Below are 134,736 nucleotides of genomic sequence, written 5' to 3'. Positions count from 1 at the left end.
AGTTCTTAGCAATGCATATTACTAATTAAAAGATACTTTTTAATATATTTACAGTAGAAAATGCACAAAATATCTTCATGGAACATGATCTTTACTTAATATTTTTGCCTTAAAAGAAAAATAGACGTATGGGTCAAAATAATGATATAAATACTGTTTGGTTTTTTGCACAGACCGATCGTTTTGTGACTTAAAGGAGTAGTTCACTTTCAGAACAAACATTTAAAGATAATGTACTCACCCCCTTGTCATCCAAGATGTTCATGTCTTTCTTTATTCAGTCGTAAGGAAATGTTTTTTGAGGAAAACATTTCAGCATTTCTCTCCTTATAATGGACTTCTATGGTGCCCCCGAGTTTGAACTTCCAAAATGCAGTTTCAAAGGGCTCTAAACGATCACAGCCGAGGAAAGAAGGGTTTTATCTAGTGAAACGATCAGTTATTTCCTAAAAAAAAAGTACAATTTATATAGTTTTTAACCTCAAATGCTTGTGTTGTCTAGTTCTGTGTGTACTCTTTGTAGAGATTAAAAAGTATATAAGTTGTAAATGTTTTTAGAAAATAACTGATCGTTTCGCTAGATAAGACCCTTCTTCCTCGGCTGGGATCATTTAGAGTCCTTTGAAGCTGCACTTAAACTGCATTTTGGAAGTTCAAACTCGGGGGCACCATAGAAGTCCATTATAAGGAGAGAAATCCTGAAATGTTTTCCTCAAACTATCTCTTTAAGACTGAAGAAAGAAAGACATGGACATCTTGGATGACAAGGGGGTGAGTTCATTATCTGTAAATTTTTGCTCTGAAAGTGAACTACTCCTTTAAGTTCTCAATGTATTGTCACAAGCCGCAGGGTTTAATCTGGTTTTGTCTGTGTATGCTTTGTTTTTTACTCTTAAAGATTTGGTAACCATTGACTGCCATATATATATATATATATATATATATATATATATATATATATATATATATATATATATATATACATATACATAGGGCTGGGTATCGTTCCAAAATGTTCGATACCGATACCGATACCGATACCCTGAATTCGATACCGGTTCCGAACGATACTTTTTTCGATACTTTTATTTTAAGAAATGTATTTTAACAAGATTACTTTTTCAGGATGTTTGTGACACTTTCACATCAGGCTTATCTCTAAGACCAATAAACAAAGGAACAAAAGCACAAAATGAACAAAGTGTAGTTAAGACAATATAACAGTGAATGTTTTTTTTATAAAGTTCAAACAGTTTTAACTCAATCAGATTTAAGTATTTGTGAGGCTCACTGCTGCTTAAAGGTTTAGTTCACCCCAAAATTTAAATTCTGTCATTAATTATCTACAAATGAAGATATTTTGGATTTAATCCAAGAGCTTTCTGATCCTCCCATAGATAAATCGTTGAATAAAGTTATTTTTGTTTACTTTGCACACAGAAGTATTCTCGCAGCTTCATATAATTATGATTGAACCACTTATATCACATTGACTTATTTTGACTATGTTTTTGGTTCCTTTCTGGGCATTGAAAATGCATATCCAGTAAATATAGGAGGATCAGAAAGCTCTTTGATTAAATCCAAATGATCTTCATTTGTGTTTTGAAGATAAACAAAGGTCTTATGGGTTTGGAACAACATTAGGGTGAGTTATTAATGACAGAATTTTCTTTTTTTTGTGAACTAACCTTTTAAGATCACCTGAAATCACTCAACAGTTCTTCAGAAAAATTAGCATGTAGCACCGATATTGATTCTTCATGGTCGATTTTGATTGCCGATGTTTTACAAGCAAATAGGCTGATTCTGAAAGCCTTTTTAATATATTTAGTTTACACCTTAAGCAAGGGACAAGAATGAATGATAATATGAGTACATGAACAAGATGTTTATTTTCTCTATTATAGGTAGGTACAGCCATTTAAATTAGAGGCAAAACCACTGCATTTAGATTAAAATCTAAATAAATGACAAAATATATTATAAATAACAAAAAATAAACGACACAGTTCTTTCTTAGTCGTGTAGACAATAAATACAGCTATAATCAAAATAGGCTATACTCTTTCAAAATTCAAAGTGCAAACAGAGACCGAATCTTCAAGCATGATACAGAGCTATTAATAGACAACTACACAATTTATTAGCCCACATACTAATAACAGCTTCAATATTTTATGTAGCCTAATTTGCGCGCATTGGGGAGTCGTTCTCTAAACGTGGGGTATTAAAATAGCTTTAAATGCGTGTGCGCGTGTTACTTTTGGTTTCGTTTCAACGATCCCGCGAAACTCGGCGGGGATGAGCGTGCATTCTACAATACAAGAGATTATTTTAACAAAACCTTTTGAAAATGGGAGGACACACACGGGATTTTGAAAAGCGTGTCCCCAGTGAAAATTACGCCCCTGTGTGAGTGCAGCTCTGCCGCTGAGTTATCGTTTGATGTGAATGTATGTCACGTTGTACCTTTACTGAGACTATATTGAGACTGAGGCGCCAGAATTGTATCCGACAGAATGTGTCATGTGTTTTCTCATATTTGACGTGTTGCCAGTCTTGGACGCGATAACCTTTTTACAAATATTGCATCGCACGCTGTTGCCGTCAATATTGGCATAATGTAGCAATACTTTTGATCGCTTATACATCTTTTGCGTTAAATTTATGCTATGCTTTAGTGTTTCTCAACTCCAGTCCTCGGGACCCACTGCTCTGCACATTTTGTATGTTTCTGAGTCTGACACACTCAGTTCAGTTCATGAATCTTTCTACTAATGAGCTGATGATCAAAATCAGGTGCCTTAAATGAGGAAGACATACAAAATGTGCAGAGCTCAGGGCGAGTGGGCGTAACCGCCGTAAACTATTGATTTTCAAGGCAGCCTCGCCGCAGCTAATCACCAGCATTTGATCCGGGCACGTTAAAGATACCGCACGTTTTCTAGCTCACTGACGTTGACAAGATTATGTCCTTGGGTATCGAAATTTGGTACCGAACGAAAATTATTTTTTCGATACTCGATAGTATCGAGACAATTCGGTCGGTGCTTAAAAAGTATCGAACTCGATACCCAGCCCTACATATACATATACATACATACATCAAATTTTCATTTTTGGGTGAACTATCCCTTTAAGAATGGTTTTGTGGTCCAGGGTCACACATTTCACCAAAGTTTAAAGCATTTACTTATAACATAAGTTGAAGTAATGCGGGGGTTGATGGCTTTAACAAGATAATAAACATCAGTTAACAATATCAGAGTTCACAGTTTCCCTAAAGAAAACTGAGTGCCTTACTGTTTCACTCAGTGCATTATCAATGATAGCTGTAATGGATTTTGCAGTGCAGTATAAATTAGTGGTGCAACGGATCACAAAACTCACGGTTCGGATCACATCACAGATTTTGAGTCACGGATCGGATCAATTTTCGGATCAGCAAAAAACAAACAAAACAAAAAAAAGTTTGTTTTTTAATCATTTATGAATGCTAACTAAGTACTTATAATCCACAGCAAAAACTACTAGCTGAACTAATAAAGTCAGTAACAAAACGAGAACAATTACACAAATGACAAGTGTAGATGAATACAACAAAGTTACTAATAAAATCAATAACACTAGTATTCAGGAGCAGAAATGTAATAATTAAATGTAAAATAACTAGTGCTTCTCACTGCAGGTATTTATAAGATGCTGTCTCTTTAAGACCTAATGCACGTATCTAATACTGGCACACATCTCTTTCTCAGCTGTTTCAGTTCACTGAAGACATAAACGACTGTGTTTACCAGAATACAAAAACGGGTATTTAAACATAACTTTGTATGTATGTTAAGAGAAGTTTTAAAGAGGAATCAATCTGTGAATCACGCAGTCTAAATCGCGTGTCTCTCTCTCTCTCTGTGTGTGTGCTCGCTTGTGTGCGGCAGCGGTAAAAAAAAAAAAACATAAATAAAAAAAGCGCGTGTTCTCTTTTGCTGCAGCGGTTTAAACGGTTTTAATGGGTAAATTGGCAAAACAAAACATGTGCAAATTATAAACTTTTACTCTATGATGGTTAAACTGTTATATTCAATATTAAACAGTTAATCCGCGAACCACATGCGCACCGAACCGTGGAGTCCGGTCCGTACGGATCATCTTCGATCCGTTGCACCCCTAGTATTAATGCATTATGATGGTGCTACTACAAATGTTATAGTCCAGACCTGAAATGCAGCAATCAGTTTTTCTAACAAGGTCCCTGACTCCGTGCTTCATTTGAATATCCACCAAAAAGACCCCTGGGTTATGTAATTATGATAACTGTGAACTGTCTGCTGAATTATAAGATGTAACTTTAAAAGGATAGTCCCAAAAATGAAAATTCTGTCCCTTAATTACTCATCCTATTGTTGTTCCAAACCTGTAAGACACAAATCAAGATGTATTTAATTAAATCCTAGAGCTTTCTGACCCTGCATAGACGGCAACTGACACATTCAATGCCTAGAAAGGTGAACGCGTATTGGAGACTGACACGGAAGAGAAGAAATTGTTAAATAAAGTCATTATGATCATGATAACCTTAATCTTTATAAAATTAAGGCTGAATCACTGATGTCACATGATGTCAAATTGTGTTGCCGTCTATGCAGGGTCAGAAAGTGCTCGGATTTAATCAGAAATACCTTAAATTGTGTTCCGAAGATGAACAAAGGTCTTACAAGATTGGAATGACATAAGGGTGAGTAATTAACAGTTTTTGGCTGCAACAGTATAGTTCTAGAAGTATGAATAGAATTAATGCTTTCCATAGGGGAATGGATTTTGAACAGCAACTTAGCTTTTAGAGAAAAACCGACTTTGAGCTACAAGGTTGTTAATAGATGGTAAATGCTTCTGGCACACAAATCAAGGAGAAAAGTGCAAAAAAACTGCATGAGAAACAGCAGGCATTTGTGGTTGGCCAAACTAAACCAGGATTTCAAGGGCAAGAATCTTCTAATCTAATCATTTCCAGTCAGGTAGGTGAAATATTAGGCTAATATCTTAATACTGCTCATACATATCTTTACCAACTATTAACTTTAGTTTGTCAAAATATTGCGCCCTTTCCTGTTCATTAAGTCCTTCTCTATTTGATTTAGCAGCTTCCACATGTTTTTTTCCGTGGTTTAGACAGCATAAATTAGCAGAACAACATATTCAGTAGTACATTAACTTGTGTTTACCAACAGAATTTGTCGAGTCCTGACTCGAGGACCTTTCCCAATCCCGAGCTCTCCCACTTCGCTTCCTGTCATTACTATCCCATCAAAATAAAGGCAAATGCCAAAATTAAATCTTAAAAAAGAGTTTCTAGTGAAAAACCACATTGCCTATGATTCTGCAGAGAAATATCCACCAATCATAGAATCAATACAGGCAAATTGCACTGTGAAACTAAAGAAAAGACTTTAAAATTTTCTAGAAACAAAGCTGCTGAAAATGTGGAGCCTATTTGGTGCCTATGGTCACATAAAATGAACATTGTATATATGATTATAAGCTAATGCATTATATATCTAAAACTTTTCATCATTCTCTCTTTGCAGGCTGTTATAAGATCACTACGGTGTTCAGTCACGCACAGACGGTGGTCTTATGTGTAGGATGCTCTACAGTGCTGTGCCAGCCCACCGGAGGAAAGGCGCGCCTCACAGAAGGTATCACTTGTTTACACTGACACATGACTTTAGAGGGATCGCCCAAAGCATCAAAGAACCTAGTTTCTCTAGTTTCTCCCACAGTGGGATGTTCTTCTTTCTAGCAGCAGTCAGAACATGTCACACTAACACATTAAAATACAGCCTTCAGAAGATGACTAATGAATTCATGTTTTTCGTGTGGGAGAAATATGGCTGGAAGTGCACTCACAGATCAAAGATACACATACATGCGCTTGTAAATGTACCGCCGCCATGGCAACACGCCCACACAGACCACCCTAGTGTTTCCCACTTGATCATTGTTCTCTTCTTGAAGCCTGATGATTGGCGAAGCTCTGAAACTCACTGCCCCGCTGGCAGAAAGTTCAGCAGAACGCTTGTTTCTGTTCCACTCAAAGCCATCTAATTATTTAGTTCCTCCTGCCACAGATTAACATGCATTTTTCAATATTGCAGATTCATACATTTATAAAACACTAATTTAGTGTTATGAGAATTTTACGGTAACTTATGGTTATTTTCATTAATTATTTCTTAGCTTAATTGATTGCTCAGATTAAACAAAAAAAACTTTATTTCAGTGTTAATTTTGACAGCAAATTTTGATTTGTTCTTAGTCATAGTTTTTTTGAAAAAGTTCGATGGGTTTATTTCAGTGTAATGCATTTATTAAGTATTTCTCTAAAATGACCAAACTCATTCTATAGATTTGATATTAAGATTTTATCCTGATACACAATTTAACAGCTGTGATGCACAACATGCCTTTATATTAAAAAAATGAAATGAAACCACTTCTCATAAAGACACAAGAACATGGTCTTCTTTTTGATGAAATAACAATGTAATATAGACTAATTTATAGGTTAAGCTTTATAACAGCTTGTTTATCACATTTTTCATTCTTTCAAGCAGACATATTTATTGATATGAATGCATTTAGATAAATTTTTGTTAGGCCTACTAAAGTGATTAAGTCAAGAGCCGTGAGTGATTTTCTGTTTCTCTTTTGTTGCTTGATCAATATCAGTGCCACAGACAATAGCAACTAAATGAAACTGCTGTCGCTTAAAAACTGAATGCCATTTATACACTTCCAATATTCTCCTAAATGTTAACGTTCATCTAAGACGTAACTGAGTGTGAAAATTCTTTTTATTAGTATTATTAGTACCATTGTATTTGTGGCTATGACTGTGTACTAACCTTACAATATAATACAAAATTTTACATCGGTTTAGATTATATGATAATTCATTCATGTAAAAATTGAATAAAATGGGGGATAAGATGCTCCCTTGTCTTACTCCATTACTGACATGAAAAGGAGCAGACATACAGCTGTCCCATTTCACTTGCATGGTCTGTTGGGCTTACCAATATGACAGGATTCTGACAATGTATTTAAGGACTCCTGCTGCATCCAATTTTTTAAATAATTTCCAATGATTCACCCGGTCGAATGCCTTAGATGCATCTAAAAAACACATAAAAACAGTTGAGTTTTTTTCTCTTATAGTTGCTTAGTAGTTCCTTCAGGACATATATGCACATATCCGTGCCATGCTTTGGTTTAAAACCAAATTGATTATCTACAGAGATAATTAATTCATTGATCCTCTCAAGGAGAATTAGTTCCACAACTTTGATAATATATTAGCTAGGGCGATGGGTCTATAGTTGTCTGAGGAACCCACTTTTCCTGCTTTATCCTTAATCACAGGAGTCAGCATCACAGACATCATTGAGTCTGGAAGAAAGCCATGGATCATGAAGGCAGTAAAGCCTAGTGCAAGAAGTGTATACAGCGTTGTGCTTGCATTTTTTAGATGTTCAGCTGAGATAGAATCCAGGCCAGTTGATTTATTAGCTGCTAAGTTCATAATAGCATTAGAGACCTCATGACATTTGATTGCATCTACATTGTCAACATCATCTACTTTAAAACATTTAGTCTGGACACAATTAAACAATTTTCTATAATGCATTCGCCAGAGCTCAGCAATAGCATTTGCACCAGAGGCTCCATCAACTTAACATGGTAGTGAGGGTTTGCAGTTATTTGTGTGTTTCACCTCTTTCCAGAAATCATTATTTGTGTTATTTAAAAGTTTCTTGGCCATAGCTTCTGCCCTCAGATGCTGCTCATTTTTACTAATGAAACGTATTGCATATTTACATTTTGCGTTTGTACTCTTCTTATATTAAAATAATAGGTCCCTGTCTTGGTTTACCAGCCATTGCCCAGGATCTAGTAGCTTCACGAGCCTCAGCATAGAATTCAGCCACATATGCATACCAACCAGGCCGAGTTTTTCCTCCCTTTTTATGCTTAAGAAGAGGCTTACTAGCTTCAAGTAAAGCAGAGACAATTGCAGTATACATAGCAGAGATATCTATGATATGTTTACTGTTTGTACAATTACCATTTTTGCACATGAGTGCCTCTCTAGGGAGATATGTTATTCAATAATTGATCAGTATGTTCATAGTACAAAGACATTTCTTCACATGTAAGAGAGAACCAGTCCAAAAAAACATGATTTGAGTTGTATTCACACTTTATAGTTGACGGTATGTACTCAGACCTGATTACCATTTTTACAGGAAAGTGATCAGAAGTGGATACATCGTATAAAATTTCCATATGTGCCAAGGATGCGTGAGCATCGGCTGTAGTGGGGCAATGGTCCAGCCAAGACGTGGTGTGCCAGGGCTCACTTATATGTGTGTAGCTATCAACAGGCAGGAGCTCTCTGCTGGACAGTATTAAATTATTATCGGTGCATAAGTTATTTAGATGTTTGGCAAACACTGACATGTTGTCTGTAATGTCAGCATTCATATCCCCAACGATAAAGATATTTGAGAAACACTCATTTTGTAAATGGGAACTAATAAAAGCAAGCTTATTTACATAATCTTCTTCATTTTGATGGCATTCATATGGAGTGAAAATATTTAAAATAATAAATTCCTTTTCACACTGATGTCAGACGTATAGCAATACACCAGTCCACACCAAGCCTAACTACGTTAATCGCTGAGTCCAGCTTCTTATTCCACAGAATTGCCACACCTCCTGGAATTCTGCCTCTGGTCAGTGGTGGACTCTCCAGCACCATGAAAGTGGTCACTGATTGAGTTCAGACCTGTTAAATCCTGCATTGCAAGAAATGTTTCCTGTAGGCACAGAATATCACTGTGCTCCAGCAACTGAGCACTTCGACCCAAGCGCAGTTAGCACCCACGGTTCCAGCTCTCTGTGGTTCATAAAAGCGCCATAGTTCCGGGTTATACATATCGCCAATATCTTTGCATTCAGCAGCTATTTTAAACGATGCGTATCTGCTGTTTACAGTAGCAATCCTTTCGCATGACACTTCATGTCCAAGTTTATGCATAAGATGAGCGCGCAATACTTCAACATCTACGTCAGGTGAATACCTACTGGCGAAGACACTAACGTCTAACGTCTTGATGTCTCTTACCGCTCCAGTGCCCACAACAGTGTTTGCTGCCCTCCGTTCCAACACAGATTTGCCAGTGCGTAATCCCTGTTGGGACTCCTCTGTGCGCTTCTGTCGCCCCCTTTTTACAACTTGGTTCCACTTGGGTAACCCAGGCGACAGCCTCGTCAACCCAGGGCTAACTGCTGGCGTAGTACTCTCCATTGCTTGAAGCACGGGTCTTGGAGCCTCTCCTCGGCGTCTGTCACCTGTTGTTTCAGGCACCTCCGCCAAACCATCAGCGTCACCGACATCCGTATAGTGAGTAGCGTGCGTGGTGCTTGCATTCTCCATCCAGCTCACCGGCGCATCAAAGCCCGCACCGCCGTGGGCAGCGTTCTGCTCGAGGGCACAAACCCGGGGGCTCACGTCCACCGCGACTGCACTCAAACCTTCACTTGTTTCAGATTGTCGGTGCATCGCATGTTTCAAGACGGATATGTCGGCATGCAGCTGCTCAGGCCACAGACGTCCATGTTGGAAAAAGTCACAGGTGGCAGCTCGTCCAGATAATATGATACAAATTTTGGAGTATTGTCCCCACATTCAGTAAGGACTTTGAGACAGCTTTTGATGTTATTGGCGTCTTTGTGAGAGATATTCCGTTGGGTAGTGGAACAGAGTTCAAACAACATTTTCTTTGAAGCCTCAATCCAATCTGATCCGAAGTGGTTTGCAGCTAAAAGGACTATTTCATCCTGACTTAAAGTTCTCATTTTTATCGAAAGGAAGTGTAAAAGTTCATCTTCAACTATAACTTTGCCATCAATGGTCTTATATATTTCTGGCTTAAGACGAGCTCTGGCAAACCCAGGAGCACCTGTTGCAGTGACATCGGCCATCTCGTTTTTATTCGTTGACAAAATGTCATAGATTTAGATGAAATAGATTTTCATCATAGTTTTTGTCAGTCACAACGAGTTTTTGTTCCGTTTTCGTTGGTGAAAAAAATGTAGTTGACGAAATTAACACTTTATTTAATGTTATATAAAATATATTGAATCCTTGAATCTGATTGGCTGAGAGGAGTGTGATATTCTAATATGTGACCCTGGAGCACAAAACCAGTCTTAAGTGGCTGGTGTATATTTGTAGCAATAGCCAAAAATACATTGTATGGGTCAAAATTATTGATTTTTCTTTTATGTCAAAAATCATTAGGAAATTAAGTAAAGATCATGTTCCATGAAGATTTTTTTGTAAAATTCCTACTGTAAACCTATCAAAATGTAATTTTTGATTAGTAATATGCATTGCTAAGAACTTAATTTGGACAACTTTAAAGGTGTTTTTCTCAGTATTTTGATTTTTTGCACCCTTAGATTCCAGATTTTCCAATAGATGTATCTCGGCCAAATATTGTCCTATCCTAACAAACCATACATCAATAGAAAGCTTATTTATTGAGCTTTCATATGATGTATATATCTTTTGTAAAATTTAACCTTATGACTGGTTTTGTGGTCCAGGGTCACATATCGGAACTCCAACCATTCCACTATTTGTATCACTCGCTTGAGGTATTTCTCACAGCGAGTGTCATGGAGGATGCCCAGATCCACCATAATTTATAAAAAATACTGTCACAGAATGTAGTTTTAAGAGTTATTTTAGGTGAGAATGTACTTGTTTATAGTTCAAATGTGCTCACTGAGTCTTTGATGTTTAAGAACCCTGTCAGGAATGGCTATTTTTTAAAGTAAAACCAATCATGAATTTCTAACATTAACGGATAAGAAAATAACTGTAAAATGTAAGTTATGCCCTGCTGAAGACACCTCAAGCACATGGCAGAGCATGATACGCTTATGACATTTTTTTTTTAAATGTTTAATTGTTTTGAACAACTTTTCCTTGCTGTTTTATATGCTGCTGTTGTTTTTGGTTTTTTTTCATAGGATTACATTTTCCACTACTGTATGATGAAATATAAATTGATTTTGGAAATTCTAAAAGCCTTGTTTTTTTTCTTTCTATTAACAGGATGCTCGTTCAGGAGAAAGCAGCACTAGTCTCTCATTAACCATTATGCAAGGATGAGGGAGACCACGGGAGGAGAGACAGGATTGGCCACTCTACAGGGATTTCAGCGACTCAGAGGCCGTGTTTCTGATCTATAACGGGGCGATGGATGTCAAAGCTTAACCGAGAAAAGTGCTAGAAAACTTGAAATGTTAAAAGTGCTGTCTGAACACAGAGCGTGTGAGGTGTATAACCACCAAACCTGTCTCTCTCTCCCTCTCTTACTTTAAATAAAGGCTCATTTTTCATTGATGTGTGTGGTGGTAATTATTTGTTCAGCATTGTCTGCATTGTCACTGCCACAGAAATGTAATACAAATGAAGGGTTCAGATGCAAAAGCCTCTAAGTGCCACTTGAAATAATCATCTAAAATAAGCATTTTTATCAGGCGTCAGTAGGGAGGGTCAGTATTTTCACTTTAATGGCAATGAAAAGAACCTATTCAAGAACCTAACTTTTTTGATCCACTTCAAATGTTAACAATAGTACTATAGTTATCTTTATCGTTCTTGGTGTGAACTGGCCTTTAGAGTAAAATGATACGTAGTGCAAGTAAAAATAAGAAATTATGCTCTTCAGGAACCTGAAGTAGTCTGCATATGTTTACTGCTGAATTGTATAGACTGTTATAAATGAAAGAACTATTAACTTGAAAGATTCTTACTGTGGCTCAGGAAGAATAACATGCAGAGGGAAAATCAAAGCTGAATTTTCATCAGCCATTGCTTCAGTCTTCAGTGTCACATGATTAGTCAGAAATCATTCTAATATTATTATTTGATGCTCAGTTATTATCAGTGTTGAAAAATGTTGTGCTGCTCAATATTTTTTTAAACCTGTGGTACTTTTTAAGGATTCTTAGATGAATAAAAAGTTTAAAAGAACAGCATTTATTTAAATATACACTACAGTTCAAAAGTTTGTGGTTAACATAATTATTTTTTTGTTTGTTTTTTTTACACTAAGGTTGCATTTATTTGATCAAAAATGCAAATATTGTTATCTATTGTAATTGATTTCTACGAATCCAGCAAATGATATGCAGGAAAAATGTACACAATATGTAAGGTTAAATTTTACAAAACTGAGATGTATGCATATGAAAGTTCAATAAATAAGCTTTCTATTGATATATGGTTTGTTATGATAGGACAATATTTGGCCGAGATTCATCTATTTGAAGATCTGGAATCTGAGGGTGCAAAAAAATAAAAATACTGAGAAAATCACCTTTAAAGTTGTCCAAATGAAGTTCTCAACAATGCATATTACTAATCAAAAATTACATTTTGATATATTTATAGTAGGAATTTTGCAAAAAAATCTTCATGGAACATGATCTTTACTTAATTTCCTAATGATTTTTGGCATAAAAGAAAAATCAATAATTTTGACCCATTCAATGTATTTTTGGCTATTGCTACAAATATACCCCAGTGACTTAAGACTGGTTTTGTGGTCCAGGGTCACATTTGTCATGGACAAAAATTATTAATCCTTTCCCTCATTTTAGTAAATTGTGTCCACTTTGTAATTTTTCATTCCCTTATTTTAATTAAATTCCTAATTTGTGGCCACAATTAAACTAAAATGAGTAAACGAATAGTCGATCATGGCCATGAACTAAAACAGGCGAATAAATAAAAAAATTGAAGAACGAAATTTAATTTTTTTTGCCATGATAAATTAATTTTGGTCTTCAGTATCACGTAATCCTTTAGAAATCATTCTAATATGCTGACTTTGTACTCAAGAAACATTTCTGATTATTATCAATGTTGAAAACAGTAATATTTTAACGAAAACTTAGATGTTTTTTTTTTTTTTTTGTATTTAGGATTAAGAAATGCTGTTCTTTTGAACTTTTTATTTACCAAATGTTGTTACTTTTATTCAACCAGCAAGTTTTTTTTGGACCGGAAATGACCCAGGCTTCTCCCAAATGATAATAAGACAATGTACAAGAGGTATCATTGTGGAAAAAAATATTACTCATCTTTTATTTACATTTGAACAAAAAGTGGCATGTCCAAAATTATTCATACCCTTCTCAATAATCAATAGAAAATCCTTTATTGGCTATTACAGCAATCAAACGCTTCCTATAATTGCTGACCAGCTTTTTGCTTGTGTCCACTGGTATTTTTGGTTGGAGGGTCTTCTTGCCATCACCCTGATCTTTAGCTCCCTCCACAGATTCTCAATTGGATTTAAGTTAGGACTCTGGCTGGGCCACTGCAAAACGTTAAAGTTTTTGTCTGCTAACCATTTCTTCACCACATTTGCTGTGTGTTTTGGGTCGTTGTTGTGCTGAAATGTTCATTGGTGCCCAAGGTCAAGTTTCTCTGCAGACTGTTGTTAAGAATTTTGATGTATTGCTCCTTTTTCATGCCAACGTTTACTGTGATTAGGTTACCTGGTCCACCGGCTGAAAAACATCCCGAAACATTAGGTTCCCACCACCATGTTTGACAGTGGGGATGGTGTTCTTAGGGATGAAGGCTTCTCCTTTTTTACGCCAAATGAAGGCTACATCATTGTGGCCAAACAATTAAATTTTTGTTTTATCTGACCATAAAACAGAAGTCCAGAAGTCTTCTTCTTTGTCCAGATGAGCATTTGCAAAGGCCTTTTGTGTGCCTTATCTAGAGAAGTGGTGTCCTCCTTGCTCTGCGTCCGTGGAACCCAGACTCCGTTCCTCCAAGATTTTTCAGAGTGCGGAACGTCTTGTATTTTTTAATAATACTTTGCACTGTAGCCACTGGAACTTCAAAACATTTAGATATGGACTTGTAGCCATTTCCTGATTTGTGACCAGGCACAATGCGCAGCCGCAGGTCCTCAGTGAGCTCCTTTGTCTTAGCCATGACTGTCCACAAACCAACAGCAGAGAGCTTCTGTTTTTCACCTGTTGAGTAGTGATGGGCCGTTCTTGAACGATTCGTTCATTTTGAACGAATCTTTAATGTGACTCGGGAAGAACGAGTCGTCTCAGGGAGTGATTCGTTCAGTCGCGCATGCGCAATTGCGCAACTATGAACGAACGACTCAAACCCGAAGATTCGAGAAATGAACTAATCAATTCTGTTTCCGGCTCAGGCAGCATAGGTAAAGCGTATGGGGCTGTCACGTGATGAACGAACGACTCAAACCTGTACAGATAGAGGTGAGGGAGCTAATCATAGACTGAAGACCCAGGTAAACAATGAATTAAACTTCTCTTTTTCTAATAGTATTATAGTTTTGTCTTGTTTGTAGTGTAATCAACGTTTGCACAAGCAGTACATGTGTTATGGAAGTAACACGTAGCTTTTTAATTATATTTTGGTAAAATGAACGAAATGACTCGAAAAAAGATTCGTTCATTTTGCTGAACGAGACTCAAAGATCCGAGTCGGTAAAATGATTCGAACTTCCCATCACTACTGTTGAGTTGATTAAAACAGCTGTTCCCAATGAATCAGGGTAATTAGGATGCTTTAGAAAAGCTTGGACTATTTGGAATGGTATAGAACTTTGGATTTTCCCACAGACTGTGACAGTTTGCAAAGGGTATGAATAATTTTGGACATGCCACTTTTTGTTCAAATGTAAATAAAAGCTGAGAAATATTTTTTTTCCACAATGATGCCTCTTGTACATCTTCTTATTATCTTTTGGGAAAAGCCTGTGTCATTTCCGGTCAAAAAAAAAAAACTTGCTGGTTATAAAAAAGTAACTTTAAGTAAGAATTTGCCAGGCGTATGAATAATTTCGGGCTTGACTGTATATAATATTGTGAAGGGTGTCCCTAACCTGACTTCGGGTTGTCCATCATTGTAGTTACCATCACAACGTGCTTCTGTGGAGAGAGGTCTGTGTACAGGAAAATGCTTGCAGTAGAGGGTACCTGATCCAGGAAATGTGAGGTTGAATAGACTGAAATAAGGAGGAGGCTGGGGTCTTCATCTGACCAGACCGGATCAGATAACACAATGTCTGGGGTGTCTGACTGAAACTAATTAGATATAAAAAACTGAAATTTAATTTCAAATGCATTTTAAATGCAATTAATACAACAATCTCTCCCATGATCCCTTTCACTCTCACCCTCAGTGTGCTGAGCATGTCCACGGTGCCAAACACTGTGATTTCAGCCATAGGCTGCTCGACGGAAAGTTTGATCTTGCTGACAGGACAATGGAACGCTGGCATGTATGGGAGCAGACAGGCAGACAGATGGATGGAGAGAGACAGAATGGACAAGAGACGAAGGATGGAGTCTGACTGGGGCTGCACAGAGATCCTGCAGCTGTACTGAGCTAAGAGAGAACACGACAGACAGGTTAGAAGTGAATCATAACAGCTTGCTTCATGGTTAAATGTGTTGTCAAGTTTAAACGTCTTATCATAATTCATTCTTCTAAGATTATAAGTATTTTTAAGAAGGATTATTAAAATACCCTTGGGTTCTCTCAGACTCTAAACATAACATTAAGCTTAATAAAGAAGCTTATGTACAACTTGTTTCTCCAGTGTCTGGATCGTAAAACAGTGATGCATGAAAGATAGCCTGCAGTATTCTCATCTCGGGATAGGGGGCGCAAAAGTGTAGGGAAAGTAGCTCTGCCTCAGGATGTAGTTTGTTCTCTATGGCCTCCCACTGGTCTAGATTGCATTGAGCTACCATGGAGGAGAGAGAATGAGAGAGAGAGTCACAAGTGCACAATAACATCAACACTGAATAACATTTAAGTAACATTTAAAGTGACTGTATGTACTTTTTTCCCCTTGAAATATCAGTTTCAGAATTATTCAGAACGTCTGTTCTGGGAGAATGTATGTTTGGTGAGCATGTACGGAATCGAGCATTAGGTTTGGCTTTACAGCAGTAACAAATACTTGTGTACATCTATCCATTGTTATTATGTGATATATTTACGACATGGTAAGCTCCAAAGTAGCGGAAATACACACAACTACATAGTTAATTAACAAAACAGCATTTAAATAAATCATTGTGTACCTTTTTAGATTTTCTTTATCTTTTTTATTTTTTTTTAACTTTTGTGTGTGTGTACAGTTGAGGTCAAAAGTTTACCTACACCTTGCAGAATCTGCAAAATGTTAATCGCTTTAGCAAAATCACACAAAATCCATGTTATTTTTTATTTAGTACTGACCTGAATAAGATGTTTCACTTTAAAGACATTTTACATATAGTCCACAAGAGAAAACAATAGCTGGATTTATAAAAATTACCCTGTTTAAATGTTTACTGTGTTGTTACCTAAATGATCCACAGCTGTTTTTTTTTTTTGTTGTTGTTGCTGTACATTGATAGTTGTTCATGAATCCCTTGTTTGTCCTGAACAATTAAACTGCCTGCTGTTCTTCAGAAAAATCCATCAGGTCTCACAAATTCATTTTTGTGAATTTGAACCCTTTCCAACATGACTGTATGATTTTGAGGCACTCATATACAACTATTACAAAAGGTTCAAACGCTCACTGATGCTCCAGAAGGAAACAAGATGTATTAAGAGCTGGGGGGTGAAAACTTTTTGAATATTTGAATATGAGAGTAAATTTAATTAACTTTGTCTTCTAGGAAACATGTAAGTATCTTCTGTAGCCTCTGAAGCTGAAACTTCAAGTTTATATACCTTTTTGCATTTTCCTAATCTTATTTAAATTGTATTCAACTTTTGTGTGTTTGTGCGTGTGTGTAAATGTATTGTTAATAAAGCTTTGGCAATGTAAATACTTTTTTACCATGCCAATAAAGCTACTTGTATCTGAATCCGAGTCAGTCAATCACAACCTCACATTCCATCTGTACACAAATGTATCCATGTCTCTGAAAGTGAAAATCCTGCCCAGATCTAAAATCTATTCAGATCACATAAAGTTGAGATAATATTTCTTCCCACCCACCACATGTTTTAATTACACATATTAAACAGTTAGGGATAATCACCACTGAGAATCATTTCTAGTCTAAGAATTAAGTGTTTAATTGATTAAGTGTTTAAACTTCCCAACAGTCTTATTAATAATCATTATTCTCAAAATCCCCTTATATAGTTGGATTAATGCCACACCAGGTGTTTGCCATGGTCGTAAACAGTGGCCTACATGAATCTCAAGTGGAGGTGTGAAAGGACTCACCTGTGTTGGCAGCAGAGGTGTTCAGATGCACTCTAACGGCATATTCTAAAGCTTCAGGCCAGTTAGTGAGCAGCCTATCAGCTGGAGGAATGATTACAGGAACAGGCGCAGGCTCCACTGTTACATACATGACACCAGAGAGGCCTTTTAATTTATAACATTCACAATGGGTCTGTTTCAAAACCTAGTAAGCTGCCTCGCCATATCCTAACAGATATGGAACTGATCTGGAATGCCCTTTATCAGTGGTTTTCAAACTTTTTTGACTCAAAAGCCTCCCACTGTCCCAACCCCTTAAAGGTAATGTATATGAACAGAGACTCAGCAGGTCTATTCAAGGCGTAGTGCATTTAGGATCTATGTTGTGGACTATTTTAACAATGTCCTTATTACCCTTATAGATTTCGAATGTGTCAATTGTGTTGCTGTCTATACAGGGTCAGAAAGCTCTCGGATTTCATCAAAAAAATCTTAATTTGTGTTCTCAAGCTGAACAAAAATCTTACATGTTTGGAACAACATGAGGGTGTGAAATTAATGACAGAATTTTCATTTTTGGATGAACTAGACTTTAAAATGTTCCTTCCATAGGCAGATCACTAGGCTTTAGTACAGAGCTATTATGTCACAAATCATGAAGACACTTATGTAACTTCGTACAGACACTGATTACCTCTCTGAAGGTTTGCTGTCCCCCTTCAAACCTGTAGTAAACTACTACCGTCCCAGAATTCTTCGCAAATGCTACTCCAGTCTCAGAGTTCATTTGAAGGATCTCACTTGATGACACATCCCATCTTCCTCGCTGATCTTAAAGAGAGAAAAACAAATGCAAAAGTAGCCTTTGGCAGTTAAGCCCAAAGCATACTTAGGTTTTTATGTGTATCCTACAGTGCATATGATGTAAATTTCATCATTACAGAATGCAAATATTACACACGCGAGGCATATTTTTTGTAAATTTTATAATTGGTGCGCTCAACAGTCGGAAAAGTTACTACAGGGTTCGTACAGATGCTGTAAAAAGAAATTCCAGAACTTTAAAGGACTTTTCAAGCACTACTTTTTTGATTTTCAAGGACTTCAATCACAGACCTTACTTATTAATAAATGTCTTGTCTTTCAAATTTTAAAAATATATAAATTGATAAATAAAATTATACTAATAAAACAAAAAGGCAAAAATAAAGTGAAGCACATGCAAAGTATTACTAATAAAGTATTACAAAAGTATACTACACTTTTACTATAGCAAAACCGTGGTTAATTTTATGATATTTGTATTTGTGTATACTTTCTTTTATCATTGTTTGGTTTTTATAACTGTACTGCCTTCATTGTTTGATGTTTTCTATTGTTTAAGAAAAAAAAAAAAAAACAGATAAAATTATTCACAAAACCGCTCCGAAACCATGCTCTGAAGTCCCGATCTGAATAATGATTCATGAATCATTTGACTGAAATCGGGACTTTAAATCGTGTAGCACAAATCATTTGACTTGACTTTTATCTAAAATTTTTGCACGGTAACGAAATAAATACGACCTCACATTGTCAATTTTGTTTACACACTGCCCCAGAAACTTAATCTGTCATAAAAATTTCGGATTAGGTGCGATTTTCTGCATTTTCACATCCATAACAAGCATTTTGATAGGAAAGGAAAAAAAAAACCCACATACAAACTGACTCAGTGTGCAATGACCTTTAGATCAGAACTTTGCATATAGTGAATCATTTAATTCAGATAGGGATCATCCATCGCAAATCATTTGATTATAATCGTTTAATTTGCGGAATCTAAATCAAATTATTTGTGAAACACTATGTCCCGCTCTGAATCAATGATTTGCAATTCATGAAGTTCTGATCTAAATCAAATGATTCATGATACACAATCTGAAGTCCCGATCTAAGAGTTAAATATTTTGCACACCCCCTCCGAAGTCCCGATCATTTTGCAACACATTGGTTTAACTGATTCAGTGTTTTGAGAAGCTCCATTTTACCCATCTTACCTGCTTTTTAAAATCATTACAAACAATATCTTTTAATTTTGTTTTGTTTGGCTTTTGTTAGTGAATCGCTTAAAATGAATGATTGAAGTCACAAGTAAGAATCAATCGGAGCGAATCCAGTGTAAATGCTTTAAACTGATTTGGTTCATCTTTTTCTCTTTTTGTGTCTTCAGCCATGTATACACAACATTGTCAGTACTACTATTGGCTTAGCTCACTAGTTTTATGACATTAACTGAAGTAATAGCAAAAAGTATGAGTTTTTTTTTTATTGCATTGAATTAAAAATTAAAAATTTAAGGGGACTTTCCAGTTCCTCTTTAGGAATATTGCTATTTTCAAGGGTTTTCTAGGCCTTACATATCAAAAAAAGTCAAATTCATCAAGCACTTGTGCAGTGTTGTTTTGACAACCATCTTAGATTTAGTCTTAGTCTTAGTCTTTTGGACTAAAATGCTTCTTAGTTTTAGTCACTTCTATATGTGATAGTTTTAGTCCAATTTTAGTCGACGAAAAGTCAAAAAGGTTTTAGTCTAGTTTTAGTCAAAAAAAGGGAAAAAAGTAGTCTTTTAACAAATTAATGTAGGTCAGTAAGTATTTTGCTGTTGGGTAGTGTCACTTATAAGTTCTGAAAATAGCAGATCTATAGTTCAACACAATGTGAGCTTCCGGATCGACTATTTTCACCAATAATTACAATAATGAAGGAATGTTTTAGAACATAAAAGACAAACAAGGATGGAATGCTAAAACGGCTTGCCATACTAGTATAGCAAAGAGTATTTACTGCTAAAACGGCTTGCCATAGCGTCAGATACTTTTTAAGTTTTAATTGGCATGCACAATAAGCGGAAATGTCATGCATTTTAAACGTCTGACGGACCACCCACTAACATTTTCGTCTATTCTCGTCTCGTCAACGAAAACTCACACACGTCTCGTCATGTTTTAGTCATCAACGAGCCATTTTTATCTCGTCATCGTCTCGTTATCGTCTTGAAAAAAAAGTGGCGTCAACGAAATGATTTCGTCATCGTCATCGTTGACGAAAACAACACGGCACTTGTGCAAACCCTGTTACTTGCAACTCCAAAGGTATTTTCTCAATCATCATTTCTGAAGAGAAATAGCGCAGACACTAGACAAGGATGTAACTTTCTAGTGCAAATGTGTTTACAAGCACGCATTAAAGAAATTATACTATGAGGCTATGCACTCGGCTGTAGCCATATATTTAGTGCATGTGTCAATAATGGAGTATACTTTGGGTTTTAGATTAGAGGGGTTTGTTTTTGAAAACAAAAACTGGTGCTCTGCTTGCTAGTAACCTAGTGTTTTACCCTGCTGGTCTGTAATGGGAGAGCTGAAGCAGATAACATCCCCAGAGCGCAGGAATCCTGGGGGCTCTGAGATAGCAGGCATCACAAACAGAGGGGTGTAATCGCTGAGAAATACGTTTGTAGTGTCTCCCTGCACCCTTAAAAACAGTTAGACTTGGTGATGCTGTTTGCACCAAAAATGCCTGACCATCTTTGTCAACTATCAGTTGTACGAGGTCATCTCTGAGATACAAAAAAATAAGATTAGACCACTACTGTGAGTATTTAGAGTAGCATAAACATGTATCTGTGTAATTACCTGTTAGCTGTGACCAGGGTTTGTATATTATGAGTGGAACTGTCGTCCCATGTTATCATAGTTTAGAGTCTTGAAACGGATGCTCCAACCCAGAGGAAAGGCAGGAAGTGCTCTCTCACTGTCACTGTTCACGGATGACACAGTCAAAGTACGTATAAACCACACCGTTGACACCTAAGGCAAGAAGGACGTTGACATTAGGATCTAAAATGAAGGTAACTTACAGTATTTATCATGATAAGCACTTACTTCCACGCTGATCAACAGTGTTTGGTTGATACCACAAATGTCCATGGTATAAACCTCCAAAATAGCAAGGCCTGTATTGGGCCCTGTCCTCAACACCCCTTGATCATCAACAGTAACAAGCCCTGCGCCTGAGACACACCGGCTAAGGGTGTAATGGGCCGGACAGAGTCTCTGAAACACACACATTCTTAAAAACTCTATGAACATCAAAATGTCTGTGGCTGTTCTTTCTTTTACTCAGAGATTACATGAAACCAGCTTTGTTCAATACTTCAGTCAAATTGAGGAAAAAACATGTAAATGCCATTTTGATCAGACACATTATTTGTCCAAATCATCATGAGTAATGCAGTGGTGCGGAACAGATTTAATGGAGTGGATACTGGCTTATTTTTTCTAGCTGAGCAAAAAAAAAAAAAATCATTTTTTTGACATGAAACAGGCATACAACTCACTTATTGCTCTGCAGGTGGTACTGAGAGAGAGGAGAGAGATATGACGATGGATCCTGAGCTTCCTGCTGTTAACTGCATCTCTTCAAACACCTGGTGAAAGAGGGAGAACGAGAGAAAAGATACATTTAGAGTGAATTCGACATTTTAAAAATATACGCTACCAGCCAAAAGTTTTTGAACACTAAGATTTTTAATGTATTTTAAAGAAGTCTCTTCTGCTTACCGAACCTGCATTTATTTAATCTAAAGTACAGCAAAAACAGTAACATTTTGAAATATTTTTACTATTTAAAATAACTGTTTTCTATTTGAATATATTTTAAAATGTAATTTATTCCCGTGATTTCAAAGCTGAATTTTTAGCATCATTAATCCTTAGGTTACATGATCCTTCAAAAATCATTCTAATATTCCGATTTGCTGCTCAAAAAACATTTATTATTTATTAAGCACCGTCCTTCGGATGAGACTTTAAACCGAGGTCCTGACCATCCCAGGATGTCTTTCAAAAAGACTAGAGGTGTGACCTCGGCATCCTGGACAAATTTGCCCATTGGCCTCTGACCATCATGGCCTCCGAATCATCCCCATATTCCGATTGGCTTCATCACTCAATATTAAGATATTAAGAATATTGTTAGCAGGTAGTATTCAATTGCTTTTTTCCAATAAAATTAATATTTTTTATTTATCAAGGATTAAATGTATTTAAATTGATTGAAAGTGACAGTAAATAATTTAATTTAGCATCACAACCATTTTCAACAATGATAAAAAAAAAAAGTTAACCTTGAACACCAGACTGATTTCCAGAACTGATTTCTAAATGATGGATAAACAAAAAAACTAAAATAGATAAACCGTTTAAATTGACCACAGAACCATTCTTAAAGGAGTACTAAACTTTCATAACAAAACTTTACAGATAATGTACTCACCCCCTTGTTATCCAAGATGCTCATGCCTTTCTTTCTTCAGTCATAAGGAAATGGTGTTTTTTGAGGAAAACATTTCAGGATTTCTCTCCATATAATAAACGTCTTTGGTGCCCCCGCGTTTGAACTTCCAAAATGCAGCTTCAAAGGGCTCCAAACGATCACAGCCGAGGGAAAAAGGGTCTTATCTAGCAAAACGACTGGTTATCCTCTAAAAAATATATATACATATATTTTAACCTCAAATGCTCATCTTGTCTAGCTCAGGAAGACGAGCGTTTAAGATTAAAAAGTAGATAAGTTGTAAATGTTTTTAGAAAATAACCCATCGTTTCGCTAGATAAGACCTTTCTTCCTCGGCTGTGATCGTTTAGAGCCCTTTAAAGCTGCATTTAAACTGCATTTTTAAAAGTTCAAACTCGGGAGCACCATAGAAGTCCATTATATGGAGAGAAATCCTGAAATGTTTTCCTCAAAAAACACCATTTCTTTTACGACTGAAGAAAGAAAGACATGAACATCTTGGATGACAAGGGGGTGAGTACATTATCTGTACATTTTTGTTCTGAAAGTGAACTACTCCTTTAAGTAGCACAGGTATATTTGTAGCAAAAGGCAAAAATACATTTTTATGGGTCAAAATTATTTCATTTGCTTAATTTTGGATTACTAATTTGCATTGCTAAGAATTTCATTTAGACAAATTTAAAGGTGATTTTCTAATTTTCTTTACCTTTTTTGGCACCCTCAGATTCTAGATTTTCAAATAGTTGTATCTCGACCAAATATTGTCCTATCCTAACCATACATCAATGGAAAGCTTATTTCCATTGTTTTTACTGTATTAACTTTTATCAAATCAATGTAGCCCGGTTACAATAAACAAACTTTTGAATGGTCGTGTACAATTTATTTATGATTAAATACTTTTCTTCAATAAACTTCTTCTTGAGTATTTCAAACTTCCAGAAATCTCTGTTTTGCTGACTGGCCTTCCTAAACCTTCTTGAACCCTAATTCGTCTGACTAAAATAATCTGAAATGAATTTTGTATTTCAAGATTAAGTGGATTAAGTAATGGAACAATATTACTTTTATTTAATAATATCTGACTGTAAACAAAGGAAAGCATCTACAGTATGATTTTATAGCACAGTGAACACTTTTATCTCAGAAGATCAAGGAAAATCTGTTTCCTCATGACGTGACTCTTTTAAATAGCGTGCCATTGGTGATTCTTTGTGGAGGATGTATTTACCAGTATCTGTATCTCGTCAGTGAGATGATCAGAGAGTGACGTGTTGCTGGTGTTTATCTGTTGGAGCTGCACACACACTTTGAGACTGGTCTTGCCTGGAGCTCCTGCCCTCACCAGCACAGAGAAACTGTGAGAGGGAGACACACTAACGCCCACCTAAATCAGACAGCAGAATGCACAAACAAGTTCTCACAAAAGTCAATTCAGGCTATGTATGTGCATCTCACCTCTGCATGTCTTGTTTTGATCTCCAGCACACCCGCTTTGCGTAGACTCCAGTGGAAACTGAGGCCAGCCTCGACACTACCCAGAGATAGAGGGTTCTGACTGCTGTCACTCCCCATCACATAAACCGGCATCTGAAATGAAAGACTCAACTGAATCTGTGTACAGACATGGATTACACAACAATAATGAGCATGATAAGGACAAACCTCTGTTCCTACAGACAGAGTCACTAAAGGAGCTTGTATCTTCACTGCTGTCAGGTTAAACACCTCCACCTCCACTTCATCCTGATCATGGCACACATTCAGTTATTAGTTTAGGTGTAGGGTCATAACTTTTAGAAATGTCAAAGTTTGTCTTTTAATTTTTTGGAGAAAATATTATAGTTTAAAAACGGGGAGTTTATGTAAGTGCGTGGTGTGTGTGTGTATGATCCCAGATGTTAGTGATGCTAGTGGTGACAGCGTATAATTAAGGCATAAGGGATGAAAGGTTGGATTTGCTGCATTGGGTAAGCAGTCATTTATTATTCATGTTGGGTGTCATGGCAATGGAAAATCACATCAAGCATATATGTTTGCTCTTGAGTCACTTCCATAATTAGCAATATCTAAGTAAGAGGCATTTCAAAATATGTTTTTGTGTTTAAAAACACAAGATGCATCTAAAGAACATCTAAAAACAGGTTTTTTCAAAGTTCAAAGCAATATTGCATTTGACTGCTGCTTTTCCATTGTTTTTCTGTGTAATCATGCACTAGAAAAGACATGTTCAACTGTTGTCTGCAACAACTTTTTTAACTTTTAAAACAAGTCTCTTTTTTCATTTTTTAAAGCAAATTTTTTTTTTAAATGAATAGTTCACTCCACGTTTCAAATTTCCTGTTAATTTACTCACCCCTATGCCATCCAAGATGTCGAAAAGAAATGGTTTTTGAGGAAAGCATTACAGGATTTTTTTCCATATAGTGGACTTCAATGGGGATAAGCGGGCTGAAGGTCCAAATTGTGTTTTCAGTGCAGCTTCAAAGGGCTCTACACAATCCCATCCGAGGAATAAGGGTCTTATCAAGCAAAAAAATCAGTGATTAATTAAAATTGATATCGTTTTTAACCACAAATGCTCATCTTGCACTAGATCAACTTTGGAAAGGTCACGCATGGCTCAGTGTTTACAAAGTGAACGTGCAAAGAAAGTCAAACACCCTTTACAAAAAAAGTAAAACAATAACGTCAGATGATTTTGAAGTTGAAGGAGAAAATGAGATGGAGTTTTTCACCCTACCCTAACTTTTTGAACTGGATTACACAAAGAACTAACCATGGGTGATTTTTTTTTTTTTTTAGAAAATGACAGATCGTTTCGCTAGATAAGAAACTTATTCCTCAGCTGGGATCGTGTAGAGCCCTTTGAAGCTGAATTGAAACTAAAATTTGTGACCCTCGACCACAAAACCAGTCATAAGCGTCCATTTTTGAAATCATCTGAAAGCTGAATAAATAAGCTTTCCATTGATGTATTTTTCTCCTCCACGTCACCCTAGGGCCATTTTAAAATGTATCCACTGAACGCAAACAGCGTGCGCTTTTCTGTGATCATCACGCAGATACACTGTTTAATCTTTGATTTGAAAGAAAACAGTGTATTCATGTGACCAAGCTGACAGAGAACAGCGTGCTCTATTTGCGTACTGTCGATACGCTCCAAAATGGTGCTAGGGTGACAGAGGAGAGACAAATTGTGGTATAAAGTTGTTATTTTTGTTTTCTTTGTGTGCAAAAAGTATTTTCATAGCTTTGTAAAATTATGGTTGAACCCCTGATGTCACATGGATTATTTTACCGATCTCCTGGCTACGTTTCTGAATGTTGATCATGTTAATTACATTTCTATCTGTGGGAGGGTCAGAGAGCTGTCAGAATGCATCAAAAATATCTTAAATTGTGTTCCCAAGACAAACAAAGCTTTTACAGTTTTGGATTGACATGGGGGTATGTAAATACTGACAAAACTTTCATTTTGGGGTGGAGTAACCCTTTAAGACTGGTTTTGTGGTCCAGAGTCACATTTGAACCCCCTCAACCCTCTGATCCCCATCGAAGTCCACTAAATGGAGAAAAATCCTGAAAAGTTTTCCTCAAAAACCTTAATTTCTTTTAAACCGAGGAAAGAAAGACATAAACATCTTGGATGACATGGGGGTGAATAAATTATCAGGAGATTTTAATTCAGGAGTGAACTAATTCTTTAACTTTTCATGTGAGAGACGTGCAAAAGATGCAAGCATACCAGTAAAACACGTCACTCGAACATGTTTACAAAGAAAAACAACAAAAAAGCAGCACAGTGGCACATACAAATTCAAGGAATGGAACGGAAAAGAGTGCAGGGTCAATATTGCATCATGCGCTGAATGCTAAAAAAAGATGCAAGAGGCAAGTGCAACAGTCAGACATGTTTATGGCGCATGTTTACATAGACAAACGATGGAAAAGTATTGCAGGGACTTGCCAAAACATGAGACATGGGGCAGTTGTATTAAAAACACAACAACTTGAGAATGGATTTTTAAAAGCTAAACTTCTACTTTGAGCACCATGTTTTTAAAATGTTGTACCATATACAAGACATAGTGAAATGCACAAATGTGACCCTGGACCACAAAACCAGTCTTAAGTCACTGGGGTATATTTGTAGCAATAGCCAAAAATACATAGTATGGGTCAAAATTATTGATTTTTCTTTTATGCCAAAAATCATTAGGAAATTAAGTAAAGATCATGTTCCATGAAGATTTTTTTGTAAAATTCCTACTGTAAATTTATCAAAATGTAATTTTTGATTAGTAATATGCATTGTTAAGAACTTAATTTGGACAACTTTAAAGGTGATTTTCTCAGTATTTAGATTTTTTTGCACCCTCAGATTCCAGATTTTCAAATAGATGTATCTCGGCCAAATATTGTCCTATCCTATCAAACCATACATCAATAGAAAGCTTATTTATTGATCTTTCATAGTATATATACATCTCAGTTTTGTAAAATTTAACTTTATGACTGGTTTTGTGGTCCAGGGTCACAAATGTGCTGTGTGAACAGCCCCTTTGGCTACTGCTATGTGATTGTCTGTGTAAATAACATTTTATAAGAAAAGATTAAAAGATTATTAAAAAAACTATGTGAGTACCTGTAAAACAGTAAGCAATGCATCTGAATTTTGTGTCTGAAGAGCTCCTTTGACTTTGATCACACCCACTGCCATGCCTCTGACCAGTCCTGTCTTAGTGACTACACTTAGTGACTACACTAGAGCTGTCACTCATGGAGAACTTGACGCCATACTGAGGATAAGGCCCTGCTTCCCATTTAACCTGTATATCAAATAAACGTTTATAGTAAAAAAAAAAGTTTCTGTGGAAACCAACATACAGTGAAGGGAAAAATGATTTGATCCCCTGCTGATTTTGTACATTTGTCCACTGACAAAGAAATTATCAGTCTATAATTTTAATGGTATGTTTATTTGAACAATGAGAGACAGAATAACAACAAAAAAAAAAATCCTGAAAAACTAATTTCACTAAAGTTACCCTATCAACGGCAAGATTTCTGGCTCCTCTGTGTCTTTTATACAGGTAACAAGCTGCGATTAAGAGCACTATCTTAAATCGAGTGCTCCTAATCTCAGCTTGTTACCTGTATAAAAGACACCTGTCCACAGAAGCAATCAATCAATCAGATTCCAAACTCTCCACCATGACCAAGACCAAAGAGCTGTCCAAGGATGTCAGGGACAAGATTGTAGACCTACATAAAGCTGGAATGGGCTACAAGACCATCACCAAGCAGCTTGGTGAGAAGGTCTCAACAGTTGGTGCGCATATTTGTAAATGAAAGAAACACAAAATAGCTGTCAATCTCCCTCAGTCTGGGGCTCCACGCAAGATCTTACCTCGTGGAATTTTTAATGATCATGAGAACGGTGAGGAATCAGCCCAGAGCTACACGGGAGGATCGTGTCAATGATCTCAAGGCAACTGTGACTATAGTCACCAAGAAAACAATTGGTAACACACTATGCCTCGAAGGACTGAAATCCGGCATCGCCTGCAAGGTCCCCCTGCTCAAGAAAGCACATGTACAGGCCTGTCTGAAGTTTGTCAATGAACATCTGAATGATTCAGAGGTGAACTTGGTGAAGGTGTTGTGGTCAGATGAGACCAATATCGGGCTCTTTGGCATCAACTATGCCTATGACCTCAAGAACAATAGGTATTCCAGCATGACAATGACCCAAAACACACAGGCAAGGCAACAAAGGAGTGGCTCAAAAAGAAGCACATTAAGGTCCTAGAGTGGCCTACCCAGTCTCCAGACCTTTATCCCATAGAACGTCTGTGGAGGGAGCTGGTTTGAGTTGCCAAACGTCAGCCTCGAAACCTTAATGACTTGGAGAGGATCTGCAAAGAGGAGTGGGACAAAATCCCTCCTGAGATGTGTGGCCAACTACAAGAAATGTCTAACCTCTGTGATTGCCAACAAGGGTTTTGCCACCAAGTACTAAGTCATGTTTTGCAAAGGGGTCAGATACGTATTTTACTCATTAAAATGCAAATCAATTTATAACCTTTTTTGAAATGTGTTTTTCTGGAATTTTTGTTGTTGTTATTCTGTCTCTCACTGTACCATTAAAATTATAGACTGACCATTTCTTTGTCAATGGGCAAACGTACAAAATCAGCAAAGGATCAAATATTTATTTCCCTCACTGTAGCCTGGTTTGGTGTAGCCTGTCACACGTACCTGTCGCACACTTCCAACTGCCAAAGTAAGTTTACGTGGCTGCAAACTGAATGGAGGGTAAACTTGCGTATTCTTGTGGGAGGAGCTTATAACACACCCATGACCATCCACTGCTGAGAGATGAAAACTGACCACACCAATTGTCAGGCCAGTCACACAGAATCCCACGCTGTACTTGTCCGCTGGCCCCGCGTTCCTGTAAGCATACAAAATGTACTCAATAACAATACTCAAGCCACAAGTAAAATAAGATTTAAAAGATAAATGCTTTATAACTACAATTTTAAAATCCAAGTTCTGTCATGAAACTCTAGATGGCGCAGGCTGATGGGTCGTTAATGCTTTTAGACTTCCTCTGAAACCCTCCACCTCCCCAGCTCCACCTGTATAGATCTGCTACGGGTTCTTTTATATGCTATTTGTGCAGCAGCAGTATGCCTTAAATACTCAATACTTGCATGTATTGGCAATTCAGCAGTGTAGCGGAACTATACCGCCTAAACTAAATACTTTAATGTTGTTATATCCGTTACTATCCTAAAATCTTCAGAGAGTTGTCATGATAGAACTAGAATTTGTAACTACTTTTTAGCACATTCTGTGAAAAAAAGTTACAAATATATAAAATGTTAAATATTTTCAAATATATTAATTAAATACATCTAAATTATACTGAATACATATATTAATTAATACATTTAATTATTAATAAAATTGTATGTTCCTGGAAATAACTCATATTTGTATGATAACCTCCTTCAGAAAATTACACCTACAAAGTCATTTGCATTTTTTTTTATTTCATTGAGTTTTAATTATATTTCAATTAATTCTTCAATTCAGATTCAATTATGCATTTATAATTCAATTAAGCCATTAATTGAATCATAAAATAAGCCATGTTGCAAATAAGCCATTTGCCTCACTCCTGACATTTTTCCAGCATCTCACCACCATCATACGATTCACTTACATTATGTATTAAAAATTATGATAAAATGATTATGAAAAAAAAATGATAGAATAATAATGAAATAATATTTAATACATAATAAAAGTGAAAACATATGACTGGTGAGGTGAGGTGGTGGTGATTAGTGTTGTCAAACGATTAATCGTGATTAATCACATACAAAATATTATTTTTGCTTACATAATATGTACTGTATACTGTGTATATTTATTATGTTTATATACACACACACATACAGTATATATTTTGAAAATACTTAATAAATATACACAGTACACACATTAATTATGTAAATGAAAACTTTTCTTTTGGACACGATTAATCACGATTATTCATTTGACAGCGCTAATCTCCACCACCTCAACTCAGTCATGTCTATTCACTTCTATTATGTATTAAATATTACATCATTAAAAATCATTTCATTATCTTTCTCTGATTTTTAAATTTAAAAAAAGGACAGAATGTAGTACTTGAACTCAAAATGTGAAACAACAAAACCAAATGGCAAAGACTCACTCCACGGAAATAATGGATGACGAAGGGATAAGCATGAGGTTCATGTGCAACAGGTAATGATGTAATTATTTGAGTCTAGAACATGTACTCACACTACAGCAGAATGCCTGACCACAATATAATAACATCAATGTAGGAGACAAAAATTCAGTGAACATAAAAAAAGTGTAGTAAAATCTAAAAGATGAAAAAGATTAGCTTCGGTCTACATTGTACCGTATTAATGAAGTCAATCTGGACATCTTTGATGTCAGAGATGAGAAAGGAGGCCACAGCAGGATCAGAGGTCAGACAGAGGTCATGAGCCAAAAGAACTGAAGAACCAGAGTGAAGTGGGGACACCAGGGATTGAAAGAATTAAGTGAACTACTTTACTCATGTTGCAAAACACTTCATCTACAAATTAGTTTTGTACTCTTACTCTCACCTGTATTTTATTACTGCTTTCCATATGATTGATGCTGGCTAACTGGCTGTCTTGTAGATAGACATGAAAGTGACCTGAGCCATGGATCAAGGTCAGATTTTCCTACAGAGATGAACATATTTCCTGAGTCATTAAAATGTAACAAAAATGTCCAGATGAGAAATGTTAGAGAGGGATGAACTCGCTCACTGTGGCTTTTGGATGGTTGAATAAAGTGACAGAGTGTCTGGCCCACTGAACGTCATCCCCCAAACGCAGATTCATACACTGAGACACTGGAGCTGTCAACATCTTGAAGAGGGCACATATTTTATACGTTACTCAGACATAGACACATAAATATGGACACAAAAATAAACACTCACCTCTGGACATCTAAGAGTGACATTGACAGTCACGATTCCTGTCTGTCTGTGGGCTCGAAGAACCTGCCAGGCTGTAGAACAAGCAAATTGATTAGATTTGGATGAATGACAAATGAGATTGTCCACGATAAAAAAGTAAAAATCAAGTTTAAACCCTGAGTCAAGATCTTAGAAGTTGTTGTAGTATATTTATGTTGGTTTCATATGGTTTTGAAAAACATTAATTTTATTATTAGTTAGCTAGCTAGTAATATTTTTGCCAATAAAACTCTTTGATCATTATTAATTCATTAATAGAATAATAATAATAATTAGAATTTAAAAATAATATATTAAATATTAATATATATATATATATATATATATATATATATATATATATGAAAAAATATAAAAAAAAATATATATATATACACGTTATACACACACACAGACACACACACACACACACACACACACATATATATATATATATATAATGTATGTAAAAACATAATTATTAATTATTATAAACAATTAAAAAGTAAATACTCAATATATTTTTTCTGATTAACTCTGTATTATTGTGTTTTTGTCTGTTAATAAGTAAAAATTAAAACAAACAAATACTCTTATAATTTAACATGTAATTACTTATATATAAATTAGAGTATAATAGTAATAATTGACTAATCATATTACAGGGTGTCTACAGGTTTGACCAAGTTAAATTTAAGACATTTTAAGACTTTTTAATACCATTTTCAAACAAAATTTAAGACCAAATTGAAAGTCCCGCAAAAGTCTAGCACAAAACTATGAAGATATTTTAACTTATTATTTTATTTAACTGATTATTCTTGGGAATATTCAACAGAAAACACTATTCCAGAAGAAGAAATTATTTTCTATTCCATGACAAAGTCAAGGCTCTCACACACTTTGAAGCCAATGTAACAGTGTAACAAACACGGATTTTGAGTCATGGATCGGATCATTTTTCGGATCAGCAAAAAAAAAAAAAAAAAAGTTTGTTTTTTCCTAATTACTGAATGCTTACTTTAGGTAGGCTACTTCTCATCCACAGCAAAAACTACTATCTGAACTAAAGTTCAGTAACAAAACAAGAACAATTACACAAATGACAAGTGTAAATGAATACAACATAAAGTTAGTAATAAAATCAATAACACTAGTATTCAGGAGGGGAAATTTAATAATTAATTGTAAAATAACTAGAGTTTCTCACTGCAGGTATTTATAGGACGCTGTCTCTTTAAGGCCAAATGCCCAAACCGAATACTGGCACGCATATCTTTCTCAGCTCTTTCGGTTCACTGAAGACATAAACGACTGTTAAACAGAATACCAAAACGGGTATTAAGACATGACTTTGTATGTACGTTTCCGTTCAAATAGCAGTTAAAGAGGAATCAATCTGTGTGAATCGCGCCGCGCGCCTCTCTCTCCTCTCTCTCTCTCTGCGCGTGCTCGCGCCAGTTGTGTGCGGCAACGTAAAAACATGTGCTAATTATAAACTTACTCTATGATGGTTAAACTTAACAGCTAATCTGCGATTCAAATGCGTGTAGTTGGGCGGAAACCCGCTAAATCTGGCAACACTGAGGCGTTGTCAAGCAAGCGCGTGTCTAGCAACAGAACAGATTTAGAACCTGCGCAGGAGATTCTCCTCAAAACGATAAACTTTTCCTTTTCAAAGTGTAAAAAATTTAAGACCCTTGGATTTAGATTTAAGACAAATTAAGACATTTAAAGGCCTTATTTTAGGACAACGGAATTTAAGACTTTTTAAGGATCCGCGGCCACCCTGTATTTTATAATATATATAAATCTTATTTTAAAGAAATAATAATCAATTATTTTGCAAATGATTTCACCATTTAATTAATTTAATTTTTTCATCATTTTGCCATCTGCATCCCTGACATTTTTTTTATTTAACTCAGTTTAATTAAATACATTTCATTAATTTAATTAAAAACATACTCATAATATAGAGGTGTACACATTTTTTTATGTATGAATTGTATTTTTGATCTATTTTGTCATGAATTAACAGATTCAGACAAATAAATTAAGTGTTGTGTCATTGACCTATATACACAAAATTGTAATAAAAAAATGCCAAAATTGTACTAGAGTCAATACAAAGCAAACCCAAACACACCATGTAGTTTGTAGCCTGTGTGGGTTAGTCTGGCTTTTATTGTGGACTGGGGCCACAATGAAAGCAGTCCAGGGTCAGAGGAGGTCCACCACCTTACTGAACAGGAAGTGAAATTATCAAACTGCACCCCCTCTTGGTCAAACACAGACAACTGCAATTTAGCATCCCTCGTGCTGGACACAGATAACTGAGAGAGAGAAAGAGACGGATGACATGAAAGAATATGGTAATGTGATATTTAATTACATCAGAGTAATTCTAGGAGAAGAAAGGAAGTCCAAACACTGAAAGAGATAAAGCGTGACCTCGCTAAATAAACAATGATAAAATCATGCTTAACCTGTCTCACTACCGGAGGCATGCAGGAAAAAATGCTTCAAATATAGCAGGAAAGCAATAAACTATTGATTTGGTGCTCTGTAATCATGAAAATGAAACTGTGAACCTAGTTAATGTGTGAATGAATCTTTGAACATGAGCTGGCAGAGACATCAGTCACACTTAGATGAAATTAGGGCAAGAATGTGCGGTAATAGTCCTACTTTGTCATCCATCAGTTCATGAACATAACAGTCACATTATGTCAGATTTATGCTTTCTTGTTTTGTTTTTTTAAGAAAATGTAGTTATATTTTACGATATTACAGTTTTTAATGTATTTAATCAAATAAATACAAGGCGTATGAATATACCTAATGAGAAATAAATGAACTAATACATATATAACCCACAATAATATTTAAAATATCAGTAAGCTTAACATGCATAAAATCATTATTTATTGGGTACTTTCAATTAGGAGGTGGCTGCCCCGAACGCTAAGCCCTTTATAAACTTAAAAATTATATTAAAATAATTAAGCTAGGTTCAAAAGTATCTAAAATTATCACTACCGAAACAGTCACGACAGAAACATTTGGTGAAGTTTCATTAGTTTTTTGGGGGTGGTATATCCCATAAAATTGTCACTACCAGAACAGTCATGGCCAAAAAAATTGATGAAGATTGGGTAGTGACAGCATTGCTTTTTTGGGTGATACTCCACTTTTTTTTGAATGACTGTACAACTGTTCAGAACTGTGCTAGTTAACCATGTACTGATTAGCATTTTTGAGCTGGGCCCAAAAGTATCTAAAATTGTCACTACCGGAACAGTCACGACCGAAAATGTTCGTGAAGTTTCGGTAATGACAACTTTGCTTTTTTGGGTGTTATCCCATAAAATTGTCACTACCAGAACAATCACAGATGAAAAATGTGGTGAAGTTCAGTAATGACAACATTGCTTTTTTGGGTGTTATCCCAAAAAACTGTCACTACCAAAAGAATCACGGCCGAAAAATTTGATGAAGTTTCGGTAATGACAACATTGCTGTTTTGGGTGATATCCCATGAAATTCACTACCAAAACAGTCACGGTCGAAAAATTTGGTGACGTTTCGGTAATGACAACATTGGTTTTTAGGTGTGTTATCCCATAAAATTGCCACTACCAGAACAATCACAGATGAAAAATGTGGTGAAGTTTCAGTAATGACAACATTGCTTTTTTGGGTGTTATCCCAAAAAACTGTCACTACCAAAAGAATCACGGCCGAAAAATTTGATGAAGTTTCTGTAATGACAACATTGCTGTTTTGGGTGTTATCCCACAAAATTGTCACTACCAAAACAGTCACAGACAAAAAATTTGGTGAAGTTCAGTAATGACAACATTGCTTTTTTTGGTATTATCCCATAAAATTGTCACTACCAAAACAGCAGGGCCGTGCAGAGACCTTTAAAGGGGCAGGTGCTCAAAGTATAAAAAGGGCACCTGGAACAAGGCATTTAAGAGCTCCTCGGGTCCATCACCTCATTGTAGGCATCCAGTTACTTACGTGATAAGTAACAATGTAATTAATAAGTCAAATAATGCATTATTCAAAGTTTTAATTGCATTTATGTTTAGTTCAGGACTCAAACAATAGAATTAGTAATATTTTTATCTCTATAAAAGGGGTTCTCTAAATAGGGCTGTGCTCAAAACATCAGCACAGCAATACTGTACTGTATATTGTGACACATTCCTTGCTGATATACGTATTATTACAGACTCAGAGGCTTGTAATAGCCAAAGCTGTGAAGCAGTTCTGAGAAAGAAATGGAACATAAAAGACCATTTTGATATTTAAAAGATTGAAAAATATTTTCTTTGGACCTCTTAATTTTGATTAAAAAAAATTATTGTGTATTAAATTGTTAAACCTTAAGATTTTCTTCTCTCTGTTTAAGACAATAATAAAGAACAGCTGTTATATTAAACTATTCAATAGTGTGTGGTCACTATTGAAAATATCTGTGGCCCCTGATGTATTGTATTGTAAGATTGTAGACGGTAGAATATTAAGGCATAAAATGGCATGATTTATAATTCAGATACAGGTTCACACAAAAACAAAATATATTGCACAATGGAATGTCAGCCTTTACACCATTAAAAGGGATACAGTAAATCGAGTTTATAATTTATTATACTTTATTTAAAACATAAATAGTACTGTCTTAATTGTTTAGATTTTTAGAAGGCACATTAACATCTTTCACATTTACAACTCTATGTGTTTGCTGCATAAAAACTAGGTCGATAATTGCAATAATTTGACCATAAAGAGCTGAAAAATTCATTCCCTGTCACAAGGGGCGCTTTAGGAGCGCTGCAAATACTACGGTTTCCATGGGAACGGCTGAACACAAAACAGCAACATTAACGCAGTTTTATCAGACGTGAAATGAAAATGCAAACGACACGTTTCTGATGTCATTCTATTCAATGACATCATTGCCTTTTGAAGTTTAATCCAGCCCTATCGCGATTCTCGTCTTTCCGTCTCCAAATGTAAGACCTCCTAAATTATAATTAAGTATTTTCTTATACTATTTAACATATATAAAACTTTTTATGGCCTTAAATTTGACACCACCTAATTGAGGAGTTTTTAAAGGACCTGCAGGAGCCCTCTCCTTTATGATAGATTTACGATTTTTTTATTAACATTATCGGCAGCTATTTCAGAGCAGACTAGACATGCACAAACTATAAAAAAGTATAAATACTCGTGCATAATCTCTTTCCTTCACGTCATTCTTATGATAATAAGTAACGTTAAATCTGGTGAAAACACCACTTACCAGCAGCCACGAACGTGTCTATCCTCCGCCCCCCCCCTCTGCACGTGCCTGCAAAACAGTCACAGACAAAAAATTTGGTGAAGTTCAGTAATGACAACATTGCTTTTTTTGGTATTATCCCATAAAATTGTCACTACCAAAACAGTCACGACCAAAAAATTTGGTGAAGTTTTGGTAATGATAACATTGCATTTTTTGGGTGTTATCCCATAAAATTGTCACTACTAAAACAGTCACAGCTGAAAAAGTTGGTGAAGTTTTGGTAATGACAATGTTGCTTTTTTTGGTGTTATCCCATAAAATTGCCACTACCAAAACAGTCACGGCTGGAAAAGTTGGTAAAGTTTTGATAATGACAACGTTGCCTTTTGGGGTATAATCCCATAAAATTATCACTACCAAAATAGTCACGGCTGAAAAAGTTGGTGAAGTTTTGGCAATGACAACGTTGCCTTTTGAAGTGTCATCCCATAAAATTATCACTATCACTACTTTGTTATTATGTGTGTTCAACTGTTTAGAACTGTGCTAGCTAACCATGTGCTGATTGGCATCTTTGAGCTGGGCCCAAACGTATCTAAAATTCCAAAAAACGGTAGTGTCACGATAGAAACATTTGGTGAAGTTTCGATAGTGACATAATTGTTTTTTTGGATGTTATCCCATAAAGTTGTCACAACCAAAACAGTCACGACAAAAATATTTGGTAAGGCTTCGGTAATGACAGCATTGTTTTTTGAGTGTTATCCAATAAAATTGTCACTACCAAAACTGTCACGGCAGAAACATTTAGTAAAGTTTCATTAGTCATTATTTTTTGGGGGTCTTTACCAAAGCATTACTGTTACTACCGAAAATGTGCAGTCACCATGAAAACATGGGATGTTTTTGTCCAAAATAGTTTGTCAAAAAAGTTTTGAATTTCTGAATTTTCAACTAAGATGTTATGATAGTTTTTGGTTCAATGCGTATTCAAACTTTTGCCTTTTTGGATCCAAAATACAACAAATGTCATAAATCACATTGAAATATTGTTAAAAATGTAATTGTTATTGATTTACCTTTGACAAATATTAATAAATTGCAAAAAATATCTATTTACAATTTAGATGTAAGCAAAATCTTAATCTTCTTCTTATTAGATTATATGTTACTGTGTTTCAGTAGTGACAAATTTGGGGAGAGAACAAATATTCCAAAACTTTCTGAAATTACAATATGAGAATTAAATGCACAATTACTAAAAAGGTGTACCTTGGGCATTACACAATTTGCATACATACACATTTTTTTAGAAAAAAAAAAAATACAGTTTCCAACTGTGACTTTGGACCAGTTCTGTAGAACGGCCCATATATAACATTTATATATGTTATAAAACATTATTATTTAATATAAACATTTAAAACATAAAAATAAACATAAACACTTTTATCATTTAACATATAAGACATTTTGGGGTCTGCACACACTTACACACATCATGGTTTGTAAAAATGCGTGTAAATAAGTGAGCACACAATCACTGGCATTCTGCCTGCATGTAATTATTCTTTCCATTTGTGTGTGTGTGTGTGTGTGTGTGTGTGTGTGTGTGTGTGTGTGTGTGTGTGTGTGTGTGTTTTGCTTTGACTAATGATTTGCTTCATTAAATTGGTAAATTTAATTTCTGCATCCCTGAGTGTGCTGTGACCAAAAAAGAAGCATGTATGACCAAAAATCAAAGTTTTCTTCATGGTCTTTAGGTTCAATTAGAGATATGATGTGATGTTTCATTCTCAGAGATGGTTTTAGTATATTAGAGATGGTATATTGATTGTGAGGGTCTGACATTGATCAAAGACTTGGTTTCTAGAGCATCTATGTCAGGAGAGGAAAACCCTCACACAACACACACACACATGGAGGGCCCATGCATGCAGTTACTATGGAAACTGCTATAACACTTCACCCTGCATATCACACATAATTGCATGGCAAATGAGAGCAGCGGAAAGAGGGAAGGAGAGAGACGGAGGTCTGGTGTGGGTGTAGGGGTGAAACAGAAAGAAAGAGAAACACCTGGAGGGCGAGAAAATGAAAAAATGAAGAGAAAAAACAGAGGTCTGGGCAGGTGAAGGGAAAAGAGGAAAATGAGTGAATCATAAAAGAGTTTATGAGAGGACGTAACAGCAGGACGGGGTAAAAAGAGAAAGGGAGAGGACAGGGTGGGCATTACTCAACAGTCCACAGGGGAAGTGAGGCTGTGTGCAGGAATAGTGATGGGAGAAAAGAGGGATGGATGAAGGTGAGGACAGGGAAGAGAGAAGATAGAGAGACAGACTGGTGGGGACGCCACATGCCACCTGAACTCTGCTCTCCTCCACTGCAGGAATCTCATTTAACGGACCTGCAGCATTACCACACTCTGCACACATAAACACACACATGAAAAAAACATATATGACTCCAAGGTTACAGCACTTCACCCACTCAAAGCAGGAAAAGCTTATGCGGCAGAGAAATTTTTAATTCTGAATGAATTCTGTCTTCACTGTTTGATATATAAAATATTTTCAACTGGTTAGATTCTCCACCACATTATGGTTAATTTTTTACAATTTCATTTATTTAATTAAAAATACAGTAAAAAGTGTTGTGAAAATGATTTGCAGCGTAGGAAACACTTCTTATTTATATCAATGTTGAAACCAGCTGTGCTGTTTGATATTTTAGTGGAAAGCATTTATTGGAAAAAAAAATATATTTTTTTAACATTGTAAAAGTCTTAACTGTCACTTTTGATAAACTTAATGCATCCATGCTGAATGAAACATTAATTTATAAAAAAAAAACTTGATCAGTAGTTTATATATATTTATTAAATACAATACAATATATAAAAATAACAATATTTACAAATATACACTCTGTAGGTGGGATTTTAAACGTTATTTATTGTTGATTATTGTATTTATTAAATAATCATTTTTAATCTTCTGGTTCTTAGTTCTGTTTCTTTAGTTGACACATTTGATTAAAAAAGCTTCAATTTGAAAATGAAAATGATAAAAAATTCTAAATGTTGTATTGGAAAATCACTTAAATTTAAAAAGTTAAAGTACTAAAATTACTAAAGCTAAAAAAATGTAATAAAAATGTAAAAAAGAAAAAAAAAGAAAATGTTAAATTAATTTTTTTAAAACTAATTCAAAGTATTGATAAACACTACAATACTTTATAAATAATACAACAACACCATTGTTTAATAACAAATAAAAGAAAATAATAATATTGGTTATTATTTATTATAATACTTATTTTTAATCTTCTAGTTCTCACTTCCATTTCTGTAGTGATGTCGACATATTTGATGAAAACCTTAAACTTTAAAAAATGAACATTACACAAATTATAAATGTTGTATTGGAAAATCACTTAAACTTAAAATTTTTTTAAGTTAAAGTACAATAATTACTAAAGCTAAAACTGAAAAAAGAAAATGTAATAACAAATGTAAAAAAAAAGAAGAAGAAACAAGAAAAGTTCAAAATGAAAAAAAAATTACTAAAATGAAAATTAAAAATTAAAACTAATTCAACATACTGATAAACACTACAATAATTTATCAACAATACTATAGCACCACTGTTTAATAACAAATATTGATTATTATTTATTACATAATCATTTTTAATCTTCTGGTTCTCATTTCCATTTCTATAGTGACGTTGACATATTTGATGAAAACCTTAAACTTGAAAATGAAAATTTTACAAATTATAAATGTTGTATTATTGGAAAAATAATTTAAGTTGAAGGACTGAAATTACTAAAACTGAAAAAAAAAAATATATAGAAGGTAAAAAATGTAAAAAATGACAAAAACATAACACAACAAAATTACACAAATTAAAATTAAAAATGAAAACTAATTCAAAATATTGATAAACACTACAATACTTTATAAATAATACTATAACAGCATTGTTTAATAACAAATATAAAAATAATAACAATTACTTTGTGGGATTTTAAGCACTACTTATTATTGATTATTATTTATTAAATAATCACTTTAATCACTTCAGTTCCATTAGTGATGTCAACATATTTGATAAAACCTTAAACTTAAAAATTTAAATGACAAAAAACAATAAATGTTGTATTGTAAAGTCAATGAAGCTAAAGTTGAGTTGAGGTATGAAAATTACTAAAACTTAATAAATAAATAAAAATGTTTAGAAAAAATTGTTAAAAATGACTAAAACAATAACATAGTTGATTAAACCTTAAACTAAAAAAATGAAAATGATAAAAATTGTAAATGTTGTATTGGAAAGTCACTGAAAAAAAAAAGTTGAAGTTGAATTACTAAAATTACTAAAACTGAAAATAACTTAATAAATGTTTAAAATGACAAAAACACAACAAAATCACTAAAATTAAAATAAAAATTTTTAATTATTTTTTGTTTTTAAAATATTGATAAACATTACAACACTTTAAAAATAATACTTCAACAACACTGTTTACTAACAAATAATAAACATTAAAAAAATAATAAAAAATATTAAACATTACTTTTTATTGATTATTATTCATTAAATGATCATTTTTAATCTTCTGGTTCTGCAAGTACACCATATTTTTGTGTGTAAATACAGAAAATAAAATATATTATTATTAGTAAGCACACTTACATGAATTTAGTGTAATAATCACTGTTGGGGAGTAACTAGTTACATGTAACAGCATTACATAATTTAATTACAAAATAAATGTAAGTGTAATCCATTACAGTTACTGAGAAAAAATGTAATTAATTTACAGTTATGAAAATATGCATTATTAAAAAGGGGGTTACATCTGGTTACATCTTTACATTCTGTAAAAATTGGGATATGTTGAATAAAATCAATTTGTTGCCTGTTTTTGATGTGCATGAAGCCTCCTGCTATTTAAAGACTGTTAGGTAAAGTACTGCTATTCTGTTACTTTTGATTGGTTCTCTTGTTTGAATTTGCAGTGCACCACATCTGCCAGTTACATTAATCTGCATTGCTGCTGAAAGCTTTAGGCTACAACCTGAGAGTTGATTAAGAGATTACCAGTTGAAAACATTCATTAGCAATATAGTAAAGTAACCTTCACAACACCGGTAATAATGCAGTACATATGACACATGAGTCACATTGCATTTGAGGACATTTCAAACCTGTTCTCCCACGGCGGTGCACGTGACCCGATACGCATGTCGAGGTGGCCTTGCTTCGGTCGTCCTCAATGACTCCATGGTAACACCCCCCTCTGGCTGTACCTTGACGTCACTAAAGAAACGGAAGGGAGCTGGGGGCCAGGGCTGAGGCCCCCCCTCGAATATAACCACACGAGATGATCCCAAAGAGAGAAGAACTTTAGACACAAGAGACTGAGCCAAAGAAGGAGAGAACAATGTCACTGAAAGGCTAAATGGAGTACAAAGCTCACGATAATGTCCTTGTTCAAGTTGTTGCTGTCTTTCATTAGTGTGTGACTGACAAAAGCAAAGCACTGATCCATCACATTGTCCTGTTAAACTCCCATGAGCGTGCTTGGCAGCGTTTGCCCTGGACCGGAGCGCTACGCTGCTCTCTATGTCCCTGACATGCTACAGAGTCATACATCAGTGATCAGGAGCACTCAGTTTCACATTAATCTTCTGCTACTCCCAAACAGTTCATTATCTTAATAAATAGCCACCATAGGACTGATAAATCACCCTTTATACAGTCATGACACTTACCACAAATCATACGCGCACACACATACAGTTGTGCACAGGCACACACAGAGAAACGGCATACTTTGAGAGGACTGTAGGCCACCAGTGTTGTCGTCTCGCTGATGTTGCATCCCTCTGTTTCCACTGTGATGGTAACAACAGCGTGACCCTGTGAAACAGCCTTCATACGGACCCCTCCACAGAATCCAGCACCTGGAGACGGAGATCCTTAGAGAGACAAGGAGACAGAAATGTAGAAAAATGAAAGGGAATATTCATGTGATTCATACGAGGGTCAGAAATTAACTTTTCCATTAAGGTGCAATATTTGCTGGCTGGAATTGATTTCCAGGGGCAATTTTTACATTCATGAGGGCAACTTTTCAAATCACCTTATTATAAAAACCATACTATGTTGTCTTTAATGTCAAATACTTAAATGTACCCAATTACCCAATAATTTAAACTGTTGTCAATAACAATAGACTGTTTAAAATTGTATCTAAATTAGTTCTAAAGGAGTTCATAGGGCTGCAATATTTTGCCCAAAAATCATTACTGTAGATTATTGCTTTGTATTGTAATAATAATTATTTATATCAACATAGAAAACAATATAAAATGTTGTTTTGTTTTGGGCACGTCGCATTGGCTTCATAGACAAACATGTCGGCCCATACGTTAGCCTAGTCTAGCACAAGGTATGCAAAAACTAACTTTCTGGGAATCTTAGAATAACGTTAGAATAATGTTCTACAAACCAAAAACGAATGTTCTGGGAACCAGAAACTAATGTTCTGGGAATGGTATATTATTGTTAGGGGAATGTTAGAATAATGTTCTAAAAACCAAAAACGAACTTTCTGGGAACCAAAAACTAACATTTTGGGAACATTAGAATAATGTTCTACAAACCAAAAAAGAACATTCTGGGAACCAAAAACTAATGTTCTGGCAATGTTATATTAACGTTAGGGGAACGTTAGATTCATTAGTAACATTCTAAAAACCAAAAACTAACATTCTGGGAACCAATAACTAATGTTCTGGGAACGTTATATTAACATTAGGGAAACATTAGAATAACATTCTAAAAACCAAAAACTTTTTGGGAACCAAAAACTAACATTCTGGGAACATTGTATTAACATTAGGGGAACGTTAGAATAACGTTTCAAAAAACAAAAATGAACTTTTTAGAAACATTCAAATAATGTTAAAAAAATGTTCTACAAACCAAAAAAGAACATTCTGGGAACAAAAAAAACTAATGTTCTGGCAACGTTATAGTAATGTTAGGAGAACGTTAGAATAATGTTCTGAAAAACCAAAAACTAATGTTCTGGAAACCAACAACTAATGTTCTGGCAACGTTATATTAACGTTAGGGGAGCGTTTAGAATAACATTTTAAAAACCAAAAACTAACGTTCTGGGAATCAAAAACTAACGTTCTAGAAACGTTATATTAACATTATAGGAACGCTAGAATAACAATAATAATAATTATAATAATTATTTAAATAAATAATAATATTAAATTAATATATCATTATTTTATTTATAAATAATTATACATTTATAATGGAAAGATGTTTAACATTTCTGGTCTCCGGTGTTTCTAGTCAAATTAACGAATTAATTCTTAAACCTTCATTTAATTTAATTAATTATTAAATAATACAAATTATAATTCTTTTATAAAAAACTATATTATAGCATGTCATTATTTTATTTATAAATAATTATAAATTTATAATGGAAAGATGCTTTACATTTTCAGTCTCTGGTGTTTCTAGTCAAATGAACGAATTTAATTCTTAACCCTTCATTTATGTAATGAATTTAATTAAATTATTAAATTAATTGAATTCTTAACTCTGCACACATTTTAATAGTTAGTTATAGTTAAAAAGTTTCAGTTTAATTAATTCAGTTGATCTTTATGCCCCATTTTAACATAGATTTCTTTGGAGACCGGAACATGAGAGCATCCAAACGGAAGTTCATCATCTCATCTGTTACTCAGGAAAAAAAAAACTATAAAGAGGTTATCTGAGCTGGTAATTTGTGATATTGGTTATAATTCTTATTCTGATATAACCTAACGTTTTATTCTAGCAACATTTGCTAGGATTCACATTTAAGTGGTAGCTTCACGCGCCGGACAGCTGTGCAAGTTATCGGTACATAAATCCTCTGTCAAACACAAACATGCATACACTCCATCAACTTGATGTTTATGGGCTAATGTACTAACCGGATTACACAGAGAGAGCGCGTATTGATTTTCCCAGTGCTTTAAATTAAAGCAGGAGAAATGAACTAATTAATCCTATTTTAATTTGTGCGTGCAGTGGGGAGGAAGTCCTAAATAAGAGAGGGGGGAAAAGAGAGAAAGAGAGCAGGAAGGGGCTCTCTGTGTGTGACTGGGAGTAGATCACTTCTCTCTCATGTTCAATATGCCCTGAGGTAAACAATTAGAGTAGGCGGATGAATGAAAGTGTCATCAGAGAAACAGAATATCGAAAGAACCGGTGGAGCGTAAATGGATGGACTAAGTACGATCGCAGAGATGGAGAGGGTGAAGATGCTGCACCTGACATGTGTGTGAAGATGCCGGCAGGTTCAGTGTGGACGTGTAGAGAGAGCTGAGAGCAGTCTGTGACTAACACAAGATTTCTATCCTCCAGTAGAGACTCTTCACATTGACAATTGTGTGTATCGGCGAACAAGTTTTCCTGAGAATGTTCACTGATGCTCCTGTGAGTGTACGAATGCTTATCAAAGACATAATTTGTCTGAGAGCAAATATTTGGTGGGTCCTGAATGCCCCAGAGAGCAAAGGGAATCTCTATCTAGTCCCCCACACGACAATCACCCCTCTGGGGAATCAGTTGAAACCGGACAGGCCTCACAACCATCACCTGTACACACACAGTGAAAGAAATATATGAGAATTTATAGCCTACACTACCAGTCAAATGTTTTGGAACAGATTTGTAATGTTTTTTACAGAAATCTCTTCTGCTCACCAAGCCTGCATTTATTTGATCAAAAATACAGCAAAAACAGTAACATTGTGAAATATTTGTACTAATTAAAATAACTGCTTTCTATTTGACTAATATAAAATAAAATTTCAATTATTTCTGTGATCCAAGCTAAATTTTCAGCATCATTACTCCAGTCTTCAGTGTCACATGATCCTTCAGAAATCATTCTAATATGCTAATTTGCTGTTTAAGAAAAAAAAAATTATTATCAATATTTAAAACAGTTGAGTACATTTTTTCAGGATTCTTAAAAATAGAAAGATCCACAGATCAGCATTTATCTGAAATAAAAAGCTTTTGTAACATTATTCACTATACCATTAAAAAAATCTGTATAATTATTTATTTTTTGGGGAAAGAAATTCTAGAAATGAATACTTTTATTTAGCAAGGATGCTTTAAATTGATCAAAAGTGATGATAAAGACATTTATAACACAAGGAATTTCTATTTCAGATAAATGCTGTTCTTCTGAACTTTATATTCATCAAAGAAACCTGAAAAAAAAACTCAGCTGTTTTCAACATAATAATAATAATAATAATAATAATAATAATAATAATAATAATAATAAATGTTTTTGAGCAGCAAATCAGAATATTAGAATGATTTCTGAAGGATCATGTGACTGGAGTAATGATGCTAAAAATTTAGCTATGAAATCACAGGAACAAATTACATTTTAAAATATATTCAAATAGAAAGCAGTTATTTTAAATAGTAAAACTATTCAAAATTTTACTGTTTTTGCTGCACTTTTGATCAAATAAATGCAGGCTTGGTGAGCAGAAGAGACAAAAAATCATTCAAAATCTTACTTTTCAAAAACTTTTGACTGGTATATACATGATAGTGTGTGCAAATTTTACCTTCCTGACTGCTTTGTGCAGGACGTTTTTAGAATCTGAAACCTGAATCTCTGAATCCCCTTTTACTGTAACTGTGGCAATTTCTCTGTCAGACACTTCCCACGTTACAGAGCCACTTCCTCCTTCCACCTGGAAACACAAATTCTGTTATAGCAAACATTTATTATGCTTCAAAATATGTACATTACAATATTGATTTTAACGTCACCTGAATATTGTGCTGGTACAGCTTATTTTGGGGTTGCCATGGAAATGCAATCACAGAGGGCTGAAGAGTAAGAGGGTTGTAGATTTCCACTTCCTGTCGCACTCGGATTGGTGAGATGACAGGCCAGTATTCACCATCCTGTTACACAGGTGTTGTCAAAAATAAAATAAAATAAAATAAAATAAAATAAAATAAAATAAAATAATTACTGTTTTATTATACAGTTGAGGTCAAAAGTTTACATACACCTTGCAGAATCTGCAAAATGTTAATTATTTTAGCAAAATAAAATAGATCATACGAAACGCATATTATTTTTTATTTAGTACTGGCCTGAATATTTAACATTAAAGATGTATACATAGTCCACAAGAGAAAAAAAAGTTGAATTTATAAAAATTACCCTTTTTAAAAGTTTACACACGTTTGATTCTTAAAGGAACACTCCATTTTTTTTGGAAATAGGCTCATTCTCCAACTCCTCCCGAGTTAATAAGTTGAGTTTTACCGTTTTGAAATCCATTCAGCCGTTCTCCTGTTCTGGCGATATCACTTTTAGCATAGCTTAGCATAGATCATTGAATCCTATTAGATCAATAGCATCGTGTTCAAAAATGACCAACGAGTTTCGATATTTGTCCTATTTAAAACTTGTGAAAAAAAAGTGGAGTGTTCCTTTAATACTGTGTTGTTATCTGAATGATCCACTTCTGTGTTCTTTTTGTTTAGTGATATTTGTTCATGAGTCCCTTGTTTGTCCTGAACAGTTAAACTGCCTGCTGTTCTTCAGAAAAATCCTTCAGGTCTCTTGGTTTTTCAGCATTTTTGTGTACATGAACCCTTTCCAACAATGACTATATGATTTTAAGATCCATATCCAACTGAGGAACTCATATGCAACTATTACACAAGGTTCAAACGCTCACTGATGCTTCAGAAGGAAAAACAATGCATTAAGAGCTAGGGGTGTAAACTTTTGAACAGAATGAAGATGTGTACATTTTTCTTATTTTTCCTAAATATCATATCCCCCAGGACCTTAATGCATTGTGTTTCCTTCTGAAGCATCAGTGATCTTCATTTCCATGTCAGTCTTCAATGTGGATTCACTAGAGTACCACAAGGTCGATTTTAACAATGTCAATACTACCTTTCTGGGTCTTGAACATGGTAGTTGCGTTGCATAGTAGCTCAATTTGTGTTCCAAATGGGTTTGGAACAACATGAGGGTAATTAAGGAAAGACTTTTCATTTTTGTGTGAACTATCCCTTTAAATAACTACATTTACAAGAATATAACAGAACATGTTACTGACACTCAAGGTAAATACTTTCGCTTTAAGAAATCTGGGAAATCCTAAACTGATGTAGCCGATGCTAATCAGCTCAATAGCCAGTCAAACTACTAAGCAGCACCACAGCGTTCACCGTGAAGGTCTGACAGGAAAATTTACACCTGCCCAAAGGATGATTTCCCTTGGAGGCAGTTTTTTGTCCCATTAATCTAATGGATGATCCTTATAAGCGAGCATGGATCGACAGGAAGTTGCGGACCGAAACTAATGAGTAACGTTTCCCCCGGAGCTCATCTTACAGAACCATAACGCCTGCATGACGACCGGATAAAAACTGCCCCCCACTAAGATGCGTTTCATCTTCTGCCACCGCAGTGCCTCCCGCAGATGAAACACGCTGTCTTTCCCTTTTTAAACAATGGGTTTCCCAACACACCCCATGCCTCTCTTTACACTTCACACTGTGTGTGTCCTCATTTCCTGCTCGCTGTGTTATCATGCCCCCTCAGGTGGGGCTCCCCTCTAGATCTGCAAACAGCTTGTGCCATTTACTCCAATAAGAATGAACTTCACTTTTGCAAAATAACCTACTGAACCCCTCAAACTGAGCGATGAACTGAACCAAACCCCAGAAGTAGGATACTTGACATGTTATGTTACTGATGACATTGGTTTTGTGTAATTAAACCCATGGGCCAACAGGGAACAAAGACCAGCAGAAAAATAATGGTTTCAGTAAAACCATTTTATAGGGTTCTGGCAATACAGTAAACATTTATATTGAAGTCTATGCAAAAGTATAACTAGCTCACTGACAACAAATAGACCATTCGCTAAGCTTTATCTTCCATAATGACTGTTACTTTGTCAGACAAGCTTTGCAGAACATCCCCCAGGAATGAAGTGAAGATGCATGTCAAAAACATAAGGAATAGTATTATTCCATGGACTGGAAGGATGTGAGATATTGTTAAGCATTTTAATCTGGCTTTATTCTTTAAAAGGTGACCGTGGACCACAAAACCAGTCATAAGTAGCACGGCTATATTTGTAGCAATAGCCAACAATACATTGTATGGGTCAAAATGATTGATTTTTCTTTTATGCCAAAAACCATTAGAATATTAAGTAAAGATCATGTTCCCTATCAGTCGGTCTCTTCGACGTCTCGTCGAGACCGACAAATTGGGATATCGCCTGGATAGACCAATCTACTTCGTGTGTGTACAAACGAGCCAATGAATATTGGCATGCATGATTGCAGCCAGCTGCGGCTCATCACAGCCTGAGCATATAATGCGCAGCAGGTGCATGCATCATCAAGCTTTTGCTTCGGAGCTGGACCATTTCTACAGTGGGACGAGTCAGAAGCACACCTTCTCTTCAAACCTCCTTTTTCTTTTGTGTTGGCGGCACGGCGCTTCAGCGGCGTGGTCTTCCGTGTCGAGTGGAAACACACAGCTTTTTCACCACCTACCTTCTGTGTTGCTGCGGCCATCTCCCCTGTGCGCCTCAGCACTAAAAGAGCAAATTCCTAAGAGAGTGAATATCTAAAGGAGCTCCACGGGTGAGCGTCTTTGTAAAGACGAGGCAACATGCCTTTCTCCCCGTGCGTTTCTGGATGTGGCCGTTTCCTGGCGCCGGGTGATGGCCACGCACACTGCCTCACGTGTCTGGGCACTCAACACGCTGAGGCAGCGTTCGTGGATCATGTCATGTCATGTCCCCATTGTGGGAAGATGACCATCACGGAGTTGTGGACCAGACTCCGCTTCCTGCAAAGGGGCGGGGTTCCAGTCCCTCTGCCCAGATCGAGCGTTCCCCCAGGCAAACGCCGGGGGGGCGTTACCTCTGGAAGCAGGGGGCTGCCCGGTCTGACGGTGACGGTGAGGAATTCCCCGCCACTTCCATCAGCGGGGGTTCCTCCTTCCACCGACGCTCCGTCGCCACCGGAGCTTTCAAGGGAACGGGTTGGACCTTCCTTAGGGCTACCACCCGTTACCTTTGGGGCTCCCCCCGACGAACAGATGTCGGTCGCGGCATCGGAGGGAGAGCCAGACTTCTCTGGGGAGGATGACGGCACACTGTCGTCCGCTGGGCGGTCAGCGGTGCCGGATACCGACCCGGAGATGATGGCTATGCTTGCCCGGGCCGCCGAGAGGGTAGGGCTTGAATGGAACCCTCCATCACGTCCCGATCCCTCCCGGCTGGATGATTGGTATCTCGGGGTGGCCCGCGCTGGTTCTCAGCGTCCCACCCCGGTGCCCTTCTTCCCGGGGGTGCATGAAGAGCTCACCCGAACGTGGACGGCACCTTTTACTGCCCGAAACCGCTCGAGTGGGACTTCCTCCCTCACCACCCTTGATGGTGGACCAGCGCGGGGCTACACGGCGGTCCCGCCGGTGGAGCGTGCGGTCGCGATGCAACTGTGTCCGGGCGCCGCTTCCACTTGGCGGGGCAACAACCCGTCGCTCCCTTCCCGGGCCTGTAGGCACTCGTCGGCTCTGATCGGCAGTGCCTATGCGGCCTGCGGCTCCGCTGGTTCCGCCCTACACGCTATGACGTTACTACAGGTACATCAGGCTCAGGCACTGAAAGACCTGTACGAGGGTGGTCACGACCCAGAAGTTCTCCGTGAACTTCGCATCGCCACGGACCTCGCGCTACGTGCGACGAAGGTGACCGCACAGTCTCTGGGTCGTGCCATGTCCACCATGGTGGTCCAGGAACGCCATCTCTGGCTGTGTCTGGCTGATATGAGGGACTGTGATAAGACCAGGTTCCTCGACGCCCCGGTGTCCCAGACCGGCCTCTTCGGCGACGCAGTGGAGAGCTTCGCCCAGCAGTTCTCCGCCGCCAAGAAGCAGACTGAGGCCATCAGTCACATCCTGCCCCGGCGTGCAGCTGCTGCCTCCACCTGGCCGCCGGCGGCACCTCAGTCTGCTCGTCGCCGAGGACGGCCCTTGGCTTCCGCCTCCGCTCCACAGCAGCCACCGCAGCAGCCTTCACAACGGCGCCGTGGAGCCGGTCGCCGAGCAGCCGCCCAGCCCGTCCAGGCCCCCACAAAGACAAGTGGGAAGCGCAAGAGCAAGAGACCCTGAGACGGGCGACCCAGAGATGAAGGATGCTGCTCTTCGGGAGATGGTGACCGCACCACTCCCTCCCCCGGAGGTGGGCCGGGCGGAGAATCTTTTGTTTGTTTTTTCCCCGCCACCGACCCCAAATACTCGACAAAAGAGCAATTTTCTCTATCTCTGGGTCCCCACAGGGGACTGCGGGGAGAGCGCGGGTCACCCCTGCGCCTCACCCGTCCTCCCCCCTCGCCAGCGAGCGACGATGGGCGGTTCGAGAGTACTGCAAGACGGACTACTCACGCACCATCGGCTCTTGCGCAGGTAAGCGTCTCACACACACAACACACAGACGCTCTGACCCCGCTCCGGTCCGGCAACGAGACACCGAGATGGGGTCCCTGCGCCCCCTATCGCTGCCCCCCCCCCGCGGGTACGTCAGTGGTCCCCCTCGTGCCGCTTGTACACTTTCTGGGAGCCTGGAAAGAGCTTCCCAGCCCATCTTGCTGGCTCCTTCGGACCATCAGACTCGGCTATGCGATTCAGTTCGCCCGGCGCCCTCCCAAATTCAGAGGTGTCCACTTCACCTCAGTCAGGGCCGCAGATGCTCCCATCTTGCGTGCAGAAATCGCAACCTTGCTGGCGAAGGAAGCGATACAGCCGGTCCCTCCAGCCGATATGAGGGCGGGCTTTTACAGCCCGTACTAAATAGTACCCAAGAAAAGCGGCGGGTTACGGCCGATCTTGGATCTGCGCGTCTTGAACCGGGCCCTTCACAAGCTACCGTTCAAAATGCTCACTCAGAAACACATTTTCAGATGTGTCCGTCCCCAAGATTGGTTTGCAGCGATCAACCTGAAGGACGCATACTTTCATGTCTCAATTCTTCCGCGCCACAGACCCTTTCTGCGGTTCGCGTTCGAAGGCAGAGCATATCAGTACACAGTCCTGCCCTTCGGGCTGTCCCTCTCCCCCCGTGTCTTCACGAAGGTCGCGGAGGCGGCCCTTGTTCCCCTCAGAGAACAGGGCATTCGCATTCTCAACTACCTCGACGACTGGCTTATCCTGGCACAGTCTCAGAGTCAGTTATGCGAACACAGGGATCTGGTGCTCACACACCTCAGCCGGTTGGGCCTTCGGGTCAACTGGGAAAAGAGCAAACTCACTCCAACTCAGAGGATCTCTTTTCTCGGTATGGAACTGGACTCGGTCAGTCAGACAGCACGCCTCACACAGGAACGTGCTCAGTCTGTGTTGAACTGCTTGAATACATTCAAGAGCAGGACGGCGGTCCCACTGAAACAGTTTCAGAGGCTCCTGGGGCATATGGCAGCAGCAGCAGCAGTTACACCGCTAGGGCTGCTCCATATGAGACCGCTTCAACACTGGCTTCATGGCCGAGTCCCGAGGAGAGCGTGGCTACGCGGCTCTTACCGGGTTCAAATGACACCGGCCTGCCGCCAAACCTTCATCCTGTGGTCAGACCTCTCGTTCCTACGGGCAGGAGTACCCATGGAACAGGTCTCCAGGCATGCTGTGGTACACACGGATGCCTCTACCACCAGGTGGGGAGCCACGTACGACGGACAGGCAGTTTCAGGGGTTTGGACGGGCCCCCAGCTAACTTGGCACTGCCTCGAGTTGCTTGCAGTACGTCTCGCCCTGCTCCGACTCAAGGGGCCCTTACGAGGCAAGCACGTGCTGGTCCGTACGGACAACATTGCGACCGTTGCGTACATCAACCGCGTACATCATTCATGCTATTCACATTCCCGGGTTGCTCAACCGTGCGGCCGATGAGCTCTCACGAGCTGCGCTTCCCGGAGAGTGGAGACTCCACCCCCAGTCGGTCCAGCTGATTTGGAGACGCTTCGGTGAGACTCAGGTAGATCTGTTCGCCTCCCGGGAGACGTCCCACTGCCAGCTCTTCTTCTCCCTGACCGAAGGAACACTTGGCACGGACGCGCTGGCTTGCAGCTGGCCGCGGGGCCTTCGCAAATATGCGTTTCCCCCAGTGAGCCTTCTTGCACAGACACTGTGCAAGATCAGGGAGGACGAGGAGCAGGTCCTTCTGGTAGCCCCTTATTGGCCCACTCGGACCTGGTTCCAAGAACTTATGCTCCTCGCGACAGCCCCTCCCTGGCAAGTTCCTCTGAGGAAGGATCTACTGACTCAGAGACGGGGCACTCTATGGCACCCGCGTCCAGACCTCTGGAAACTACATGTCTGGTCCCTGGACGGGACGCGGAGGTTCTAAGTGACCTACCCCAAGGAGTAGTTGACACTATTACTTCGGCGCGAGCACAGTCTACCAGACATGTCTACGCCCTAAAATGGAACCTATTCGTTGATTGGTGTTCCTCCCATGGAGAGGACCCCCTAAGATGCCCGATCAGAGCCGTGCTTTCCTTCTTGCAGCAAGGGTTGGAGCATAGGCTGTCCCCCTCAACCCTTAAAGTTTATGTGGCTGCTATTTCCGCTAACCATGACCTCATAGAGGGAAGGTCGGTAGGGAAACACGACCTGGTCACCAGGTTTCTTAGGGGCGCCAGAAGGCTAAATCCTACTAGCCCCCCCTCTGTACCCTCTTGGGACCTGTCTCTAGTGCTTATAGCACTACAGCAGGCTCCCTTTGAGCCTTTGCAGACAGTAGAGCTGAAGTTTATTTCAATGAAAACCCTGCTCCTGCTTGCATTGGCCTCCATCAAGAGGGTAGGAGACCTGCACGCATTTTCGGTCGACGAATCGTGCCTAGAGTTTGGCCCGGCGGATTCCCAGGTAACACTGAGGCCCCGGCCTGGTTATGTGCCCAAGGTTCCCACTACTCCCTTCAGGGACCAAGTGGTGAGCCTGCAAGCGCTGCCCTCGGAGGAGGCAGACCCAGCCCTGGCTTTGCTTTGTCCTGTCCGAGCACTAAGATGCTACGTTGACCGGACGCAAAGCTTCAGGACCTCAGACCAGCTCTTTGTGTGTCATGGAGGCAGGCAGAACGGGAATGCCGTCTCCAAGCAGAGGATGGCTCACTGGATAGTGGATGCCATTACCCTGGCCTATCAGGTTCAGGGTGTGCCCTGCCCCCTCAGGCTGAGAGCACACTCAACTAGGAGTGTTGCATCTTCCTGGGCGTTGGCTCGTGGCGCCTCGCTAAATGACATTTGTAGAGCGGCGGGCTGGGCGACCCCTAACACATTCACGAGGTTCTATAGCCTTCGTGTAGACACAGTCTCCTTCTGTGTTCTCACCTCAAACGGGTAGAGGCACAGAAAGGCCTTGGGTCGGCTTGCTATACTGCTCCAGAGTAACCTGAGAGTAGCTCTGTCGAGTTCCTCCGCTGAGCTTGACAGCCGACGTTGCGGAACGTCAGGCGTCAGGCCCTCACTCGATGAATCCTTCAGAACCAGTAGAGGGCTGGGCTCTACGTAGAGACTTAACTGCATCTCTTATGAATTTCCACATTGCGCCATAGAGGCTGTGTGTTTCCCCGGTAGATCTTCTACCAGTAAATGAGGGATCAATCACCTCCAATCTTCCATATAAACCTGAATTGAGTTATATGTGTATTGCTACGAACCTCCTATCGGAAGGACGTGAGCTCCGCATATTCCCAGTGCTCCAGCTTCACTGAAATGGGTGGTGCTGTGTTATACAGTGACTGGCTCTCCTTGATGCGAGCCCCTGGCCAAGCCAGTAACGGGACCCAGGAGGCCCGCTCAGGACACTGGAAGGGGCAGCAGCCACGGCGCTTTGTTAGGGATCCCAATTCGTCGGTCTCGACGAAACGTCGAAGAGACCGACTGATAGGGAACGTCTCGGTTACGTATTGTAACCCTCGTTCCCTGAAGGAGGGAACGGAGACGTCTCGTCCCGTCGCCACGGCTCCTGTACCACCACTGTACGGCCGGGCCTGTCCCAGCTCCTCAGCGAAATCTTGATGATGCATGCACCTGCTGCGCATTATATGCTCACGCTGTGATCAGCCGCAGCTGGCTGCAATCATGCATGCCAATATTCATTGGCTCGTTTGTACACACACGAAGTAGATTGGTCTATCCAGGCGATATCCCAATTCGTCGGTCTCGACGAGACGTCTCCGTTCCCTCCTTCAGGGAATGAGGGTTACAATACGTAACCGAGACGTTCTATGAAGATACTCTTTTTTTTTCTCAATAGATTTTTTGCACTCTCAGATTCCAGATATTATCCTATCCTATCAAACCAAAGGAAATCAGTGGAAAGCTTATTTATTTTTGCTTTCAGATGATGTATAGATCTAAATTTCTATAAATTGACCCTTATGACTGGTTTTATGGTCCAGGGCCACAAATCATTTGTAACACTACACAATAAAAAGATAAAAACTGTGAAGCTAATCCACAGCATCATACGTTATCCACTGGAACACCACTCTCTCATGAACACAGTTTATAAAGTTTTAAATATGGATATTTAATATCTTACACAAATGCATCAGTTTACTTCAGAAGGCCTATATTAACCCTCTGGAGCCATGTGGAACACTTTTTATAATGGATGAATGCACTTTATTGGACTACAAAATCTCAACAGCCATTTACTGCCATTATAAAGCTTGGAGAATCCAGGACATTTTTTAATATAACTCGGATTGTATTTTTCTGAAAAAAGTCATATACACCTGGCTTGAGGGTGAGTAAATCAAGTGGTCATTTTCATTTTTGGGTTAACTATCCCTTTAAATGAGTCATCGGATGCCCATTTTCCACACGTTGATATGATTCTTTAGGGTCTTAATGAAAAGTCTATAATATACTTTGGTTAAAAATTCTCAATAGTAGTGTAAAAAACAACCTTTTACCTTGTCAAAATCAGTTCTGCAAAAAATCAACTCATTCTGTTGCATTTCCCTTTAAATGCTAATAAGCTCTGATCGCCCTGTCCCTCTCTGCCGTGGGATGACGAGCCATAATGTTTACTTTAGAAGCATTTAGCTGCGAAACTTGCTAACTAGCACATTATTAAGAGAGGCCATTTGCAAAGATGCATAAAAACTTCACTTCTACTGTGGGTGAAGCTGCATTACGAGGGATTCGCACGGACACATATGTAGATCGGGATCGGCGCTTTCCTCAAAAATGAAAGTAACAGTAATCCTAAAGCAACCATAACTTCAGTCGATCAGGCTCAAAAGTTGGGAGTCGGAAGTCACAAGCCGCAGGGTTTAATTTGGTTTTATCTGTGAATGTTTTTTGGACTCAAAGTCATGTATCCCATTGACTGCCATTATATGACTGACAGACTGCAACGGTTTGAGTTAAAAGTCTTTGTTTGTGTTCTACTGAAGAAACAAAGTCACCTACATCTTGGATGCCCTGGGGGTAAGCAGATAAACATCAAATTTTCATTTTTAGATGAACTATCCCTTTAATTTGATGTATTTCCTTTTTTTATGATGGATGAAAGCACTTTATTGGACTTCAAAATCTCAACAGCAATTTACTGCCAGTATAAAGCTTGGAAGAGCCAGGACATTTTTATATAACTCTGATTGTATTTGTCTGAAAAAAGAAAGTCATATACACCTAGGATGGCTTGACGTGAGTAAATCATGCAGTAATTTTCAGTTTCGGATTAACTATGCCTTTAACATGATGTATTTCCAAGTGAAACAGGATGTTCACCCAGATATTTTATCCATAATAAAATGACTGGTTTGAAAAGTGACTGTTATATACTGGAATGGAGCCCAACTGAATTGCAATTGCAATTATGCCTGTATAATTATTAACATTAACCATAAGTAACATCAGCAAAAATAGAAAGTAATTTCAGAGGAAGAAAAAGCTATAATTAAAAAAAAATGTTTTCCTTCACCAACTAATTGTCAGATCTTATGCTGATGATACACTGGGCAACTTTTTGAGCAATGTTGCCGGGCAACTTTGGCAAATGGTGCCGTCAATCGTCAGCCAGGTGCGAAACAGGGCCCACAACTGATCTAAATTATCCAGATAGAAATGTGTTACCCATTCTCAATGGGAAAGTGCCCAAGCAACTTTGCGTAAAAAAAGTTGCCCGATAAAATTGCTCAAAAAGTTGCCACGTGTATCATCAGCCTTAGTGTGTGTGTATATATTTGTAAGTAAGTTACCTGAGAGATGATGCTATAAAGTGAGGCCTGTATTAAAGTTTTCCCTTTCATGATGGTCTGCAGGAGATGGCAGGTGGGATCAGACAAAGACTCGAGTGTCACTAACCCCTCAGTCTCCTCCACAACAATCACCACATTCTGCACAGGGTTAAAGTTCAGACGTTATGCTCCTGTCAAGAGACGCAGTGAAGCAAACAGTGCGTAAACTGATGACTATGAAGCACAACCTGTGACAGGTGAACCACATGGCCCTCGTTGTCATAGATAGGAACAGTCAAATAATACTGCCGCCCGTCTCCAACACCCATCTGTCCTCTTCCTCCTCAATACTCAACGCTGAAACACACAGATATAGTGGAGGCCAAAAATGATTCGAATACCAGTATTTTCATCAGCTAAAAATGGTTTTAAGTCAGTTATTTCTATCTTTTGCTGTAGTGTTTCAGTAGCAAATATCTGTTTACATATCCAAACTTTCATTTAGCCATTAATTGTAATAATTCAGTATGATACAAAGGATGGTCACACCAAATGTAGATTTAATTTAGTTAATAGAAGTTAACTAAAAAAAGAAATTCTATTTAAGACATTATTTTGACAGCATCCTCATTTTACAGCATTTTTACACAAGTGCCTAAAACTTTCAACAGTACTGTAGCTTTGCAGGTAGGTTTCTTGAAGCATCTTGGAGACGTTTCCACAGTTCTTCTGGATTTAGTCTGTCACAGTTCGTTCTGTTTATTCATGTCATTCCAGATAGACTGGATGATGATGAGATCTGTGTGGAGCACTGGCTGTTTTCAGACTCTCAATGGATTATTACAATTAATGGCAAAATCAATGTTTGGAAATATAAACCAATATTTCCTACTGACACACTACAGCAAAAGACAGAAATAACTGGCCACCACTGTATATGTAACTAAAACATAACACAGGCGTGTGGTTTAAGATATTTTCTGTGTGTTATGTGTGCAACTCACCCATATAGCTGGGCTTCACCACATATACAGAAGTGCAAGGGAGTTGGGACGTTATTTCAGAGGGCAGATCTGAATCACAATTGAGCTTGGAATCATAACAATATACTCATATGCCCCACAACATAATGTTTCAATGAAAAACACAGTTGTGTTGGATACTGTTGTGTGTAACCATCAGTGTCGCATGACCTGGCTTAAGGGCGGTGACGGTAGCTGTTTCCTGCTCAAGAGATGATGCCCTTGTATCCGTCCACAACCAGACCATATCCCTCCTCAGACAGAGTGACCTCTACAAACAAACAAGAGTGAGCAATTAGATGCAGATGTTAAAATGCAACATACCTCTCCTGACATATGCAATGATGTGTTTATGAAATGATATATAATCGGACTAGAGGTGTGAAAGCATGCGGTTAGGGTGTTAAAGTGTTAACATGCAGTTTAAAAGCTATTACAGTAGCATATTGGTAATCTAGGGTATGTGTTTATATAAAGAACATGTTGAAGAGACTGTCACACAAGATTCTTGCATTCAGCTGGCTTTAAAGGAAAGCTCAATGCAGCCCAGAGCTTAACCTTTCAATGATCTTTTCAACAATCCCACAGCGCTTGAATAATAAACACCATGCATACATTTTTAACGTTTCTTCTGTCAGTGACAGGGTGTTTGTTGAATCCTGGACTTTAAAATCAAGTTTGACAAAGCATTATAAATAGAAGTACTTAATGCACTAACATGTTTTTTTGAGCAGCAAATAAGAATATTAGAATGATTTCTGAAGAATCATGTGACTAGAGTAATGATGCTAAAAATTCAGCTTTGAAATCACAGGAATAAATTGCATTTTAAAATATATTCAAATAGAAAGCAGCTATTTTAAATAGTCAAAATATTTCACAATATTACTGCTTTTGCTGTATTTTGGATCAAATAAATGCAGGCTTGGTGAGCAGACAAGACTTCTTTAAAAAACATTAAAAAAACTTTTGACTGGTAGTGTACATGGATTTTATTTGTACCAGTCTCTCCTTCTTGCTCTGTTTTCCACAGAGTGTATCTGATGATGGATCCCTGTAGCAGGTATATATCTCTTGCTGGACTCAGGTGTAGTCTGTCTATTACAAACAAAGTCACACTGGCTGCTTCTACATGCTGAACACACACACACACACACACACACACACACACACACACACACACACAACAACAACAACAACAAATTAGAATATATTATTACTACCACCATAATATTTTATTGATCAGCACATAAATTATATATATACAAATTTCTACATCTGTATGTGGTGTGTTTGGAGTCAGTAAGATTTTTTTTTCTTATATTCAACAAGGTGTACATATTTAATGAAAAATACAATAAACATAGTAATATAGTGAAATATAGTGAAATATTACAATGTAAACAACAGTTTTTTCAGATCAATAATTATGTAATTAAGTAATAATTACATTTTACATCTTGCAACATAATTTAAAAGCACACACTATATATACAGTCAAGCTCGAAATTATTCACACCCCTGGCAAATTCTGACTTAAATGTACTTTTATTCATCCAGTAAGTTTTTTTTTTATTAGAAATGACACAGATGTCTCCCAGAAGATAATTAGACGATGTACATGAGGCATCATTGTGGAAAAAAATATTACTCATCTTTTATTTACATTTGAACAAAAAGTGGCATGTCCAAAATTATTCATACCCTTCTCAATAATCAATAGAAAATCCTTTATTGGCTATTACAGCAATCAAATGCTTCCTATAATTGCTGACCAGCTTTTTGCATGTCTCCACTGGTATTTTTGCCCATTCATCTTTAGTGATGAGTACCAACTATTTCAGGTTGGAGGGTCTCCTTGCCATCACCCTGATCTTTAGCTCCCTCCACAGATTCTCAATTGGATTTACGTCAGGACTCTGGCTGGGCCACTGCAAAACGTTAATGTTTTTGTCTGCTAACCATTTCTTCACCACTTTTGCTGTGTGTTTTGAGTCATTGTCATGCTGAAATGTCCACTGGTGCCCAAGGTCAAGTTTCTCTGCAGACTGCCTGATGTTGTTGTTGAGAATTTTGATGTATTGCTCCTTTTTCATGCTGCCGTTTACTGTGATTAGGTTACCTGGTCCACCGGCTGAAAAACACCCCCAAAACATTAGGTTCCCACCACCATGTTTGACAGTGGGGATGGTGTTCTTAGGGTTGAAGGCTCCTTTTTTACGCCAAATGAAAGCTACATCACTGTGGCCAAACAATTCAATTTTTGTTTCATCTGACCATAAAACAGAAGACCAGAAGTCTTCTTCTTTGTCCAGATGAGCATTTGCAAAGGCCAAGCGGTGTCCGATGGACTGTCTGCCTTGAGATGTTGCCACCAGCAGAGCCCAGATTCATCAGGATGGCCTTGGTGGCGATCCAGCACAGGTGTCACTTTTGGCTTCCGACCACGTCCTCTGAGATTTTTCACAGTGCGGAACGTCTTGTATTTTTTAATAATACCATGCACTGTAGCCACTGGAACTTCAAAACATTTAGATATGGTCTTATAGCCCTTTCCTGACTTGTGAGCAGCCACAATGCGCAGCTGCATGTCCTCAGTGAGCTCCTTTGTCTTAGCCATGACTGTCCACAAACCAACAGCAGAGAGCTTCTGTTTTTCACCTGTTGAGTTGATTAAAACAGCTGTTCCCAATGAATCAGGGTAATTTGGATGCTTTAGAACAGCTTGGACTATTTGGAATGGTACAGAACTTTGGATTTTCCCATAGACTGTGACAATTTGCAAAGGGTATGAATAATTTTGGACGTGCCACTTTTTGTTCAAATGTAAATAAAAGCTGAGAAATATTTTTTTTCCACAATGATGCCTCTTGTACATCGTCAATTATCTTTTGGGAGAAGCCTGTGTCATTTTCGGTCAAAAAAAAACTTGCTGGTTGAATAAAAGTAAAAGTCAGAATTTGCCAGGGGTATGAATAATTTCAGGCTTGACTGTATATATATATATATATATATATATATATATATATACACACACACACACATATACATACATATATATACACACATATATATACACACACACACACACACACACACACACATATATATATATATAAACACATACACACACATATATATATGTGTCACAAGGAGGGTCAGAGACGTGCGGATCCATTTGCAGCATTTATTTGATACAAAACAAACACAAAGGGGCAGGCAGAAATCGTGGTCAAAACAGGCAGAAAGGTCGGGGCTGGCAGCGAGAATCAAAACACGGGGGGAAGGAGTCCAGGAATCAAAAACACAGGAAATCAAACACGGGAATAAACGCTCGGAAATAATGACCAGAAGGAACAATAAGACTTCGCAAGGTGGCTGTGTGTGTCAGTGGCTTAAATGCATGAGAGTCAATGTGAAACAGATGTGTGCAGCAATCAGTGCAGTGGGAAACAAGGAGCAGCTGTGTGCAGTGATTGGTGCAGTGGCTTATGGGGATTGCAGTCCAGAATGTGTGTGCAAGAGTTCATGATGACAAGACGACCAATACGGGACAGAGCCCCTCCCCAAGGAGCGGCTTCCAGACGCTCTAACCACCTAATGAAACCCGGAGGGTGGTGGAGCGGAGGTGGAACAGGGGGAGGGATGGAGGGCCAGGTCCATGTGGGGGTACTGGAACTATGAACTGCGGCGGAGCCGACGGAGGGAGAAGCCATGGTGGAGGAAGGGTTGGCTCCTGCATGGGGCCGACCGACGGAGGTGGAGCCGGTGGAGCCCGAGGGAGAACCGGAGAGTCGACGATCCTAGGTGACACCGAGGATCCGGAGGGCCAAGGCGGAACCCAAGGCTCTGGCGACCCCGGCGGAGATGGAGGTCCGGAGGTACGCAGTGGAGCCGGAGTGACAGAGGATCGAGGCTGTGCCCACGGGAGGGAGGAGGTCCACAGAGCCGGCAGGACGGAGTGACGAGGCACAGCCGGAGGAGTAGAGTCCAGAGGCGAAGGTGGGGCGACGACTGACCGGGGCGGAGCAGGAGAGACGATGGAGCCCGGAGGAGCTGGTGGGCCGACGGCCGACAACGGAGACGAGGGAGCACAGAGCCGGGGTGGAGCCGCAGGGTCGGAGGACCGAGGTGGAGTCAAGGACTCTGAGACTGGAGGTGATGGTGAGGGATCCTTCAGTCTGGACACCGATGGAGACTGGCAGTCCCACGGCAAGTCCTCTGCACCAAAGGTGGGATGTGGGTGAGCAGAGGGACTGTCAGGAGACAGAGGTGGCGGGACTGGAGCAGCAGGGAGGGAGGGTGGGTCCATGCATGAGCTCCGTGACCAGAACCGGGCAGACAGGAATCTCAGGACGACTGGATGGAACCAGCGGAGGCTCTGGAAGGCTGGGCGGAACCAGCGGAGGCTCTGGAAGGCTGGGCGGAACCAGCGGAGGCTCTGGAAGGCCGGGCGGGACCAGCGGAGACTCTGGAAGGCCGGGCGGAACCAGCGGAGGCTCTGGAAGGCCAAGCTGAGCCAGCGGAGGCTCTGGAAGGCCGGGCTGAACCAGCGGAGGCTCTGGAAGACTGGGCTGGACCAGCGGAGATTCTGGAAGGCTGGGCTGAACCAGCAGAGACTCTGGAAGGCCGGGCGGAACCAGCGGAGACTCTGGAAGGCCGGGCGGAACCAGCGGAGACTCTGGAAGGCCGGGCGGAACCAGCGGAGACTCTGGAAGGCCGGGCGGAACCAGCGGAGACTCTGGAAGGCCGGGCGGAACCAGCGGAGACTCTGGAAGGCCGAGCGGAACCAGCGGAGACTCTGGAAGGCCGGGCGGAACCAGCGGAGACTCTGGAAGGCCGGGCGGAACCAGCGGAGGCTCTGGAAGGCCGGGCGGGACCAGCGGAGGCTCTGGAGGGCCGGGCGGGACCAGCGGAGGCTCTGGAAGGCTGGGCGGAACCAGCGGAGGCTCTGGAAGGCTGGACGGAACCAGCGGAGGCTCTGGAAGGCTGGGCAGAACCAGCGGAGGCTCTGGAAGGCCGGGCGGGACCAGCGGAGACTCTGGGAGGGCAGCCATCTTGTGCAATGGCCCTGGAAGGGTGACCATCTTGAGAGCAGACTCTGGAAGGGCAGCCATTTTGCGAACAGACTCTAGAAGGGAGGTCATCTTGTGAAAAGACTCTAGAAGGGAGGCCATCTTGTGAACAGGCTCAGGAGGGGCGGCCATCTTGTGAACAGGCTCAGGAAGGGCGGCCATCCTATGCTGTGGCTCTGAGCTGGAACTTACTGTGGGAAGATGGTCCTCCTCCACAATTCCCACAGTAAAAGGAGAGCCACACAACAAAAGAGCAAGATCCATATAATATTGCAAGGTCCAGTTAGGTTCAATCATGGGCATGAGTGAAGCCAATGGCTCTAAGAGTCCTCCACGGAAGAAAATCATCAGGCAACCATCATCCATAGTAGACTGATTAGCCAATTCGATGAAGTCCATCGCATACTCCTCAATAGTCCGCTCACCCTGCTTGAGACGCATGATCTGTACAGTGGGGTTCGTGCTGGAACTGGATGACACCATACTAGCTGCTGGATCCTTGTAGCGGCGAAGTCTTCTGTCACAAGGAGAGTCAGAGACGTGCGGATCCAATTGCAGCATTTATTGAGAATAGTCAACAGGCAGGAATAATCAACAGGAAAACAGGAACAACGTAGGAAATCCAGGAAACAGTTCGATACACAGGCAATGGTCGCAATGGCAGGTAGCAGGAATCGTCAACGGGGTACACAGTCCAGAGTCATACACAGAGAAACCAACACAAGGGAAAACGCTCGGAATTACGACCATAGGGAACGGTAAGACTTCGCAAGGTGGCTGTGTGTGTGAGTGGCTTAAATGCAGACAGTGTGATGAGGTGCAGCTGTGAGCAGTAATCAGTAAAGTGAGAGCAGGTGAATGCAGTGATTAGAGCAGTGGCTTGTGGGGAATGAAGTCCATGAAGTGTGGTGCAAGAGTACATGAAGACAGGATAGACCAGATACATGACAATATATATATATATATACACACACACACACACACACATACATATATATATATATATATAGTACTTTTTTGTTTGGTTTTTTTTACACACTGTTCTTGAAATTTCTGGAATCACAAAATAAATTGTGGTTAATAAATAAATCTGCACTTCCAGTTTCTATTAATGCAAAATTTTAAAACAAGCAGCTTTGTACATTTACATTTTCATTTATTCATTTAGCAGACGCTTTTATCCAAAGCGACTTACAATTGGGGATGCAACAAGTGATTCGTCCTAAGGAGGCAGGTCAACCTAGGAAGTGCTCAAAAATACCATATATCGGCATTGTTAGATAAGTACTGGATAGAAAGGGAAGATCAAGAAAAGAGAGAAGTTTTTTTTTTTTTTTTTTTTTTTATTATTGAGTCAAATAGTGTCGAAAGAGATGGGTTTTCAGAAGTCGCTTGAAGGCAGTTAGGGAATGTGCATTCCGGATATGGGAGGGAAGGTCATTCCACCAGGCAGGACTATTGAACGAGAATGTTCTGGACAGTGATTTCATGCCTCTCTGTGGTGGTACAACGAGGCGTCTTTCATTAGAGGATCTCAGAGATCTAGAGGGAGTGTAAATTCGTAATAGTGAACGTAGGTAAGCAGGTGATGAGCCGGTGGCTGTCCTATATGCCAGCATCAGTGTCTTGAACTTAATGCGAGCCGCCACTGGTAGCCAGTGAAGGGATATGAAGAGAGGTGTGACATGGGCCTTTTTTGGTTCATTGAAGACCAGGCGTGCTGCTGCATTCTGAATCATTTGTAGAGGCCTGATTGTACATGCTGGAAGACCAGCTAGTAGAGCATTGCAGTAGTCCAGCCTGGAAATGACCAGGGCCTGGACGAGGAGTTGTGCAGCGTGCTCTGTTAGGAAGGGCCTGATCTTTCTGATGTTGTGCAGTGCAAACCTGCAAGATCGAGCAGTTTTAGCTATGTGGTCTTTAAAAGTCAATTGGTCATCAAACATTGCACCAAGATTTCTGGCTGAAATTGAAGGGGTAACTGTTGATGAACCTAACTGGATTGAGAAGTCATGTTGTAGAGTCGGCGTGGCAGGGAAAACAAGGAGCTCAGTCTTTGCTAGATTGAGTTGGAAATGGTGTTCCTTCATCTATGCAGAGATATCCGCCAGGCAGCCTGAGATTCGTGCAGCTACCGATGGATCATCTGGTTTGAATGAGAGATAGAGCTGTGTGTCATCAGCATAGCAATGGTAGGAGAAGCCATGTGCTTGTATGATGGGGCCTAGAGATGTAGTGTATATGGAGAAGAGGAGGGGTCCAAGAACTGATCCCTGAGGAACCCCAGTAACCAGTTGTTGAGTTTTGGATACCTCACCACCCCAGGCCACCCTGAAAGACCTACCAGTGAGGTAGGATTTGAACCAGTGAAGTGAAGTTCCTGTGATGCCCAGCGATGAGAGGGTGGACAAAAGGATCTGATGATTCACTGTGTCGAAAGCAGCAGATAGGTCCAGCAAAATGAGAACCGATGATTTGGAATCAGCTTTTGCAATCCGTAAGGCTTCAGTGACAGACAGTAGAGCAGTCTCAGTTGAATGGCCACTCCTGAAGCCTGACTGGTTGGTATCCAATAGATTGTTCTGCGCAAGAAATGAAGATAGCTGGTTGAAAACAGCTCGTTCCAGCGTTTTTGCTATGAATGGAAGGAGAGAGACAGGTCTGTAGTTGTCTACAAGTGAAGTGTTTAGAGTAGGTTTTTTGAGCAGCGGGGTTACCCGGGCCTGCTTAAATGTAGTAGGGAAGGTGCCTGTGAGAAGAGATGAGTTGATGATGTGTGTGAGCGCCGGTAGGATTGTGGGAGCGATTGCTTGAAGAAAGTGCGAGGGGATAGGATCTAAAGGACATGTCGTCGGATGGCTGGAGAGGAGAAGTTTGCTAACTTCAGCCTCAGAGTGGGGACTGAAGGAGAAGAGGGGAGTTCCAGATACGGGTGAGATCAATTTTAGTTCCTGTATGTGTGGAGCTGAGAACTGATTGCTGATAGATGCAGTTTTGTCTGTGAAGAATGTGGCGAAGTCCTCAGCTGTTATAGTAGTGGTTTGTCATAATTACAGCAAAAATACATATAGAATACATATAGTTGGGGACTTTTGAATATTGTTTTGGATTATGGGGGTTCTGCTGCTTAATATTTTTTGTGCTTTTAATATTTTTCACAAAACCAGTCATGCTACCACAAAAAAAGTAGCATGGTTATATTTGCAGAAATAGCCAAAAATACATTGTATAGGTCAAAATTATCGACTTTTCTTTTATACCAAAAATCATTAGGATATTAAGTAAAGATCATGTTCCATGAAGATATTTTGTAATTTCCTACTGTAAATATATCAAAACTTAATTCCTGATTAGTAATATGCATTGCAAAGAACTTAATTTGAACAACTTTAAAGGCGATTTTCTCAATATTTAAATTTTTTTGCACCTCAGATTCCGGATTTTCAAATAGTTGTATCTCGACCAAATACTGTCCTATCCTAACATCAATGGAGAGCTTATTTATTCAGCTTTCAGATGATATATGAATCTAAATGTAAAAAAAAATTTATCCTTATGACTGGTTTTGTTGCCCAGGGTCACATATATTACTTGTTACTCCTTTCAAAAGTAATTACTTATTACTCCCGGGCCAACAGTAATTATAATACAATAATGATAAAATTATTAATAGCTGTATTTCCAGCCACTACATGATGTGGGCTTCTCTATCTTCAGATGAAGCTAGTTTGCTGCATTAATGATGTCAAGTGTTTACATGCACGACAACAATTATGAAAATTGATAGGGGTGATTCAATTTTTGAATTTCAAACCATTAGCAATTGTGACGAAAAAAGTAACTAGTAAGCATTTGTTTGGATGGTAACCGTAATATTATTACTTAAATTTTAAGTAAATCTACTAGTTACCAGGGAAAGTAATATTATTTCTGTAACTAGTAACTAGTTACTACTGCCCAACACTGATCATTACCTAACATAATAATGTTGATATCTGATTTCACTTTGTAGAGATCACATTGAAACTATACACTTTATTTATAGTTTGCTTAAGTAAATTTTTTAGACAATATAGTTTAGTTTTGCAATACTGCCCATTAAATGGTTACCAGCCATAACTTCTAAAACAATATATATTGCCTTAAAGGAACACTCCACTTTTTTTGGAAATAGGCTCATTCTCCAACTCCCCCCGAGTTAATAAGTTGAGTTTTACCATTTTGAAATCCATTCAGCTGTTCTCCTGTTCTGGCGAAATCACTTTTAGCATAGCTTAGCATAGATCATTGAATCCTATTAGACCAGTAGCATCACGTTCAAAAATGACCAACGAGTTTCGATATTTGTCCTATTTAAAACTTGACTCTTCTGTAGTTATATTGTGTACTAAGACCGGCGGAAATGTAAAGCTGCGGTTTTCTAGGCCAATAAGATTAGGAACTACACTCCCATTCCAGCGTAATAGTGAAGGAAGTTTGCTGCCGTAACATGGCAGAAGCAGGCGCAGTAATATCACACAGCACATGTGGAAATGCTTACTTCCGTCAACATATCCAACGTGACTTTGGTATTGCCATTCTGGTATTGCCATCGATAGCAAGGGTCGATCTACCTGATGAAGAAGTGGCATGTGTCGCAACATCCGAGGACTTGCAATGCTGCATCTTGCAGTAGTAGATTTTTTTTTCCGATTTGACAAAATAAACTGTAAAAACGTCACACGCCGAGTGGACCTAATGGCCAGCTGTCGCAAGAGTAAGTTATTCCTGCAGCCACTACAATATATAATATAAAGATTTTGAATGCATACTGTCAGTTTGCATTTTCAGGCTTATATTCATGATGTACACTTTTACTCAAAACTCACTTTAAAACACCACCGACTGTTCGCAATAACTTTCTTTTGCAGTCACACGTGGAATTTGGTCATAGCAAATACTGTAAGCCAACTGTTCACCCAAACCTAGTCGTCAGGGGTTGCATTTCACAGGTAACGTTAGCCAACAACAATAGCAATTAGTCATGTTACACTTACAGCCATGGGCGATGCTCCTCGTTGTCCTGTCTGTACTCTGAAGATTGTTGGGATGGCCGTGTCCTTTAGACGCCGTTCTGTAGTACCGGTAAAACTATCCAAATAGTCATCTGGTTCAAAATGCTCGGAGCAAACACGCCATTTCTTGATCGTTTCTAACAGTGTTTTGAGATCTATGTTCAGAGCAGCCAGCCATTGATTCATTAGTCGGAATTGCTTTTTTTTCGTGGGAATTCAATGAAACATGGTAGTAGAGTACGTCTTCGACTTACTATCAAAGCCCCTTACAATGCACATAACCATAGCTAATCACACACAGGTAAATCCAGCCACTAACAATTTACCAGCTGCAACTCTGACAGCTGCAAAAACAGGAGTTACACAAACTTAGTGCCGGTGATATTGGAAGTTACCTAGCTGGGAACTAATTTCAGGCGCTGTGTGATATTACTGCGCCTGCTTCGGCCATATTACGGCAGCAAACTTCCTTGATTATTACGCCGGAATGGGAGTGTAGTTCCTAATCCTATCGGCCTAGAAAACCGCAGCTTTACATTTCCGCTGGTCTTAGTACACGATATAACTACAGAAGAGTCAAGTTTTAAATAGGACAAATATCGAAACTCGTTGGTCATTTTTGAACGCGATGCTACTGGTCTAATAGGATTCAATGATTTATGCTAAGCTATGCTAAAAGTGATATCGTCAGAACAGGTGAATGACCGAATGGATTTCAAAACGGTAAAACTCAATTTATTAACTCGGGGGGAGTTGGAGAATGAGCTTATTTCCAAAAAAAGTGGAGTGTTCCTTTAATTGTCATCTGCCAGAATTGGAATATTAAATGTCTGCTTGCTGTTGTATACACTTTCATACCTTATGTTCAGGGTGTAGAAAAGATACTTTCACAAGTGCTGAGCCACTGTGAGTCCCATACAGAAGGACACTCTCCCCCCGCTGACCAGCACTCTCTAGAGACAGGATATGAGGTGGGGGAGTATATACCCTGCATCATGGTGACGCACAAACCTACGATAATGCCCGAAAACAAGACATGCTTTATGTTAATGCCTTTCTTGTCTCCCTCCCTCTCTCTTCACTTAAAGACCCTTGTTCACCTCACTGCCTGTACTGCATCAGACTCCTTTGCCAGCCGCCAATTAAATTTCAAGCTAGCCAGAGAGCTAAAAGTATTTCCTGTGGATCAGGCCAAGAACAGAGCACAGTCATAACCATCCCATTCTTAGAAAAATCCATTTAGCAAAACAAACAATCCAGTGTCCCAAAGAAATTTGGGTAATGTACCTTCTGAGTCAAATGCCTGGATTGATAACTGCAGGGGAGGGTATAAAGCTGTCGAATGGTTGTGACAATCTGAATCCTTTCAATGCGATAAATGATGACATCGCAGCGCAGAATGTGACCTGTTACTAAAACAAAAATGGGTGAAGTCACACTTTTGCACCTTCATGTTTTGTTTAGAAGCCCAAACATAAAAACGGTAACATTCAGTTTTCAACAGAACATGAGGGTTAAAGGGTTAGTACACTCAAAGAAAAAAAATCATAATTTATTAGCCCTCATGTTGTATCAAACTAGGGGTCGACCGATACCAATACCGAATATTACAGATATAGTAGACCAATAACCGATATTTTGAACCGATATACACTACCAGTCAAAAGTTTTTGAACAGTTTTTGTTTAAAAAAAAAAAAAAAAAAGGGTCTCTTCTGCTTCTGCTTTGTATCCAAAATACAAATAAAGCAGTAATATTGTGAAATATTTGTGCTATTAAAAAAACTGCTTTCTATTTGAATATATTTCAAAATGTAATTTATTCCTGTGAATTAAAACTACGTTCTCTTTCATAGGTTCACTCAACGCTGCGTAAGAGCTTGCGCATTGGGAACACCCCCAGGTGTGACGATTGTCTGAAGCCCTATAGAATCACGCCAATTCATTGGCTGATGGCGCGAAGCTCCGTCTCACGTCCTACGTGACCAACCCAGATAACGCGTGCGCCATCATATCCCTCAGATTTTCCTCTCTTCAGAAGCGTTCGCTTCTCTCGGTTTTTCTGAAAGCCCAAATCCGACGACTTTGTGGAATTTTAGCATTTCCACTTCAGCGACCGCATTAGTGGAATAATATTCTCCTAGCGGTGAGTGGAATGGATTTTCGTCGTTGCCAACCGCCGTGCTCTCGCCTCATTTCGAGCGATGATCAACATGGTTAAGTGCGTCAAATGCACGACGCTATTTTTGGCAATTCTGTTTGTAAATGCTGCGAGAACTTCCTCCCGCCGTGCAGCTCCGGAGGCCTCCTCCCATCCGTGGAGCCGCGGCCTGGATTTCGGATATTGAGCTCGAGGCTATGGAGAGTGAGCAGTTTTCACTTTCTCTTCCTCCATCGCCCGAGCGCCGTCACACGGTTTCTCCTGTGGTATTTTCTCGCGGCTGTCTTGCGCCCAGCCCGGAGGCACGAGATTTCGTTTCTCTTTGGTTCTCCCTTTCTCATCCTGCCCCCCTGGGGATCGATGCGCTGGCGCATCCCTGGCCGGACAGGAGGCTTTATGCCTTCCCTCCTGTCAAGCTCATTCCAGCGGTCTAAGGCAGGGTGAGGGCGTGCGGCGCACGCCTCCTCCTCTTGGCAGATTCCAATCAGGAAAGACCTGTTGAGTCAACTCCATTGCAAAATTTGGCACCCTCGACCAGAGATCTGGAAGTTGTGGGTGTGGCCGATCAGGGGCTGCCAGTAGACATAGGTCTCTCGGACTATCAGTAGCGCCAGGGCCCTTTCTACTAGGAGGCTTTATTCTTCCAAATGGAAAGTTTTTGAGTCGTGGTGTTTGGCTCATGCTGTAGACCCAGTTAACTGCCCAGTCGGTTCAGTGCTGGAGTTTCTGCAAAAAAAGTTTTCGGCTGGAGCGGCCGCTACCACCCTGAGAGTTTATGTTGCGGCTATTGCTGCTCGGAGGGATTCTGACGATGTCCCGTTGGGTAGACACCGTTTGGTCTCCTCCTTTATGCGTGGAGTTAAGCGCTTGAGGCCAGTTCGTCCTCCTAGTTTTCCTTCTTGGAACCTTTCTGTTGTCCTGAAGGGGCTAGTTGAGCCCCCTTTTGAACCTTTAGAGTCGGCTCCCGAGAGAATTCTGACATTAAAGGTCACTTTGCTATTGGCGTTGTCCTCTTTAAAGCGTGTCGGGGATTTGCAGGCCCTCTGCCTTGACGGATCCTGTATCGAGTTCGCGCCCGGCCTGGTCAAGGCATTTTTGAGGCCTAGGCCTGGGTATGTCTCCAAAGTTCTCTCTACGTCTTTCTGTTCGCAAGTGGTAGTGCTACAGGCTTTTTCTCCCTCTTCTTTAAGTGAGGACAGCAGTCTTCGTCTGCTCTGTCCTGTCAGGGCTTTGAAGGCGTATGTGGACCGCTCTAGTCAGTGGTGTAAGTCTCAGCAGCTGCTGGTGTGTTTTGGTGCAGGCCGCAGAGGGCTAGCCGCCTCAAAACACACAATATCCCATTGGGCTAGGGATGCTATTTCTATGGCTTATGAGGTGCGCGGGTTGCCTTCACCCTTGGACATTAGAGCTCATTCTACAAGGGGAGTGGCTTCCTCCCTGGCTTTGTTTAGAGGAGTTCCTCTGGAGGATATCTGTATGGCGGCAGGTTGGTCCTCTCCCCATACTTTCGTTAGGTTTTATAACCTGGATGCGAACACAGCTCCTGGCTCCCGGGTTCTTTCCGCTTGAGCCGGCTGTGTTAAGGTTCTGGTCTTATCGGGCGCGCGCTATCTGGGTTGGTCACGTAGGACGTGAGGTGGAGCTTTGCGCCATCAGCCAATGAATTGGCGTGATTCTATAGGTCTTCAGACAATCGTCACACCTGGGGGTGTTCCCAATTCGTAAGCTCTTACGCAGTGTCTCGTTCCCTACTCAGAGAACATGGGTTACGTAAGTAACCCGAGACGTTTTCAGCATCATTACTCCAGTCTTCAGTGTCACATGATCCTTCAGAAATCATTCTAATAGGTTGATTTGCTGTTCAAGAAACTTTTGATTATTATTATTATTATTATTAATATTTAAAACAGTTGAGTAATTTTTTGAGGATTCTTTGATGAATAGAAAGATCCAAAGATCAGCATTTATCTGTAATAAAAAGCTTTTGTAACATTATACACTATACCACTGAAAAGCTTGGAGTCAGTTCTTTGGGAAAAAAATGATAGAAATTGTTACTTTTATTTAGTAAGGATTATTTAATTAATCAAAAGTGATGATAAAGACATTTAGAATATTACAAAAGATTTCGATTTTTTCATCTGAACTTACTATTTATTAAAGAAACCTGAAAAAATTCTACTTAATAATAATAATAATAATAATAATAATAAATGTTTTTTGAGCAGCAAATCAGAATATTAGAATGATTTCTGAAGGATCACGTGACTGGAGTAATGATGCTAAAAATTCAGCTTTGAAATCAAAGGAATAAATTACATTTCAAAATATATTCAAATAGAAATCAGTCATTTTAAATAGTAAAAATATTTCATATTTTTACTGTTTTGCTGTACTTTAGATTAAAAAAATGCAGGCTTGGTGAACCGAAGAGACTTCTTTTGAAAAACATTAAAAATCTTACTGTTCAAAAACTGGTAGTGTATATGGTGTAAAAATGAAAATGTCAAAATTAAGAATAACAAGGACTCTGACAAAAACTTTTTAAAAATGCTTTTAAATTATTTTATCGGCAAATCAGTTTTAAAAATAACCAATATCGGAAAAAAAAAACCATATAAATGCTTAATATTGGCACCGATAATCGGTCAAGCCCTATCCCAAACCTGTATTTATTTATTTATTCTTTGAAACACAAAAGAAAATATTTTAAAGAATGTTAGTATGTCAGTTCCCTTAGACTTCCATTGTATTTTTTGGTTACCAGCATTCTTCATAATATCTTCTTTGATGTTCCACAGAAAAAAGAAAGTCATACAGGTTTGAAACGACATGAGGATCAGTAAATAATGAAAGAATTTTATTTATTTTTTTGGGAGGACTTTCCCTTTAAAAGAGAAACAAGAACTGTAATGAGATTTAAATGGTGTGCCCTGCATTTTCATTCAAGCAGTCAGTGAAGCAAAGAGTGGGCTCTCTGGCTGCATTCAAAATTTATTTGTTAATTAAAGTGACGGTTAATTTCATATGAAAAATAGTATCATGATTCATACATTTAAATTGAATTGCCTGTGAAAAAATAACCTATACTCATGTAATGGTGCCGTATGTCCTTCTGTAGAAAGAACAAGCATGTCTATTTATGTCTATAATTACCAACCCCTCCTCTTGCTCACCAGGGTCTTGTGCCTGGACCACAGTATGAAGAGGGACAGCCTGGGGGGAGGACAGAGCTGACACCAAGCACTGCTGACTGCAGGAGGAGAGGGGCAGCGGAGCCGTAGGGCTGAGTGCAGAGAGCGGATACACCCTGACAGTCTCAGGCTTAGAGGACACCCTAAAGTCAGAAAGACAGCAATAGAATGAGACACATGATAGCAAGGCAAGCACCGCATTCTATATTATTAGTTTTGTACTTTCTGCAAATAATTCAAGCATGTGTTTGTTTTTATAGACTTTTGTAAATGAAATGTAAAGAATAATAAATTCAGTTAAATAAGAATGTCTGCGGCTGACTGATTTTGATACAATGAGGCTACAAAACTGAGGTTTATGTATCAACAAATCAGTTTGTCTGAAAAAATTACTTGAAATTAAAAAAAAAAAAACACTAGTCTTAGTTATGTTAACTCATAGTAATGAAATATGGGAACGGGGCCTTGAGTATGAAAAATTACTTTTGATAACTGCACAAAATAATTATATTTCTAATTGGTTGTTCTTTTGATCTTTCTATTTACCAAAGAATCCTGAAATAAACCGTTTTCTACCAAAATATGACTTGATCATTATAAAATATGTTTCTTAAACAACTAAATCAGCATATTACAGTGATTTCTGAAGGATCATGTGACACTGAACACAGAAGGCTGATGAAAATGCAGCTTGACATTATAATTCATAACATATTCAAATAAAAATGTGTCATTTTAAATTGTAATTTACAGTTTTACTGTATTTTTGGTCAGTTTTGGTGAGCATTTGACAACACTTTACAATACTTTCCTATTTTTTATTACTTAACATTAGTAGAATTACATTACTTAACACGAACTAAGAATGAACAATAATTTTACAGCATTTAATAATCTTATCTAGTCTTAATTTCAACATTTACTAATGCATTATTAAAAGCAAAAGTTGTTTGTTAACATTACTTAATACACTGAGAACTAACATGAAGAACTGTATTTTTATTAACTAACATTAACAAAGATGATAAAATAATGTAATAAATGTACTGTTTGTTCGTTGTTTGTTCGATGACACCTCATTGTAAAATGTTACCATAATAATAAAATAATAAAACTGTGATGTTTTTAGTCTCATGTCTTAAGAATCAGTGAGGCAAATGCAATTTAAGTTATTCTGATATCTGCATGATACACACTGTAATATCTATTAATTGAAACCTGCAGGCTAGTTACTGTCTCTATATGCAAACCAAAGTGTTTCCACCCTGGAGATGATATCATTACAAGATTGTTTGAATTTTGTTCGGCTAGAAGGAACGAACTGGTTGAATTAATAACCTTTCAGACATGACAGCACGTAATGAGACAGAATGGCGTGTTAAGCTGAGTATGCTCCATGGCCCCTGTCACTCACCATTTGTAGCATCCTCTCTGTGCTGTCAGTGTGATGTTCACAGGCACATAAGTGCTGAGAGGTAACAGCAGCTTGGGAACGTTCAGTTTAGTCGACTTACTGAGTGTAATCAATGAGCTCATTAGCAAAATCCCCCAAACTGCTCTCTCTATCATACGCATGTTCAAACTACAGCTCTACATTCGACTACAATACCCAACTGAATACTGCGGGTGGTGAAACAACAGCATTTTCTAAACAATGGCACCAAACTAGTTCATCTAAATTAAGAGCTAAATTTAGAATTATGCTAGGCGCTGGTAAACAACAGTCCTTACAATGGCAGCTGCCGCTGTTGATTTTTGAAACAATGTAGGCTAACTTACGATTTGATTGTCATTACCTGAATCGTGTTCTGTTTCTACAGGACGCTCAACGATTATTATTGTCTACAAGTTGGCGGTGTTTTCAAAAACAAACATACATTTCTAGTAATTAAATGCAACTTTGCGGATTAAAAAATTTACAAGAGGTCGATTTGTAAATGATCAAATTAATTAATTTTAAACGTCCTCTAGGATATTGAATGGAAAATAAAAAGGTTTTTGTGGCGCACCCTGTGGAGGTTGCAAACAAATGCCAACGTCTAAACACCTAAAAACAATGAACAAATTGATACGTTTGTAATATTTAAATATATAATAATGCCGCGCTCCAGGCAACCCGTTACCCGTGTTTTCCAACCTTCTACCAGTGAAAGTGCACTGGAACAGCAGTCAAACAAACCCGTGACTTCCGAACTTTATTACGAACTGACGTCACATAGCCCGCGAAACAACAACGGCAGCCTCTACGGATGCGGTGTTTTATGCAAGTGGTAAGGTTACACGGTGAGAAATAGACTTTAGGACAAAAATAACGTTGCAATCAAATTAATAATATAATAATAATAATAAGTAAGGGATAATGTACAGGCAGCCGGTAGTTATCGCAGAAATAAGCCCCGACAGTGTGATCAGGACCTGAAGCGAAGCGGAGGGTCTTGTATCACACTGAAGGGGCTTATTTCGCGATAACTACAGGCTGCCTGTACATTATCCCGCTTACTACACGGCTACTTGCCACATAAGGAAAAAAACTGGACATGAATATGAATTTGAAACCTTTTATTGGCATATTTGTTTTAAATTAACATTTTTATCCTTCCGCCAAACGATATAGTACCACGTGACTAACCTTCAAACTATGTAAGTTAGTAAGACAATTTAAATAGATTAATGTCGAAATTTTCGAGACACCCCTCGCTGCAGACTGTAGCGCGGTGACGTCAGGTACCTACGTCACGTATGTGTTTACGTATGGTATGTATATAACACGCATGCGCGCTATTCTTACTGGCGTTACTGCGCAATGTGCGCATGTGCATGTTCATTAACTTTTTTTAAACTGTTTTTGTTGTTGTTTTCTCTTGTCCTCATGTGTCATGTTTATAGTTTTAATTATTATATATAAAAATATATATGTATTGTGGCGGGAGGAGCAAACGATAGACACAGTGGGTGTGGCGTCAGGCCTCGGAGAGGCTTTTATTAAACAGAAAGTAAAAGAAAACAAGTTTCCAAGGGGGTAAATGTGTCCAAATAAACGGGGAATCTGGTGTCCTCGTCGTGAAGGCGCCTGCTCAGGTCTTCTGGGGGATGAAACGGCCCGGCATCCTGGCCCGTCAGCCGTCACGGGTGCGGTCCTCATCCGGATCCGCAGCGGCGGTGATGAGGCTTCATTCAGTTCACGTGCTCCTCATCACACACCGCCAGCCCGGGATGTTTTCGCGACTCTCCTCTCCCATACACACCCACTCCCGTTGGGAGCCTGGAGAAGGGCGGCGAATAAGGGACGGGGTGGTGATGATATTTAGGGGGGAGGCAGCCGACTCGTCAGAGTATATACAATTATATTTTGTTTTGTTGTTTGCAATAAAAGATCACTGTTATCAGTTTGGTTTTTTGAAGGCACCATGCATAAAATGGGATGTAGACACTGAAAATATACTGTATGTAGTCTATTTAACTTAATACTACTTTATTGGCTTAAATATTCCACAGGCAGAATTGCCAAAGCAACAGAAAAATGTCCATAATTATACTAAATAAACAAGAATCATGACAGAGGAAAGGTTAAAATAAGAAACATATAAGGTGCAGAGTAATGTTACAATATACACAGTGAAATAAAGTGCAACAATGTTAATACCTTGTATATAATACTACACAAATATTACAGAATAAACTCTGTAATTCCATATAATTTTACCTTAGACATGGTTAAAATCATGGATTTGTGCTGTACTACATATTACTGTTTTTTCCCCTTCTTCTTTTTTCTCCCCTTAGCTTTTTTTAATACTTTTACATTTTATAAGAGTATTATGTTAAGTATGCGCATGCGTTTTAATGACGCGTTACGTCACAAACGACGCGAAAACGCCTAACGTCACCACGCAATGCAAATTACACAGGCATACCATACGTCACTTTGCGCATGCGCGGTAAACACATACCTGACGTAGGTACCTGACGTCACCGCGCTACAGTCTGCAGCGAGGAGTACTTGAAATTTTCCATTGTTAATTGTGGTTGTCCAGTGTTTGTCACAAGATGGCGCCAAACGGTAATCTTTGTTGGCACGGAGGGATTTTAAACATACAAGTAGTACCGGCTATGCGTTATTACTTTGGAGCGGTGATTATTTGAAAAGAACGAACCTGCAAATGTCTCAACTGACCAATCAGAATCAAGCATTCCAAAGAGCCGTATAATAATAATAAATAACTTACTTAATTACTTACTTCCGCTTTGAGGAATACGGTGGATATCTTATTTTCTTATTTATTTATTTTTTACAAAACCCCAAACTTTGACTTCCTTCATGGGGTTAAGCCTGTATTCTGAATATAGAAATCTAAAAATCTAATTCAATATTACCTATAAACTATACTCTACAGTGTAACTGTTTAAGAGGGAACCCCAGGTTTTAAGACTTGTACGGCTTAATATAACGTAAATGGTGTGTCTTACTAAAATGTAGTAGAAAACCCATGAAAGATTTATGCAATTTAAAAAATCCACATATTTGTTTTATACATATTTTAGACTACACCATTATTTCGATGATGTGAAATAGTTGCACTCGGTGAGCTACTGGCGCTACCTGATGCTATTTTTACAGCAACACAATTCGGAATACTATGAAATATGTATAAAACGATGTGGATTTTTAAATTAATGTACATTTTTCATGAGTTTTGTACTATATCAATAAAATACATAATTTGTTACATTAGACCCAACAAGTTTTAAAGGGAACCCTGGGTATTAAGTCTTGTATGGCTTAATGTAACATAAATGATGTCTCTTACTGAAATATATAATAGAAAACCCATAAAAGATTTACATAATTTAAAAAATGCATTGTTTTATACATATTTTGGACAATGGGGCCGCCATTATTTTAATGATGTCAAATGGTTGCTATTTTTACTGCAACACTACTTTTATGCAACATTGTGTGGCTTTTGGTTGTAATTTTGAGTTGAAGGGAAACAAGATTAGTGATGTTAGTTTAACTGGCTTCCTTGCGATAAGAAGAGAAAAGAATGGGAATATGCCTGTGGACGAATAAAACTTCCTAAAGACCCACATCTGTGTTCTCTCCACTTTAGCCCTGATGCCTTTGAGGCTTTTAGTAGGCCACAGCTACTGAAAGAGCTTACAAACGGCAGAGATAAGAAACGCTAGATGCCATTCTGGCAGGCTGTAAGCATGTTGATGCTTGTCATGACGCCGCAGCCACTGAAGGAGTTTCTCAGTGCAGATTTCACTCGATATCCGGGGCGTTTAGACTCCTTGTGCGGAAAAATCGTTGTACAGCATTTGGTTTAAAGCCACAATATGTACATATGTACACAATATGTAAGATTTTTTATTAAAATATCAAAAAAAAAAAAAAAAACCCGCTAGAACAGTGTTAAATATTTTGCAGACGTGTGTACTTACATTATCCCAAATGTTTCCAAGAATGTTTCAATCCAGAGAAATAAGCAAATTTAATCAAACTACATCTTTGTTTTTTGGTTTTTATATGTGGAAAAAACTTGTGCCTTTAAGCCTACGCCTATATCAATCTCCACCTGTAAGCTCTTTCAGTAGCTGTGGTCATCGTATCAATATTTTTTTATGTAAACAAAATAATGGTGCCCCCTATTTCAAAATATGTATAAAACAAAGTCATTTTTTTTTTTATATATAACATAAATCTTTCAGGGGTTCTATACTACATATTTCAGTAAGAGACATCATTTATGTTAAGTTATGTTATGTTCCCTTTAATACCCAGGGTTCCCTTTAAGGCTGCACTGATGCTGCAGCATTTGCACAGAAGCAAAGACACATTTGGTCTTGTCAGTCACACAATGATACTCACACACAGACACAGTCATGTATAGATATATACTTTATTAATTCTCTCTGGTAAAATAAAATTACAAAATAATTTCAACCTCAAACGGCACCTCCCTCATCTATAATTAATATTAATAAAATCGTTATTTATACAGCAATCATAATTTCCATGACGAATGAGAAGAATCCTATCGTATAATTATAATAAATATGAGCTATAACTGCGTTAGTAATTATTAATGGTAAAAAACTGAGCGATACAAAGCTAAGTTTCAGTAATAGCATACTGTACAATATTCCAAGCGGATGTAATTCAGTATTCCGGCCACAGGATGTCAATATTAGTCAGTTTTCAAAATGGTCTCTCCATTCAAACGGGGTCAGAAGTAAAATAGTCTCTTATTCCAACACCATTATAATAGAAGCAATTCCACTAAGAAAATGACTGTAATCACTCATTCTACAGTTATTTCCGTGTGAGCAGCTGTTCCACCTTGATGGGGTGGTTTTTAGAGTGTAGCGACTAGCTTCAGCGCCGCTCTTCCAAATAATGCCTCGCTCAAATGGCTGTTAGTCTCTCGCAGACTGTAAAAAGTGCTGTCCAGATTTCATAACATTCTCAGCTGTTGAGTATTTATACTCTCTCTAATCCCAACCACCCCAGTTCCTTGTTTCGCAACACACACCTCGGTCCATTTCAGTCAACTATAGACAGAGCACTTTGGTAGCAAAGACGGAATCAGAAAAAGTCTATGTGTGAGTGTAAGTGTGTGAGTGAGTGAGCGTCCATGCATGTTAACATGTCTGAGTCAGTGTCTAATAAAAATGTATACATTCATGGTAACAGTAAAGTACGTCCGTCTTGTGGACTACATGGAATATGGCAGTTTCGTCATAGGGTTTTTTGTGCAAATGTCAGCGTCTCCTTCATCATGATACTGTATAATCTGTGGCGTTAAGCTGCGTAATGCTCGTAGTTACAGTGCATCGTATGTGAATGCGTGTGTATGGGTATGTCAACTCTTCGTTTCGACTAATCATCTTTCTCTCCGCCTTGGAGGGAACTTCCCGCACCAGCACTCTCAGCAGCTGGAGCTGCTGGTGTTGGGACTGTCCTCGGTGGGCTGAGTCGGGACGGGGACGGAGCCGGAGCCGGAGCCGGAGGGGGGGTTGGCTAGAGGCAGGCTGGCAGCGGTGGGTGAGAGCGCAGAGGGCACAGTGGGGCTCAAGACCTTGGCATCACGCTCACGCAGCAGTTGAACGAGCGCGGCATGCTGGGCACTGAGCGTGGCCGACAAATGAGCGGGCAGAGCGTTAAAGCCGGCCGTCAGCTGCTCCACCCGCTGCTCCAGACTTAACATCTGCCTCTCCAGATCCTCACTGCGGTCATTCAGCTCAGACATCAGCTCATACATGACGCTCTGCATCTATGTGGAGAAAGAACGAGAGCGTAGTTAAACAGAAATACTGTGGTGAGGTACAGTGAGGGATTCAAAGAAAGAGTACAAATACTGTACGAGAACAGAAGAAAGATTAAATAGAAAGAGCAGAGATAATAAATGGAGCAATAAATACCCGGAGGAAATAAAAATCTCAAATGAGATCTCTTTAAAGTCAACATGGTGTTCACAACCCATTTGCTTTTTAATGTGATATGTTTCTGAAGAAAACAGGATTTGCACTAATAAGAAGAATTGGATGCGACTTATCCATTGGGAATTAATTGGATTGCGAACAGTGAGTGTCATCTACCATAATGGAGTTATTATTCAATAGTGACATTAATAGAAAAGAAAAGCAGAGGTAGGGTCTATTATTAGCCTACTTTTTGAAAGATTATGATGACAACGTTTTTATTTTTATTTTTTTACATGCATTGATGCGTTCGCAATGGGACCAGGAATGTGCATTAAGTAAATGGGGTCAATTTTTGATCTCATCTTGACTTTAATATCTCAGTTGCTTTGGCTAGACAGGCAAATAAAATTAAATGGATTAAATGGAGACTCCTGCGTGAGCCTAATTTCTCTTATGAGAAAAAGACAGTAATCTCCGTTTCCCCATTTGAGTTTTTCAACTGTGCTCCAAGCGTGAAATCATCTAAACTATACATTACTATACAGCTCTATACTAATACTCATCAGTCTCATTTGTGTCTCTTTTTCTGTTTATCCACAGGAAGAGAAACAAAGTTGCATACTTTAATACAACTTTACGTTTTAAAGGGATAGTTCGCCCGAAAATGAAAAGGCTGTCATTAAAGGAATAGTTCGCTTTCAGAACAAAAATTTACAGATAATGTACTCCAAAAACATAATTTCCTTACAACTGAAGAAAGAAAGACCTGAACATCTTGGATGACAAGGGAGTGAGTACATCATCTGTAAATTTTTGTTCTGAAAGCGAACTACTCCTTTAATTACTCACCCACATGTCATTCCAAACTTGTAAGACCTTCGATCATCTTTGGAACACAAATTAAGATATTTTGATTAAATCCAAGAGCTCTCTCACCCTCAATAGACAGCAATGCAACTGACACGTTCAAGACCCAGAAAGCTAGTAAGGACATCATTAAAATCGATAATGTGACATCAGTGGTTCAACCTTATTTTTATGAAGCTGCTAGAATACTTTTTGTGTGCAAAGAAAACAAAAATAATAACTTTATTCAACCATTTCTTCTCCTCTGTGTCATTCTTCGACAACTGTCAGGCCTTGAACGTGGTAGTTGCGTTGCTGTCCATGCAGGGTCATAATGATTTTGGATTTAATCAAAAATATCTCAATTTGTGTTCCAAAGATGAACGAAGGTCTTACAGGTTTGGAACGACATGAGGCTGAGTAATTAATGACAGAATTTTTTATTTTTGGCTGAACTTTCCCTTTAAAAGGGCAGTATCTGGGTTCCTCTGGGTAAGAAGAACAGGTGAAAGAACTTGCAGTGGTCTAGTATCTTAGTCTTAATGGCTATTTTGGATAGTTTTTACAGTAAAAATGTCTAAAAAAAAGTTCAAATTCAAAATAAAGTTACTTGAGAAAAAATTACTTGCTTTCCAAAAACATACACTGTCGCTCAAAAGTTTAGGATCAGAAAGACCTGTAATGTTTTTTAAAGGAAGTCTCTTATGCTCAACAAGACTGCATTTATTTGATCAAAAATACAGAAAAAACAGCAAAATGTTAATACAATATACAAGAATGGTTTTTATTTTAATATACTTCAAAATATAATTTATTCCTGTGATGCAAAGCTGAATTTTCATCAGCTGTTACTCCAGTGTAAAGTGTCACATGATCCTTCAGAAATCCTTCTGATATGCTAATTTACTATTATTTTTTTATGATCAGTGTTGGAAACAGTTGTGCTGCCAAATATATTTTGGAACCTGTGATTCTTTTTTTAGGATTCTTTGATGAATAACAAGTTAAAAAGAACAGCATTTATTCAAAATATAAATATTTTCTAACAATGTAAATGCTATCACTATATATTCACAAAATATTAATTCCTTTCAAAAAAAAGAATGAATAAAAATGTACTGACCACAAACTTCACAACAGTAGTGTATATTGTTAGAAAACCTTTCTATTTTAAATAAATGGTGTTCTTTTTAACCTTTCATTGATCAAAGTATCCTGAATAAAAAGTATCAAAGGTTGCAAAAAAAAATATTAAGCAGCACTGTTTTCAACATTGATAATAAATCAGCATATTAGAATGATTTCTGAAGGATCATGTGACACTGACGACTTGAGTAATGATGCTGAAAATTTAGTATAATAATTTTTTTTTTAATCAAATAAATGCAGCCATTAAACCAATAAAAATCTTACTGATGCTAAACTTTTGAGCAGCAGTGTATATTGAATTAAGTTGAATAAAGCATTAAATGGCTTTAAGCATGAGCCTAGTAAAATGTAGTGAGGTTTATGTTTAAAATAAGAAAAAAGCAGATTTTTGCTGTAAAGTTTTGTTAAATAGAAAAAATGCTTCAAAAGTAGGCAGAGAGAGCATGCAATAAAATGTACCTTGAGCAACCCAAATGAACAGATTCTCATAAAAAAAGCACAATATGAAAAAACTCACGACACTGTGATGCATCTTCGAAAATCTAAAAAGAAAATCGTGCACAGTCTAGAAAGACACAACTCACTCTTTCACAAAACGGCACATATAAGAACTAAAAACACTAGATACATTCAGAAAAATTGCCTGAACACACACAGCCATCACGAAAAAAATATCTTGAATTGCACACATTTTCTGTCATTCTTCAGCTTCCTGTCTCTCTCCCCTCCCACCCTCTCCCTCTCCCCGTCTCCTCGCTCCCACTGTCATCCCTGCTTTAACACTTGTTCAGGTTGCTAGGAGACACAAAGCCACAGAAACAAACGGGTCAGCATGGAAACAGTTGAATGCTGAGATATATTTGGGAAAGCAAAGGTATGTGTGTGTGTGTGTGTGTGTGTGTGTGTGTGTGTGTGTGTGTGTGTGTGTGTGTGTCACCAGGCATTATGCTTGCAGCCTTGGGCGTTATAAAGCGTGTGTATGTGGGCATGGTAAAATTGCAGGAAAGGGAACACAATGTCATTGAAAGTGTGTGTGGGTGTCTACTGTTTCCTAACAGATGTAACGTGCATATGCGTGGGCTCTGATGTGCGACCATGTCTGTGATTTGTGTTGATGTGTGTGCATGTACAGTAGTCATACCTTTGATAAGTCCACCAGAGTATTGGCTTGATCGCTGAGCTTTCTCTGCTCCATTTTAACACTTCGCAATCTACAAAAAAGGGACACACACACACACACACACACACACACACACACACACTCCATTAGACCTTCTTCTAATCTCTCTAGCACCAGCAGCCCTCAATTGTAAACCTCAAATAGCTAATTAACTTAATCATCTTGTTTTCTTTATTTGTTTGTTGTTGATGAGAATCCCCCAAGATGAATATGCAATTACGGCGTAAATCCTAAAAGCATCAGACTTAAAAGGATTCCAGAAGTGTGGGACTTCGGTTTGAAAGCAGCCCTTAAAATTGGCGGACAGGGCCACGACAAAACAGTGACAGGAGGATTAGACTTCTTTAAAATGATGAGCATGTGTGCACCCACACAGAGGATAGCATTAGCATCTTACGCTAACAGTTAAAGAAGCTGATACAGCAGTCACAGTTCGGCCAAACAATCAGTTACAAATAGGGAACATGTTCAGTAGCATAAAGACGATCTGAAGTCAGAGGTCTTTCAAATTGAAATGTCTCAGCTTTCAAATGTCATTTTGTTAAAATTAATTTTTTGTCATTAATTACTCACCCTCATGTCGTTTGAAACCTGTAAGACCTTTGTTCATCTTCAGAACACAAATTAAGGTATTTTTGATGAAATCCGAGAGCTATGTCTATGTCTATATCTTAATTTGTGTTCTGAAGATGAACGAAGGTCTTAGAGGTTTTCGAACGAGTAATTAATGACAGAATTTTCCTTTTTGGGTAAACTATTCCTTTCAGATACCTTCAGTTTGTGAAGATATTTGTCACGTTTTCTCTCAGATACCTTGTGGGGAGGTCAGACATGCCAACTACCACTCAGCCCAATTGCGAAGCACTTTAAAGGCTTTTTGTGTGGTTTTAGCTTACATCGCTTAGCTCACTTAGCACTTTTGTTGTGTGATCAATGTGAGAATATAAAGTGCGTAGATGAGACTTTGAGTGAATTTGTTGTGTAAAGCTGTGTGTCTGTGATGGGAGGTTGTTTTTCTCACTGGTGAATGGCTTGGAGGAACTTCCTCTGATGCTTGCGTACGCGGGAATGGTCAATTTTCTTCATCAGTTTGGTGTGCTTGTATATCAGCCAAGTCTCTCGTAGAACATTCGCCGCTGCGTTCTTTATCTGAGGGAACATGTCACCATAACAACAATATTAGCAACAGGAAAAGCACCTTAGGAGAAAGTAATCACAAGTATAAGTTCTACTTCGCCAATACACGCACTCAACCCCAAACTTCTGCCAAATTAAAGGTCCTCTTGGGAGATATTCCAGAGTGATCTGACAACACATTTTGTAGCCCATAATTCTGTCGTCCGGTCAATTCATTACTCTGGCCCCAGACCAGCAATGTCCAATAAAAGAGGGTCAACTCTAAATCTGCTACAAGATATGTCTATATCTTTGTGTAAAGTTTTGAAGGACAAAAGCAAAAGCTGTTTCTTCCATTCTAACAAACAACAAACCGGAAGTCATTCATTTCTAATGGAGCGGTGGAATTTTTGGATCCAGTTTGAGCCTAGAATTTATTAAAATATTTGATATTTTAATAAAGTTAAATCATAGTTCTATCATTACAACTCTCAGAGAGTTTGGAATGGTCATGTACAGTGCCTTGCAAAAGTATTAATAACCCCTTTATTTTTCACGTTTTGTCATGTTGCTGCCTTTTGTTAAACAGTATTAAATAATTTTTTTTCCACATCAATCTACACTCTACAGGTATGTACCATAATGACAAAGCAAAAACAGAATTGTCATATCTTCATAAATTTATTACAAATAAAAAAATAAGTACATTGCATAAGTATTCATACCATTACCTCAGTACCTGGCTGAAGCACCTTCACAGGCTTAAGTCTTTTTGGGTATGATGCAACAAGATTTGCACATCAACATTTGGCAATTATCTGCCATTCTGCGCCTCACCTCTTAACCCTTTCAAGCTCTGTCAGCTTGGATGAAATGTTTGATTGGGTTCAAGCCCACATTGTGGCTGGGGCACTCAAGGACTTTCACAGAGTCGTCTATAAGCCCATCTTGCTGTGTGCTTAGGGTCATTGTCGTGTTGAAAGGTGAACCTTCTGCCCAGTCTGAGGTTCTGAATGCTCTGGACTGGGTTTTCAATAAGGTTATATCAATATATTGGTGCATTGAGCTTTTCTTCTACTCTGACGAGTCCCTCAGTCCCTGCCACTGAAAAACAGCCCCACAGCATGAGGCTGCTACCAGCACACTTCACTTTTAAGATGGTATTCTGCAAGGGATAAGCAGTGCCTGGTTTCCTTCAAACATGATGCTTGGAATTGAGGTTCATCAGACCAGAGAATCTTGCTTCTCACAGTCTGAGGATCCTTTAGATGATTTTTTTTGCTAATTCCAAGTGTGTTTTCCTGGTCTTCACTGAGGAGAGGATTGAGTCTCGCCACACCACCATCCCTGATAGCAGACGTACATCTCAGAGACGTCTATTTGACGTCTACATTTACATCTGCAAGACATAGTTTGCTCATCTGCAAAATCTATTGGATGTTTCCTTTCAGATGTCAAATAGACATCTATTAGATGTCTTTAAGATGTTTATGATTTAAAATGTATGTAAAATTGACATCTTACAGACGTCCGCCAGACATTTGTACACAGCAGAAGCTTTCCAGATCAAGAGATCTTTAACAGACATCTTGCAGACGTACGTGTGCTATCTGGGATAAAGCCCAGATAGGTGGAGTGTTGCAGTAATGTTTGCGCTTCTGTAAGTTTCTCCTATCTCCACATATGATCATGGAGCTCAACTAGAGTGACCATCAGGTTCTTGGTTACCACTCTAGCCAAGGCCCTGGTCCATCAGTTGCTCAGTTTGGCCAGGAAGCCAGCTCTAGAAAGAGTTGTGGTTGTTTCATAATTCTTCCATTAAGGGTAATGGAGACTACATGCTTCTGTGAACCTTCAATGCAGAAGAATTTTTTCTTAACTCTTCCTCAGATGTGTGGCTTGATGCAATCTCTGATCTCTGCTCTGATATGCATTTTCAGCTGTTAGATCTTTTATTAAGACATGTGTGCCTTTCCAAATCATACCCATTCAATTGAATTTGCCACAGGTTAACTTTACTAGAAGCGTAGTAACACCTACAAACATCATCTACAATGCTCCTGAGCTAAAGTTCAACTGTCCCAGATAAGGGTATGAATACTTTTACAATGGAATAATTAAAAACCAGTTTTTTTGCTTTGTCATTATGGGTATGGCGTGTGGATTGATGGGGACAAAAGTAATTTAAAGCAGTTTAACATAAGGCAGCAACATAACAAAATGGGAAAAAAGAAGGGGTATAAATATGACAATCTTAATGTGTTTGGTCTTAGCCCTCTTAACCAGCAGATCTATACAGGTGGAGCTGCGGATGGTGGAGGGTTCCTGAAGCATGCTGCAACTGCTACATCAAGCACTAACCAAGTATCTGAATGCTGAGCAGCAAGCCTATTGGTTGTTAATACAAAAAGAAACAGCTGCGCCACATGATGATGTCATTGTTTCAGACTGAATTGGACCTATCGGACTGTGCCATCTAGAGTTTTATGACACACTTTGGATGTGACCAACCGACAAAAAGTGATATAATCTAAATAAGTTGAGTGTGATGTGACAGATGGCTTTAATCTCATTTCCTGTTCGGTTATATCAGGACGTGTAAAGGTAAATTCACTCAGCATTTATTTGCACACTCAGTCTGCATTTTTTAGCACTTGATTCCCTACATGAACCTGTTTAAATACAGCGTAGCGCTATGCTAGTGCATCTACCATCTGGTTAAACAGGATTGCAGATGGTTAGTGAATAAGATGTGGGTTTTTGTAATGAAAGGGGCACAACAGAACGTTTTAAGGTTTAAATATTACAATATCTTGACCTTGTGCATCGAAAGATTCGTTTGTGGTGTCCTGAAGTCACGAATGCTCTCTAAATCTCACATATGGCAGCAGAAAAGAGAAAGGGAAAGCAAATAAAGGACAAAATTGAATGAGAAAAAATGCTGAAGAAAAATGAATGAGGAGACTTCAAAGGGGACGCCGCCGCTTCGGAGAAAAGAACAATTACATCCTCGGTGGGCAACGGAGGGACGATAGAAGCTTCCCGCTTTTAATAAGCTCCTGATTTGACAGTATTCCTCCACCCATAGGGCAGCACCAGACTTTTTTTAAGCACTGTGTCTGGATTTAGCACCGTGCAGCTCTGATTAATTAACAGTGGTCAGTGTATTTAATAATACAAGAGTAGGAGCTCTGGCCCAACCTCAATGCAGGTCTCATTTATGAGACGAGCCAGAGATAGGGCAAGTTAGAGAGAGGGAGAATGATGATACCAGATATAATTTAGGCAGGGATGCTCATAGCAGTCTACAAGTGGAGTTGTCTGGAGTCTGGAATCTAAATGACATTGAATAGTCATTATAGTTCATTCAGAGTTGATAGTAATTTTGGTACCATTCTCACCAGTGGTAAAAAAGTACTAATCACTATAAAAAAAAAAAAAAAAAATCATCATTCATTTGAAAACATTTAACCATCATTTAATCAAGCAGTTCAAATTTTTTTGGCTCCAATTGTCTACAACAATATCCAAAGGCCCCATTACTTTTCCAGATATTTGTGATTTAATATTAAAAGCTCAAGGATAAGGCTTTTTATGAAATATTTTCCTTTAGAGCTTGACATAACTAGAAAAATGTATATTCATTATAAAATTGCAGATGGATTCTTATTCCAGTTCTTGAAATTACATTTTTAATATTAGTTTACCATATAGACTACTAGTCAAAAGTTTTCGAACGTTAAGATTTTTTATGTTTTTTAAAGAAATCTCTTCTGCTTACCCAGCCTGTACTTATTTGATCCAAAGTACAGCAAAAACAGTAACATTTTGACATTTTATTATATTGATATTTAAAATGTTTTCTTTTTGAATATATTTAAAACTTTAATTTATTCCTGTGATTTCAAAGCTGAATTTTTAGACTCATTACTTCAGTCATGTGATCCTTTAAAAAACATTGAGTAGAAGCTGAGAATTTGTTTTTTCATGAATAGAAAGTTCAGAAGAACAGCATTCATCTGAAATAGAAATCTTTTGTAACATTATAAATGTCTTTAGCATCACTTTTTATAAATTTAAACCTAAATTTATAAAAAAAAAAAAATTAAACCTAAATATATATAAAAAAAATACAATATAAATATAATGTCTTTCCCCCTGAAAAAAGTATACTGGCTCCAAGCTTTTGAATGATATAGTGTATAACCTTAAGCATTTTATTTCAGATAATGATGCTGAAAATTTAGCTTTGATCACAGAAATGAACTACATTTTAAAATATATTCAAATAGAAAACAGTAATTTTATATAGTAAAATATTTTACTGTTGTTCCTGTACTTTGGATCAAATAAATGCAGGCTTAGTGAGCAGAAGAGACTTCTTTTTTAAAAACATAAAAAAAAAATCTTACAGTTCAAAAACTTTTGACTGGAAGTGTATATTAAGGTTTCCCAAAATTGTAATGGAAAAGAACACCATTTTTGTTTGTTGTAGCCTACTTTAATGTTCGTTTTGTCTTATTTTAAATAATTTTCAGTTTGAGGCCGTCTTGAAAGTTTCCTGCCGTCCACTGTTTCAGAGCCACTGATTTAACTGTTCTGATGAGTTAATCAACAAACCATTTGCTCTACTTACAGCTTCAACAGGTTTGATTGATTATTATGTGTGTTTGAGAGTCAACATCTTAACCAACCATAATGACCTCTTCATACAGTACTGGCGTATATATTTTTTTTACATGGCAATTACTAATAGGCACTGTACAATCAATCAAAGACAAAATGAGACAAGAGACCAAGAGAGAGACTGTCAGACAGGTCAAAGCAAAGCAAGTGGACATCAGACAGAAAGAGGCAGAGGGCAGGGAACTGTAATGAAGTCTGGGCCATCACTGTTGACTATGTGGTAAACTGAATCCTTACCATTACAGCAGCTGCCAGACTAGTTCATCTCAATCTACAACTGCTGATTCAATCATAAAACATTTTTCCAAGAAAAAACATAAGTGTACAGGATATGCACTACACTTTTACAACAGAGTTAATGGAGTTATTTTACTGTAGTATTGATCATATATTCTGAACTACTCTCAAAATTGGCACAAAACCCCAGGACTGTATTAATTTCTTCATTCATCACACCTTAGTTTAGACACTGGATAGATATTTAAAGCATCGTGGATTTTGTCAGTTTAATTAGGTAATGTACACTACCAGTCAAAAGGTTTTGAACAGCAACATTTTTAATGTTTTTAAAGAAGTCTCTTCTGCTCACTAAAAATGCATTTATTTGATCCGAAGTACAGCAAAAACGGTACAATTTTGAAATATTTTACATGATCCTTTAGAAATCATGCTGATTTGCTGTTCAAGAAACATTTTTATTATTATTAATATTTAATACAGTTGAGTACATTTTTTCAGGATTCTTTGATGAACAAAGACGACAAAGATGCTTTAAACTGATCAAAACTGATGATAAAGACATTTATAATGTTACAAAAGATTTCTATTTCGGATAAATGCTGTTCTTCTGAACTTTCTATTCCTCAACGAAACCTGAGAAAATTCTACTCAGCTGTTTTCAACATAATAATAATAATAATAATAATAATAATAATAATAATAATAATAAATGTTTTTTGAACAGCAAATCAGAATATTAGAATGATTTCTGAAGGATTGTGTGACTGGAGTAATAATGCTAAACATCAGCTTTGAAATCACAGGAATAAATTACATTTTCAAATAAATTTAAATAGAAAACAGTTATTTTAAATGGTAAAAATACTTCAAAATGTTACTGTTTTTGCTGTACTTTGGATCAAATAAATGCAGGCTTGAGCAGAAAAAGACTTACTTAAAAACACTAAAAATCAAAATGTTCAAAAACTTTTGACTGGTAGTGTAAGTAGGAAACAGTTTTTTTTTATTCCATTAGACTTTTTTGCTAATTCCGTTTTTTTCAGTTTGAATTTTTCTGAAAATTAGTTTTTTTTTTCAGTTTGAATTTTTCTAGAAAAGTGAAAAATCACAAAACATACACAATTTAATAGCAATTTATTAAAAGTTTAACAAAAATTACATTTATATTTTATTTTCTCAAAATCAGTTTTATTTTTTCCAAATTCTGTTTCCCATTAATTCTCTAGATTCCATTTTAATGGTTTCATACATTTTTCGAAAGCAATCGAAAGCATCTCTAATTAATTGATTTTTATAAAACATTAATTTCATTATTTATTTAGCTTTTTTCAAAAAATACTTACGTGTTTTGTGTATTTACATTTTTCAGGTAAAAGAATTCTAGTAAAAATTACTTAAAAATAGTGTTTTAATAATGATATTATTAGCATTAGTACTATCATTACATAAGTATGTTCTGTCACAATTTCTTCAAGCTAAACCAAACTTTTATTTTGACGGATTGCTGTGAAGACCTTCACGTTTCACGACTCTCAGAGCAGTTCTAGAGATTATGTTCATGTGTTCATGTACTCATACATTGAGGCAGAAGAGGCTGAAAACACTGCTAACGTCAGACGCTTCAATATGTGTGTAGGTAACAAAACTGTGCGTTTGCGCCATTCATTCACACAGTGACACGCAGAACATGCAGGATTCATAATTAAATTGTATTCTTGCAGCTACATTTTTACAGACACTAGTCCATATCGTATTTAGATTTAAGTGTACTAACCTACTTTTGATTTATGCATTCCAAATTTGGCAAATTCCGTGACATTGTTATACAGTAAATTCCGTTTTAATGACTGGATTTTGCGATTCTAGCCAAGTTTTCTGCTTTGTGGAAATCATAGTACCCTATGTAAGAATGTTGCCTATGGATGATTTAAAACTTGCTACATGTTCATTTTTTTCCTAGTGTGAAGAGGTTTTTAATAATCTGAAGGACCTTTTTCCACCACAAAGAATCTTTTGAATGCAAATGGAAATGTTCTGTGGACGTTAAATGGTTTTCATAAAACCACAGATGCCTATTAGGATCATTTGGTTAAATTAAAAGATCATTCAGTTGTGTGTATATCACATAATAACCTTTAAAAACAATAATTGCATAAAAGGAAATATTTACAACCCTCATGAATGCATCTTCATTCTTGAAGACCGGCTTTTACAAGTGTGATAAGTGCAGAAGAGTATTGAATATATTCACCACTTATGAAAAACTTGTGAAAACGGTACCGACGTGATTAGAAAACTAGAACACTTTAAAAAGAGCACATTAGCATTTCTATTTAAAGATAGCTTGTGGTAAACAATTCTGGACTGAGAAGCCTGTCCATCTTCAGCGTACCGTCAGCACCTCCTGACGGGGAGACGGAGGAACACCCTGCACCCTGTCATCCAGTTAAAGGTAAACCTTTTGCCGCCACGTCTCCAAGGCAACAGGTTTGTGATGTCAAAGTTGCGAGCAAATTTTTTCTCGTTTAGTAGAGGTTTGTAACCATAGTAGCGAGGATGATTGCCACGGTAACGCTACAGCATTTATCGATCGCTCTTTCTCTCTTCCTCCGACAGCCTGTTAAACTGAGGCAATTGAGTGAGCGTGAGGTAATAAACTTTTAAAAAACAGGCTCGCTTTTTATCCTCTTTCTTCCTCACTCACTCGAGGAAGGCATTTCCTGTAGCTGCTCATCTGAAGCAGCACTCCACTGCTAAACTGATTTTTTTTAATCTGCGTTGCAATTATTGATCACCAGCCTTCTAGTAACTGAAGTCGGCCATGATGTTGCCTACATATTTCATATGAGGAGCTATTTCTGAGTCCTTCAACAACATAAAAAATTTAAAAGGACCTAGGAGAGAGAAAACTGGTACATGTATATGCTTTTCTGAATATAAAGCTGTCCATTTAGTGCCCCGTGTGTTTTTACCCGTTTGGTGAGCTGTGTGTCCATCATGAAGTTGTGCACATGCTTCTCCGCCTTTGTCAGTTCAAGCTTTCTGGCTACCACAGCAACAACCAATGCAGTGCATCCTGCTCCCTGCGAGAGACGAGACGAGGTCAGGGTGAGAGAACACATAGACACATGAAACATTACATGCTTGTATCATTGTCAGAGGTCACATGGAACATGATTGATAAAAAATAAGTGAGGTTTGATGGATGGGCTATGGAAACATGAATTTCAGTTCATTAGATGGGAGAGCATTAGAAATCAGACAAAAGTGTTTGTGAAGTGGTTTTAAGTAAAAAGAGAAATTACAAATGTGTCATGCAGAAAATGTAATGTAATAATAAAAAACTATTTTGCTTCAAGAAAATGAAGACAATTTTAGGGCTATTAGGATTTTTTGCAGTATTACATTCTGTGGCGTCATGCACTTGTTTCTTTTAAGCAGGGGAAACAGTGGCAGTTCTGTACACTTGGTGCCCTACAGGAGAAAAGGCATGACCAAAGAGGAAATATTAAAAAAATGGTTTGAAGAATGACTTTAGTGGTACAAGTGTAGAGCTGCAAAACGATTAGTCACAATTAATCGATTCAAAATAAAAGTTTATGTTTGCATGCTATATGTGACCCTGGACCACAAAACCAGTCATAAGGTAAAATTTTACAAAATTGAGATGTATAGACCATGTGAAAGCTCAATAAATAATGGTATATGGTTTGTTAGGATTGGACAATATTTGGCCGAGATACATCTATTTGAAAATCTGGAATCTGGGGGTGCAAAAAAATGTAAATACTGAGAAAATCACCTTTAAAGTTCTCCAAATTAAGTTCTTAACAATGCATATTACTAATCAAAAATTAGATTTTGATATATTTATAGTAAGAATTTTACAAAAAATCTTCATGCATCGTGATCTTTACTTAATATCCTAATGATTAAAAGAAAAATCAATAATTTTGACCCATACTATGTATTTTTGGCTATTGCTACAAATATACCCCAGCCACGTAAGACTGGTTTTGTGGTCCAGGGTCACATATGTGTCTGTACTGTGTACTGTACTGCTGCTCAAAAGTTTGGGATCAGTAAGATTTGTAATGTTTTTTTTTTAATTTCTTATGCTCATCAAGGCTCATTTATTTGATCAAAAATACAGAAAAAAACTGTAATATTGTGAAATCCTGTGATACAAAGCTACATTTTCAGCATCACTACTCCAGTCTTCAGTATCACAAAATCCTTCAGAAATCATTCTAATATGCTGATTTATTATCAATGTTGAAAACAGTTGTGCTACTTTATTTTATTTTTTTTACCTGCGATCTGTTTTTTATAACCTGTTTTTCAGGATTCATTGATTAATAAAAGGTTAAATAGAACAGCATTTATTTAAAATAGAAAGTTTTTTTTAACAATATACACTACTGTTCAAAAGGTTGGGGTCAATACCTTTTTATTCTTTCTTTTTTTTGAAAGAAACTAATACTTCTATTCATTTTGAATAAATTCTGTTCTTTTTAATTCAAAGCATCCTAAAAAAAAAGGATTAAAGGTTCAAAAAAATATTTGGCAGCACAACTGTACTCACCCCCATGTCGTTCCAAAACTGTATGACCTTCGTTCATCTTCAGAACACAAATTAAGATATTTTTGATGAAATCTGAGAGCTTTCTAACCCTGCATAGACAGCAACAGACACATTTAAGGCCCAGAAAGTAGTAAAGACATTGTTAAAATAGTCCATGTGACATCAGTGCTTCAACCGAAATGTTAAGATGCTACAAGAATGCTTTTTGTGCACTATTCAACAATTTTTTATCACCTCCGTGTCAGTCTTTTGATGCACGCTCATGCGTCATGGTACACTGGTGAACGTGCGTCAAAGACTGAGACGGAAGGAAGAAATTGTTGAATAAAGCACAAGATTCTTATATTCTCGTATCTTCATAAAATTATGGTTGAACCACTGTCACACAGACTATTTTAACAATGTTCTTACCTTTGAGTCTTGAACATGTCAGTTTTGTCACTGTCTTTGCAGGGTCAGAACGCTTGCAGATTTCATCAAAAATATCTTAATTTTTGATCTGAAGATGAACAAAGGTCTTACAAGTTTGGAGTGACATGAAGGTGAGTAATTAATGACAGAATTTTCATTTCTGTGTGAACCATCCTTTTAAGAAGAGAAATACAAATACATCAAATTATAAAATATAATTGTATGTAATATAAATATAAATATATATATTTTGATACTGGTATGAAATATGACCCTGACATGAGATTCTTGAGATTTCTGATTTAGACTTTGAACAGTACAGGTACAAAAAATACACACAGACAGAGAGAGAGAGGCGCATTCCCATTTACACATCACAAAGGTATAAACTGAAGATATCACCAACGACTACACCAAAGTGGTAGAGGCATGCAGAAGTAAAAAGAGACTGAGGCAGGTTGCGGGAAAATAAGGAAATAAACTCATTCAGAGGTGAAGAGTCAGAGTGAATAAAATTTCAGTTCAATAAGAGAGAAACAACAGTTTAGCACAAAAAGAGAAGTCGTCCAGGGAAAAAAAGATGGAGTGTAAAGTGAGGAGAAGAGGAGGGGAGGTGTTAATGAGGTCGCAGAACTACTAATAAGAAATGAATTTGAATTAAAAAGTGACTAATGAAAGTGTGTGCGCTTTCTATGACTGCGTATCTGGCGCATATACAGTGTTTGTGTGCGAAACGTTAATGGAATGTTTTTAAACCCATTCGTAGGACTACAGTAAAAGAAACGTAAATCCAAAAATACTCTAGACCCCTTTCACCAGACCTAAATATAAAACAAAACAGCCCATTTTCAAGAAGCACTTTTGTTGCCCATATTCACCACTTAATAAAACATGACTGCCATCCACGGAAAACCCCTCTAGGACATCGACAAAATGTGTATGTGTTTCCATATGGCAACTTGTATACAGCTATTCCGAGAAACATTAATCTCTCAAACTGACAAAAGAGTGCCAGAAAGATCCATTTATCCGCAGACGTCCACTTTCCAGATCCAAAGGTTATTAACGTCATGAGAAAATGAAAAAACCACCTGCCCTCAGAGCAAAACACATTGTGTTAGAGCTGACAATGCTGAATCTTCACTGTTGTGAATGTGATGCTAGAGAAAGGCTAATACTCAACTTTGAAAAGGAAGTGAGTTCAATTAAATTAAAGATGGTATGATGATATAATGTCCTACATTCTACAGGATAGACAGGTGCTCCTTGCATCCCTAAATCCTCGAGCAGCACCAAGAGACTTGCAAACTAAAACCCTGCCCAAACACTCCTGTTCCCGCAGGGCAGTGGTACAGTCTAACAGAGTTGGCCTTCGATGTTGTCATAGCAACAAGTCCCATAATTCTGCCTATAGAAAGTCATTACAATCACTCTCAACAGTAAAAGAAATCACATCCAACACTCTTTCTCGCTCTCCTTTGCTAATACCTATTCTGTAGCGTTTCATCTTTTTAGCAGCTCACATTTAAAGATGGAAAGAACACAAGCGGTTTGAAACATTAGCTGCCCTTTCAAATAATTAAGACTGGAAGAATATGTCAGTGTTATCTGGGTCAATGACACATCGCTATTTTTTTATTTCTTCTTTTTTTTTTTTTTTTTTTTTGGCCAGATCTATTTATTCAAAATACATGAAAAAAATAGATGTCATACACACAACGACTTGAATACATCTACATCTGATAAGCAAGTTTTTAATTAAAATTCATTTCGGGGAGCATAAAGCCAAAAATGTCAAGATGATGCAACTGTCCTAAAATAATGAACAATAAATGCCTCATTAAACGAAATCTTTACTCCACAGCTTGGCATAATCTTTTGTTATTATTAATTCACATACACGCACTACCAGTCAAAAGTTTTTGAACAGTAAGATTTTTATTTTTATTTTTAAGTCTCTTCTGCTCACCAAGCCAGCATTTATTTGATCCAAAGTACAGAAAAAACTGTAAAATTTTGAAATATATTTTTTTATTATTTAAAATATTCTATTTGGATATATTTTAAAATGTAAATAATTTTTTATTTATTTTTCAGCATCATTACTCCAGTCTTCAGAGTCACACGGTCCTTCAGAAATCATTCTAATATGCTGATTTGTTATTATTATTATTATTATTATAAGTTGAATTCTTTGATGAATGGAAAGATCCAAATATCAGCATTTATCTGAAATAAAAAGCCTTTGTAACATTATACACTATATCATTCAAAAATCTTCACATTAACCCATATTTACCCGTGCCCTTCAAAAAGTAGGAAATATACCGAAATTGAATACTGAATATAAGTTATAAAACACAAAATACTAAATTAAATATAGATTAATTCTTAAAGCTACAAAAGTTACTGATTTCCTCTTTTTCTTTTGTTCTTTGATTAATAGACATCACAGCAGCTGGGTATATTTCGCTATTCAGCTGCTATTACTTTAAGAGCTACTGCTGCTGAACTTGACGTGGATCTGACATGCTTGCTCGTGGTTGCATTCACGCTTTAATATGAAATGATACAGGCTACAGTGTGCACCGCCACATTTGTGCATGCAATTGAAGCTTGCATAAATTAGTTTTTACTGTCTCATCTCACCTCAGATCACTGCTGTTCTACTGAAGCTCTGTCATCACATGTACCTAGGGATGGGAATTGATAAGATTTTTACGATTCCAATTCCATTTTCGATTCTGCTTAACGATTCGATTCTTTATCGATTCCCTTATCGATTCTCATATGGAAGAAAAGGGACAACAAATTGTTGATTAGCATAGTTAAACTGTCTCTGTTTGGGGCTTTGTACTTAGGGCTGAGAATCTTAATATATATAAAATATATAATGGGAATGAATGAGTCCTGCAGCTTTATTAGCCGAGGACATGCTAACGTTGTTGCTGCTGCTGCCGCTGCTGGGTTAAGAACTGTTAGTCCAGAGCGGATCGAAAACGCAACATTCTTTTATTGTTATTGCATGCTGTTTGCGCAAATGTTTTAGCATGTTAGTGGTATTTCCTCCCTTTGAGGAAATATCTACGCTGCAAGTATTGCAAGTTGCCCTATTTTCGTCTTTTTTGGTGAAATACAACCAGACTTTTGAGCGTTTGTTCCGCTTAGGCGCCAATGCTTATTGACTGAGCGTAAGCTACGCAATGCGCGTGATGACGTCATTCGTGCCCACTGGAATCGTTAAAGGAATCGTTTGCAAATTTTGCAAACGATTCGATGGAATTGAAACACTGGGAACCGGTTCTCAACAAGAACCGGTTTTCGATTCCCATCCCTACATGTACCTTTCCTGCGTTCGTTTGACTAACGCCTGGTGCTGAAATGGAGTTGGAGTGCGCGTCTTTAAAGTCTCCCATTTGATGTGTACATAAAGACATCCAGCGACTAAATAAACACACTTCTTGTCAAGAAAAAAAGAGACAGAAGCAGCAGATGTGAGTGGGGTGGCCAACCATAGCCCCACCCCTGTGTTAACTCTGTTAAATATTTTTAACGATATTAAACTGGAAAAATTATCTGCCTGCGTTAACACGCTAATTTTGACACCACTAGTTTTAAGCCATTCAAGCGCAATACAGAGCAAAAGAGACTTCAATGCATTGCCTTGCTGTCTGCACACGAGTACCAAATTGAGTTTCCAATTTGCTCTTTTTGACCAAATCCACACAAAATTACACCAGAATGGCTGTTTTGTCAAGTATAAACTTAGGGTGTGTTCACACTTGTAGTTCGGTTCGTTTGGTTCATTTGGTCCAGACCAAAAAAGAAAATAATAAATTTGGTCCAGGTCCACTTACTGCTCACACTGGCAGTTTTGACAGCGGACCTAAAGATACCGAACCTAAAGGCATAGTGATACGTTCACAACCTGATTGGTCAAGTTGAATGGCGTATATTTCATGATGGAACTTACCGAACACCCCAAACAAGAAAATGGGTGCGTTCGACTTAAAGCGCTCATTGTTGAGTGTATATGATTTTATTTTCACCACCTACGAACTCACAAAGAGCTCATAAAATGCACTTTACCTCCTCGTTGCTCCATGTTTGCCCTCTGCTCATTTTGTTTTGGATACACCGCTTATTCCCTTCGTGAAATCATGTTGCATAGCATCACATCTTGTCATTACTTCCTGTTTTTGGTTCATTTAGAAGTACATGGTCCATGTTGTGTCATATTTCATTCGAACCGTTCCAGAGTTAAAGCGGACCAAGACTAATTTTTTAACGGTCTCATTCCACTTGTTGGATGCACCAGGGTGCAGATGGCAGCGTTCACACTAGGGGTGTGCGATATATATCGTCTGTGATAACGTCGTAATTGTTGTTTTAATGATTGGATATTAATAAGTATCCAAACACACCTACAGAGTGTGCACATACATTACATGATGAAGTAGGTTAAACTAGTGCATGTACGCATTATAGTGAGTTCTTTCACTGCATGATTCAGTCTGTTAAAATGCATTTAGAATGATCACATAATTCAAGATATGGGGGCAGAAAACTGATATATTTATATAATTACATATAGTTAATAAATATCGCATGAAAAGAGCTGTTTTTTCTTAAACAATCAGCATGGTTACAAATGTGACACTGCTTTTAAACAAGAAGACACAATATTGCCTGTTTTTGCACTATTTCGCCAACAAAAATCATTCCGAACGCAGCCACTGCACTGTTTTGCATCTCTGAGCAACATGAAGGTGTTTCGTTCCTAAATGAATCAACCCTTTAAATGATTCAGTTCAATCGCTCACTTGCTGCCACCTACTGGCGGTTTTAATTTCACATTTAAAGTATCTTTTAAATCATTTCAAATATAATTTTTAAATGATATGTTTAAAATATCAAAACCATTTATGCATTTGTAACTGCAGTTTAAAGCTTTGCATGTCCTTTTAAGCTGCATTAAACTGTGTGTATAATACATCTAAATGCCACTTCAGATGCAACTTCTGCAAATTTTGTTGATACTAATTTCATTTGTTTTATTATAATTGACTACATGCAAGAATTTGACTCAAAAGATGATGCACACTTTTAAAAAATGTCTTTATAAAAGTAAAAAATGCTTATAAAAGGTAAAAATCAATTTCAACTTATTGGAATTTTTTTCTATCACTGCTGTGAACTGAGCACACAGAGTATGAAGAATATCAAAAACTTTAGGAGTCAGCTGTCCACGTCCCTAAAATATCTGCACAATAACACACTCAGCAAAATATCATCTAATTAACATTATTGATAAAATCCCAGAAAATATCAAGATATTATTTCTGTCAATATTGCACAACCCTAGTTCACAATTAATCAAATGAACCACACTAACAGAGCAACTGCATCAGAGTTCATTTTAATCTAACCAAACATGACAAGTGTGAACACACCCTTAAAAATGTATTGTTTATGGCCCACTCTTCACCCAAAACCAGCAGGTTCACCACTTCCTGCACCCGTAACGACAGTACTGCTCTGTTCCCTCAAATGCATATTATTGTGGGCTAAACAGTCCTTTCAAGTTCGACTTCCTCCATTTCAAATCAAGCATGTGTTCAAAAAGTACAGAAATGCCTTTATTACTTCGCTGGCTAACAGAGCGAACCTATCCTGTGTAGTCACACGCTGTGGTATTGCAAGATAGTGGCATCCTTGCTCCAAAAACTGTAACAAAACATCCTTTTTTCTTTCAAATTGCATTTGTTATATATTTTTATTGAAGTGGAAATCAGTTAACTAAATAATGTAAACTTGACTGACTGCTTCACTTCCATTTTAAACCAGAGTTTTAAAGGATGTTTCCTTTTCTTTTCTTTTTTGTGTGTGTGTGTGCATGTGTATTTGTGTGTAATCGAGAGGGATAGATGAAGATTTCAAAAAAACTCCCAAAACGAAAATAAACAGAAAAAGATCCGTCAAGTCACGTTAACCAGGTTTTCTCTCTGTAGTGTCTCTGTGAGGATATTTAGAGACACTGAAACTGACAGTATGTGAACAGGAAGAACAAATACTCCAAACACAACAACAGAGAGTGGAGAGAAAGTGACCTCTACTAACAGATATTTACCATCTGCAGACTCGACATCAAAATAAACATATCAAAACCGTTGCTATACTGCACCTGTCAAGCTTTCCGCAAGCACAGGCACATACAGTAAAGTCTCTGAGAGAGAGATTATGCCAAGAAATACCTGGGGCTTACATTAAGCTAATGCCATTGTACTGTGAGCTAATCAGGCAGAACAATGGCAGCCCGCAACAGCCTGAACAAATGTGCCAGCCCAGAATACACAAAAGGATTCATCCTGAAAACACTCAATGTTTGCGAGCTGGTGTGGCCTGGTGTTTGCTAACAGACATGGCTGGTGAGACTGTGGTTGGTGTGTATGTTTGGGTTTCTAGAAATAAGATAGCGAGTAGAAAAACATATCTTTAGACTGTCCCTTGCTGCCGTGGGTGTGAAACCGCTGTGCTGTGTATGTGTTTTTACCATAATTCCTGTGAGCAGACACACTCCCTTGCCACAGTAGGTGTGAGGCACCATGTCTCCATATCCAATGGAGAGGAAGGTGATGGAGATGAGCCACATTGCACCCAAAAAATTACTGGTCACATCCTGAGCATCATGGTACCTGAAAGAGAGAGAGAGAGAGAGAGAGAGAGAGAGAGAGACGAAGCTGAGGTTCAGTTGGGAAAGATTTGATTATTGGAGGAAACTTTGAACAGGTTCTGCCTGTGGAAGGTATGGAGAAGCAATAACTGGATGTGAAATAGGCACAAATATCACATCAAAGTTTTCGCATCAAATACTTTCATACATTTCCATTTCTTAATCTGATCTGCAAAGCACTCTAAAGGAACGTCTAACTGTTTGCCCAAAGGCTTTTCGAGAAACTTCTTAAATGTTTGTTATACCTTTTATTCAGCATAAAACACAAAAATATTAAAAAAAATTAAATTTAGGGTTTCTAACTGCTTGCCCGAGAAACATCTTAAATTTTTGTTACACCTTTGATTCAATACAAAAATCCGATAAAATAAAATAAAATGATAAAATAGCATAATAAATAAATAAATTAAACATTTTAAATAAAATACAATTATGAAATAAAATTAGGCTTTCTTAAGCGTTTCTAACCCCTTGCCCACAGCCTTTTTGAGAAATGTCTTAAATGTTTGTTATATCTTTGATTCAGTATGAAACACAAAAAATAAAATAAAATAAAAATTAACTTTAGGGTTTCTATTTGTTTGCCCACAGGCTTTTCGAGAAAATACCTTTAATTCAGCATAAAACACAAAAATAATATATATATATTAGGGCCGGGACTTTAACGCATTACTTTAGATTAATTAATTACACAAAAATAACGCGTTAAAATTTTTTAACGCATTTTAATCGCACTAAGTTTTGCACCGCGGAACGTTTCTCACTGGATGAGATTAGGCGGACCGATTATACTGGAGCACAAACTAGCGTTCAGACAAGCCAAAGACGTCCGTCCTAAATAGTATTGTATGTCCCAAATCGTAGTATGTTTAAAAAGTATTCCAAAGATTCCCGGATGGTCTACTACTTAACGATCAATGCACACTTTAAACTGCTAATATTGCCCGCAACACACTGCGCCGTGAACGAGGATTCGATTAGAACTACAAACACGCATAAAAAGTGTTAAAAAACTACAAACATGGAGGATATACGCGACCAACGGACAGGTAGAGAAAGGGGTTTGAGTGATAAATAATCAGTGTGTAACCTGATAAAAACTATTTTTTAAATGTTATCCGCGTTATATTCCATGTGCAGCAACTTTTATAATGATAGGTTTGGTCATTAACGTTTAAATGCATAATTAAGCAAACACAAGAGCAGAGTTCTCAGAATGAAAGACTGGTTAAAGAACGTGCCTCTTGCTACATTTAATGGCAATATTGCACTGGTCTGTTGGACTTGGTTAAACAAAAATAAGCAATATTTTGTTGCTTAAGCTTATGTATTCAGTCATTATTCAATGGTATACTAAAAATCCATGTAAAATTCTTAATTCTCACTGTTCTCAGGTCAAATATTTACATGCGATTAAAATGCGATTAATTTCGATTAATTAATTACAAAGCCTCTAATTAATTAGATTAAATTTTTTAATCGAGTCCCGGCCCTAATATATATAAAAATAAAATAACAAAGCAAATAAAATAAACTAAAATAAACATTTATAAAAATAAAATGACAAATAAAATGAAAAATCAGTAAAAAAACATAAGCTAAAACAAAAACCAACGGTTTCTAACCAGAAATAAATATAATAATAAATTCACAATAAAATAAAATAATAAAATAAAATAAAACTGTTTGCCCACAGGCTTTTTCTTAAACGTTTGTTATACTTTTGATTCAGCATAAAACACAAAATTAGAAAAAAATTTAATTTAATTTAATTTAAAAACTAAGGTTTCTATTTGCTTGCCAACAGGCTTTTTGAGAAACTTATTAAATGTATGTTATACCTTTGGTTCAGCATAAAACAGCAAAAATAAAATAGTACAATAAAATAAAACTAAGAAATAAATTTTAACTAAGAAATAAAATAAAACTAAGAAATAAAATTATAAAATAAAACAATCGTTAGGGTTTCTAACCGTTTGCAAACAGACTTTTCAAGAAATGTACATTAAATGTTTTTATATATTTAATTCAGCATAAAACAAAAATAAAATTAAATAAAATTAATAACTATATATTAATAACTAATAAATTAAATTAAACTTTAGGGTTTCTAACTGTTTGCCCATAGGCAATTTAACATGGAATTTTAACGCGACTGGTGAGAGACACCAGCCACCAACACTGATATTCTGGATTCGGATGGCAATAAAATCACTACCCACTTTAAATGGCAAAAATAACCCCCATGAGAAACAATTATCATCCTAATAGGGCTTATTTTGATTAAAAATTACAACAGATAATTTTAAAACTAAAACAAATATTTTTAGTTTTGGAAAGAAAAACCATTAGATGACTTTCTACAGAGCATTTTGAGAGCGCGTGAGCAGGCATACATTAAAGACTTCCTGCAGCTCAATATGACACTAACAGCGCCAAGGTCATAGATTTGATTCCCAAGAAACACAAATCGATAAATAAATGTGTAAATTATGTCATTTTCAGGGTATCTGCAGATATGAACAAGTGAAATTTAAGACGTTTTTAATACCACCTTATATGAAATTTAAGACCTAAACCTGTAATGGAAATACACATTATATTACATGCATATATGCAATATTTAATGTGTTTAATGTACAAAGTAAACAAAATTTCATGGCTGTCAGATTATATTTATTACTACGATGTACAGTGAACTTTTCATATCAGCAGATACTATTCCACACAAATGTCCCCATAAAAGTACCACTTAGAGATATCTGGTGAAGTAAACAATTTATTCTGAAGCAATATTTTCATCAGTGCTCCATTAGCTTTTACATCTTAAATCTGCATATTTGATTTACCTTTTACTTTTGAAATGTATGCATCACCTTTGAAATTATTGCATTTTATCAAATTCTATATGGCTGTTAGCAGTCAGATTACATAATTTACACTGCCAAATTAAAAGTGCAATAAAAGATGTTATGAGATTAATGTACTGGGCCCCGAAGACACCAACGCGGGCGTAACGTTAGCGTTTGGATTTGCAGTAGCTGCCGATTCTGCATACATCTGAATGGGGACAGTTGTTGCCTGACTTTCAGCATAGCGCTCGTGCTTCTGGCCTTTCATGTGTGCGTCAAGGGCTTGGCAGCCCATTGTTCCCAGTTTCATGTTTTTTTTTTTTGCAAAGTCTGCAACGCGCTTTGTATTTTGTCGTTTTCTGTAACCAGCCGCGATATTTCTCATCCTCGAGCCAATTATCATTGAACCTGCACTTGCCCATCTTGGCTCGCGTCTGCCACCCTGAAATACTTCTTCGTCTGTTTCCACTGGGCCTACAGGGAAAATACTGCCCCCTAAATGTGTTATGCCTGTGCCATGGGCACACGCTACTTTTTACAGTCTTGTTAGACATGGACGAGCATGGGAAAATATCTCTCCAAACATATTCTTTCATTCGGCACAAATTAAATTTAATACCGTCCTGATGAAATTTAATGCCACACATCGAAAATTAGCGAAATTTAATACATTAAGACCTTAAAAAAACGTTTATTTTATTTAAGACGTTTTAATACTTTTTAAGGATCCGCAGAGACCCTGATTTTATTTGTTTTATTTTTGAATTAGTGTGACCTAATGAATTGTGCAGACCAAGAATGTGTTAAGAAAGTAAATACGGCCAATAACGGCAGAAGACAACCGAAGATTTCTACTGTATTTGTTCAGTAGCATCAGTACGCAGTTTCTCTGAAGTCCTCTCAAGGCATGATATCAACCTCCCAAGAATGTAGTTAAAATAAGTTCATCCAGTTAGGAGGAGGGCTACAGTCCACTGTGTGCATGCTGGACTGAGTAAGAGCAGCACACAGCCTGCAGGAAGACTCCTCCTCTGGAAAGGGCCTTTAACATGATGACTTTGAGTGCAGTGCATAAAAATAGAGCAGATCCCTGTAGGCTCAGCTCACAACGACGCTGCCCTGATCAGACGTGGCAATTCAAATGCGCAAACCGTCACTCATATCACACTGCTGGAGTCTGCCGCTATCAAAATAATCATCAAACCTCAGGTCCCCAAACCGGGGAACCCTCAATATTTTACAGCGTCTACCCCGAGACTAACGCACATCCAGAGTTTGTAACCATGACAACACGACTGGTAGAGTCGGAAACACCCACTCGCTGGCCTGAGGGCTTAGTTTATCCCGCGACCCTTTTAAGGTGCAACATGGGAAATCTGTTGATGCACATCGTGATTGGCTGCAGCCCGGAGTGTCTGGAAAAGGAGGAACGCTGTTTAGAAAGGTCTTCTGGAAACAAGGGTGTGAATGAAAGTGCTCCGTTTCTGTCTGTTTCTTTCCTTCGATCCCTCTTTCTCTCTGGTCTCTTTTTTTCTCCCCACAGAGCAGTGAGTGTTTGCACACCTCAAGCGGTGTGTTATCATCCAGGCAGTGCCACTTATTGGTGAGGATTCAGGTGAGTCCTCATTAAGCATAAGAAACTTGACAGCGTCTAGACAGAAAGGTACAGTTGGAAACACAATGATTCATTTGTTCATTCTTCCTCACGCTCGTTCTCTCTCTCACCTCTCACACACTCTTACAGTCCAGGCAGCGATGATCCACAGGGAGATACTGAAAACCAGCAGCACTGTGCCTGGGCATATGGTCATCAGGGTCTTCATCACAAACCGTGTGTTAAAGTGCACCTGAAAAGAGAAAAACAATCACGGGTTGGTGATTCCTTTCAGCCTGGATGTCATTCATCACTGTCACAGTAGATAAACTTAGACTTTTTTATTTTATAAGCACTTATACAGTATGCATCTATTACAGAAGGTTCAGATGCTCACTGATGCTTCAGAAGGACACCAGATGCATGAAAACTTTTTGAATTTACAAATCAGGGTAAATTTTACTTATTTTGTTTTCTCGGAAACATATAAGTATCTTCTGTAGCTTCTGAAAGAAAGTACTAAATGAAAAAAAAAGATATTTAGACAAAATAAGAAACGTATTTAATAATGTGTTTATGTATTTATTCTGTTCAAATGTTTTTACCCCCTGGCTCTTAATTCATAGTTTTTACTTCTGGAGCATCAGTGAGCATTTGAACCTTCTGTAATAGTTGCATATGAGTCCCTCAGTTGTCCTCAGTGAGAAAAGATGGATATCAAAATCATACAATCACTGTTGGAAAGGGTTCAAATACACACAAATTCTGAAAAACCAAAGAATCCGTGGGACCTGAAAGATTTTTCTGAAGAATAACTGTTCAGGACAAACAAGGGACTCATAAACAACTATCACTAAACTAAAAACACAGCTGTTGATTATTTAGGTAACAATATATTAAGAATCAAGTGTATGTAAACTTTTGAGTCAAGTCATTTTTATAAATTCAACCATTATTTTCTATTGTGGACTATATGTAAATGTCTTCTTTGTGAAATATCTTATTCAGGTCTGTACAAAATTTAAAAAAAACATGCATTTTGTATGATCTCTCTTATTTTAATAAAATAATTCACATTTTGCAGATTCTGCAAGGTGTCTGTATACTTTTGACCTCAGCTGTAGATAGATAAACTGAATGAAAATAAGAAGTGTTGACTGTGGCTCACTAACTGAATTTTTTTTTAAAGTTTACATTTATTTTACATAACGGTTGTTCCCTCACAAACACCAGTTTCTTGGTTTATAGTAAAAAATTACATTAAAGTTGTAATTTTCTTATATGAATTTGTCAGACATTGTTGAACGCACATCAAACATATATTTACTGATAGCACACATAGTGGGAAAACTGTTTTATATACACAGAGAAGTAAAACAATATTTACCACAGGTAGCATTTGTTGCATAAATACAAATTGACCTGAATATTTTTTGTCATTGACTGATTGATAGTTTTAAAGGATTAGTTCACTTCCAAAATAAAATTGTATAAAATGTTTGTGAACGATAACTTAAACACCCCTCCTGGATGTCATCCAAGATGTTCATGTCTTTCTTTCTTCATTCGAAAAGAAATGAAGGTTTTTGAGAAAAACTTACAGGATTTTTCACAATATAGTGCACTTCAATGGGGATCAGCAGGATGAAAGTCTAAATTGCAGTTTCAATACAGCTTCAAAGGGCTCTACACAAACCCAGCTGAGGAATAAGGGTCTTATCTAGTGAAACGATCGGCCATTTTCTTAAAACAAACAAAAAAAGATATACTTTTTAACCTTAAATGCTCGTCTTGGACTAGCTCGACTTCATGCATTACATAATCATGCATACATGATGCAGTTGAAGTAACAATCCAGTATTTACAAAGCGAATGTGCAAAGAAAGTCAAATGGCCCTTCACAAAAAAAAAAAAAGGTAAAACAACATGTCAGATGATTTTAAAGTTGGAGGAGAAAATGAGATGCCATTTTTCACCCTACCCTACTTTTTTGAAACTGTGTTTCAAAAGCAACATGAGTATGTTTGCACAAGCTCCGCAAATTAGCACTCCTGTGAAGTCACATCACATGTATTTACATGGCACTTTATTCAATATATTTTTTTAAAAGCAATAAGCAGTATTAAAAAAAAAAAACAGTGTCAGTGTCTCATTTAATTAGAAGCAACTTTATTTGGCACTATAAAGCAACTCTCCACTTCATGTTTTTACCCGCAGACATCTCACCTCCAAGGACTCGACAGACCAAATGAACCCAGAGAAGAGTTCCAAAAAAACCCTGGAATGTTCTCCTCAAAAAATGTATTTCTTTTCAACCGAAGAAAGAAAGACATAAACATCTTGAATGACATGGGGGGTTGAGTACATTTTCAGAAAATTTACATTCTGTAAGCTAATTAATCCTAATTAAGCCAGTTTGGTTTCTACACGTTACAAAATAAAGAAGAAGGAATGTGAAGTGGAGAAATGTGAAATGTGATAACATGAAAAATTCTCCACTTCATGTTGTTACCAGCGGACATCTCGCCTCCAAGGACTCAACAGACTAAATGAACCCAGAGAAGAGTTCTGTGTGAAAGAAGGCAGTGTACATGGACTAATGGTAATGTGAAGGTGTTCTGCAGCCCGAACAAACTTTTCCAGAAAGTATGTTTGGCAAGCCATTTCAAACTTCCAAAGGTAACACAAAACAAACTTTGTTTTGGCCAGATTTTGTTTGAAATGACGTCACGCCAGTTCATTCTTTAATTTCGCTTGAAGTATATCGTGGCCTTCATTCATGGGCTGGGATCATGTAGAGCCCTTTGAAGATGCATTGAAACTGCAATTTGGACCTTCAACCTGTTGATCCCCATTGATCCCCATTGAAGTCCATTGAAGGGGGGGGGGGGGTAAATTTTCTGAAAATTTTAATTCTGAAAGTTAACTAATCCTTTAAAGCCAGTTTGGTTTCTGCACTTTACAAAATAAAAAAAAGATTTTTTTTTTTATAAAGTAATGAACATTTTTAATGGCATATCATCTCCAAAAAGGTGGTTTAAGCTGCTGTGCTGGTGAGATGGGGTCTTATTCATATTAAGACCATCAAAAGATCACATTTGGCCTCATATTTGTCGCAGCAGTTGCACATGGAAATTAAAACAGTGTTGTTTTTGACAACCATCTTAGATTTAGTCTTAGTCTTAGTCTTTTGGACTAAAATGCTTCTTAGTTTTAGTCAAATTTTAGTCACTTCTATATGTGATAGTTTTAGTCCAATTTTAGTCGACGAAAAGTCAAAAAGGTTTTAGTCTAGTTTTAGTCGACGAAAAGTCAAAAAGGTTTTAGTCTAGTTTTAGTCAAAAAAAGGGAAAAAAGTAGTCTTTTAACAAATTAATGTAGGTCAGTAAGTATTTTGCTGTTGGGTAGTGTCACTTATAAGTTCTGAAAATAGCAGATCTATAGTTCAACACAATGTGAGCTTCGGGATCGACTATATTTTCACCAATAATTACAATAATGAAGGAATGTTTTAGAACATAAAAGACAAACAAGGATGGAATGCTAAAACGGCTTGCCGTACTAGTATAGCAAAGAGTATTTAATGCTAAAACGGCTTGCCATAGAGTCAGATACTTTAAGTTTTAATTGGCATGCACAATAAGCGGAAATGTCATGCATTTTAAACGTCTGACGGACCACCCACTAACATTTTCGTCTATTCTCGTCTCGTCAACGAAAACTCACACACGTCTCGTCATGTTTTAGTCATCAACGAGCCATTTTTATCTCGTCATCGTCTCATTATCGTCATGAAAAAAAGTGGCGTCAACTAAATGATTTCGTCATCGTCATCGTTGACGAAAACAACACTGAATTAAAACAGCTGTCAGAGATCAAAAGTTGTGTGATGTCTTCGTGTAAAAAATAATGACTGTGACCTGAACTATTAAAATTAATGTGAAACACTAGGTGTGTCCTGACTGAAATTTACAAGAAGCCCCAATTTCAGCTTTTCACTTGTGTTTTCATTTTTAGCTCAGTTTGAATCTCATGCAGCTTATTTCTGGGGTGTTTGATGAACTAGAAGTGTTGCCATTGTTTGTTAGTATGCTATTTCATCTATACTTGACAGAAAACAATAATATTCATTATGGCCGTCATTACTATTGATTTGTGTTACTTAAAAGTCGCATAAAGGGCAGCTCTCCAGAGGGAAGGCGGAGATCTCTGAGCTAAGATGGACCACACGATCATTAATGATAAAACAGCACATGAGAGGAAAGAGAATTTGCATTTACATCTCTTTGAAACAAGAGCTTCCCTCAAAGGACAAAGTGATTACCCTCTCCAATCAGCCATTCAAATTAAAGTACAGAGGGACTCTTTTCACCTGTTTCGGGTTATTTTAATGGCACCCAAGGACACAACTCAAACTTTGAACTATCAAACACTTGACAGCCACAGTAGTCAATCTTCAGTCTCTCTTAAGCACAAAGCTGAAAAGATACACAATATTTGGAGACATCAATCAGCCATCTAAAGGAGAGCCGAGATAAACCTGCTTGAAAAACGCACAGCCATCTATCATAAAATCCATTACAACAGAAAATTCATCAGTCACATCAACTGACACCGAGCTGTGACGCTGCATCCTAACAATGCAAAAACAATTAGATGAAGCTCCTGTCCAAAGATGACCTTCAACCGAAGCCGCGTCTGAACGCTAGTTCACTTCGACCCAGTAAATGCCAAGATACACCAAACAGCAAATGGGTTTTGTTGGATCTACTAACTTAATTTTAGTAGCATGACAGTAGTTCAGCTGCTTTCATTATAATGTAGCTTTTGCAATAACTAGACACTTTTTCCAATAAGTAGCAGCGTAAAGTGACAAAACGACATGACATTTTATAATCGCATTGTGTTGTACAGATAGCATTACAGCTGAGCCAACTACATTATAATAAAAAGCTCTCTCCTAAATGTCCTCAGCTTTCATCTATTTAGTTTTAGTGGCTCATGTGAATGAAGCAGTTCCAAAAGACACAAAGTCAAGTCTCTCCTCAGAAGGGCATCTGCAGCCATTGGGTCTTATTTATAAAGAAATATTTAATAAAACTATGCTGTTTGTCACTGCTCTGGAATCAAGATTCATTGTTTTTGAGCAAGAGAAATACTGTACTTAACTGCAATATTAAGTATAGCTTCAATATAGTCAGCTAGCTATTTCATATTGGTAAATTAATAAAACTATAGCTATGTTTTATAGCAAGGATTCTTAATTTTTTTAAGTCAGTCATATACTTGAAGTACTCTCTGAGATAGTAAGTAATTTTACTTAGTAATTTTAATAGTTTCTATTAATATTTTGAATTATTGTCTGTCCTTAAAGGGATAGTTCACAAAAATTTTAATTCTGTCATTAATTGCTCAGCCTAATGTCGTTCCAAACCCGTAAGACCTTTGCTCATCTTCAGAACATGAGGTATTTTTTATGAAATCCAAGAGGTTTCTGGCCCTGCATAGACAGCAATGCAACTGACACGTTCAAGGTCCAGAAAGGTAGTAACAGTGTTGCCAAGTCTGCAATCTTCCCATGGAATTTGGCTACTTTAAAGCAGAATTTTCAGGTCCATGGGTTGAAGCGACCCCAATACCGTGATATTTATCCCCTGGAATTCGAATAGTCCATGTGACATCAGTGGTTGTAATGTTACGAAGCTAAGAGAATACTTTTTATGTCTTTTCATGGTACTCTCGTGAATGCGTGGCGGAGACTGACACGCAAGAGAGAAAATTGTTGAATAAAGTCATTATTTTTATTTTCTTCGTGCACAAAAACTATTCTTTTAGCTTCATAATATTAAGGTTGAACCACTGATGTCACGTGGACTATTTTATTGATGTCCTTACGATCTACCTGGAACGTGTTGGTTTGCGATGCTGTCTATTCAGGGTCAGAAAGCGCTGACCGACATGTCAAACAACCAATCACAGTTCATTTTCGTCCAGCGTCACGTTTCGGGGCGTCAAAATTAGAGGTCGACCGATATATCGTTCGGCCGATATTTGCCATTTTTTAATATATATCGGCATCGGCCGATATCCATGTTTAGTAGCGCCGATTTAAAGTCAGGCACGTCTGCGGGCAGCCCCGTGTATTGCCCGCACCCGCACCGTCCTCTCCGTCACCCCAGATACTGCGAGTTTATAACTATGTTCACGTCCAGATGTCAGTAAACGTTATTTTTTCAGCATGGATTTGGCTTAAAAGCACGAGTGATTAAGCCTATATAAGTGTGCAGCGATATGCAGATCAGCTGTTAAAATGAACCATCCATTCATCATATTATCATGCAAAACTAAGAATTAGAATAATTGTAATAGGAAGATCGTGTGCGGTTAGATAAATCAGAGAAAAATATAGGTGCGGGTTGGTGGCAGGCGAATTTCCCTATTGCCTAATTTTGCTTTATTTCGTCGTCAAAAGTAAGATTTTGCTCTCTTTTGTCATCAAAAGGAGTATGAAACAAGTCACAACTGAGCCGCTGTGCATCTCCATTTAAACACAGCGTTGTTTAGTTTATGAATGAACGTGCGTTTTTAAACGAATCTAGTGAATTGATTCAATTTTCCATTCATAAAGTCACTTGCTTTATTCAGGAATGAATCAGCTGTTCGAACAAATCAAATGAATGATATGATTCAGTAATTAAATCAGTGTCTTGCCGCCATCTGCTGGCAGGTCCCTTCAGTTATATAAATATTAATTCTGTATTCAAAATTTTATATTTAAAACATTAATCTAAACATTAATCTCAGCTCTTAAACTTTTATGTAAATGACTGACAGTTTTTATATTGTCTGTTTTATATATTTAATACTTGGTCAGTTTGATTTGTTTGGTTAACTTTGGTTAAATGTTTTATACTAATACTGTGCAGTGCACAAAATCAAGATCAAAATGATGGTTAATTGTGTTAATTGTTCATGATGTTAAGTTTAGAAATGATGTGCATCCACTTATTATTAATGTGACATTTTAGCATGCAACTAAAGGGGAGAAATTCAAGATATCGGCCCTAAAAATCGGCCAAAAAAATCGGCAGCACATATCGGTCATCGGCTGACCCTGACCTCTAAACATCGGCATCGATTATAGAAAAACCCATATCGGTCGATCTCTAGTCAAAATGTCCCCACAACAACAGACTGGCATGCAACAAGTCAGTCATTGAAATAACCAGCATTGAAAGTCAAAGAAGAAGAGGGAGAACAAGCAGTAAGTCAGTAATATCTTCGCGAACGTTGCAAAAGTGTATAACAACAGTAACGTCTGCATTAGCACCTCTTAGCAAAACACAGAGTAAATAAGTCTGCGCTTTGTTTCCCGGTGGACCGGAAAAAATGCGACACCCGCATCTCCCGGAAATCCGATCAAATTCAACTAATCAGATGACGACTTCGAAATTACTAAAGTGTTTCCAGTTAAGTGTACCATATGCATCAGACGTTTAGCCAATGTTCCGTGGGCGTGACGTCTGAGGCTGAGACTATACTCACAATAACAACAAAACATTGCACTTTTGTAAAATAATGAAAGCAAAAAGGATGCGCTTTCTGCTGCCTCTGTCTCTGTGAAATTTAGTGCAAAACTTCAAAACTCGGTGTATACTTGCCTTACAGACATGAAAAATATAGGCTATCGATAGAGAGTGAAGTGTCTACTTTTAAATCAACCAATTCAAATGTAGGCTATTAATGGCTCATTATTATGATTTATTTGGTTTATTAATAAACATGCGACTAGGCAACTAATGCTTAAAATGAACAACTACTAGTCAACCAGAAAAATCTTTAGTGGAGGGTAGCCCTAATGTTTATATAATGTTTTTAATGTCTCTTTAATTTCAGTTTTAAAGGTGCCATAGAATGGAAAACTGAATTTACCTTGGCATAGTTATATAATAACAGTTCAGTACATGGACATGACATACCATGAGTCTCAAACACCATCGTTTCCTCCTTCTTATATAAATCTAGTGCTTGCAAAAGACCACCGAAAAATAGGTCAATTCCAACATAACACCGACTGTTACGAAACAGTCAGTGTTAAAGCCGAGATTGTTAATAGTTACGCAAAAATTTGCATCGCCCAATCATCAGTAACGTCAGCACATCAGTTAAACAAGGCAAGCCACAGAAGGGACACGGTTAGCTTAATGCTTAATGCTAGCGCTAGCCTGTTACATTGTAATACATAGGATTTCACTTACCACATAAACAGAGAGATGACTGCTCTGATGATGGTGAATGGTGGAGAAATAATTGCCAGATGATGGCGAATGATTTACAGATCCCGAGTATCACTGACGAGCAGCTCAACTTGTGTGGTAAGAAGCACTCCCTCTGCATTATAACTTTATACAGAGCACATGCATCACAGTAAACAGACTAAGATGTCCGCGATTCAAAACGGCAGATTCAACAAACCGCATATTAAAAGCGGCTAGAGCTCCTAATTAAATATATATTTTTATCCATGTGCCAGCTATAGAGACGAGCCAGCTTTGTGAAACATCCAATCAGAGCAGAGCTCATTAATATTCATGAAGCTTCCAAATAAGGCAAAAACAGAGCATTTCATTCTAGGGGCAAATCCTAGGGTTGTAAATGGACCTGTAAAATCATTTCTGGAGATTTTTTGCCCTTTCCTATGCCATATACCTTCTATGTAGATATCAGAGAACAATTTAAAATATTCTCTCAATGCATCCTATGGCACCTTTAACACTTGTTTATTTTTATTTTAGTTAAATGTTATTTTACTTCAAGCTAAAATGTATTTATTTATATTTCAATGGTTTTAATTTCAGTTTAAATTAAAACTATACAATAAACATATTTGCGTTTTCACAATAATAGTTAAGGGTTTTTAAAAAAATGTGTAATAAAAGTCTGTTTTGACTGGTCAGATCGCCTGTCAATCAAGTAGTTTGTGAAGGGTCAATTATGCTTTTATTATGCTTTCTAAATAATCACACATATTTTAGTCTATAATCATCCCCTAGTTTGTTTCTTTTCTGGGTCCCTAGCAAAGGAAACATTATTTTTGGGAGTCAAAAAGTTTCAAACCCCTGGTTTTACTGACAGTTTGACTATAGTTTGACTAGTTTTATCATTTAGTAGCTTGAAGCAGTTTTAAAGCAGTTTCGCCAACACCGTAAGGTTGTATCAGTGTGTGAACCCTGTTGCTGTCTGTTGGGTAAATGTGAACCAGCCTATAAATGTACAATCTTTAAACCATCAGTAAAGCTGACAGGTTCATCTTTCTCAAGAGACAGAACAAACCACATAAACACACACAAAACCTCTTCCTCCAGCGATGAAAAGCACAGGTCTCTGTGCTCATGATTGTCCTCATAAAACCAAACTTTACTGCCCTCAGCCACACTGTGTACTGCATTTTTCTCAGCTGAACTGATTCAGCTCCTTCAGCGCTGACATGCAGTCACAATCGGACGGGACAAAGGCATATTCTCCTGAGAGGATGTGTTTATTGAATCTAGGCACAAGTGGGCCATTGAAGCCAGATAGAAAGGGAAAAGCCGGCAAGCTGATGAGGGATGGACTACTGTAGGTTGTCTATAATATCTGAAGGAAGCCAGACGTTAGCATTCCTATCCATCTCAATGGCAGTGGCTTGGCTAATGGAGAAGCCTCCAGAAGTATGCATTTTGTCAGAATACACTATCAACCAGCAGGGGGGTAATGGGGCCATGCTAAAAAGAAAGGGAATGAGAAGAAAGGAAAGGCAAAAAGTTGACTTCTGACCTTGTTGAGTGCCCCTATGCTGCGGGAGGAGGCGTCAGTGAAGAGCTTGCTATGTAGCAGCATGACTCGGGCGATGAGGTAGAGTCTAAGGAACATGGGTACAGACAGCACCATGTCTAGATCTGCCTCCGCCTGCGAGGGAGCGTAGGAGAAGGCCAGCCGCGCCCGCCACATGAACTTGAAGTCTCCCGGCACCGGGTGAACCGCCGACACGATCAGCTCCAGAGCTATAAGCAGCACTCGCTCCATGGTCATGGCGATCCTCCAGTCGTCCGCACCGTTGTCAATGACGAAGAGCTGAAGGGGAAAAGTCAGAATGGGAATGTTAAACAGTGCAAATTGAGTGGAGTTTACCAGCGAAGTTTCAATTTACATAATGGATATCAAATTTGCATTCGGTCTTTTAAAAACGCTCAAGGGAACACGGCAGTCACTAGCTGCAACAATGACATAACACAGAGAAATAAAACCCAGCCACCATAAAAGCTTTATTAACTGTTCTTTTAATCTAACACTGTGTCCAAATTAGATGCAGTGGTGTAAAGCGATTAAAAACCATGTACATTTGAGTTTTGTAGAACATTTATTTATTTATTCATTTTACACAAGAATGAAAAAAACTGGTAAAATAAAATAATAAAATTGAATTAGCTGCTAAAATCCAAAAACCTAGAGAATAAGCATAACTGTGTATTCACTCAGGAATTTTGAATTCATTTATTAATTTTACACCAGTAAATAAACCTGCAGATAAAATGAAATAATTTCATTAATAATACAGTATTTCACTATAGTGAGCAACCATTTTAGCATATCCTCTCAAGGGACAATTTATTGTCTAGATTTAGAGTATAGATTTAGAGTATAGATGAAAATAACTCAACATACAGCCATTATTGCCAAAATAGCTGGCAACAAAAGTGAGTACACCCTAAGTGATAGCAGTATGTTGTTTAACCATGCAAAATCACGTCCTATTCATCATGTTTATGTTTTTGTCTGCTTGACAGGATCATACAAAGTTGTGTAACTTGTATTAGAGCAGTTAAAATTTGGTGCTTTAAGTACAATTCTCTCATTCTGACCATTGGATGTTCAATGGCATCTCATAGCAAAGAACTCTCTGAGGATTTGAGAATTAGTATTCTTGCTCTCCACAAAGATGGCCAAGGCTATTAGAGGTTCAGTAACAACCTGAAACCGAGTTACACTACAGTGGTCAGGGTCATACAGAGGTTTTCCAAGATCTTGCAAGGGTCAATCAACGAAGTTAAGCACTCGTTCTGTGCGTCAGGTTCAGAACCTGGCTGCATGAGTGCTGCCAGCAATGCTTTAAAGGTTGCAGAAGTAGAAGGTCAGCTTGTCAGTGCTCAGACCTTAGACCGCACACAGCAACAAGTCAGTTTGCAAAGGCGTCGTTCCAGAAGGAAGTCTCATCTGAAGCTGGCTCACAAGAAAGCCTGCAAACAGTTTGCTGAAGACAACATGTCCAAGAGCATGAATTACTGGAACCATGTCCTGTGGTCTGATGAAACTATAAGATAAACTTGTTTGGCTCAGGTGGTGTCCAGCGTGTGTGGCGATGCCCTGGCGAGGAGTACCAAGAAAATTGTGTCTTGCCTACAGTCAAGCATGGTGGTGGTAGCATCATGGTCTGGGGCTGCATGAGTGCTGCTGGTACTGGGGAGCTGCAGTTCATTAAGGGAAGCATACTAAATATAGTAAAATGGGAGGGATATACTAAAATGGTTGCTGAAATGTGAGGGGTGTATGCACTTTTGTGACATACTGTATATTATATATAAAATTAAAAAAAAAATGTCATTGGTTGAAAATCCTGCTATACAAAGCATCTTGTGTGATCTTGTGTTCGCTCAGGAATTTTTAAATTCATTTACTCATTTTACATGAGTGAAAAAACCTGCAGACAAAATAAAAAATAAAATAAAATAAAATAAAACAAAATAATTTCATTAGTTAAATGAAAACCCAAAATTAATTCCTGCTAAAATCCAAAAACCAAGAGAAAAAAATAAATAAAATAAAATTTAATTGGTTGAAAGTCCTGCTAAAATCCAAAAACCAAGACAATAAATCAAATAATAAAATAAAATAAATTTCTAATACATTTTTCAGTTGAAGTACGGCTGTGTGCAAGTACTCATAAATTGGTTAATTCTAATTTACTTATAAATCAAAAACCACTATGCTAAAAACTCAACGTAAATTACAGAAGGAACCCATGTCTAAAACAAAAAAACAAAAAACAAATATAGATAGATAGATGATGTAAAATAACAGTATTTATTATTTAATTATTGATAATTAAAGAAAATACAATTTGGCTTAATATCTAAATAGCAACAGAAGATTTTGTCAGTCCATTGCCTACCGTCTGTAGCTCCGCCCACAGTCAAATCTCATTGGTCAAAAATCCAGCACCACATATTGTGCCCACATATAGAGCTGATTATCTTAAAATCTGCATCTCCCCCATTTATAATGTTTTTTTATTTATTTTTTTCATTTGAGGCATGCCCGTGTGCAATTTATGCTGAACAAAACAGAATATTCCCCCTAAACAATAATTTCAAGTCACAAATGCATTCATAAATCAAAAAGCGCTTTTAGAAAAACCCATTAGAGATTCCTGAGGGAACCCAAGGCCCTAAAAAACCGCAAACTCTCTTCCGGATTTTAGTACCAAACAGCTCCATTAAATATAAAGCACATTCTGATCGGCTAAAATTGCGTCGCAGGGTATTTTCGCTTTCAGCGCGAATAGACAAATTGCTTGTCACGTCGCTCGCCTCTTAGGACCGGAAGACGGAAAAAAACAAAAGTCCAGTTGCGTAACAACTCCAAACCGACCATTCATCATCCATTTAATCAAAAACTTCAATTACGAATTAATAATTCAGATACCTCGTTAGAGCAACTAATAAATAGAGCCACCGAATGAGTAAAGTGTGTTCTCAGGCACAGCGCAGGAGGCAAAATAAGAGGGAAACAGATTGATGAGCCCCACAATGAGAACACGCTCAGATAGTCATTTTATCCTGCCAGGAACGCCAAACAGATAGAGCAATAAGCAAACAGAATTCCGCTGGCATAATGTGCGCTGACAGTTATATGACTCTCTCTCTTTCTCTCCTTCGCTCTCCCAATGCAACTTCATGTCAGGCGGTACATCAGCAGAGCCTAACGACGGAACGGGAAGCTAATTGTGCTGGCTGCCGGCGTTAGATGTGTTTAATGTTAATTGTAAGTGTTAGATTGGCGAGGTTTGTTTAATTGATAAGCAGAAGGCAAGCAGGGTTTTCCCCACTGAGACACACACTCGCACGCCCACAGGAGGGCTGCAAACCATTATACGGGAATCCTGAGAACTCATGAATGAAGTCGTATAGCTCTTCTGCGATATATTGCAATATATCACAGCGCAACAGGTCTTCCTGGCATCTGGCGAAATGGCTTTGTTTGTCTAATTGCTTGTTCATGTGTGCGCGTCTGACTCGGTGTATGTGCGAAGGGCACGGTGCATGTCGTACGGCTGTAAAATGCGCATGTTTTTTTTTTTTTCCTGGAAAAGCCAGCCTCGTCATGGTGACTGTTGCCTAGGCGACAACATCAAAGACCAGCCAAGCTTAATTAGGGTCCCCTGGTGAGAGAGGGAGAGAATGACTGTGTGTTTGTGCGCGCGTGTGTGTGTGTGTGTGTGTATATGAGAGAGAAAGAGCGTGAGGGAAGCAAGATAGAAAGGAGGTGGAAGGCAGGGAAAGAAGCCGAGAAAGGGAATGAATGTGCGGGGAAAATACGCGTGTGTGGGTGGAGAATGAAAGAGAATGTGTGAGTGTGTGTGAATCTGTGAGAGGCTTGTATGACTTATGAATAATGCTTGACCGATATTGGTTGTAATGACTGATGCCATTGACATCTACAGTGGACTGGGGCTGATTCAGTGTTCACTGAATGAGACGGATGAGACCAAATAAACAGTTATTTTACACAATATTCAAAAATATTTGAAGACAGATAAGATTGTTATTATAAGTGATTATTAAAGGTTAAATGTTTCAACATTTTATGAATATTAAATTCAAATCAACACTTTTTTGGAATATTTCTGCAAAAATTAAGTATTTAAAAAATATTATCAGAGTGTTAATAAACATTTATTAAACATTAAACTGATGCAACACTTTTAATAATAAATTATTTAACATTAGATTAAACATTAAATTGATTAAATCAGCAGGTATTCTGAATATTCCTGCAAAATTCACTATTAAAGTATTTGGAAATATTCTTATTAGAGTGTTTAGTGTAAAAACATTTAATAAATTATCTGAAAACATCTGAAAAATATGTTTATTATTAGAATTAAAGCTTAAAACATATTTCATATAATATTTTAACAAAATTCATTAAAATACTCGAAAAGATAATATTTAATATATGCTACGCTTTACATATAAATGTCAAATTGTTCAAATCAACACTTACTTCACTGAATATTTACTAAAATCCTGTTCAAAATTGTGTATTATTAGTGATTATTAAATGTTACTTTTTTTAAATATTTAATGAAAATTAAATTCACCAATCAGAACGTTTTCATAACAATCATAATATCATAATAATAATATCAGTAGAGTGTTTAATATATAAACATTTAATAAACATTAAATTGATGCAACATTTAATTGACACAATAATTACTTCAAATGATCTAAAAACATCTGAAAAATATGATATTACAATTTATTATTACAATGTTTATTAAAGGTTAAAATCCTAAACTTTTAATAATAAATTATTTAACATTAAATCAATTACATTAATAATAATACTTAAATTCATTATAAATACTTAAAAAGATTATATTTACATGATTTTTTTTACATATTTTAATAAACATAAAATTGTTCAAATCAACACTTATTTCACTACATATTTTCTCAAAATTCACTAAAATTATTTGAAGACGGATAAGATTGTTTATTATAATTGATTATTAAAGGTTAAATGTTTAAGCATTTTATAAATACTACATTTATCAAATCTTTTATAAAATCACTATAAATTTGAAAATATGATGTGTTTAATGTATAAACATTTAATAAACATTAAACCGAAGCAACCCTTAATTCACACAATATTTATTTATATTTTTAAGCTTAAAATCTTTTAATAATAAATTATTTAACAATAGATTGCATTAAATAAAACAAATAAAAATCCATTAAAAATACATTTAATAAATGTTTTTTACATATTTTAATACACAAATTGTTTGAATATTTATTCAAACCTTACAAAAAATGTCTGAAGACAGGTGAGATTATTAGTGATTAATAAAAGTAAAAATTTTTAAACATTTTATGAATATTAAATGAATCAGGTGAAAATTGTTTTCAGAATATTTCTGCAAAATTCACTATAAAGTATTTGAAAATATTAATATTAGTTTTAATGTATAAACATTCAATAAACATTAAATTGATGCAACACTTAATTCACACAATATTTAATTAAAATTATTCAAACAAATAAAAAATTATGTTTATTATTTGAATGTTTATTAAAGCTTAAAAAAAGCTTAATTCACTAAATATTTACTTCAAATGATCTAAAAACATCTGAAAAGTTGGTGTTTATTATTAGAATGTTTAGTAAAGCTTAAAGATTATTAATAATAAATGATTTAACATTAAACTGATTACATTAAAACACAAATCGTTACACAACACAAGCATTAAACACAATTTTGCTAAAAAATATATGAAAAATAGATTAATTGTTTATTGAATGTCAAATAATACATAATTAATAAATGAACCAATGTTACTCAACATAATTTGTTACACAGGACCAGAAAAGCAGTCATAACTGGTAAATGTTTTGAAATTGAGATTTATATATCACCTGAAAGCTGAACAAATAAGCTTTCCATTGATGTATGGTTTGGCCGAGATACAACTATTTGAAAATCTGGAATCTGAGGGCGCAAAAAAATCTAAATATTGAGAAAATCGCCTTTAAAGTTGTCCAAATGAAGTTCTTAGCAATGCATATTACTAATCAAAAATTACTTTTGATATATTTACGTTAAGAAATGTACAAAATATATTCATCAACATGATCTTTACTTAATATCCTAATGATTTTTGCCATTAAAGAAAGATAATTTTGACCCAAACAATGTATTTTTTTGCTAATGCTACAAATATACCCATGCTACTTATGACTGGTTTTGTGGTCCAGGGTCACATTTGTCAAACATCAGTTCAACATGTTCGAATATCAATTCACAACAACCGAACATTGGTTCAAATATCCAAATATCTATTTCTCATTACTAATGGCTGCTGAAAATCATCACAATCTTTTTCAGCATAAAACTGGTTCTTATTTCTGTAAGCTGTGCAATTATGAGTAATCGTGGGAATGTTCCATGAAACTCTGAGGACAAAAAAAGACATTGAAAGCGTTAAAATCTCACTTTTCTCCATCATCATCTCCTCCTTTCCTCCTCCGCACGTTACTCCTAATTCATTTCTCCCCTACCTCGCCCCCCCACTCATCCTGTCGTTCTTTTTCGGGCCAAATCGCCACCAGGATATGCTGAATAATTAAATTCCATTAGTGAAGGTAATCTGTCAACATGAGTGACTGAACTGAGCTGCCTCCCTAAACCCATCAGAGAGAGAGAGAAACCCAGAACCTCCCAACAAATGAGGGCCAGAGCCAATTAGGAAAAATTAGGAAAGGAAGGAAGGATGAATAGGAGAGCAGACAGCCAAATAAAGGACGAGAAAAAGAGAAGAACACAGGGCTTAGGAAAAAGGGGACAGTCCAAGAGGAAGGCAGCGGTGGAAAGAGGAGAGAGAGAGGGAAAGAGTGAAGCAGAGCGAGAATAACAGTGTCTGTTTTGTTGTTTTGCCCTGTCAGAGATGAACACCTTTGTTATGATAATGGAATTAAAAGTCACACGCATACACGCCATGCACACAAACAAACGCTTATATACATACTAATTCGGATCACACCTCACTTTCTCATAATCACAAGTTCAGGGAAACACTGTGCCAGAACATTGTCTTTTATCATTGTTGCTTGTCAGATGGTATGATATGACTCCAGTGAGATCTTAAGTAAAAGTCGAGGCAGACATCAACTGTCTTTATGCCAGAATATATGATGTACATCTGCAGACCTTTGTCACAACTGACAGCTTTGACGGGGCAATTTGAGTCCATTCTTACCAGTGTTGTTTTTGACAACCATCTTAGATTTAGTCTTAGTCTTAGTCTTTTGGACTAAAATGCTTCTTAGTTTTAGTCAAATTTTAGTCACTTCTATATGTGATAGTTTTAGTCCAATTTTAGTCGACTAAAAGTCAAAAAGGTTTTAGTCTAGTTTTAGTCGACGAAAAGTCAAAAAGGTTTTAGTCTAGTTTTAGTCAAAAAAAGTAGCCTTTTAACATATTAATGTAGGTCAGTAAGTATTTTACTGTTGGGTAGTGTCACTTATAAGTTCTGAAAATAGCAGATCTATAGTTCAACACAATGTGAGCTTCCGGATCGACTATTTTCACCAATAATTACAATAATGAAGGAATGTTTTAGAACATAAAAGACAAACAAGGATGGAATGCTAAAACGTCTTGCCATACTAGTATAGCAAAGAGTATTTAATGCTAAAACGGCTTGCCATAGCGTCAGATACTTTTAAAGTTTTAATCGTCATGAAAAAAAGTGGCGTCAACGAAATGATTTCGTCATCGTCATCGTTGACGAAAACAACACTGATTCTGACATCCTCACTAACATACAAAAAACACCATAAAAACCCTGGCAAATTCTTAATGTTGGCTATATTTTGCCTGGGAAAGAGAGAACTCAGGGTTTTAATTGTATGATACACTATCATAAGTCAGGGATAATGTACATCCAGCCGGTTGCTATCGCAGGATAAAATAAGTCCTGACAGACTTATCAGCCGTTGTAAAAGACTAAAGGGCTTTATTTCTACAATAACAACCAGCTGGATGTGCATTATCCCACTTATTACATGACTACTTGCCACGAAACATAACAATTAGACACGAAATACTGATATGAGTTTAAATATTTAAACGCAAAGCTTCCGTGAAGAAAGCAGTTGGGTCATTCTGTGTTAAATCAAACAGATTTCGAAAACGTCCCCGGCTCATATTTTTTATTTTAGAAAGATAGACATGTATAGTGATGAAAGCCAAAATATTACATTTCATGGATTAACATTTACTGAGTAATCCACTATTTTGTAATGGGAGGTCAAAAAGGCAATTTTTTACCTTAAGAGTCACCTCAGAGTCAAGTTACAGGGGGGTAAAAATGACTTAAGAAAGATGGCAGCAGCATTATCTTATTTTTGCACAGAGATTGGTAGTTCTATTAGTAAAATCTGTTGACTTTAGCCATCTTTGTTACATTATGTGCCAATGGTGACCATTCAAAAATAGGGAAACAGCACTTTTTTAAAGTTTTTCTCCAAAGTTTGCATGTCTGTAATTCGAAAAGTATTATAGATATATTAATGCCCTTTTAGATATTGGGTGTTAACAAACTTTCCTTTTGGCATCTTTATTTTTAATGCCCTCTGAGATTCAGTTTCAGAGATATTGAAATTTAAATATGGCTCCAGGAGTAAATCGTTAAAATGTAGACATTTTCAATGGTCAAAAACCAAATGTGAGTCTGGTTGAAAAAAATGATACTTCTTTACTCTTTAAAAGAAATGTCTGAAGAACAAATAATGTTGAAACTAGAGATGTGTCTCGTTTCTTTCTGTCAAGACTACTGCCTTGAACATACCAGTCTGAGTGCCATAAATATTTTTTTTTCCAAATTTTGCGTGCCTATAACTCAAGAAGTATTAAAGATATTGCAATATGATTTTAGATTCTAGTTGTTAATAAACTTTTCTTTTGTATCTTAATTTTCAATAACATAGCTCAGAATCAGTATCAGAATGTAAGGGGAATGTTAATTAACAACCAGTAAAAAGTTATGTTTTATTATTATTATTATGAATAAAGCTGAAATAAGATAAAATACAATTAATAGATGAAAAACTTAAATAAAAAGTTATGAATAAAGAGGAATAAGTTGAAGTTGAAGTACTAAAATGACTAAAACCAAAACTGAAAAAGCTAAATAGCTATAAAAAAACGAATAAAAATGACAAAACATTAATAAAATCTGAAAAGTGAAAATATAAAAATAAAACAAATTCAAAACATTAATACATACTACACAGTATATAAATAACACTAAATCAACACTATTAAAAGAGAAGTTTACTTCCAGAACAAAAATTTACAGATAATTTACTCACCCCCTTGTCATCCAAGATGTTCATGTCTTTCTTTCTTTCAGTCACAAAGAAATTGTTTTTTGAGGAATTCTTTTTAGAAATGTTCTCCATATAGTGGACTTCTATGGTACCCACGAGTTTGAACTTCCAAAATGCAGCTTCAAAGGGTCTTATCTAGCGAAAGGATTTTAAAAAATTACTAAAATTACAATTTATATACTTTTTAACCTTAAAGGCTTGTCTTGTCTAGTGAACTCTGTGTATTCCGGTTCAAGACAGTAAGGGTATGTTGAAAAACTCTCATCTCATTTTCTCCTCCAACTTCAAAGTCTTCCTACATCGCTGTTTTTCCTTTTTTTGTAAAGGGTGTTTGACCCTCCTTGCGCGTTCATTTTGTAAACACTGGGTCGGTATTCTCCAACATACCCTAACTGTATTGACCCGGAGTTTACGCACAGCTAGACAAGACGAGCATTTGAGGTTAAAAAGTATATAAATTGTAATTATTATAATTTTTTTAATAACCAATCATTTCGCTAGATAAGACTCTTCTTCCTCGGCTGGGATTGTTTAGAGCCCTTTGAAGCTGCATTTTGGAAGTTCAAACTCGTGGGCACCATTGAAGTCCACTTTATGGAAAAAAATCCTGAAATGTTTGCATAACATTAACAATTTCTTTACGACTGAATAAAGAAAGACATAAATATCTTGGATTACAAGAGGATGAGTAAATCTGTAAACTACTGCGCTGGAAGTGAACTTCTCTTTTAACAACAAATTCTGTTAATAACCTTAATGATATAACTTCCTTGATACTGCAAACCCACCCTGGTAAAAAAAAAAGTTAATATTTTAAAATATTTAAATATGAGATCATTTTCAAATGCTGATGTGCAAAGCACCTCACATCACACCCAAAAAGACTTAAGGCTGTAAAGGTGCTTCAGCTAAATTCCGAGTTATAGGTATGAATACTTATGCAATGTCCTTATTTCAGGTTTAGTTTTTTTTTATATCTCAACAAAGTTCTGACAATTCTGTTTTTGCTTTGTCATTATGGTGTATGGAGTGATTAGATTGTATAGATTGATGTGGAATTATTTTAAAGCAGTTCAACATAAGGCTGCAACATAAAACGTAAAAAACAAATGTAAGGGTATGAATACTTTCGCAAGGCACTGTATGTGTGTGTGTATATATATATATATATATATATATATATATATATATATATATATATATATATATACTGTATCAAATACATGATCTGGGTAAAAAACAGGTGTAAATACCCCAATAATTAAGAAAATGTGACCAGGTATCTTAGCAGCAGTCACAGTGCAGGACTGTGATCTAAAATGTCGGACTGTGTCACACTCAGAACTTGAACAGAGGCTGAAATTCATTGTAAAGGCAATTAATCAGCCGTCGGTAAGCATGTCACGCTAAACGATCTGAGACTGTCGATTTTACCCTATGGCGAATCTTTTATGATCCCTGAAATTTGTTGCGGAACGAAACCGTGGAAAAAAATCAACTAGCTTAAGACGACCTAGGAAAAATCAAGAGAACAGCAGGTAACTCCAATCAGCTCAGACTACCATCGAGGCAGGCCCAAAATACCCCACACTGCGGGATACAGACACACACAGGCTAAATAAGCGAGGAAATCTGCCTGCGGTGTTTACAAAAGCAGCAGAATCTGTTTGGAATTCCCTCTTTTTAAAATAAATACATTTATACGCACACTTTCTCTCTCTCTAACACACACACATACGCACAATCTCCCAAGTGTGTAGCCAGTAGCAAAAACAGCAGGAAAGCCCTGTAGTTTCCACCAAGCTACAACTCTCACACAATGAACCTGAGAGACAGGACGTGCTGTCACTGTGCTTTCGCAATGTTCTGGAAACGTTTCTCTATCGTTCCATTGTCAGCACCACCCATGCTGTCAGTTAAAAGCCCTACCTGTGCATTAGCTCCTTCGTGTCAGAGCAGGGGACTGAACTGCGTGGTTAATACTACGGTAACCTCTCAGCTCTAAGTACAGGACTGTCACTGACACCTCATTCCTTCTCCAGAACCCTGAGGTGATCTCCTCTACATTAGCATTCTCCTTACGCCTTGCTAACCTATGCTTTTGCTTTAACAACTGGATATTGCTGGATATTTGTATTGCAACTGGATAGCTGACAAATTTCATAGATTTTTTCGTTAACTTCAATTTAGTAAGTAGTTAATATATCAATACTTCAGTACTTGATCTGAAGTCAGCTGTGGAGCAGCATTGTTTTATCTGAGACGAGTGCTTCAGGTTCACACAGAATGTGAAAAGTAACCTTGTGACAAGTTACCCCATACTGCATTATGCTATTGGGGCATTTTGTCACATTACATGAACTGTATTTTCTTTCCTGGTCTGTAACAGTAGCCCCTTTCACAAACATACATGCTTTACTGGTAAATTACCGCAAAGAAAAATACTGGTAAATTAGTTCTGGCAATTTACCGGTATGAGATGTAACTGAATGATTTCTGTCTGAACGCAGAAAGAGATTACTGGTATGAGCACATACATTTTTTTCTCCTATAGTCAGTGTGGCCAAGTTTGCAGTTTTCCAGCGGAATTGGGCTAACACTGCTGCCATGGGTCAAAGAGACTAAATAATGTGATATTTATCCCCTGAAATGCAAATTTTACACCCCCAGTAAAATTTACAGTAGCACTTGAGCGGGTTTTGTTGTGAACACCTGGCAACCCTTCAGAACGCACTGACCTAAAACATCTACTCTTAGCCAATCATAAAAAAAATTTCTATAGTCAGTGTTGCCAAGTCCATGGTTTTGCCGCGGAACTGGGCTACTTTTAACATTATTGCTGTGGGATAAAGTGACTCAAAATGTGATATTTAGCCCCTGGAATGCGAATTTTACACCAGTGTTGTTTTTGACAACCATCTTAGATTTAGTCTTAGTCTTAGTCTTTTGGACTAAAATGCTTATTAGTTTTAGTCAAATTTTAGTCACTTCTATATGTGATAGTTTTTAGTCTAGTTTTAGTCAAAAAAAAAGGGGGAAAAGTAGTCTTTTAACAAATTAATGTAGGTCAGTAAGTATTTTGCTGTTGGGTAGTGTCACTTATAAGTTGTGAAAATAGCAGATCTATAGTTCAGCACAATGTGAGCTTCCTGATCGACTATTTTCACCAATAATTACAATAATGAAGGAATGGTTTGAGACATAAAAGACATATATTTGAAATAATGTGCAAACTGCCGCCATCATGGTTAATCGTCTGTCTGTCTGAGTGACAACAATGTGACATGTTGAGCACGTTGTGCACTGCAGGCCAGGTGGTGGTGGGCGTAACCAAACAAGGATAGAATGCTAAAACGGCTTGCCATAGCCTACTAGTATGGCAAAGAGTATTTAATGCTAAAACGGCTTGCCATAGCGGCAGATACTTTTTAGGTTTTAATTGGCATGCGCAATAAGCAGAAATGTCGTGCATTTTAAACGTCTGACGGACCACCCACTAACATTTTCGTCTATTCTCGTCTCATCAACGAAAACTCACACACGTCTCGTCATGTTTTAGTCATCAACGAGCCATTTTTATCTCGTCATCGTCTCGTTATCGTCATGAAAAAAAGTTGCGTCAACGAAATGATTTCGTCATCGTCATCGTTGACGAAAACAACACTGTTTTACACCCACCGAAATCTTAGTTTTAAGCTGGTTTTCAGTAGCAATTGAGTAGGCTTTGTTTTGAAGACCTGGCAACCCATCAGAATGCGCTGGCATAAGACATCTACTCTGGGTCAATAGTAACATTCTGACACAACAACATTTGTTTTTCTGTAGTCAGTTTTGCCAAGTCTATGTTTTTTCCCGCGAAATTGGGCTACTGTTGCCATGGGTTGTTTTTATGTCCGCAGGTTGAAACGACCCAATAACATGATATTAAGCCCCTGGAATATGAATTTTGCACACCTTGAAATATTAGTTTTAGGCTAGTTTTCAATAGCAATTGAGCAGGTTTTATTGCTAAAACCTGGCAACCCTTCAGAACGTGCTGACGTAAGACATCTACTCTGGGCCAATCATAACATTTAGATGCAACAACATTTTTTCTCCTGTAGTCACTGTTGTCAAGTTCATGGTTTTTCTGTGGAATTCTGCTACACTTCAAACCTGGCAACACGTCAAATGTGCAGACGTAAGACGTCTACTCTGGGCCAAACATAACATTCTTAGACACTGTTGCCAAGTCTGTGGTTTTTCTGTGGAAATTGGCTATTTTAACACTGTTGCCACAGATTGTTTTTCATGTCCACAGTTTGAAGCGATCCAATAACGTGATATTTAGCCCCTGGAATGCAAATTTTAAACCCCCAGAAATGTGAAAACCTGGCAACCCTTCAGAATGTGCTGATATAAGACATAAGACAATTGGGTGGGTTTTGCTGTGAAAACCTGGCAAACCCTTTAGAACGTGCTGACGTAAGACATCTACTCCGGGCCAATCATAACATTCTGACGGAATAATATTTTTTCTCTTATAGTCAGTGTTGCCAAGTCCGTGGTTTTTCTGCAGTTTTTCTGGCTACTTTAACACTGTTGCCGTGGATTGTTTTTCATGTCCGCGAGTTGAAGTGACACAATAACGTGATATTTAGCTCCTGGAATGCGCATTTTACACCCCCTGGAATGTTAGTTTTGAGCTAGTTTTCAGTAGCAATTGGGCGGGTTCTGTTGTGATATCCTGGCAACTCTGTCTATAGTTTAGTATCTCGGTTTGAAATCATCTAATATGATGTCTCTGGGCCAAAAGCACAAAAATTAAAACAGTTTGTTTAAAAACCCCATACCAGGAGGCACGACTGTTTAGAGGTAATTTCTGGTTAATGGTGTCACAGAATTTACCTTTATTTTGAAAATGATGTGTGAATGGTGCTTTACCAGTAATAAGACGGAGCACTGTTGCCTGTGTGAATAGCGTATTTTTGTATTTACCGGTAAAGTCGTTCCAGTACATTTACGACAATTTACTGGTATTACTGGGTGAAAGGGGCTAGTGAAAATGTTCAATGGACTCTAAGATGCATGTCCATAGGGATACTGGTATAAAAATAGCTCCACCCTGAGAACGATTAACTGAAGTAAATAAAACACAACTAGCCTGAGTCTTCATTATATACATAAACAACAGTGTAAAAGTACAGCATGTCTTACAATAGGACATGGTTTAACATGTCACCTACCAAACTTTAGTTTCTGCTACCTATAAGCTAATATTGCTAATTTCTATAAAAATAATTATCTTTTATCATGCCATTCCTGCAATTCTGCTGAATTTCTCTTTTTGATAATGATAAAGCAACAATAATATGAAATTACCACAAGTTTATTATTGCAACAAATAACTGTAAATAGTATTTTCTATTTTGGTGTAAACTATGATTTCCATGGTAAATTTCCAAAGGCTAACCAAAGTTTTATTCCTGCAACTAAGTGTGAAATTCCTCGTCAATAATTTATCCTTTTAAATAGTCTTCTACCGGGTCTCATGTTGTGTCACCTACCTAATACATGAACTGAAATGCGCTGCATGTTAAGTCTCCAAGGGCCAAACAGCTTCAAAAAGCTCATCATAAAAGCCACTCAAGCAAAACGTTTCTAGAATCAGTCCTTGAACTAAAGATAATTATAAAATTGGCTTCAAGTAATACTGGTGATTCACCAAATTCTTTAATGGGTCTTAGCTGAAGCTGTGCCGCCATGAATCATTGTTAATGTGGCTCTACAGGAGCCAAACAGTTTGCAAACTTTAGCCAAAGATGAAGCTTGTTGGCTCTCAAGAAGGGATGCACTCACATTAACACGTCCACCTGAGTTCAAACGCTACCTCAGAGGCACTTTCAACCATATGGGCAAAGTGGATTTTGACTGAACTAAAACTAAAAATTGGTTCCATTGAGAAATTCAAAGGACTTAAAAGAACAGTTCAGTTCAATTTAGTCCCTCTCATTTCAAAATCTATTTGAATTACTTTTTTTTCTGTAGAACACAAAAGATGATCTTTGTGTTCCACACAAGAAAGAAAGTCATACAGGTTTGAAACAACATGACAGATTTTTTTAGATGAACAATTCCTAAGGTGTCAGATAAGGTATCAATATACAATCTTAAATTGCTAAGTTTGTATATTTGGGAATGCAGAAATGAAGTAGGAACAGTCATTCCAGCCTCATTCCTCTCTGTCTCTCTCCTCAAAAACATCCCTAATCAACACCTACTCACATCATGTTTTCATCTCCTTTAAACCATGTCGATACACAAACACACACACACACACACACACACACACACACACACACACACACACACACACACACACAATCTCTGTCCAGGAAAGAGCTGCTGAAGTCTGACTCACACACAGGAAGAGAGTCTCATCACCACGGAAACACTTGCATAATGCCGAGCGTACATGAGAAACTTCTCAATCCAGCGAAATGAATGAAACACAGTCTGCACCTTTACACAACCACACACATATTGGCCTGAAACGAAGAGCAAACCAAGTGCCGACACTGTATATCTGAGTGTGTGTTCAACAGCAGCAGCTTAAAAGAGCTTGAAGCAGTCAAATAATTCACAGACTCACAGACAGAGGGGGCAAGGGAAGGTTGAATGAAGGTAAAAATACAACCACCGAGAGAGAACAAGCAACTCAACATGCATCTAAAGGGGGAAAAGTGAGGAAAACCGTTGGTAGGAAAAAAAACAACATGGTGAGAGAAAGCACACAATTAATTGATTTGAGCAGAGAGAGAGAGAGATGAACAGCCATAATTTGATAGAGGAGGGAGTGTTAGATGGCGAATAAGTGATGGGGGAAATTACAACGTGGGAGATGAAGTGAAAACAAGGGAGAACATGCTGTTTGCATGTGTGAGCTTGTAATAATATTCTGCTAGATAAATGTGTGAACTGATTTCACCCTGTATAGAAACACACACACACACACATGCTATATACAGTCATGGACAAAATTGTTGGCACCCTTGGTAAATATGGGCAAAGAAGGCTGTAAAAATAAATCTGCGTTGTTTCTCCTGTTGATCTTTAGTCAAAACAAATCTGCAAAATTCAAACATTTCATTAAAAACAAACAATTTTAAGTGGGGGGAATATAATATTATAAAATAAATGGTTTTCTCTAATACACCCTGGCCATAATTATTGGCACCCTTGTATTCAAAACTTTCTGCAACTTCCATTTGCATGAAAAACAGCTCTGATTTTTTCCCCCTTCATGCCTGATGAGGTTTGAGAATATATGGCAAGTGATTTTAGACTATTCCTCCATACAGAATTTCTCCAGATCCTTCCAATGTTGGTGCTCACTCTTCTTCAGTTTATCCCACTCATTTTCCATAGGATTCAGGTCAGGGAATTGGGATGGTTATGGCAGAATCTTGATTTTGTGTTCAGTGACCAGTTTTTGTGTTGATTTTGATGTTTGTTTTGAATCAATGTGGTGATGGAAGATCTAACCATGACCCATTATAATATTTCTAACTGAGCAAGTCAGTTTTACCTTTTTTATCTGTTGGTATTTGATATAAAACATGATGGCATGTATCTGAACAAGATGTCTAGGACCTTTGGTGTAAAATTAGGTCCACAAAAAAGAACATCTGGTGATATATTTAAACGTGGACATTTTTATCCCTGTGTGCACCAAACCTTTAATGTGTTCTAGCTCCAAAAAAGAAAATTCTCATTTCATATGGCAATAAAAGCCAGTCCTGGCTGAAGTTCCAGTATGGTAAATTAATATGGTGCAGTTTGTTTTTGCATTAGAGCAGATGATTTGTTTCTTGAACAGTGTCTGGAATGACTTGATGTGATGGAGGTGCAGTTTTCCTTTATTTTTAATATTTTTTTCTGACACTAAAATTCAACAGATTTCTGCAATTTTCCATCTGTGATCTTTGAAGAGTATTTGGCCACTTAAATTGTTCTCTTTGCTGCACATTAAGACAATATTGACACACATCATGTTTCAAGCAGATTTTTTAACATCTCCAGTCCATTAAAACTTCTTAATTATTTCCCTGATGTTGGAACTGAGAATATTTAATGTTTTAAGCATTTTCTTAAAGCCACTTTGTATTGTGTAAAGATCAACAATCTTTTGCTGTACATCAGAAGTATATTCTTTGGTTTTACCCATTGTGATGAATGATTAGGTTGGTTTGGGCTTTGTGTTACTAATATTTATTCATCTGTGCACCAAGACGTCATGACTGGACAACATCATGTTTCCAGTCACCTTGGTGTGCTAAGAAATTGGAAATTTCAATGGAAATATATTTAGGAGATAATTTACTCATAAGAATTTCTAAGGGTGCCAATAATTGTGACCAGGGTGTATTTGAGAAAAACATTTTTTCATAAAGTTATATTCCACCTCATTTTAAATTGTTTAACTTTAATGAAATGTTTGAATTTTGCAGAATTTTTGACTAAAAGAGCTAAAGGAGAAACAATGCAGGTTTATTTTTACAGCCTTCTTTGCCCATATTTACCAAGGGTGCCAATAATTTTGTCCATGACTGTATATATCCAATTATCCAAATTGTATATGACTTTCTTCTTTCAGATGAATACAATCGGAACAATTGGAGTTAATGTCCTGGCTCTTTTAAGCTTTATAACGGCAGTAAATGGCTGTTGAGATTTTGAAGTTCAATAAAGTGCATCTATCCATCATATAAAGTACTCCACAGAGCTTTGGGGGGTTAATAAAGGCCTTCTGAAGTGAATTGATGCATTTGTGTAAATAAAAAATATCTATATTTAAAACTTTATATAGCTTTTGCTAACTGTCATTCACGTGTACACAAAAAAGTGTCGTTCCAGTGGATGGTGTAGGACATAGGTGAACATGATGACAAACGCGTAAATGCATTGGAGAGAGCAAAACAAAGCACCGGTCATAAATTAGAAGTACAGAACGTTGGAGGATTTCGATATAAGCCAATAGGAGATAGGATCCAATAGGACAGCTGTAAACAAAACTTGATTTTTGTGAGACTAGCGTATTCTCACGTGAGCTTATGCTATGCCTACGTCACCCGCTGGAACGCCACTGTCTCGTGAATGCAAGTACGACACTTAGTGAAATCTAGAGATTACAGTTTATAAAGTTTTAAATATGGATATTTTTAACAAAAACGCATCGATTAGCTTCAAATTGCCTTATTTAACCCCCCAGAGCT

At 37.5% G+C, this 134,736-nt stretch overlaps 2 protein-coding genes and 1 pseudogene across 2 annotated transcripts; 1 reads left to right on the top strand and 2 right to left on the bottom strand.

Annotated features, from left to right (window-relative positions):
- The first annotated feature begins 5,531 nt into the window (after positions 1–5,531).
- rps27.2 (ribosomal protein S27, isoform 2) lies at positions 5,532–11,485 on the top strand. The gene is made up of 2 exons (XM_073846535.1): positions 5,532–5,699; positions 11,195–11,485. The coding sequence occupies exons 1-2, from the start codon at positions 5,546–5,548 to the stop codon at positions 11,221–11,223; spliced, it is 183 nt and encodes a 60-aa protein (XP_073702636.1). The 5' UTR covers positions 5,532–5,545; the 3' UTR covers positions 11,224–11,485.
- Positions 11,486–15,024: 3,539 nt separating this feature from the next.
- On the bottom strand, positions 15,025–75,019 carry LOC141343202 (nuclear pore membrane glycoprotein 210-like; annotated as a pseudogene).
- A 4,309-nt stretch (positions 75,020–79,328) lies between these two features.
- kcnn3 (potassium intermediate/small conductance calcium-activated channel, subfamily N, member 3) lies at positions 79,329–116,374 on the bottom strand. The gene is made up of 7 exons (XM_073847055.1): positions 116,081–116,374; positions 106,396–106,517; positions 101,639–101,780; positions 93,062–93,172; positions 85,069–85,196; positions 84,009–84,078; positions 79,329–80,721 (listed from the first exon to the last, which is right to left on the bottom strand). The coding sequence occupies exons 1-7, from the start codon at positions 116,333–116,335 to the stop codon at positions 80,377–80,379; spliced, it is 1,173 nt and encodes a 390-aa protein (XP_073703156.1). The 5' UTR covers positions 116,336–116,374; the 3' UTR covers positions 79,329–80,376.
- Between the last annotated feature and the right edge of the window lie 18,362 nt (positions 116,375–134,736).

The sequence above is a fragment of the Garra rufa genome, chromosome 9 (assembly GCF_049309525.1).
Source record: "Garra rufa chromosome 9, GarRuf1.0, whole genome shotgun sequence".
Taxonomy (NCBI): domain Eukaryota; kingdom Metazoa; phylum Chordata; class Actinopteri; order Cypriniformes; family Cyprinidae; genus Garra; species Garra rufa.
Note: the sequence above shows the minus strand (reverse complement) of the source record. Positions and strands in the feature narration are given on the sequence as shown.

Excerpts from the sequence above, each read along its gene's own strand:
- rps27.2 (XM_073846535.1), top strand. The coding sequence starts at position 5,546 with ATGCATTATATATCTAAAACTTTTCATCATTCTCTCTTTGCAGGCTGT. Across the intron at positions 5,700-11,194 it reads AAAGGCGCGCCTCACAGAAG|GATGCTCGTTCAGGAGAAAG; the intron begins GTATCACTTGTT and ends TTCTATTAACAG.
- kcnn3 (XM_073847055.1), bottom strand. The coding sequence starts at position 116,335 with ATGACCATGGAGCGAGTGCTGCTTATAGCTCTGGAGCTGATCGTGTCG. Across the intron at positions 106,518-116,080 it reads GCATAGGGGCACTCAACAAG|GTGCACTTTAACACACGGTT; the intron begins GTCAGAAGTCAA and ends TTCTCTTTTCAG. Across the intron at positions 85,197-93,061 it reads ACACACAGCTCACCAAACGG|ATAAAGAACGCAGCGGCGAA; the intron begins GTAAAAACACAC and ends ATGTTCCCTCAG.